The sequence below is a fragment of the Liolophura sinensis genome, chromosome 1 (assembly GCF_032854445.1).
Source record: "Liolophura sinensis isolate JHLJ2023 chromosome 1, CUHK_Ljap_v2, whole genome shotgun sequence".
Taxonomy (NCBI): domain Eukaryota; kingdom Metazoa; phylum Mollusca; class Polyplacophora; order Chitonida; family Chitonidae; genus Liolophura; species Liolophura sinensis.
In genome coordinates this window covers 60,893,070-61,010,917 of record NC_088295.1, presented here as the reverse complement: position 1 = coordinate 61,010,917, position 117,848 = coordinate 60,893,070, and the positions used below count along the sequence as shown (strand labels likewise).

Here is a 117,848-nt window from a genome sequence, read left to right as displayed (position 1 = left end):
TAGCCTCTCAAGGTGAACTTTCATTCACACTAGTGAGTCTAGTAACATTCAAAACTTGGCCTACTTGGCCTATAGCAAATAACTAGACCTAATATTACGTCAACGACACAGAAACCATTAGGATTCCAGATTTACGGAAATTTTAATTTTTACCACAAGTTGAGATTCACTAGACTCTATTTTTCATCTATGGTCCGTTTATATCCATATACATCAATATGTAGGCGTATATACAGTATACACATATCTATGATGATACATAATTTAATTCACTACATGACTGCTAACAATATCACAATGATAAACACTTTTACAGTTTTCCTCACAGCAAAATGCATATGAAGATGGATATCTCAGCCGGAATAATTATTCCTGACAAGCTGAATGTTGCAATAAAATGAAATGAAAATTTGAAAAAAGACTGTTACGGTCATGTGAATGTGTGTATAATAATTGTTCTTGATGTCAACAGTTAAGTTAGCATGGCACAAAAAATAAGGCATGAAAATATACACAACAGTGAGAATGATGGGAATTTAATATGAAGTCTAGAAGAATGGAGAACAGTTAAGTAACAGCAGACCTAGCTCAATGGCTACAAATCAGTCTCAACATTAATGTGTACCTGCGTTCTCTTGCAACAATTTGTTGGTATTGTGCAAAGAGTGGGAGCAATTTAACCTTGGTAAGATTTTCAGTTCACCATGCTTACCAACTCTGACCGGACTTTACAGTCCCAAAAATAGAAAATGTGAATCTCAACCTGGGACTGCAGAACCTTATAACAGTCGGCCCTGATTTACACACCACTGAACAGTTAATTCTTGTATGAACATGATAAATATAATCACATTTAAAAAAGAAAACCCACAGACATCTACTATTATATAATTTGGAGATAATCTTCATGAGTGAAAAAAGAATCATACACTATAGTAACAGAGTTTACTCTTCTCCACAATACTTACAACATCTCTTGCACAATTCCAACCACATCACCAATTAATTAAAACATGGTTGATATAAAATGGTGTGAAATAAATCAAAGGTGAATGTACAAATAAAGCCCATTACAAAATACACAACAGCTGATAATGCCTATCACATACAAATAGTCCTCTCTTACTTAAACATGACATCTTGATAGGCGTTCCTGTCACAATACCTAAAAGAACATCTCCCTCCAAGCATGTACATGTAAGTAACTTCAGGTCCATGTATTCAGGTCAAAAAAAAAATGTCACTTTTGACAAAGCATTTTTAAAGAACACTGTAATTTAACTGTTTTGGTTTAGATGTGTGTGTGTGTGTGGGGTGGGGGGGGGGGGAATCCTGATTTCCTGACCTTTTGTACCCACTGTTCCATGAATCAGGTCAATTTCATCCAAAACAGATGAACAGAATATTTTTTGAAAAAAGCTAACAAAATTATTTCATCTTGTTTTTGTTCATACCCTCAAATGTCTTGCAATATTTTCAGGACAGTGTGAAGAAAACAACGAAACATAACATAACATAAACAACCGTTTTCTGAAATGCACATCTTGTAATTCCTTGGTATATTTTAAAAGAGCTTCATACATTTTGACACTAGACCCGTCATTACATTCACATCTCCTAATGGCCAAAACAGTCACAATGCATTTCCTTCATTATTATGGGACAAGACTGGCTCATGCAATTGAAGTTCTGGCCGTTAATGTGTCCACAAAGCTGTGAGATTTTAAATGGAGTTGTTAAAGATTATGAGTTGGAAAGTGAGTCCTTAACATTTACATCTAACTTTGGTCTGGCTTTGGAATTAGCCTTGGAGTAGTAGCTGGAAACTTTCGCTACTGTATGTTGTATTTAGAGGTAATATAAAACTGAGTTTCCTGTTGCCTGGAAACAGTGGAAAACTACTCTGTGTCACACCCTGTTGCACAATACAGAACTTCATGACTTATCGTTAAGAATGTAAATAACCCTACATGGTGCTGCTTGACCACTGAGTAGCATGGGCGTTGGAGTAACCAATTCTAACTCTTTTCAATATGCTGAGAGTTTGTTAACATTCCAAGAAATGGCCTATTTGCTTGTTTAAGGTGACGCTGTAAACATTTGTGTTCAGTGTCCTGAAAACTGTCCACTTACAGTGTAGAAGATCCAAGAAAATCCTGTTGATCTACTGGTTTGTGTCAGCAAAGATAGAAGCAGGAACAGGATCAAACATTTTTTAAACAAAACTCACTGTTTACCCTGTTTCTTCTAATTTGTGGGACACCAGGTCTGCTCTTTTCAACCAATATACATGTAATTGTAGCAGGAATATTTAGTTTCTTTTTTCACACTGTTAGTCCATTTAATGACCAACATATTCCTATCTTTACTTTCCCCCAAAACTGAGAGAGAAATGTAATTCTTTGGTTTCAGCACTATTTATATCTGTCTTTAAAGTGAGAAGAAATTGGGTATTCACAAACTATGGTAAATGATTTTAATACTGGCAAAAATTCCCCCATGAGTAAGTTGTACATTTTACTTGATCCTGAAAACTCTATGTATGTTTTACAATGGTGTTTTTTGGTTTGTTTGGAAGAATGGACTACATTCTACTACCAAAATTCAGCATCTACAGTAATATCTTAAAGGTAAAAACCTCTAAAAATCAAATTTGACATCACTAAATACACCACTTAAAACTATGCATAAATATACTTTCATTTATTTTTTTAGGCTTTTGTGAAGAGAGTAAAAGGCGTTCAAACATTTGAATTCTAAGGAGGGCTCCATGGACCATATTATCAGAGTTTAGGAATAAAAACAGAAAGCTTTTCCAGCTCTAATTATGACACTGAATGTTGGAATAACTCTTTTCACCTAAGAGTAAAGGATTACTGAAATACTGCTCCCAAAAATTCCTTCCGTCTGGAAAAAAGGTGATGTGATGTCAGAGTTCCCAGATACAGTCAATATGGCTCATAAAGCCCACCATAGTATTCAAATACATGTATCTGAATGTCTTCCAACACTCTAAGAAAAACTAAATAAAAGTATTTTTACGTATAGTTTTCAGTTGTCTATATGATAAACCTTACTTCATATTTTAGCTTTCTTTTACTTTAAGTAATTTACCACATTTGGTTAGGTTCGTTCTTTAGAGGGTATATGAAGTGCTCATACATCTTTTCACATATATAAACAAAAAAAAACAAAAAACGGGATGTCCTCTTCAACTGTTTGTAGGTTAGGGGTTACAGCCACATTTTCAAGTATGTCTAATTGTTGGGCATTGTATGAGAGATAACCAGTGTCAACAAACTTAAACACTTACATTTTTGTAAGAGGAAATCCCTGATGTTGATGATGGTGTCATCACCTACACACCTTGCCTGAAGCACTTTAATAAATAAGAATATGGGTATGAAATAAAAACACTGGTTACTCTTGTAGAAGAAAGATGATATGATGTCCCCAAACTGCATCAATCAGTCCTCTTGCTTTCTCTTTGGACGCTTGGGATTTCTGGATCGACTCTTGGCTTTACACAATGGGCAAATTGGTGCATTGCGGTGGATTTGCTGATGACAGGACAGACAAGCCTGAAAACAGAAAAAAAATATGAACATGTAAACAGCTGAAAACAGGAGGCAAGAATAAAACTACAAAACAGCTGATGGCAGAAGAAAAGTACAGACATACAAACAGCTGATGACAGGAGGGACAAGTAAGGACATATGAACTGTTGATCACAGGAGAGACAAGAATGGACATATGATCTGTTGATCAAGGGAGAGACAAGTACAGACATACAAACTGTTGATCACAGGAGGGACAAGTACAGACATACAAACTGTTGATCACAGGAGGGACAAGTACAGACATACAAAATGTTGATCACAGGAGAGAAAAGTACAGACATACAAACAGTTGATGACAGGAGGGACAAGTACAGACATACTACCAGCTGATGATAGGAGAAATGCGTATGAACCTAGAAATAGCTGATGACAGGAGATGTATGACTGAAAAGTAACACAACTCCTGACAGAAAAGAAAAGCTTGAAACTACAAACATCTACTTATACATGTACAAGTGGGGAAAGGATTAAGTTGACAGCTTGGAGAAATTAAGTGTGTGTGAGGCGAGAAAAAGGTACCTTGATCTCTAATCATTTGCTCCCAGAAAAGACAGGTACTTTTTGAAGACTAATGAATGGGAGGTGTATTACTTTACACAGTGCATGTAAATGTTGCATGCCATCATTCTGTTGATTTGAGGGTATATTTTGGGTGTACATGTAAATGTAGTTTAGATTTCTGTCATTTCGGGGGTACATCTATGTTAAGTTAGTCTTTTCTTGTTATTTCCAAGCAGAAACTGTACACTTAACCTAAGAGGCATTTATAGAACACCAATGCCTCGCCTGACTGAGCAGTTCGTAAAACTGCATAATGTTCAAAAGTGAGCTGATACGTTCACTACTGACCTCTAAACCAAAATAAAGCAGAATCACAGTCATACACAGATATTATTCTCTTATAAGACAGTGCTAAGATCTTGCCACTAAATTAACAAGAAAGGTCACACTTATTACACCGTCACAAATGACTGTTTATCATATGCATAAAGATTGCAGAGCAGCGAAATAATAGGTTGTGAATTTGCTAAGCACGATATTATTCCCCAAGCAATCACTCACTCGTATGTTATGGATGATGTATATCATTGCAAATCGTCTCGGGTGTAAATCACAAACAGCATTTGGCAATTCATACACTATGGGTGGCAAACCCTGTGAATGACTGAGCAAATGATGAGATACGGTAGAAAAATAACTTCTTTGTACGGAGTTTGAGCACAAACTTGCTTGAGTTGTCTTTGATGTGCAAAACGCTATATGGCAATCCATGTACTGTGACTGCAAATTCCTATGTTTTTCTGAGCAAATACCCAGTGGACAACAGACACTGACTACATGTTTATGGACGGTTTAACCATTCCATTGCAGTCTAGGAGGGCAAATGCGGCAGTCAGTGTCATTATGGTCATACGCTCCTAGTACAAAAAGTGGAAAACTTCTGCAGATAATGTGTATACCAGAGAAAATGAAGCTCAAAAATAATATAAACTTTGACACTCCATAAATATGTTAAAGTACACATACAAGATGTATAAGTATAGAGACAATAAGCTTCTCTATATAGATGCTTGCACTAGAAACTGTAGCCCTACATGGAAGGCTTATATACAGAACTGCCATTCTATAAGTGAAATATTCTCCAGTACCATGCAGGTATGGCATAAAACAACACTCAGATAAATAAATAAATATAGACAGAAACCTGTGTTTACAGCAGAACAGAGCGAGTTCACAAAACAGAAAAATGTAAGCACCATCCACGATCCCTTAAGCATGAGAGCAAAAAAAGGGTGCCCATTTCACAAGAACTAAAAAAAAAAGCTTAACCTTCCATCCAAACCCACAACCCACAACCATCCGTAGCAAACTTTCCCACATACAGCCAGAGAGGAAACTAGCATGAGCTAGACTTTAACTGAGCGACTGCATTGGTGGGAGGCATTGGTGGGTGGCATCGGGGTCATTATTAACCCTTTGGACCATGGAAACCTAACCAACAAGAGTTAAAATAAAAACCTTAGCCGTCAATCCCTGTATGATAGCCTGTCAAAAAACTGAATATTTTCACTAAAAAAATCTGAAAGAAAGAAATAACTATACTCAATTTACTTGCCGATATAAACGGAATGTAAGAAAACTGAATTCATACAGCTAACCTTAATAAACAAATTGAAAACGTTTCTCAAGCACTTGGCTGTCACAAATGTTACTGAGGCTCTTAACAATAAACTCGGTCATTATGTATTAAACAGAGATGGTGTCTTGGTTTCTGTTCATTTTTGCATTGGCTTGCAGTGTTTTACCTATGCAAGTAAAACCAAAGCAGGGCTAAAACACAGTGAATCTAAGGTTGCCGCTGTGGCCTTCAGCCATAATCATTCATTAAGTGTGTGGAGGTGACATCATAGATGGCGGTGTTTGCAGTCGTCCCCACATTATGCATGCTTGGTGGGTCTGTCAGTAGTAAGATTTAGCTGTGTCAGACAGGCGTAATCTTGTCAACATGTCAGAATCATGAGAAATTCCATTCAGATCAGTTTATTCACTTGCGTAGAAAAAGCAAGGCAAGAAATCTGCTGAAGTAAAGATCTTGTACACATTTTTACTATTCTGTCTGTCGAATAAACAACCTCACTTTGAAGGAAGCCTAATGTGACTCCCTCTCAAATTAGGCAAAAAATAAATATAGAGGTGAGAAGGTTAAGCTGAACAAAATGTCATTTTCTCATGTAAAATAAAGCAGAAAAAGTATATTTAAAAGAAAAGTGCAGTATCAAATAAACAGTATTTAAAGCTGAAAGGAAAAAAAGTAAAATAAAAATATTATTTGTAGGCTATATGTTGACATGAATCACAGAAAATCTAACAAACGTGTTATTTTTTCAAAATAAGCTGCTTTATTAATTGTATTTACATATCCTACATTTCAAGATGTAAAATTGATGTTATCAGAAATATATAAATAATGGCATAATACAAAATAAAACTTGGCTCAGTTTGTGAAATATATTTGAGCTCAATATGGACTGGAAAACTGGTCAGAATATTTTGTTTTAGCTCAATTTGTAAAAAAAAATAATCAAGTTTTGAGTTCTACTTTGTAAAATCTGACCTTCCATGAATCCCTGAATACTTCTTTAATTGTGTCAACAGTGCACAAACATGTACAATGTACAATGCAGGTTTTTAATACTATCAATAGTGTTTTGTGTTGAGATATTTTATTTATGAGTGATATACAGTATTCTGTGATAAGCACATGGGGATGAGGTACACGCAGAATGGTGTAATGAAAGTCGGTCAGTGACTAGGATATTTTGTGATTACGTTCTTTACACATGGTCAAGGGGGGATAACTCTATTCTGAAATGGACATTTCTGTGGGATCTAAACACTCATACAAAGGAACCCTTTCTGGCTAAGTAAAATTTCAGAATTATTTCTTAAATCATTGAGCCAACAAGTGTTTCCTTGTAAATCAACTTCCATATGGACATACTGATTAAGTGCATGTACTACAGTATACAAATTAGACTGAGCATAAATTTGTTGGTTTAAGTCTGCCACCAACCTCCTGGTGGTTGTCAGGTGGTGTGGGTTTCCTCAAACCATAATGCTGGTTGCAGTTGTAAAGCAAATATTCTACATTACAGTGTAAAACACAAATCAAATAAATTTATTTATTTATTTATTTATTTGAATGGTGTTTTACGCCGTATTCAACAATATTTCACTTATATGACGACGGCAGGCCTAATTTAGGGAACTTAAATGGTGTATATTTTCAACATAACCAAACAACAGGAAGACATATTTGCACTACAGCCACTTACTTTCATTGGGGGAGGTTGTTGCCTGAAGGCTTGGCGCTCTGTTTTCGGTCGCGGCACCTGTATCTGCTGCGCAGCTGCAGCTGCTGCAACCAGCGTCTGGGGAATGGGAGGTTCCTGAGCTTCTACGGGCCACTGTTCATGAGAACTTGGCTTGTCAAAATATCTAAAACACAATAAGGGATTAAATTGATCATTCCCTCAATCCTGTACATCACGAATGCATACATATGTATCAGGTCCACAGGTACACTTACATATTCTGAAAAGTACAATACAAGTACCAACCGGGTTAAAACTGGTTTTCTACATAAACAAAGCACTCAACATGTAGGTATATTAAATTTGAAGAAATGCTTTTTTTTTTGGATGAAGTGCATCATCAACTATACCAGAAAAATAAGATTGGTACGTTAACACATGTACAATGTAATTTCTGTACGATCTTATGTAATAATTATGTATCTGTAATCAGTGTATTTTGTAATAACGAACAAAACTGCTACAAATCAGACCACACCTGTGAATTTCAGTTACATGTGCATGTACTTGCACCTATTAAGTATATTGAACATTTGAGTTGAGATTTAACCACAGTCAAGCACTATTTTATTATTTTTCAGATTTTTCTACTACAGTATATGTAGATATAATCTTGAACACTGACCCATCTGACAAATACATATTTTGAAACATGCTCCCATCACAACACTCAACCTTGGTCGACACCAATTCAAAGTATTACAAATATTACAAGTCACCTGTCAAAGTGTCAATCATATTGACTAATACAGCCAGATGACAACCAACTGCCTGCTTTAAAAGTGCTCCTTTCCCAGGGACCCATGCACAGCTGTTTTACAGCAGACAAGTGTCTATATGGGTGCAGAGGGAAACAAAGTTTTTGCATTTGCTCTGCCATTTTCACACCAATCTACAGAAGTCCAAAATAATGACTGACTTCTATTTGTTCCTTTTGATTCATTAATACATTGATGTATGAATATATTTTGATTGTACATTAATATTCCTGAAGCTGTACTGAAAACTGTCAACCAAGCATAAAATCTTTTAGAAAATAAAGCTTACATTGGGATTTCATGTAAACTGGCAGCTGACCTATATGTATACATAGCAGTCCAAATAATAAGCAAAGAATAGGCAAAAGAGAACTGTGTTCAACATTATATTTTTTTCTTTACATTTCTTTATTTACCAATAAAATCCAACTAAAGCAATGATTTTCTAAGGTTTTGAGGTGGGTTATGGAGACTATATTTTCCATTTCACATTATTACTTAGGTGTGCAATTACCTAAAAATTTATTAAAACTCATTATAATGATCCTTAGGTAGTTCATAAGATACCATATTACTGAGACCAACTACATTCCAAAGGCTTGGAATGGTAATGAACTCTTAACTAATTATCTTTTTTGTTTTATTTCTGTTTTTTTTTTTAAATTTTTTTCTCCTTCATTATCTAAATATTATTTTTATCAGTTTCAGGCATTCTTACTTTTTAGGAGTGCAGTTAAAACCCAACACAAACCTGTACAGTCAGCTTGAGGAGGGGAGACAACTCTAACAAAAAAATAAATTATATGCTATAAAGAAGGTTTCATTTAAGTGACCAAGGTTTATGGGCAGAGGAAATGTGATAGAGCCTGGAAAAAACCACAGCACCTCAACAGGTACCTGATAAACCTTAGTTAAGGGCTCAGCCAAACCAGAAAGTGCAACACGATAGGTTCAAGATCTGATAGGTTTGGGGAAGGGCCTTACTGTGAATGCAATGTAACATGTGCCTATCACTTTATTTGGAAATGTTTTAAGAACAAAATTCTCAACCCTTCAATCACTGGTATGACCAATGCATGTGAACATAAGCCAAAGTGCATCATGTCTAAAGTTATTGGTTTATTCACTTATTTGATAGTTGCTAAACACCTCGCTTAACACTTTTCCAGTTTTGCTATTGTGGTCACTGGTTAAACCATGGAATATCCAGCATAACCAGTGACCTTTGGCAAGTTAATGACCAACTGTCCTACTTGTGATGTACAGTTATGAACACTATACTGGTGGACGCCAATTAAGTGTTTTTCAATGAACTGCTCAAACAGCCACAGGAGCATCGTCGACTGTTTATTGTCGCATAGACTCCACAAGCAGCATTTTTAAAGGTACAGGTCCATGTAGACGAGTGTTTCTACATGAAACACCTAGCATGGCACGTAGAGATGTCTTACTCAGGTGTGAGTTTCTCCTCCTCATCTTGAAGGCCAGGTAACTTTTCCAGGCCCATCCCACATCTCAGGACATCCACCTGGTGTTTCACAGGCTTATACTCATCATACAGCCTTTTGGCACCCTCCAGAGCTCGGCACCTCTCTTCTTCAGCTTGCTTGATAGTGCTCTCCATCTGCAAAAATCAGCCAAAATTTCTGTTGAGTTACATGTTGGTTTTCACACCCAAAAACACTGATGTGTTCAGTTGACATGCTTTTTGTTGATTCCACATGTCAACAATGATATTGGGCTGATTTATTCATTTATTTCATTGGTGTTTTACAGCATAATAAATATTTCACTTATACCACGAGCCAGAACTATAATGGGAGTAAACCAGCCAGAGCCTGGAGAAAAATCTGGCAGGTTGCTGGCAGAAATTCCCATGTACAGACAGAGAGGGAGCCAGCAGGAGACTTGAAATCACAGCGAGTCTGTGATGTGTCTTTGGTGTGTCTGTAATTTGTTTTGATTTATATATTTAGTTATTTCATTTGTGTTTTACGCTGTACTCAAGAATATTTCACTTATACAACGGCGGCCAGCATTATAGTGGGTGCAAACCGGGCAGAGCCCGGGGGAAAACCATGACCATCCGCAGGTTGCTGACAGACCTTCCCACGTACGGCTGGGGAGGAAGCCAGCATGAGCTGGACTTGAACTCACAGCGACCGCAATGGTGAGAGACCGCTGGGTCATCACCCTGCGCTAGCGCGCTAACCAACTGAGCCACAGAGGCCCTGTAATTTGTTTTGATTCTGTGATATGTCTTTGGTGTGTCAGTGGTGTGTCTGTTGTTTGTTGTGAATGTGTGATGTGTCTTTGGTGTGTCAATGGTGTGTCTGTCGTTTGTTATGAGTCTGTGATGTGTCTTTGGTGAGTCAATGGTGTGTCTGTCGTTTGTTATGAGTCTGTGATGTGTCTTTGATGTGTCAATGGTGTGTCTGTCGTTTGTTATGTGATGTGTCTTTGGTGTGTATGTTGTCTGTTGAGAGTCTTGTGATGTGTCTTTTGGTGTGTCTGTTTTGAGTCTGTGATGTGTCTTTGGTGTGTCTGTCGTTTGTTATGAGTCTGTGATGTGTCTTTGGTGTGTCAGTCGTTTGTTATGAGTCTGTGATGTGTCTTTGGTGTGTCTTGTTTCCTTTGAGTCCATGATGTATCTGTGGTATGATATACCACTAGTGTGTCTTCTACATGTATATCTGTTGTGTGTATGTGATGTGTCTGTAGTGTGTCTGGGGTGTGCTTGTGTGGTGTCCCTGGTGCGTCTGTTGTGTGTACCTGTTGTACATCCTTGATGTGCCAGTGATATACCCCTGGTGTGTCTGTAAAATCTGTTGTGTGTCTGTTGTACATTTTTGGTGTGCCAGTGATATACCCCTGATGCGTCTCCTATGTCTGTTGTACGTCCTTGATGTGCCAGCGATATACCTTTGGTGTGTCGGTTGTACAGTTTTGGTGTACTAGTTATATACCTCTGGTGTATTTGCTATATCTGTTGTGTACCTGCTGTACATCCTTGGTGTACCAGTGATATACCCGTGGTGCGTCTGCTATATCTGTTGTGTACCTGCTGTACCTTCTTGGTGTGCCAGTGATGTACCTCTGGTGTGTCTGCTATATCTGTTGTGTGTGAATATTGTACATCCTTACTGTGTCAGCGATATACCGCTGGTGTGTCTTCCATACCAGCTGAGTGCCTGTGTAGTGTGTTTTGTTTTCTTTTTGGCAGGGAATTTCACTGAGGCAGCACTGTCAGTATATCAACACTGGGATCCACCAACTAGATACTTGGTGACACCATTGTGATATGACCAAAATCTAGTGGAAAGTGACATTAAACACCACTGTGATCAAGCACTAACAAGCATACACGTTGTGTGATAACAACTAAGTTATCCCATGCACTACACTACATATACCAGATTGATATCAGCATGAATCAGTCTTAGCTCCTCCACATGAGCCATCTTCTCCTGCAGGAGCAGTTCCATCTCCTGCTTGTAATCTTCCAAGCATTTCTCTTCAGTTTCGGCTGCTTCAAATTCTTGACGAAGCCTTGACTTGACTTTTTCGAGATGAATGGTTCTCGACCTGAAGAAGAAAGACCCATGTCTAAAAGTCAAACTGATAAGGACTGAATGCAAACCACTATCAAGACCTTCACTCAAAAAGGAAGAGCATAAACTTCCTGTGAAAAAAACCCAAACTTACATTTATTCACTTGACTGTAGTCCATGTAACAGCCTCAGTGTGCTATTTCAAAATTCTGATATTCACAGTAACATGAAGACAGGAGTCCATCCCTGGTTCTCTTTCAAACTCCAATGTTCTTCCAACTTCTGCCATATCTGCCATTCAAGCTCACCTGCTTTTGTTCTTTATGTCATTTTCTGGTTTAATCTTAAATACTACTGTACCTTCTTAATTTACTACCGTCACCAATGAAACTAACTAATTTCCTGTTTCGTGGCCACATTAAATGCTAAAACTGTGACGGTACACCTAACATCTCACTCTCAACACCCAATTTCAAAAGTCTCTTGCCCTACATGTACCTGTAGTTTCTAAAATGTAACCGAGTTCTGGCAATGAAATTCTTCAGAAAACTATTACATTTTCATTGCTGTTTGTAGCATGGACCTCACTGAAACTAGCTGGTGATTGGAAATTATTATCATATTTTTCTTTTTTTTTTTGAGATCCAGGGATTGAATCCGTGTTACAATAAATGTAAGAAAATCTGAAAGTTGATCTTCATACGGATGAATGAATCCGACTGTTGCATTCCTCAAAAATTTTGTACTTGAATTTGATGATCTGACTGGTTTATGGGTGCTGAAATACATGTTCAGCATAAAATGCTCTTCTTTGTATGATAAATGCCAAGCTTCTCACTTAATGACTCAACTGAACCAACACAAACTAGACTCGAGATTGTGAACCAATATCACCATGTTGTTGAATTGGGATCTAGAGTAGCACTACTCTTTCGAGGACTTTCCTTGCTACAGCATTTAATATTTGTTAGTTTCATAACGAAAATCGACTTGAACAAAAAAGTTAATGAGCAGCACAGCTCAAAGATCACTGAAGTTTCCACTATTGGTGTTGTTTATTGCTACAAGAGCATGACTACTATGGTTCCCAGCTTCCATTCTGTTTGCGAATCTCTCTGTCTGCATGCACATCATGTTTTGGTAACTTAAATAACAGATGTTTTAGTTCATGTATGATAGGTGCAGGACCCGACCATCAGGTCATTTACAACATACAGTAATATTCAGACATGCCGCGTTGTTCAACACCAACCTTGTTTGTTCTCTTGGAATAAAAAAAATTATTCACAAATGGTCTTGTTCCCAACATGGTTACAAATGCACACATGCCGCGTTGTTCAACACCAACCCTGTTTGTTCTTTTCGAATAAAAAAAAATTATTCACAAATGGTCTTGTTCCCAACATGGTTACAAATTCACACATGCCGCGTTGTTCAACACCAACTCTGTTTGTTCTCTTGGAATAAAAAAAATTATTCACAAATGGTCTTGTTCCCAACATGGTTACAAATTCACACATGATCATGATAATATGCAGATCCAGTTTTGACTGTTTCCGAAATTATTCGGCGATGGTTATTCCTGGACATAATTAAAAAACCATAACCTGCAATACACATTTTTCTTCAGTGCAAAATTTTCTGAGAAATTAGATTTAAGTGCTAAATATAGTTCGTAGTTATAACAGAATTGATGCATGATAATTTAGGCACCACAAATAGATCATTTATAATATTAGTACAGCTTTTGGCAAGAAATCCGGTTCTTCAGTAATGCGGTTACGATTTCACATTTCTGCTGACACTTATCAACTTTCTTGCGAAACGAGAAAGCAAAAATCAAAAGTCGTGCATTGGGTTAGATCAGCTTTTTACTTGGCTGAATGAGTCGGAGTTAGGCGAATGACATTTACCATAAGACCATTTACTCAGACTTTTCTCATCACCACACCTGCCTTGCCAGGTAAGCAAACTGAAGATACCATAATTCTTCTAAAATTTGAGACAGATATTAGTGGAAAGAAGAATATTACATTTCTTTACCAGTCTTTCAGAAAAGTGAAGACATGAGCATGTTGTTCATTAGATGGTCTAGTCATGCGAGCAAAACACGGATCCACCCCACATCAGATCAAGATGAGCGTAGAGTATATTGTTAGGATCGGTCAGTAGTGTAAGTTGTGCTGCTCGAGACCCTGGCCTAAGTGATAGCCAGCCTGTCAGCCCAGCCACAACTGCTCTAACAGTTAATGAACTAAAACACATACCACTTTCACATATTGTACCCTGTTCAAAGCTGGAAGTTCATCCCGCACTTTTCGATTAAAGTCAGGTGTTGATCCAACTGAAGCAGAAACACTGTAGAGGCCTGTTCTCTAATCATTTTCAGAAACTACAAATGAAATACCTCCCATTCGTTCACCTTAGAGAAGAACAACTTCTGTTCATGGTACAGGATGCACTTATGGCAAAAATGACTAAGTACATGTATGTATTCTATCACACAGAATATGGCGATTCCTGAATTGTGAAAATGACAATATGGCGTTCGGAGAACTGTTCAGTTCAGTTAGTGGGAGATATTCGTTCAAAGTGAGTTGCTGCAGTGATGTGGAGATAATATGATTTGGGGAGCGGCTTCCCCAGTATTCCAGTTTCACATGTTCATGACGATGTACTAACATACCAAGCAGTGCAGTGTCACACTCAAACCTGGCAGAAATCACACAGAACGAAGTAGGCCATTCTCACCGTCACATGACTTGGGAATTCCAATGAGGTATATCATCAGCTGGATTAATAAGCAGGTGGCTTAAGTAGTATCTCATACATATTCAGGTACATAGAACATAGAGAACATGATAACATGTAGATACTAGACAAAGCAACTTGGTTAGAACTTCCAACAGTACAACTTTTCAAACTCAGCCATTTGTGAACATCTTCATTCTTCTGTGAGTTCCTCGTGCAAAATTAGGCTTGAACTGCGTGGGAAGACCTGCGAGCTCATGTCACATGACATTATAGGAGATTCCACAGTTATGTCCAATAGGAACAAGGCTTTTCTTCCCGGAAATGGAGATAATGGCGATAAAAAATATGTATTTACTATATATATATTAACTAGAACCTACAGAATGAAGATGAAGAAATGCTCAAATTGGTTTGATCTCGTTGTTTAAATATAAATATACCAGACCATTCCTTATTATAATGCATTTCTAAAGCCTTATGTCATGATGCAAGTTTTTCTGCATCCAACACTGACGATTTCATCCGAGGAGTGGGTGAAGCTAACCTGCTTGGTATGTAGTACATTGTAAAATCAGGTGCACAGGCACTCGAATCCAGTCCGTAAACCTTATATACGCCATATACCAGCCTCTTACATATATATAAGATGTAAAGGTATGAAAAGACTTGTGACCGGCACAATACAAAGCCTCTGAACTTCAAGCCTCCTACATATATATAAGATGTAAAGGTATGAAAAGACTTGTGACCGGCACAATACAAAGCCTCTGAAATTCAAGCCTCCTACATATATATAAGATGTAAAGGTATGAAAAGACTTGTGACCAGCACAATACAAAGCCTCTGAACTTCAAGCCTCCTACATATATATAAGATGTAAAGGTATGAAAAGACTTGTGACCGGCACAATGCAAAGCCTCTGAACTTCAAGCCTCCAACATATATATAAGATGTAAAGGTATGAAAAGATTTGTGACCGGCACAATGCAAAGCCTCTGAACTTCAAGCCTCCTACATATATATAAGATGTAAAGGTATGAAAAGACTTGTGACCGGCACAATACAAAGCCTCTGAACTTCAAGCCTCCTACATATATATAAGATGTAAAGGTATGAAAAGACTTGTGACCAGCACAATACAAAGCCTCTGAACTTCAAGCCTCCTACATATATATAAGATGTAAAGGTATGAAAAGACTTGTGACCAGCACAATGCAAAGCCTCTGAAATTCAAGCCTCCTACATACATATAAGATGTAAAGGTATGAAAAGACTTGTGACCGGCACGATGCAAAGCCTCTGAACTTCAAGCCTCCTACATATATATAAGATGTAAAGGTATGAAAAGACTTGTGACCGGCACAATGCAAAGCCTCTGAACTTCAAGCCTCCAACATATATATAAGATGTAAAGGTATGAAAAGATTTGTGACCGGCACAATGCAAAGCCTCTGAAATTCAAGCCTCCTACATATATATAAGATGTAAAGGTATGAAAAGACTTGTGACCGGCACAATACAAAGCCTCTGAACTTCAAGCCTCCTACATATATATAAGATGTAAAGGTATGAAAAGACTTGTGACCGGCACAATGCAAAGCCTCTAAAATTCAAGCCTCCCACATATACATAAGATGTAAAGGTATGAAAAGACTTGTGACCGGCATAATGCAAAGCCTCTGAAATTCAAGCCTCCTACATACATATAAGATGTAAAGGTATGAAAAGACTTGTGACCGGCACGATGCAAAGCCTCTGAAATTCAAGCCTCCTACATATATATAAGATGTAAAGGTATGAAAAGACTTGTGACCAGCACAATACAAAGCCTCTGAAATTCAAGCCTCTTACATATATATAAGATATAAAGGTATGAAAAGACTTGTGACCGGCACAATACAAAGCCTCTGAAATTCAAGCCTCTTACATATATATAAGATGTAAAGGTATGAAAAGACTTGTGACCAGCACAATACAAAGCCTCTGAAATTCAAGCCTCTTACATATATATATAAGATGTAAAGGTATGAAAAGGCTTGTGACCGGCACAATGCAAAGCCTCCGAAATTCAAGGAATCAAACCCTTCACCTCCATTCCTCCAACTTTTCCACTCATATTTACACCTGGGGCTCCCTACCTGCTCAAATCTGCCATTAGTATTTCCACATTAATTGTATTTTGTCCCAGTGGCACTTATATGTGTTATCTGAGCCCACTAGACATCAGGCATGCCCATGCGCCATCTTACTTAGACTAGAAACTTGTCTCTATCTATTACCTCCCTTTACATATGTGATATACGTAGCAAAGTAAGATGGCACGTAGACACGACCAATGTCTAGTGGGCTCAAATAACATATAAAAGTGAAACTGGGACAACATACAACTGATTTGGAAATTCGAGCAGATAACAGCTCCAGGTAGAGGAACAAGTGGAAAAAGTTGGAGACTGAAGGCCTTATTTCAGAAACATTGCATGGTGCCGGTTGAAAGTCATTTCATACCTTTCCCTCTTACTATAATGTAAGAGGCTGTTATATGCATATATAGGGTTTACTGACTGGATTCGAGCCCTAGTCATGTGCCCTAGGGCCCCAAGCATTGTAAAGGAGTGAATGAGCGAGCGTGGTAGGTTAATAATCGACAGTTTTCCGAAATTTTACAATTCTTTCCACCGCGTCAAAGGGGACCCCGACATGACTACGCGTACGTCAGAATAAATAAAAAAAAAGCGTCGCGTAGTCATCCAGGGCTATCCGTCAGCCAAGTGATGCCAGTTCAAGTCTGCTGCTTGCAGCGACGGCGTAAGTATTAGGTCAGTTTTCACAGCAAACCTCTCAAAATATTACACAAATGATGCAGGAGTATCTGCGTTTTTGTCTTTTTCAAGCATACAGCAGAACGTCTTACCGCAATTCCTTCAGGTTTTCTAATTTTTGTAAGAGCTCAAAGTCTTTATCCTCGGCCATGTTTGCTGTTTACATTGTACTATTCTTTCCTCTATACGCGAAAGAGTTCCATCTGTACAGCGTGTATTATGTGATACTATGAACTCTTGTGATCTTGCTCTTTCAATCTTTCATGCGTGGAAGCCCCCTAAGGCCATCATCGTACCATCGTACCAGCGACGGAATGATGATACGAAGCGATGGCACGATGACACGAAGCGATGGCACGATGACACAAAACGATGGCGCGAAGCGAAGACACGTTGGGACGAAGCGATGGTAGGATTGGGGTCGGTTGTTGGCTGAACGCCCGAAGCTCTGACTGGTTTTGGTCGCGACCCCCGTGTCATCTGCGCCTCTCGAGCTTCCACTGGTCACTGTTCAGGAGAATTTGGCTTGTCAAATTGTCTATAACAAAAATAGCTCTGTTTTTATCTTGAGGAGTAAATAAAAATAAAACATCAATCAATCAATCCTGTACATTAACAACACAGATGTTTATGCTTACACGTATCTTGCCTACTTCCCCACAGGTTATTAGTATTTTTTAAAATTTATTTATTTTATTCACCACGAAGATACATATGGAAATATCAAAAGCCATCCATATAAAAATTAATTTGGCGGAAATAAAGGACTTGTTCTAGGGTGACCAACCCGGTTATCGGCCACCTAACTAGTCCAGCAGCTTTGCGGCGATCTATACGTGACGCACGTCGACAGACCTTATATGCACAAGGATTTATAGAAGAACAATTACCTGCTTTTTAGGTCTGACAACAATATTTTCGTCAAAATTCAACATAACAAACAAAAACATGAAATTTGCATGAAGCATGCACTTTTTTAAGTAATCGGCCAAGTAATTTGCAATTTCGGCCAGACCACGTCGGGCCATCGGCCCCCTGGCCGATTATACATATGCACCATCGTATGACTGGCCACGCCACATTTTCCTTTGTTTGGAGTAAGACATAGATTCCGAATTAATCTTATTGACAAGAAAACGAGTATTCTGATAGACGAGCAGTTTTTTTTTCTTAAAAACAAACAGGAGAACTTTCAACAAATAAACATCGATTTGGTATCGGCACGGTTTTGAAAGTAATAACGTGATCCTAGTGTGAGCATAATTCACAAACAAAAGATCCATCGAGAGATATGTCCGCACAACTTTCATGAGCCCACATTTTACAACCTGCGCACTGAACCCACTGTTCTCCAGGTTTTGAAAGGCTGAAGAGCTCACTGCAATACAGACAAGGTGCATCCAGCGAGTTACTTTCACCTTTTGCCCGCTTCGGTTTAATAGCTTCCTCTATTTGGACACCCCGGATTCTCTTTCGTATTCCAACTCCCTGATCACCAGGAGCTACAAGTGTTGCCGAACTAGTAGGATTTGTCACCTCTGTATCCAAAGAAGGCTCTAAACAGATGGTGACGGGTGGATCTGTTTTCCCCGAAGAGGACGCGCAGCCACCGTTAACAGGAGGTTCATTGGTAAATTCATTTCCCTGAGTGGATACAGCAATGGTATCCTCCGTTGTACCAGATGGATTCGTCCCCAATTCATTAGGTGCTGTGTGCGCATCAGACGACGTCGACGTGGAAGATTTCCTGCCGGTAGATTTCTTCGCTGAACTCTTTTTACTTTCTCCAGTCTTTTTCTGAGCTTTTTGGATCTCTTTCTGTGTCTTTTTACTTTGTCTCTCGTCTTTTCTTTTTTTCTTTTCCTCCTCAAGTCTTTTGGTTTCCGCTTCTGCTTCTTCGATCATTTTTCTCCACTCAGACGACGATACTGCGTACGGTAATTTCTTTTTTGTCTTCTTTTTGGTTTCATTTGGTTTGTTTTCAGCCTTCCTAGGTGGCCAGAATAGATGCTTTTCAAACGCAGGAGACACATTTTCTGATCGTGGCACAATCACATCAGATGATGAAGAACTGCTATTCTGTTCTATGGGATCGGCGTTTGTCATTGTCTGATCATCGGTTATCACTGACCGGCTTTCATCAGTTGACACTTGTAACAAGAGCTGTTCCACGTCGGTTTGTACCGGATCATCCACTGGCGTGCGTGTGTTTTCGGCGTCCTGTGAGTTCGAGACATCACTAATTTCAACAGAAGTGCCTGGAAGTAGGTGGTCTTGTAGTTCTCCCAGGTCATTAATACGCAGTCCGAGATCCGTAACAAGTGCTCTGAGAGAAATGTCCAGATCACTGTTGTCTGCCACCTGAACATCAAAAATGTTATCCATGGCTAATGGACCTGCACTACCCTGAACTGTCGGAGTGTCTTCGATAGCGTTGATTGACCGAATTTCACCATACTGAACGGCAGGTTCTCCATCTGTTTGAACTCGATCTTCACCACCCATGACTGCTGGATCTTCATGATCATTACCCTGAAGTAAACCGGTTGGACGTGAAATTTCTGAGAAACCGTCAGACTTCGATTTTAGCGTCACTAAAATGGCGTCCAAATCCCGTTCGTGACCTGCGTCTAGTAGCTGCTGAATCACAGAAGCGGCAATCTGGAAATCTGACTTTTGCAATGTGATATCAGACTGGAGACTGTCGTCAGATCTGGAAGTTGAAGGTAAGTTAGTGGGTTGATGAACTGATGTTGTCATGTGGTTCACGCACTTGCTGTAGTTGACAGCGTCAGGATTGAATGGAAAGAGTCCACACGCCTTAAAGCCGTTGGATATTGTGTCAGCCGTGATTTCGGACATTGCTCTGTCCAATAGTGGGGCAAATTCTTTCCTAGCTAAAGATTTCCCCGGATTTTCTGTCTGCCATGATTTAACACTTTTTCTCCATTCCAGCTTCAGGGGTCTGAAAACGGAAACATCTGCTGGCTGGAGAATGTGGGTGGCATTTGGGAAGAGACAATACAGAATTATTCCGTTATTGGAGCAGAAGTCACTCAGCTGGTGTGTCAGATGGGTTTTATGTCCATCGACTATAAACAGAACCGGTAAAGTCACCTCGTTTTCCTTAAGCCATGGATGAAGTACGTTTGCCACGTACTCGTAAAACGTCTCCGATTTCATCCATCCTGTGTCGGACCGTCCGATTGCCCAGTTATCCGGCACAGCACGTACCAAATCCTTAGGAGGTCGTGCGTAAGGGTAGACAATCATTCCCTTGATGACTTCTCCACTGGCGTTAAATGTTCCCAACACGGTTAGAGTTTCCTTTTCTTTCCCAGGGGCGATCTCGTAAACGTCCTTCCATCCTTTCGGTCCCAAAACCTTTCCGCTCTTAGGACACATTTGGAAATTTGTTTCATCCGCATTCAATATGCGCCTACCATCGCAAAGTACATCGGCACATCCTTTCTCTTGTAAGAAAGACTCCAGATCCTTAAACCATTTTCGAATGTTGGCTTCATTAACTAGGGATCTAGCTTTTGATATAGTTTCTGCTGTACGCTCTGAAATCGCTGGGTGTCTCTTAAGGAAATTTCTGTACCATGTGTCACTTGGCCTGTTATTAATGAATGGGTTTGGACGCCCGTCTTCTTCTACTATCTTCATTACAGTGTCGAGAAGATCATCTTTCTTTCTAGGAAAACCAGCCCTTGAAAGTTCAATTAACCAGTTCTCCAACTTGTTGTCCTCTTCCGGGGTTAATACTGGAGCAGGCCCCATCCGTCGCTCCTCTGGAGATCGTCCTAGTAGCTTGTCCTGCAAGGTAGCCCTGGGCACTCCGAACTGTCGAGAAGCTGAACGCTGGCTACATCCACTTCTAACAGCCTCCAAGGCTTTCTGCATATTTTGGGCGGCGTATTGCAGTTTCTGAGACATTTCCTGGAATAAAAATAAAACAATTTCGTGTTATAAATAAAATATAGGCCTATATATCGATGCTCAATTTAAGGCTTCGTTGGAAGGCATTTTGAAAAGTATAATTGCAGAAACAGACAATAGACATGTGTTCATGTGCATGGACATGTGTACACTATCCAATATTAGCAACAACTGTAATTATTACCGATTTACCTTAAACAAACTCGATCTTTACAGTGGTGGCCGATAACTCAACAACGTGAAGCATTCGTCACTTAAGTTATCGGCCACCCCGGCCGAACACTGAAAGTCATAATCTAAATCACGTTTACGCTCGTATAATGATAGAAACAATCGTGACATTAGATTTTCAAAGATGCTGGACTTAAACTTTTCTGGGCGGTATATATTGAGTTATCGGCCACCCCGGCCGATAACTTATTCTTGCCTTATCTGAAGGCTAGTGTCCTGGCCACCCATATTTAAGATTTTAACCTGTAATAGCAACTAAAATTACATCGAAGTTTGGAAGACAATGGTTAGAACTAACAGTAAACATACTTACATCAGGTGTATTTCCACAAAGATTAGAAATCAAAATGTCCCGCTGGCACACACGTTTTCGTCTCAACAAGGCGGCGTTTGACGGTTTTCACTAAAATCTGAGGTTGACCATTTTGGACGACTAGACATGTGCGATGCGTCGTCTGCTTGTCACGAAACGAAAACGAGGCTAAGGGAGAAATCGTTATTTTTAGCTTTCGCTTTCGGAGTATGAACTTCGTGCATTGTTTTCTTATTCTATGAGATTATAGTGGAGGTGGCCGATTACCGGGGGGTGGCCGACAACCGGATAGGTTACCCTATCCCATTTGAAAGTGTTTACACTACAATGGTGACACGTAGAGCGTAAATATATAGACATGCTAGGAAAGGGTCTATGGAGATTGAGAATTCGGGTTCGAGGGGATAGCTTTGTACATCGGACTGTTTTATGAAAAAGTTCCTAAAGTTAACAGGCAAAAGGTAGGCAGAGATTGGGCACATCGTTTACATGTACACATATGTTCACTAGGCCTGTAACAAAAAATCTTTCCCACCGACCAACGTTGATACCAATGTAGTTCATCTGCCATCACTGATTGTGAACGAAAACCTATTACAACTCTGCACTAAAACCCAGGAACTCGAAGTTATCTCTATCCCAACACACAGGATTAATGTATTATTACTATTGGACTGACGTACAAAGGGAGATAACTTGGAGTGCCTGAGACTGTAATGTACATGTATGCCTAAGCTACATGATGATTACGCCGTACACAGCTCTTCGGTGTACAGTCACTTGTGCATTCTTTTAACAACCATAAGCAGCCTAAATATCTGTATGAAAACCAATGATATGCATGTGCGTTGACATACTGTTCGTACCATACATTATTTGCCATCAAGAATAAGCCATGCGCACATCTAAGCTGCTTGCCTACCAATCGGTAGAACACACATGATGTAACATATGGTTCACGTCCGGTCTTGAACTTTTCTCCCACCATGGTATTCATATATGTGCGTCACACGTGGGAAAGTTTGTCAATGTCTTCCTAGCGGTCGGTGGTTTATCCCCCCGTTCTCCTGTTTCCTCCACGCATCATATTGACTGACATTGTAAATGTGAAAATGTTTGAGTATGAAGTGAAAAACCATAGCAATTAAAAAAAAAACTGAATAGAAAAATAAACCAATAAATAAGCGGATGTGTGGTGTACAAAGGGCGATGTATCGTAACGTACATGCGTGAAAACTGTTCTAACGGTACATGTAGCCTAAAATTTCATGAGATTCTCATGTTTGTTCCGGGCTCTGAAAATCACACCACTGTGATTCGCTCTGTAAAGCTGATGTAGGCCTATGCCCTTTTTTGGGACAATATTTGAAAATTAACCAGCTACAGAACAGCAGGCATGTGTGATTAACCGATAACTAGTATTATTGTCAACAGGATGTACTTCCACACATGTCGTATAGAACCTATACGTGCCTGTAGGATTTAGATAGATTGTTGCTTCAGTTTTACGCGGTATCAATTTGTTGTTGTACAGGGCCCTACAATTCGCTAAAGCGGGAATACACATGAATGTGTCCTATCTTTATAGTGTGATGCCAGATTCCACCCAGTACAATAATACCAGCCAGTATTCCACCCAGTACAGTGATGCCAGCCAGTATACCACCAGTACAATGATGCCAGCCAATATTCCACCAGTATAGTGATGCCAGCCAGTATTCCACCAGTATAGTGATGCCAGCCAGTATTCCACCAGCATAGTGATGCCAGCCAGTATTCCACCAGTATAGTGATGCCAGCCAGTATTCCACCAGTAGAGTGATGCCAGCCAATATTCCACCAGTATAGTGATGCCAGCCAGTATTCCACCAGCATAGTGATATCTGTGAGGAGTGGTTTAATGGCAGTGGATTGTGTTTTATATATATTTAGTATAAGATTCTGAGAAGAAAATGAAGGGTGCTGCCAACACGATCATATGTGTGTATTTACCCTACTGGATAATCATTTTCTATGTTTTAATACGAGGTAAGTACACAGTCACTTGGTGCCTTTTGTACATGTATGCCTTTTGTATTAAGCCCTATGCACAATGCTGTCGCTATAACTGTCATTTCCAGCGCAGTGTGACTCCTCTCTAACCAAGCCGTCCGTTGCGGTGTATTAGCGCTATTCTACATGGCTCAGTTGGATAGCGCGCTAACGCAGACTAATGACCCAGGAGCCTCTCACCTACGCGGTCGCCGTGATTTCAAGCTCAGCTTATGCTGACTTCCTCTCCGGCCGTAAGTGGGAAGATCTGGCAAAAACCTGCAGAAGATCATGGGTTTCCTTCCTCCATAATGTTGGCCGCCGTCGGATAAGTAAAATATTTTTGAGTACGGCGTAAAACACTAATGAAATAATTAAGAAACGCTATGTATACGTCACATGTGGTTACTTGCCAAACATCTGTGGATTACAGGCTCCTAAAAATATAAAAATTAGTGAAATTTCTATATCTCTGTAATTCTTACCTATATATGTTCATTTATGGGAATCTTGAAAACGTGGCAAAATGGTAAATGGCTCTTTTTGTTATACGGCGGATTCTGTTGGCTGGTGCCGCCTCGAGACAGCCAGTCGTCACTGAATTAGAAACCTGACATCACGGAATGGTTTATTATTTGCATTCAGTTTGTAGCCTATTATGAAAAATGAAGTAAATAACTAAATAAACTTTCCGTATTTTGTTGTTGTTTTTTTGTTTCCATACAGATTCCTCAGCTCAAGGCGCCTGTAGAACTAATATTTGTAATCAAGTATTCCCCAAATGTAAAAGTGCGCGGGATGTGTTATTTATTCATTCTGGGACAGGCACGGGTCATAATCAGAATCATGGTATCGATGAATTTATCCGTCTATGTGAAGGCCGTAGGAAATGTGAAGAAACAAACACGCTACTGACCAGCTGTACTAAATCTCGTAAATCAGGAAGGATACAGTACAGTTGTGTGTCTGGTAAGTGTACATTAAAAGGTACTGTACATCCGAGGTTGGAGTGCGCATGACAGCTCCGAGTCTTCCGTAAAGAAACAACTGCACATCTCCCAGGTTACAGCACGGTAAAAAAAAATCGGCAATCACTCACAATTCACAAAATTTCGTGCATTCTTTGTAACATCTGAAACTTTACAGAGACCAGAGAACAGCTTCCAGTCGAAAACTGAGAAACATACGCAAAAAATACACTGGCCACGTAATGCTAGTGTAAGGCCCGATCCGTGCAGGTGTGCTGAAGCAACAATTGGCATTACTATCTGTTTTACTTGTTGGTGGTCTAAATTACAAGATCTGGTTCGAATCAATGATATAGGCGTATAGGTCTATAGGTACACCAAGAACATGCCACAGACACAAACAGACGTCTGCATGACTTGACATGACTTAGCAGTTTGTCAAGGCGTTTGAGTACAAATAAATATCGAATCAATACGTGTTCACGGCAGTGATTGTGCAGTTATACTTGATTTTTACCGCGTAAATTTACCGCAAATACCACTTCGATCGGGTAGCACCAATGCCGCAACAGGAAATTATCTGCAGATGGCAATGGTATCATCACATAATAAGAAAATATTTGCGGTGGACCAAGGCGTCTTGCCTCTAAATCTGCAGGAGATGCGATGTGTGGGTTCCAACCTACCTCGGGCAGGTACTTTTATAGGTGGATCGATGACGGGGTCATTGGAAAGTGTCCGTCCTCACTCAAAGAAGTAACTGATACATGTAAATATACACGAGACAAAACTATAAAGGCTGAAATAGAACAAATTGTTAGGTGTGGAGAAAGGCCTAGTAACTGTGTATTCGTGGATAAGAAAGTACAGTACGAGGCGTGAAGCGCCGAGGAATTCAGAAATGTACCGTTACGAGGTCCTTTTCACACACAAAAGGTTGTGTTAGTGTGGCTAATATGTTTTAATTTTTTTTTTTTTGATTGGTGTTTTACGCCGTACTCAAGAATATTTCACTTATACGACGGCGGCCAGCATTATGGTGGGTGGAAAGCGGGCAGAGCCCGGGGGAAACCCACGACCATCCGCAGGTTGCTGTCAGACCTTCTCACGTACGGCCGCCAGCATGAGCTGGACTTGAACTCACAGCGACCGCATTGGTGAGAGACTCCTGGGTCATTACGCTGCGCTAGCGCTTTAACCGACTGAGCCACGGAGGCCCCTAGATGTTTTAATACGTACCCATGGAAATATGCATGTCAGATAAGGTATGGCCAAGTTTCTGCATTAGTTTCTCCTGCCCCGCTAATGATTGTTGTATAAAACTCTTGAACAAGGCCAGTCCCAAACAAAAAGATCTTTTTATTGATGAATGGACATTGCAGTATTGACCCCATGCATGTGTGGCACACAGGATGAGAGATCAATCTTTTTGATGGTGCCTGTGACATTTCTTGTATCCATGGTTCCCTGCGGTGTTAGGAGTATGCTTTCAAACGAGGCTAGAATTGGAATGTCTCTAATTTCTGCCAGCTTTATGTTCGTGTGGATTTACCAGTGATGCTACAAGGCGATATCTACATGTACCTCTGATTAGCATGCAGATGAATTGTCTTAAAGTACGGACAAACACTTTTTAATGACCTAGACATCGATCCATTACAAAAAGCATGCGCACGCCAGCCCAAAGAGTTGAGGCAATGGCTAGAGAGAAACCTTGAAAACACCTGAGCGAGATGACTTAGATAACCATTTTTTGTCTGCTCATTGTTAACAGGCTGCTATACGATAAAAGACAGAAAAAATCGGTAGGTATCCGAAAATGGAAGATCAATATATTTTTGCACAGTAACTTTGTTGAGTAGCAGTACATGAGGGAATCAGGAAAATACAAACTTGAGCAGCGTTTCTATTGATCAAAGCAATATAAGTTTGCTGTCAATTATTGTAAACTTGTCAAGCTTGTCAAATGATAGGTAAGTACATTTTGGTGTGATCATACATGTAGGCCAATAGTATCAGTTATGTGTGCTTGTCACGTTGTGATTTCAGTTTCGTCCTTCAAGAGTATCAGAGAACCCCTAAAAGGTGTGCTTTACCTGAATAAAACAGCGAACTTTCAAATTTTTCTGACTGACGAAGTCTGTAAGAACGTTGCCATCGCTAGTGTGAAACCCTCTAAGCCTTTCGTTATTGGCCTGAACTACTTTAAACTCAAACACTCAGCCCCTGATGATTGTAGTGCTGTAACTTTGGTCGACGGAGCAGGAGAACATAAATATTTACCAGATAGAAAGTCCAAAAATGCTTTTTCTCAAGTGAGTTCGACTCAGGAATTCAGCCTACTTGTAAACTGTACGTGTTTGGTGAAGTTCAGCTCATTGTGGATTACCATATTCGGTAAGTAGACTTGTTTATGACATCATTTAGATACCACAGACATGATATCATTTACCACCATAGATATGATATCATTTAGCCACCACACGCATGATATCATTAACCACCATAGATATGATATCATTAACCAGCATAGATATGATATTATTAACCACCATAGATATGATATCATTAACCACCACAGACTTGATATCATTAACCACCACAGATATGATATCATTAACCACCACAGATATGATATTATTAACCACCACAGACATGATATTATTAAGCACCACAGACATGATATCTTTAGGCACCACAGGCATGATATCGTTAACCACCACATACATGATATCATTAACCACCACAGATATGATATCATTAACCACCACAGATATGATATTATTAACCACCACAGATATGTTATCATTTAGCCACCACAGAATACATCATATATACATGTGTAAGAGACCATACCACTGTTCGTGTAAATGATATCCAGTTGATAGTTTTGTGTTCATAGACAGTTGGATAAAGAGAAAAGACACCATTTTTTTCCCTACAATCGGCTGGTATTAAATTCAAATGTAAAATATATACGGAATCACCAAAGGCAAATATTTCAGTTAAGGGTAGACAGGCATTGAAAAACAAAGACAACTCTGCCAAACAATACAAAAAATTCTATATCTCTTCCACAGTTCAGTACAAAAATGCAGCAATTTTTGCCATATAAATGCTTTTTTTTGATTGCCTCAGAATATCCGGAAACTTGCAATTTGAAAGATAATCTCTCCAATGAGTGGAATCCCAAAAATTTAAGAGAGGAAGACATACCTTTGGGAGATAGGTCGGAATGTACCACTGGACGTGTATCCTCAAATAAGGACACAAGCATACCAGTATATGAAAAGTCTTATCTAACGTCATCTACACGGCCACTGGGAACGTCACAGACACCGACATCGTTATCTACAAATTCGCTGACAGTGTCAACAAAGGGGTCAACAGTACACGGATACTCCACCGTAAATGAAACGGAGGTGCAATTGGACAAAACTGTAAGACGTCGACCACAATCAAACTCAACGCCTTCTGCTGGAAAGGGTACGGTAGTACGTTTGTCTTATATATATATTAATAGCTCAGATTTGTATGCAATCGCACAGATTTGTAAGTAGTAGCTTAGATTTTTCACAATCTCTCAAGTTTGAAAGTATAATCTTATAGATTTGTAAGTACATGTAAGCTCTTAGATTTGTCAGAATACTCTCATGCAGTTCCACTGGGAACGTCAGCGAAACTGACACCGTTATGGACAAATTCGCTGACAGGGTCAACTGTACACTGATACTCCACCGTAAATGAAACGGAGGGGCAATTGGACAAAAATGTAACACATAGACCAGGACCAAACTCGACACCTTCTGTTGGAAAGGGTACGGTGTTGCATTTGTCTGATATATATTAATCACTCTGATTTGTAAGTAATCACTCTGATTTGTAAGTAATCGCTCTGATTTGTAAGTAATCGCTCTGATTTGTAAGTAATCGCTCAGATTTGTAAGTAATCTCCAATTTTTCACAATCTCTCAGGTTTGAAAGTGTAATCTTATGGATTTGTAAGTACATGTAATCTCTTAGATTTGTCAGAATCCTCTCAGATATGTCAGAAATCTCTCAGATTTGTAAGTGATCTCTTAAATTCGTAAGAACTCGTAGACATTTAACAATCTCTCCGGTTGGAAACAAGAAATCTCACGGAATTGCAATTAATCTCTCAGTTTTATAGTAATTTCAGACGTTTTAAACAGTCTCTCAAATGTGTAAGTAAGCAATATAAGATGTTTGACAGGCCCTCGGATTTGTAAGTGATCTGTTAGATTTGTAAATAACGTCACAGACGTACAGGTAAAAGCTTTCTTGTACACAATTCTGGACCAGTAGCTGTTATACAAATATAAATCTAGAAACTGAACTTTAGAAATCACGCAAACGTCTTTTGATTTCACGGTTTAAAATCTTCGGGGCATTGTACAATTTAAAGAAAATCCCACGGCTAAGATCGGAGACCCCTGTTTCATGAATCAAGCACACTTTTTGTTACACGAAAGTTTTGACATGGTTGGCGAGAAATAGACAGTTAAAAAGTAATATCTTTATCTTGTGCATGGGTGGCTGTGCATTGTTCACCAATATGAGATATTAACCTTCACATATCATCTGGACAGCATTCACGTACAACAACGGTATTGTGCGGACTGATGTTAAGAATTTTAATTGTAGGTAACGATATCTTAAATTCAGTTGATAAAGATTATGCAATATACAGAAAACAAACACAGTTTAACAAGACTTACTCAAGGGAATGCAGGCCATTAGGTCGTCACAATAGCTTCTGGTCAAAATGACCACTTGCAGTGCAGTGTCAAACTTCTTTCTGTTGATGTACTTCTGATATTACTAGTATACATGTACAATAAATTTTGGCTTTTCAACAATCTTTCACTCAAAATGTCCGTAATTGCGTTAAAACCTGTTCACAGACACTGCCAATCAACTCATAGTTAATTTATTATCTATAGATTCACGCAATCACCTCTTTCTACACGTACATATACGTGTACAATACATACTGTTTGAAGCCGATTAAAGAAACACCTTAAACTCGCTCGGTGACTGTTGACTCTCCACCACAGCTGACAAAATCTTCCCTTATCTATGAATTTGGGCGAGTGAAGACTTCTTTTTTGGTCGGATTTTTCAGCTATTATTACAAAATATACAAAAATAGGTCTCTATATGTATAAAAATAGGTCTAATATATAAATCAGAAACCCATTATTTGGGTTGATAATTAGCCAATAATTCTCTGGATATGGAATTTAAACTGAGAAGCATATGCCACAGCATATGAAAATTCACGTCTGAAATTTGCTACATGTTTTTAGGTGATTTTTTAGGTGATGATGTATGAATGCCAATATAGCATAATGTTTTGCTCTGATTGTATTAACTTGAATATACAAATGGGGTTGAATGTGTTTTAGACAAGACGGTAATACTTGCTTCAGCTGTGGCTGCAGGGTTTTTGCTGATAATCCTAGTCGTTGGTCATCGTCATTGTCTCATGGCGGCGGTAAGTCCTATTTTTATACGTTAAAATTATTTGTTTATTTAAAAAGTTTAACGCCGTTTGCTGGATTATTTCGCTTATACGACGATAGTGACGTGTATGGGAGAAGGAAACCAAGCTTGAGTCCGGTGTAAATTGCCGCCTTTTCGCAAGGTAGGCCTACGTGACAGACCTTCACACTTGAAGAGATCAAGTACGTGACCTCACTGGTCAAGGACTGATTGTTTGTGCGAGTCCGATGCTCTATGCAAATGAATCAGAGAATCCATTAAATTTATTTATTTATTTATTTGATTGGTGTTTTACGCCGTACTCAAGAATATTTCACTTATAACGACGGCGGCCAGCATTATGGTGGGAGGAAACCGGGCAGAGCCCGGAGGAAACCCACCGACCATCCACAGGTTGCTGTGCAGACCTTCCCACGTACGGCCGGAGAGGAAGCCAGCATGAGCTGACTTGAACTCACAGCGACCGCATTGGTGAGAGACTCTGGGTCATTACGCTGTGCTAGCGCGCGAATCCATTTAAAAGGTTAAATTTGTTTTTTATAAGTGAATTATTAGTTCAGGACGACGTTCAAAGGCCATAAAAAGTTCCGCTCACCAGATATTTATATAGATATTATATTTATATTTATATAAATATCTGGTGAGCGCACTTCTTATGGCCTTTGAACGTCCTCCTGAACTAATAATTCACTTATAAAAACAAATTTAACCTTTAAATGGATTCTCTCTGATTCATTTGCAAAGAGCATCGGTCTCGCCACAAACAGACATATATATATATATATATATATATATTATATATATTATATATATATATATATATATAATATATATATATTATATATATATATACACACACACACTACATGCGACGCATCTAAACGATTGATGTATTGTGGCGTCAAAGTACTACTTGCGACGTGTCTAAATGTCTATGGAGGGCTTTACATCAGGGAAGATGTTGCTAAACCGTCAGTGCAAATATCCATATATGTACTTAGTGTAGGGAGAGAAACAACTTTGTTTTTTTTTCCTTTAATAAGTTAATATACACATCATGGATGTAGAAAATTATAAAGGTTTAACCGGATCAGTATTGAATACTTCTCTATATTTCAGCCGATCAGTCAGAAAATCTGCCGGTCAAGGGGAACAGAGGGAAGCTACCGGCGACGACAACCTGATGATGAGTTCCACCTCAGGCGTGCCGCTGGCTGCAACCGGCGGACTGGAGAACAATGCCACATACAGCTGTGTCAATGACTCGTCTGCAGTGGCCAGTCAAATGGCGCAGATCGAAAGTCGTAATACCTATGAGGTAATCGGAGTAGAGCCCGGATCACCTTATGTTGCCTTGCAGATAACAAGCGACACAGACAGGCATACCTACGACGAACTGCAAATACCGATAGTAAAGCGCCTGTCTCCCCAGTATTATGAAAATGTGAACAGCACTGATGCAAACCCGCCAGTTACTTACAATGACTGCACAAACGCGGTAACAGAGCCCGATATTAAACATATGGTCATACAGGGCTGTGAAAAGGCAGTTGTGCAAAAGTAACGTACATGCATATACAGTTACTGATGTGATTAAGCCTATAGTATATCTTTCAGTTTTTTATATCTTATAGTTACACTTCAGATCTTAACCTTTATAAATTCTTGTGTATGTCGAGCTTTATAAGTGCAAGAACAGAAAACCTGTTTGGTTCGATTGTTGTGATTCAGGCGTGTTATTAGTTTTGTGATAAATTAAGGTCATTACTGACATACATGCACATTATGCCTTTACCACACGTGAGCAGTATTTCAGCCAAATCAAGGCGAAGTCATCATAGAAATACATATTTTTTTTGACTAGTGAAGAATATATATGTGAAACGTACATAAATTATTTTCTAGGGCTACCAGCCATGGAGATTCATGACCTAACGTATTTACTATTCATTAGGATGGTCATGATTTCTTTATAGCTTCCTGCCTCGTGTCGTTCATGGATATGACGTAATGATCTAGGCATATGGACATGTGTGTTATTTCTTTTAAGACATTTGGAGGTTTATATGCTATTGTTTGTTCTATATTACATTCCTGTATATACACGTACGCATGTTTATGTCTTTGCTGAACTGTAGGCCTACATGTGCCTGTATACATTGTAAAATCACACACATATGTATATACTGTATGTATACACTTTCTGTACATGTTTCGGAAACAATCACTTGTATTATTTTGAAGAGTTTTATGGGAACCGAAAGTCTTTATTGATATTAATACTATTAGTTATTATGTTGTATCTGTCGAGATTTTCATTCGTCATATGTTTTTTACTAACTTAATTCTCCTAAGTTACGAAGTATTAGGTCACCGCGACACTGTGCGCATTTTAACTCACGTGAGCCGTATTTCGCCTAAAGAGGAGGATGCATACTAATAGGGAAATAACTTCCTGCACTATAAAACTGACAATGACTCAGTAGTGAGTATATACTCTCATTCTACCATAGTACATGTGTAAGAGTTAGGGTATACAGAGACTACACCGAGGACTAACTTGATTCTCCTAATTGGTATTTTTTTGACTTATTTATCTTTGACTTCATTGTTGTCAAGAAGTTTTCACTCATATGACTGTGGTAGGGTTTATGGCTGGATTGAATCAGTAATTGTCCTTCCCAAACCCCCAGAGCCCTTCTCCAGGTACCTGACTTGAAAGAAAAGACAGCAGTTGATAAAACCTTTATATCAGTTTCGAAAGACGAGTGAGAACATGCAGCACGAGTGGTATAAGTGAAATGGTTAGAAAAATTAAATGAAAACACACACACACAACTTTCAAAGTGTCAGATATGTTTTGTTTAATAAGCCGTGTGTGATATTGTCATAGTTTGCCACGTGCATTTGTTTACATCATAGAACATGTGTATGTTTACATCACATGATCAGCTCCCCTATATTAATATTCAGGACGTTCCAGCATAGAGATTGGCTAATATTACGTAAGTAACATAGTGCGGGATTGCTCAAGGTGATGAAGCGAGTGGAATAAAGTGACTGTCTGTATGGAGATGCTGTTTCGAGTCCTTTAATTATTTGCACTTTCTTACGTTAAAAGACGTTAACATAAAAGTATTACACCGTACTCACGAGATAATTGACCATGAAATGCAAAATTATGTCGAGATTACACGAGATGTTTGTTAATTCGTGGGCACGCCTTGATATACATCGTGTGCGCACAACTTAATAAGGATCTCGTGCGCACGACATAATATGCATTTCTGTTTGTTAATGATTTCGTGCTCTCGAGATCTTTATTAAGTCGTGCGACATATTTTTAAAAAAATAGGACATAACTGAAACTTCCAAACATGTATTATTTATTTTTTATTCTATTTACCGTTTTTGTTTATTTATTTATTTATTTTTGGTCACTTTTACCACTCCGTAGAACAGACTAATCGGATGTCGACCGGCTGTTGCGAAGACGCTGCTTTAGTCGTTCGAGCTAAAGCAAGAGACCCGATTAGGGTTTTACGCCGTAGTCATTAGAAAAATGGGAGGAAAGTACATAAAGCAATTTCTGATTCAAGTTCAGCTTTGTCATGCCATTTTATAGGACCTAACTCATCCATGTTATCTAAAGACAAATAATTCAGTAATTCAACTTTCAATAACAAAAACTGTAGACACTGGCACGATGTTCTAAATTTTGGCTGAAGTCAGAATTTGCTTTGCGGAATCAACTCCAGGAGAACTAAGCATGTCACTAATGGTTTCTAGCTTTGGTCTTTGTCATTTTGGAAACACCGTATGTACTGGTCAAAGGCCGGGGTGTGTATTTATGAATGTATTTATTTGACTGGAGTTTTACGGTATACTCAAGAATATTTCACTTAAGTGAAGACAACCAGCCTTATGATGGGAGGAAACCGGACAGAGTTTGAGGAAAATCCACGAACCACCAGCAGGTTGCTGAAAGACCTCCTCGTTTACGACCGGCAAAGAAGTCATCATGAGCCTAACTTGAGCTCACAGTCACCCCATTGGTGAGCGTCTCGTGAGTGCGTTGCGCTGGCACTCTAACTACTCGGCCACGGAATGTGTACGATTGGTAACGGGATTCACTGCCAATGTTTTCAGTATGGCATTACACTTATACAGCACTGTAAATATTACATCAGTGGAGTACACACGTGTATCAATATAACTGTATTCTATGATTAAACACGTGTATATCGCGTTAGACGTTTCACTTGATAGCTCATATTCTAGGTACGGATATTCCTTTTTACACTGATAAAATACCGGTCATGCATGTACATCCTCTCAAACTGGTTCAACACGGTTCAACAAGGAATCTGAAGTATATGTAAAAGGAAATTTTACATATATACAGAAACAAAACATTTTGCACAATATAAATAAGTTCAACTAAAAAAACCCGAAATATACATACATGTATCTTGTCTACTTACCCATAGGTTTTATTTTTTTTATTTTTATTTTGTTTTATTATTTTTTTTTATATACTTTATTCATCAGAAAGATACATATAGAAATATCATAAAGCCATCGATACAAAAATTAATCTGGGGGAAAAAAGGACTGTTCTATCCCAGTTGAAAGTTTTTACACTACAATGCCGACACGTGGAGTGTAAATATATAGGCAGAGACATGGTAGGCCTATTGTTAATAAATTGAAAGGCACTCATATTAATGATGTTAATGCAGAGAAAGTCTTTTAGGACTGATTTAAAATGAGAAATGGACACAGTGGATTTTTATTCATCTGGCAATCTGTTCCCATCCCGGTGTATAAAAACATTTCTAAAGTTAACAGGCCAAAGGTGGACGTGATATACGTACCTGTGAGCAACTACAGGGCAGGAATATTGACTGAACTTTACTATGGAAAAATGTTCAAAGTTTTCAACTGAGGTTCAGTGTGCGCCAGCTTATCACATATAAGAAGATGATCCAAGCAGTTTTTTTTGCAATGAGATGAGAGTTTTGTGTCATATTCTGAATCGTAGGCCTACTTATATAGACCTACATGTACATGTATCATTGTTTAATAATCCCTGGAAGTGTTGAAAGATAAAAAAAATCATCTATATTCTCAGAATTGGGATGGCTATATCTTCAAAGCATCTACATCTCCAAAGGTTTATTCACCAGTCAGGAGTGAGTGAGTGATTGGGGTTTAACGTCGTACTAAACAATTTTTCAGTCATATGACGACGAAGGAATCCTTAGGGTGCACGTAATGTGCCTCCTTGTTGCAGGGCGGATTTCTACTGCTCTTTATCTAGTGCTGCTTCACTGAGACGCCTGGCAAGTTAGGCGCCCCGCCTATCCCTTTCATGCTGAACACCAAGCGAGGAAATTACAACTTTCTCTTTTAAAGTCTTAGGTGTGATTCGGCCCAGGATTGACCTTGGATCTACAGCTCCCGAAGCGGATGCTCTACCAATTGTGCTATCGGGGGGCCGGTATCAAATGACACCAGCCTACAACACTGGGTGTTCCCAGGCCATCAGTCGGGAAGATGTACTTTAAAGCACATGAACTGTAAGAAAAAACTTACTCAGGGACTTCGTGTAAACTGAGTACCCGCTAGTTAATCTTAAAGTGCATGTATACTTAAATTCTAAGAAACACAAAAAATAGGCAAACGAAAACTGTGTAAAACAATATTTTAATTTTTTTAGTGTTAAATCAGTTTGAATTATTTAAATTCATTTAACACTTATTAAAATGACCCTAGAGTAGTTGATCAGATATTAGTTTACAGAAAACAACTATATCTTTCAGATTCTTCCATAAACAAAAAAGAAAAGTTTGTGTGAAGAAATTCATGTGACGTCACATCCATATTTTATCCTACCTCTATTTTGATGGTACATTAAGACAAAACTAAATGAAACTGGTTTTGGTTAGTTTCCCTGGCCCTTTGAATGGCAGAGATTTGGCACATTGTTTACATGTACACATATGTTCACTATAACAAGAAATCTTTCCCGCACACCTTTGATACCAATGTGGTTCATCTGCCATCACTGATTAGAAACGAAAACCTATTACAACTCTGCACTAAAACCCAGGAACTCGAAGTTATCTCTATCACAACACACAGGATTAATGTATTTTTAGTGTTGGACTGATTTACAAAGGGAGATAACTTGGAGTGCCTGAGACTGTAATGTACATGTATGCCTAAGCTACATGATATTTACGCTTTTCACAGCTCTTCGGTGTACGGTCACATGTGCATTCTTTTAACAACCATAAACAGCCTAAATATCTGTATGAAAACCAATGATATGCATGTGCGTTGACATGTCGTTCGTACCATACATTATTTGCCATCAAGAATAAGCCATGCGCACATCTAAGCTGCTTGCCTACCAATCGGTAGAACACACATGATGTAACATATGGTTCACGTCCAGCCTTGAACTTTTCTCCCACCATGGTATTCATATATGTGCGTCACACGTGGGAAAGTTTGTCAATGGCTTCCTAGCGGTCGGTGGTTTATCCCCCCGTTCTCCTGTTTCCTCCACCCATCATATTGACTGACATTGTAAATGTGAAAATGTTTGAGTATGAAGTGAAAAACCATAACCATCCCCCCCCAAAAAAACCAAAAACAACAACAACAACAACAACAACAAAACGGAATAGAAAAATAAACCAATAAATAAGCGGATGTGTGGTGTACAAAGGGCGATGTATAGTAAAGTACATGCGTGAAAACTGTTCTAACGGTATATGTAGCCTAAAATTTCATAAGATTCTCATGCTTGTTCCGGGTTCTGAAAATCACACCACTGTGATTCACACTGTAATGCTGATGTACGCCCTTTTTTGGGACAGTATTTGAAAATTAACCAGCTACAGAACAGCAGGCATGTGTGATTAACCGATAACTAGTATTATTGTCAACAGGATGTACTTCCACACATTTCCATGTACGTATAGAACCTATACGTGTATGTAGGATTTAGATAGATTGTTGCTTCAGTTTTACGCGGTATCAATTTTTTGTTGTACAGGGCCCTACAATTCGCTAAAGAGGGAATACACATGAATGTGTCCTATCTTTATAGTGTGATGCCAGATTCCACTCAGTACAATAATACCAGCCAGTATTCCACCCAGTACAGTGATGCCAGCCAGTATACCACCAGTACAATGATGCCAGCCAATATTCCACCAGTAGAGTGATGCCAGCCAATATTCCACCAGTATAGTGATGCCAGCCAGTATTCCACCACCATAGTGATATCTGTGAGGAGTGGTTTAATGGCAGTGGATTGTGTTTTATACATATATTTAGCATAAGATTTTGAGAAGAAAATGAGGGGTGCTGCCAACACGATCATATGTGTGTATTTACCCTACTGGATAAGCATTTTCTATGTTTTAATACGAGGTAAGTACACAGTCACGTGGTGCCTTTTGTACATGTATGCCTTTAGTATTAAGCCCTATGCACATTGCTGTCGCTATAACTGTCATTTCCAGCGCAGTGTGAGTCCTCTCTAACCAAGCCGTATAAACCCTATTCTACATGGCTCAGTTGGATAGCGCGCTAACACAGACTAATGACCCAGGAGCCTCTCACCTACGCGGTCGCTGTGATTTCAAGCTTAGCTTATGCTGACTTCCTCTCCGGCCGTAAGTGGGAAGATCTGGCAAAAACCTGCAGAAGATCATGGGTTTCCTTCCTCCATAATGCTGGCCGCCGTCGGATAAGTAAAATATTTTTGAGTACGGCGTAAAACACTAATGAAATAATTAAGAAACGCTATGTATACATCACATGTGGTTACTTGCCAAACATCTGTGGTTTAGAAGCTCCTAAAATTATAAAAATTAGTGAAATTTCTATATTTCTGTAATTCTTACCTATATATGTTCATTTATGGGAATCTTGAAAACGTGGCAAAATGGTAAATGGCTCTTTTTGTTATACGGCGGATTCTGTTGGCTGGTGCCGCCTTGAGACAGCCAGTCGTCACTGAATTAGAAACCTGACATCACGGAATGGTTTATTATTTGCATTCAGTTTGTAGCCTATTATGAAAAATGAAGTAAATACCTAAATAAACTTTCTGTATTTTGTTGTTGTTTTTTGTTTCCATACAGATTCCTCAGCTCAAGGCGCCTGTAGAACTAATATTTGTGATCAAATATTCCCCAAATGTAAAAGTGCGCGGGATGTGTTATTTATTCATTCTGGGACAGGCACGGGTCATAATCAGAATCATGGTATCAATGAATTTATCCGTCTATGTGAAGGCCGTACGGAATGTAAAGAAACAAACACGCTACTGACCAGCTGTACTAAATCTCGTGAAGCAGGAAGCATACAGTACAGTTGTGTGTCTGGTAAGTGTACATTAAAAGGTACTGTACATCCGATGTTGGAGTGCGCATGACAGCTCCGAGTCTTCCGTAAAGAAACAACTGCACATCTCCTAGGTTACAGCACGGTAAAAAAAAATCGGCAATCACTCACAATTCACAAAATTTCGTGCATTCTAAATGCTCCTTTGTAACATCTGAAACTTTACAGAGACCAGAGAACAGCTTCCAGTCGAAAACTGAGAAACATACGCAAAAAATAGGCCCTACACTGGCCACGCAATGCTAGTGTAAGGCCCGATCCGTGCAGGTGTGCTGAAGCAACAATTGGCATTACTATCTGTTTTACTTGTTGGTGGTCTAAATTACAAGATCTGGTTCGAATCAATGACATAGGCGTATAGGTCTTTAGGTACACCAAGAACATGCCACAGACACAAACAGACGTCTGCGCACATGACTTAGCAGTTTGTCAAGGCGTTTGAGTACAAATAAATATCGAATCAATACGTGTTCACGGCAGTGATTGTGCAGTTATACTTGATTTTTACCGCGTAAATTTACCGCAAATACCACTTCGATCGGGTAGCACCAATGCCGCAACAGGAAATTATCTGCAGATGGCAATGGTATCATCACATAATAAGAAAATATTTTGCGGTGGACCAAGGCTTTGTCTTGCCTCTAAATCTGCAGGAGATGCGATGTGTGGGTTCCAACCTACCTCGGGCAGGTACTTTATAGGTGGATCGATGACGGGGTCATTGGAAAGTGTCCGTCCTCACTCAAAGAAGTAACTGGTACATGTAAATATACACGAGACAAAACTATAAAGGCTGAAATAGAACAAATTGTTAGGTGTGGAGAAAGGCCTAGTAACTGTATATTTGTGGATAAGAAAGTACAGTGCGAGGCGTGAAGCGCCGAAGAATTCAGAAATGTACAGTTACGAGGTCCTTTTCACACATAAAAGGTTGTGTTAGTGTGGCTTAGATGTTTTAATACGTACCCATGGAAATATGCATGTCAGATAAGGTATGGCCAAGTTTCTGCATTAGTTTCTCCTGCCCCGCTAATGATTGTTGTATAAAACTCTTGAACAAGGCCAGTGCCAAACAAAAAGATCTTTTTATTGATGAATGGACATTGCAGTATTGATCCCATGCATGTGTGGCACACGGGATGAGAGATCAATCTTTTTGATGGTGCCTGTGACATTTCTTGTATCCATGGTTCCCTGCAGTGTTAGGAGTATGCTTTCAAACGAGGCTAGAATTGGAATGTCTCTAATTTCTACCAGCTTTATGTTCGTGTGGATTTACCAGTGATGCTAAAAGGAGATATCTACATGTACCTGTATTAACATGCAGATGAATTGTCTTAAAGTACGGACAAACACTTTTTAATGGCCTAGACATCGATCCATTACAAAAAGCATGTGCACGCCAGCCCAGAGTTGAGGCAATGGCTAGAGAGAAACCCTGAAAACACCTGAGCGAGATGACTTAGATAACCATTTTTTGTCTGCTCATTGTTAACAGGCTGCCATACGATAAAAGACAGAAAAAATCGGTAGGTATCCGAAAATGGAAGAGCAATATTTTTTTGCACAGTAACTTTGCTGAGTAGCAGTACATGAGGGAATCAGGAAAACACAAACTTGAGCAGCGTTTCTATTGATCAAAGCAATATAAGTTTGCTGTCAATTATTGTAAACTTGTCAAGCTTGTCAAATGATAGGTAAGTACATTTTGGTGTGATCATACATGTAGGCCAATAGTATCAGTTATGTGTGCTTGTCACGTTGTGATTTCAGCTTCGTCCTTCAAGAAGCTCAGAGAACCCCTGAAAGGTGTGTTTTACCTGAATAAAACAGCGAACCTTCGGATTTTTCTGACTGACGAAGTCTGTAAGAACGTTGCCATCGCTAGTGTGAAACCCTCTAAGCCTTTCGTTATTGGCCTGAAATACTTTAAACTCAAACACTCAGCCCCTGATGATTGTAGTGCTGTAACTTTGGTCGACGGAGCAGGAGAACATAAATATTTACCAGATAGAAAGTCCAAAAATGCTTTTTCTCAAGTGAGTTCGACGCAGGAATTCAGCCTACTTGTAAACTGTACGTGTTTGGAGAAGTTCAGCTCATTGTGGATTACCATATTCGGTAAGTAGACCTGTTTACGACATCATTTAGATACCACAGACATGATATCATTAACCACCATAGATATGATATCATTTAGCCACCACACACATGATATCATTAACCACCATAGATATGATATCATTAACCACCATAGATATGATATCATTTAGCCACCGCAGACCTGATATCATTAACCACCATAGATATGATATCATTTACCACCATAGATATGATATTATTAACCACCATAGATATGATATCATTAACCACCACAGACATGATATCATTAACCACCACAGATATGATATCATTAACCACCACCAATATGATATCATTAACCACCACAGACATGATATTATTAAGCACCACAGACATGATATCTTTAGGCACCACTCGCATAATATCATTAACCACCACATACATGATATCATTAACCACCACAGATATGATATCATTAACCACCACAGATATGATATTATTAACCACCACAGATATGATATCATTTAGCCATAACAGAATACATCATATATACATGTGTAAGAGACCATACCACCGTTCGTGTAAATGATATCCAGTTGATAGTTTTGTGTTCAGAGACAGTTGGATAAAGAGAAAAGACACCATTTTTTCCCCTACAATCGGCTGGTATTAAATTCAAATGTAAAATATATACGGGATCATTAAAGGCAAATATTTCAGTTATTTATGTTTGGAGGGTAGACAGGCATTGAAAAACAAAGACAACTCTGCCAAACAATACAAAAAATTCTATATCTCTTCCACAGTTCAGTACAAAAATGCAGCAATTTTTGCCATATAAATGCTTTTTTCTGATTGCCTCAGAATATCCGGAAACTTGCGATTTGAAAGATAATCTCTCCAATGAGTGGAATCCCAAAAATTTAAGAGAGGAAGACATACCTTTGGGAGATAGGTCGGAATGTACCACTGGACGTGTATCCTCAAATAAGGACACAAGCATACCAGTATGTGAAAAGTCTTATCTAACGTCATCTACACGGCCACTGGGAACGTCACAGACACCGACATCGTTATCTACAAATTCGCTGACAGTGTCAACAAAGGGGTCAACAGTACACGGATACTCCACCGTAAGTGAAACGGAGGTGCAATTGGACAAAACTGTAACACGTCGACCACAATCAAACTCAACGCCTTCTGCTGGAAAGGGTACGGTAGTACGTTTGTCTTATATATATTAATAGCTCAGATTTGTATGCAATCGCACAGATTTGTAAGTAGTAGCTCAGATTTTTATCTAATCTAAGATTTTTCACAATCTCTCAAGTTTGAAAGTATAATCTTATAGATTTGTAAGTACATGTAAGCTCTTAGATTTGTCAGAATACTCTCATGCGGTTCCACTGGGAACGTCAGCGAAACTGACACCGTTATGGACAAATTCGCTGACAGGGTCAACTGTACACTGATACTCCACCGTAAATGAAACGGAGGGGCAGTTGGACAAAACTGTAACACATCGACCAGGACCAAACTCAACACCTTCTGTTGGAAAGGGTACGGTGTTGCATTTGTCTGATATATATTAATCACTCTGATTTGTAAGTAATCGCTCTGATTTGTAAGTAATCGCTCAGATTTGTAAGTAATCTCCAATTTTCACAATCTCTCAGGTTTGAAAGTGTAATCTTATAGATTTGTAAGTACATGTAATCTCTTAGATTTGTCAGAATTCTCTCAGATTTGTCAGAAATCTCTCAGATATGTCAGAAATCTCTCAGAGATGTCAGAAATCTCTCAGATTTGTAAGAACTCGTAGACATTTAACAATCTCTCCGGTTGGAAACAAGAAATCGCACGGAATTGCAATTAATCTCTCAATTTTATAGTAATCTCAGACGTTTAACAGTCTCTCAGATGTGTAAGTAAGCAATATAAGATGTTTGACAGTCCTTCGGATTTGTAAGTGATTTGTAAATAATGTCACAGAGGTACAGGTAAAAAAGCTGTCTTGTACACAATGCTCACCAGTAGCTGTTATACAAATGTAAATCTAGAAACTGAACTTTAGAAATCACGCAAACGTCTTTTGATTTCACGGTTTAAAATCTTCGGTGCATTGTACAATTTAAAGAAAATCCCCACGGCTAAGATCGGAAACCCCTGTTTCATGAATCAAGCACACTTTTTGTTACAAAAAAGTTTGGCATTGTTGGCGAGAAATAGAGGGTTAAAAAGTAATATCTTTATCCCGTGCATGGGTGGCTGTGCATTGTTCACCAATATCAGATATTAACCTTTACATATCATCTGGACAGCATTCACGTACAACACATTCGGTATTGTGCGGACTGATGTTAAGAATTTTAATTGTAGGTAACGATATCTTAAAACAAGTTAATAAAGATTATGCAATATACAGAAAACAAACACAGTTTTACAAGACTTACATAAGGGAATGCAGACCGTTAGGTCTTTCGTTATTTCGAACAATAATGCCAGAAAAGGATAATTTACAACGGCAGCATATTGAGGCAATCCAAAACTAATACAATTTATTGATTTATTTGTTTGGAGTTTACATATAAATCCATATTCCAGGATTTTTCAGGCAAAACCATGCAAAGAACGTTGCTAGGTACATCTATATGTACGTTGGTCATCTCCTGACATTTGTATTCACAGATAAACACGTCACAATAGCTTCTGGTCAAAATGACCACTTGCAGTGCAGTGGCAAACTTCTTTCTGTTGATGTACTTCTGATTTTACTAGTATACATGTACAATAAATTTTGGCTTCCTCAAAAACCTTTCTGTCAAAATCTCCGTAATTGCGTTAAAACCTGTTTACAGACACTGCCAATCAACTCATAGTTAATTTATTATCTATAGATTCACGCAATCACCTTTTTCTACACGTACATATACGTGTACAATACATATTGTTTGAAGCCGATTAAAGAAACACCTTAAACTCGCTCGGTTGACTGTTGACTCTCCACCACAGCTGACAAACTCTTCCCTTATCTATGAATTTGGGCGAGTGAAGACTTTCTTTTGTGTCGGATTTTTCAGCTATTATTACAAAATATATAAAAATAGGTCTCTATATGTATAAAATAGGTCTAATATATAATCAGAAACCCATTATTTGGTTGATAATTAGCCAATAATTCTCTGGATATGGAATTTAAACTGAGAAGCATATGCCACAGCATATGAAAATTCACGTCTGAAATTTGCTACACATTTTTAGGTGATGATGTGTGAATGCCAATATAGCATAATGTTTTGCTCTGATTGTATTAACTGAATATACAAATGGGGTTGAATGTGTTTTAGACAAGACGGTAATACTTGCTTCCGCTGTGGCTGCAGGGGTTTTGCTGATAATCCTAGTCGTTGTCATCGTCATTGTCTCATGGCGGCGGTAAGTCCTATTTTTATACGTTAAAATTATTTGTTTATTTAAAATTTGTAATGCCGTTTGCTGGATTATTTCGCTTATACGACGATAGTGACTTCACACTTGAAGAGATCAAGTACGTGAGCTCCTCACTGGTCAAGGACTGACTGTTTGTGGCAAGACCGATGCTCTATGCAAATGAATCATATATATATATATATATATATATATATATATATATATATATATATATATATATATATATATATACACTACATGCGACGTATCTAAACGATTGATGTATTGTGACGTCAGGGTACTACATGCGACGTGTCTAAATGTCTATGGAGGGCTTTACATCAGGGAAAACATTGCATGTGACAGGCCTAAAACACAGCTTAACGGTCAATGCAAATATCCATATAGGTACTTAGTATAGGAACAGAAACAACTTTGTCTTCTTTTCCTTTCATAAGTTAGTATACACATCATTGATGTAGAAAAATTATAAAGGTTTAATCGGATCAGTATTGAATACTTCTCTATATTTCAGCCATAAGATTCGATCAATCAGAAAATCTGCCGGTCAAGGGGAACAGAGGGAAGCTACAGGCGACGACAACCTGCTAATGAGTTCCACCTCAGGTGGGCCGCTGACTGCAACCGGGGGACTGGAGAAAGATGCCACATATAGCTGTGTCGATGACTCCTCTGCGTTCGCCAGAGAAGTGGCGGAGGTGGAATGTCGTAATACCTATGATGTAATCGGAGTAGAGCCCGGATCATCTTCTGTTGCATTGCAGATAACATCCGACACAGACAGGCCTACCTACGACGAACTGCAAATACCGAAAGTAAAGCGCCTGTCTCCCCAGAATTATGAAAATGTGAACAGCACTGATGCAAACCTGGTCAGCTACTTACAATCTGGCGCGGTAACAGAGCTAGATCTTAAACATATGGTCATAGACGGCTGTGAATATGCAGTTGTGCAAAAGTAACGTACATGCATATATCTGGCGCGGTAACAGAGCTAGATCTTAAACATATGGTCATACAGGGCTGTGAATATGCAGTTGTGCAAAAGTAACGTACATGCATATACAGCAATTGATGTTATTAAGCCTATAGTATGTCTTTCTGCAGTTTATATCTTATAGTTAGACTTGAGATCTTAGCCTTTATAAGTGCAAGAACAGAAAACCTGTTTGTTTCCATTGTTGAAATTCTGGTGTGTTATTAGTTTCTTGTTCAATCAAGATCATTACTGACATACATATACATTATGTTTATTTCAGTATACAAAAAATAAATATGAATAAATTAATATTATTTCTATTATTATTTATTAATATTAGGCTAAAAGCTTGTATCTGTGTATAGTTTATACATCCTGTATATTCTTGAGTACTCCGTAAAATACCAATTAAATAAATAGGTAAATATATATTATGTGAAAACAGATCTGTGCCTAGATGTATATTTAATCAGAGAAATGTACATGTATACTGGATCATAGTCATTGAATGATTATGTCAATACGCTACGTGAGCAGTATTTCAGCCAAATCAAGGCGAATTCATCGTAGAAATACATATTTTTTTTCTTGACTAGTGAAGAATATATATGTAAAACGTACCTTTTCACAAATTATTTTCTAGGGCTACCAGCCATGGAGATTCATGACCTAACGTATTTACTAGTCATTAGGATGGTCATGATTTCTTTATAGCTTCCTGCCTCGTGTCGTTCATGGGTATGACGTAATGATCTAGGCACATGAACATGTGTGTTATTTCTTTTAAGACATTTGGAGGTTTATATGCTATTGTTTGTTCTATATTACATTCCTGTATATACACGTACGCATGTTTATGTCTTTGCTGAACTGTAGGCCTACATGTGCCTGTATACATTGTAAGATCACACACATATGTATATACTGTATGTATACACTTTTTGTACATGTTTCGGAAACAATCACTTGTATTATTTTGAAGAGTTTTATGGGAACTGAAAGTCTTTATTGATATTAATACCATTAGTTATTATGTTGTATCTGTCGAGATTTTCATTCGTCATATGTTTTTTACTAACTTAATTCTCCTAAGTTACGAAGTATTAGGTCACCGCGACACTGTGCGCATTTTAACTCACGTGAGCCGTATTTCGCCTAAAGAGGAGGATGCATACTAATAGGAAAATAACTTCCTGCACTATAAAACTGAAAGTGACTCATAGTGGTTAGCATATACTCTCATTCTACTATTGTACATGTGTAAAATTTAGGGTAGACCCTGACTACACCACAGAATAACTCGATTCTCGTAATTGGTATGTGATTGACTTATTTACCTTTGACTCCATTGTTGTGCATATTGTCAAGTATAAAAAAAACTTTATAACAGTTACGGGAGACGATTGGGAACATGCACTACAGAGCTGTATAAGTGACATGGTTAGAAAAAATTAAATAAAAAAACCCCACACACAAAGTGTCAGTTATGTTTTTTTAGTAAGCCGTGCTCACGAAATACTGACCAGTAGAAGTGCACAATTGTGTTTGTTAATTCGTGCGCACGACTTAATAAAGATCTTGTGAGCAGATATAATTATGCATTTCTGTTTGTCAATTATCTCGTGCTCTCGAGATCCTTATTAAGTCGTGCGACGACATATGTTTTAAAAAAGACATAACTGAAACTTCCGAACATGTATTGTTATTTTTTTTTCTTCTATGTACAGTTTTTTGGCCGACCGGCTGTTGCGAAGACAGGGCTTTAGTCGTTTGAGCGCTAAAACAAGAGGCCCGATTAGGGTTTTACGCCGTATTCATTAGATTACACTTATATGCTGGTGATTTGGCTTATAGGAGGTGACTACATATTGCAGACTTAGACAGGTAAAGCAATTTCTCATTCAAATTCAGCTTTGTTATACTATTTTATAGAACCTAACTCATCCATGTTATCTTACGACAAATAATTCAGTAATTCAGCTTTCAATACCGAGAACTTCAGACACTGGCCCGATGTTCTAAATTTTACCTGAAGTCAGACATTCCTTTGCAGAATCGACTTAAGCATTCAACTAATTAGCCTCTGGCTTTGATGTTTGGCCTTTTGGAAACACCGTATGGACTGGTCAAAGGCCGGGGTGTGTATTTATGAATTTATTTATTTATTTGACCAGAGTTTTACGATGTACTCAAGAATATTTCACTTAAGTGAAGACGGCCAGCTTTATGACGGGAGGAAACCGGACAGAGCTCGAGGGAAATCCACGAACCACCAGCAGGTTGCTGAGAGACCTCCTCGTTTACGACCGAAAGGAAATCAGCATGAGCCTAACTTGAACTCACAGTCACCCCATTGGTGAGCGTCTCGTGAGTGCGTTGCGCTGGCACTCTAACTACTCGCCCACGGAATGTGTACGATTGGTAATTGGATTCACTGCCAATGTTTTCAGTATGGCACTACACTTATGCAGCACTGTTAATATTACATCAGTGGAGTACACACATGTATATCGCGTTAGACGTTTCACTTGATAGCTCATATTCTTTTTACACTGATAAAATACCGGTCATGCATGTACATACTCTCGAACTGGTTGAACAGCACCCCCCCAACCCCCACCCCCCAATCACCCACACCATAATGCCGGCCGCCGTCGTATAAGTGAAATATTCTTGAGTAGGGCATAAAACATCAATAAAATAAATAAAATAGATATAACCCGATGAAGGTTCTAACCATAGCTTGCAATAACAATGAACAATGACGACTTGTGTCCAGGCTGAATGGACTATTTTTCTCGTGTAATGCTACAGTAATACCATATTTGTATAGTCGCATAAACCAGACATACAACAAACCGCAAAGCGTAGGTCAGAATTACATATATTTTAGACGGAAAGGGTTCCATCAGGGTTCCAGTTACTTATGGCAGTTCTGCTAAAATGAGGAGGAATGGCGACTGTTCGTGGTGAAGGCAATATAACAAGACTCATATCCATATCTATCAGAACTTCGTTAAACGTGCCTGAGAAATTTTTCTTTATCTGTTATCTAAGATGGCCCGATGGTGTCATTCGAAATTTTTAGCAGTTTCTGATGATTTACCATAATTCAGAGGACTTTCTAATGAAACTTATTATCAACAAGGAATCTGAAGTTTATGCAAAAGGAAATCAACGCAGAAACAAAAACATTTTACACAATATTAATAAGATCAACTTAAAACTTTGAAAAAGGGAGATCAACGTTTTGTCCACAGTGTAAACGTTTTCTCTGATCTGACGAACATACTCTTCCTGGGATGCTGAGTCCAATATCTCAGATCGAGGCTAACTGAGTGTCACGTGTGTTGTCACTGCGGAGAAAAGGTTTCCATTGTCGAGAAAATCTTTTAATAAGTTCAACTAAACGTCGAGATCAAGGTTTTCTTGAAAACCTTTTCACGGTGGAAAAAACTTTTATACTGCGGAGAAAACCTATTTCACTGTTTTTCGAAGATTATAGCTGAATTTATCGACAAAACATTTGTGTATTTTCGTTAATTCCTACTTCCATAAACTTTAAGCTCTTTATTTGTTCCTAATAAATAACCATTCCTCAAGAAAAACCTTGAAACATGATGAATCATTACAAAATGTTAAAAGTTTCGAATGGGGCTAACAGGCCACCGTGCTTATCGCAGATTGTCAGTAAATTCTTCTGGGAGAAGAACAGTGCGTGATGTAAGATCAAACAATGATGTAAGACCACAGCGCGATGTAAGATACTAGCGTGATGTGTGATCCCAATGTGATACACATGTGAAATCCAAGCATGATGTTAGACCACAGCGCGATGTAAGATTCTAGCAGGATGTTTGACCTCCACGTGATGAACATGTAAAATCCTAGTATCATGTAAGACCATAGCGCGATGTAACATTCTAGCATGATGTTTGATCTCCAAGTGATGCACATGTAAGATCCTAGCGTGATGCAAAACCACAGCGCGATGTAAGATTCAAGCGTACTGTTTGATCCCCATGTGATGCAAATTTAAGATCCTAGCATGACATAAGACCATAGTGCGATGTAAGATTCCACCGTGATATTTGATCCCATGTGATCCACATGTAAGATTCGAGCGTGATGTAAAACCATAGCCCGATGTAAGATCCTAGCATGACGTAAGATCATAGCGCGATATAAGATTCCACCGTCATGTTTGAACCCTTTTGATGCACATGTAAGATCCTAGCATGATGTAAGATTCTAGCGTGATGTTTGATCCCAATGTGATGCACATGTAAGATCTTAACGTCATGTTAGATCATAGCGCGATGTAAGATTTTAGCGTAATGTATCATCTCCAAGTGATGCACATGTAAGATCCTAGCCTGATATAAGATCACACCGCAATGTAAGATTCTAGCGTGAGGTAAGACCATAGCGCCATGTGATGCACATGTAAAATAATAGCGTGATGTAACACCATAGCGTGATGTAAGATTCTAGCGTGATGTTTCATCCCCATGTGCTGCACATGTAAGACCATAGCATGATGTAAAACCATGGCGCGATGTAAGATTCTAGAGTAATCTTTGATCCCCATGTGATACACATGTAAGATCATAGCGTGATGTAACACTATAGCGTGATGTAAGATTCTAGTGTGATGTTTCATCCCCATGTGCTGCACATGTAAGACCCTAGCATGATGTAAAACCATGGCGCGATGTAAGATTCTAGCGTGATGTTTAATACCCATGTGATGCCCATGAAAGATCATAACGTGATGTAACACCATAGCATGCTATAAGATTATAGCGTGATGTTTGATACCCATGTGCTGCACATGTAAGACCCTAGCGTGATGTAAGACCATAGCTCGATGTTAGATTCTACCGTTTTGATTGATGCCCATGTGATGCACATGTAGGCCTAAGGTCCTAGCATGATGTAAAACCATGGCGCGATTTAAGATTCTAGCGTGATGTTTGATACCCATGTGATGCACATGTAAGATCATAGCGTGACGTAAGACCATAGAGCGATGTTAGTAAGATTCTAGCCTGATGAAAGATCCTAGCGTGATGTAAGACCAAAGCCCGATGTAAGATTCTAGCATGATGTAAAACCACAGCACCATATAAGATTCTAGCATGATGTGAGATCATAGCGCGATATAAGATTCTAGCGTGTTGTAAGATTCTACCATGATGTAAGATTTTAGGGTGATGTAAGACCAAAGCCCGATGTAAGATTCTGGCATTATGTAAGACCATAGCGCGATGTAAGATTCTACCGTGATGTAAGACTATAGCGCGATGTAAGATTCTAGGGTACTGTTTGATCTCCATGTGATGCACATGTTATATTTTAGCCTGATGTAAGACCATAGGGCGATGTCAGATTCTAACAGGTTGTTTGATCTCCATGTGATGCACATGTTATATTTTAGCGTGATGTAAGACCATAGGGCGATGTAAGATTCTAGGGTACTGTTTGATCCCCACATGATGCCCATGTACGGTCCTATCATGATGTAAGACCATAGCGCGATGTAAGATTCTAACAGGATGTTTGATCTCCATGTGATGCACATGTTATATTTTGGCCTGATGTAAGACCATAGCGCGATGTAAGATTCTAGCTTGATGTTTAATCCTCATGCGATGCACATGTGAAATCCAAGCATGATGTAAGACCATGGCGCGATGTAAGATTCTAGCGTGATGTTGGATCCCCATGTGATGCACATGTAAAATCCAAGCATGATATAAGATTCTAGCGTGATGTGAGATCATAGCGCGATATAAGATTCTAGCATGATGTAAGATTCTACAATGATGTAAGATTTTGGAGACCAAAGCGCTATGTAAGATTCTGGCATTATGTAAGACCATAGCACGATGTAAGATTCTACCGTGATGTAAGACTATAGCACGGTGTTCGATTTTAGCGTGATGCTTGATCCCCATGTGATGCACATGTAAGATCCTAATGTGTTGTAATACCACAGCGCGATGTAAGATTCTAGGGTACTGTTTGATCCAAATGTGATGCACATGTAAGATTCTAGCGTGACGTAAGACCATAGCGCGATGTAAGATTCTAGCATGATGCTTCTTCCCCATGTGAAGCACATGTACGGTCCTATCATGAGGTAAGACCATAGCGCGATGTAAGATTCTAGCATGATGCTTCTTCCTCATGTAAAGCACATGTACGGTCCTATCATGATGTAAGACCATAGCGCGATGTAAGATTCTAGCGTACTGTTTTATTCCCATGTGATGCCCATGTACGGTCCTAGCGTGATTTAGGATGCCGCAAGCTCAATTTTACACATCATACTTTTTTAATGTGCAGGAGCTGATTAGTGCCATGAATCATTACATTTTTTCCACGATGAAAAAAGTCGCATTATTACCGGTTATTTCCACTCACTGTTATGGTAGGCCAGTATGTTCAAACGCGAAAAGAAAGGATAGTGAAAGAGTGGGTTTGATTTACACTTGAATTCACCATTGTCAAAAACTTAACTTGATTTTGAAAACCCTTTACAAAGGACACTAACGTGAAGTATATGTCAGATGATAGATCATTAAAGAGTGTCGTTACTATATTTTGATTCATTTTTTAGAATTTTTTTACCTAGTAAAAAGCATTTGAAACTCAGTTTAGATTTGGCGATGACCTATTCTGGCCATTATGGTGCGCATGGTGTCAACTAAGGCTTCTATCCCTTAACACACATGGATTGTTAGATTTCATCAAAATTCATGTGCACAGAAATTTATGAATGCAGAATGAGCATTTCAGTGAAAATTATGGATGTGACGTCGTTGACGCTCTTTGATTCACTACCAACCCTGGCAACATCAATAAAACGTTTTTACTCGGTTGGGAAAAACTCTACAAGAAATAAATCTATCTGTTTTCCTAGAAATTGTTTCATGATCTTTCCTCCGATGTGTACTTTATGTTAATGTTTTCTTTGCCTGCAATATACCCACAATTCTTAGCTTTTATTAATGAGATGTTGGATGGCCTTGATACTTGGCCTACAGTTTGCATATCACATTCAGAATGGACTCTCTATAAGTGGGTCAGGTTTAAGCGGTATTTTTCAAGCTCATTTGTCCATTTTCAAATGGTAAAGTCATGACATGCCAAAAGTCCAAGTCGTGGGATTATTAATGATTTTAATACGTTTTCAGAGTGAAAGACAACATGTAACTATAATTTGCACTCAAGCCAAGTTGGTCTTATACGTTTGATACTGTGCACAGTTAGTGTTTCAAACAAGTAGTTTCATTTGAAACATATGCACGCGTTTACCACAAAGTCAGTTCGAAGTCGGCCTAGCCATAGAGCAAGGGGGTGGGGGGTGGGGGGGGGGAGATTGCTACTATTTATGCATTTACATGAACAGTTAGAATAAAACCCTGATTCAAGTAAATTGACAAGAGGCTGCATTTCACCGATTACGTGTGACCATTTGCCAGCTATCACACTGTCGTCCCTGCTCTGGTCTTACTCTATATGCTGTGCGTCTTTAATTATACTGTATTCTTGCATATTCCAGATTCCCCGATTTCCAGATTTGTTTCCTTGTGACTGTATGTTAAATGTGATGAAAACACAGCATTTTGAGTAAATCTAAAGCAGAGATGTATAACAAATTGCAATCAGCATCACTGCATTGTTTTAACCTATTCCCCTTAAGCTATGGTACTAGAGGGCGTGTAAATTGCTGCTATTTATGCCTTTACATTGACAAGGGGCCGTTCTTCACGGATTACCGGTGACCATTTTTCAGCTATTACGCTGTCGTCCCTGCTCAGGTCTTACTCTCTATGTTATGGGTCTTTAATTACGATTGATACTTCGCTCTAAAGTTCAAAGTCCTTTTGGAGTAGCAAACATAAATTTTACACCGAAGCCAAGTCTTAATTGGTTAGACTTGATACTTTGCACTTGTTGAGTTGAGCATCCGTCGCTAATAATTGGCATATGTTTGATGCTCTTCACAAACAGTGCAATGAGATGTACGTAAACTTAGATTGCTTCAAAGTCACGGCCAAGTTGGCCACATAGACAGGATGCTTTGCACTAAATGTGCTCGCCCCAGTACGCCTGGCAACATGATCCGCAGCACGCTCGGGACTCTCCAGACTTCCGCTTGTCAATGGCCACGTTTTAAAATCAAACCTTTGTGCCAACATTTCTGTCTTTTTGAACTGTGACAGCCGCCCTTATATACATTGTGGACATTTTTATGTATAGAATGGGACGAAGATACCACTGCTCGATAAGTTTGCTTCTTTATTTCATTCAATATCAGCACGTTTTCCATGTCACGAAAGGTAAGAATGAAATTTTGATTTGCCCGCTATAGTTTCATAGAAATAGTTTTCAAGCTGATTTAAATATTACTAGCTAAACTCTGACTTGTTTAGTGAATGAAACCGTTGCAGTTACAGTGTTTTGTGGAAAGACGACGTGCAGATGTTTTTATTGTAAGTCAACAGTACTATTACTTATAATACATCTTAGACAACAAACAGGTTGCACGCCTCAAATCTGAAAACATTGAAGAAAAGAAACAAGGATATTGTAAGAAACCAAATGATTTTTTAGATAACTTAATTAATCAATTGGTGTTTTACGTTGTATTCAAGAATATCTCACTTGTACGACGGTGACCAGCATTATCGTGTGAGGAAACCGGAAAGAGCCTGGGGGAAACCCTCGACCAACCCTCGTATAACTTCAGATAAATGATATGGCTTCTCACGTGATATGGGTATCACACTATCAAGCTGTCGTCAATGTGGTGCTTTTACTGCTCCAAGCAGTGGTCTTCTGGTATTGTATTCTTGAGTAGGATATTGAGTAATTCTAGACCAGCGATGTCCAACAAACGGCAACTAACACCGTTGCTCGTTTTAACCAAATTCTGCTTAAGTCACGGTGCTAACGAGCGCGTACGTTGCAACTTTTTAAGCATATACTTTTGAACAACCGGAATAAAAACTGACTGAGGTACATGCAAAACACTGTGGTCGCTGATTTGGTTTTACTCTATATGCTGTGGTCGTTTCGTACATGATTGGTTATGTCGTAATACGTATTGTTTATATGATTTACAAAAGCAACAATTTAATTTGCTTCAGACAGTTTAAAATAGTGATATATGATTCTCGAAAGACTTTCGTCACTGTTCTGGTTTTACCGTCTATGCTGTAATATTTTTATATTATAACAGATTGCATGCATCCTAGTCCGGTGATTTCGAATAATTTGGCATGAGGTGAATATAGATAGTTTCACATTTTTCTCCTTATTTGTTACCCCAGGTGACCTTTGTTCCGTTGACATATGTAAATCCCAGGGTAATACCCCACAGTGCCCGGAAGGACATGGGGTCATTCTTCTGCGAGATGTCCTCATTTCTTCTGGAAGTTCTCCAGCATTGGGGTCCTGCACCAAAGCTGGGGTTTTCAATCTGCTGGCCAAAGTGTGTAACGCAAGAACTTCGTGTCAAGAACATTTACTAAGACAAATACAGAGACAGTGCTGCCAAATGACGCCAGAGTTTAAAGCCTCGGAGAAAATGGAGGTGATTTACAACTGTATACAAGGTAAACTACACCAAGCCAACAATCAAAAATTTAAATGTATCACTGAGAAGGACGGGGGTAATTTACCTTGACATAGGCATGAATTTCGGCGTCATTGTAGACGGCAAAGTGTCGAATTTACCCTCCTATAGATATAAAGACCACAATAGACACGGCAAATAACCATTGGTATTGATATAAAGGGAGATTTTAATTGCATTACACCAGTTGGACAATATTCGTATCATGATCAATGTTCAGCTATTGTACACCGGTAATATCACCCTACCACGCCCACTCCCCCCACTCTTTCCTAGAACAGATGGCCACAATATAGCAAGTTGGCTTGCCGGCTTGCGACTTAACGTTGCTTTCAACTTTATTTCGATTTTCAAGTATCAGATCGATGTTAATGCCGACACATTTGTAGTGCTGCCTCAGCGGAAGGTCACGACGAAGACACCAGACAGGACACCCGCATCAGTTGCATCAGCACAAAGTTGTCCGGGACTTGACTTTTACATATGTTTGCTCCACTCAGAAAATATCAAGGTCGTTTATCAATACTTGGGCCCGTCCCTTCATACTTATATCGACCAGTATTGTCAATTTTTTATGTGTGAAGTGACTCGGGAATAAGTGGTTAGAGTGAGAGCAGCCCAATGACCTAGCAGCCTCTCACCAATGCGCTCGCAGTGAATACAAGTCCAGCTTATGCTGGCTTCCTCTCCTGTCGTACGTGGGGTGGTCTGTCAGCAAACCTGTGGATGGCCCTGGGTATGTCCCCTGGCTCTGTTAAATTTTCTCCCACCATAATTTTGGCCAACGTCTTATAAGTGAAATATTCTTGTGTATTCGGTGTAAAACACCAATAAAATGAATAAATAAATCAAACGCGGACGGGTCACCTTAGCTATACTCTTATAGTAATGAGGTTAGTGCCGTGTAGGACCTCATAACTAACAAAAATATTGATAGGACTGGAGATTTCTTTTCGCACCAGTCCTTCCATGTTGATAAATATTGTTCAGTCACTTATAAATGTCGAGGAAATTCTTAAAACGTAAGTCGGTTTCTAGTGGAGACGGGTGCAAAGAATATGTAACTAAATTCAGTTAAATTCAATTTTTTGTCTGCTTTTGTTTTCTTTTCATGTGTAAATTTTCATACATATATGGCAAACACTATATTACTGTTCTTATCAAAGTTACACAACAACCTTATGACTAATAAATTTTCCCTTGTAACTAAAGAAGGAAATTAAAACTTGAAGCAAGATTGCACATTTTACATTATCTCAGTTTATTTCCCTTCCCGGAACAGAAATCTGATATCACTGATTTACAGGCGTTTATTTGGGGATTCGTGTTCATGGCGTAGCATATGCACTGGAATAAAGTGATTTGCTTTCTAGGAATGTAGGAAATCCTGTAAAGCTAATACCAAATTTGTACAGGTTAGCCTACTAAGTTAGCTCACATTTTCTATAGTCACGCAGGCCTTGACGTCATCACATATTGCCTTTCCCCCTCTTCTCTCCCCTACCCTCTCCAGCAAGTGTTTACTTCCTCGTGCACGTTGAGTAGACCTATAATACAACATATCAAATTACTTAACTTTGCAACATTTGTTTTTACTTTCAAACATACTTTTAATATAATAATAATACCGACTTGCGTCATCAAGTTATAATGTGGTATAAGGGCGAAACTCTTACTCAAAAACGCTTGAACATGCAGTTTCACGCTGATTGCTACTGATAATTTACTCCTCAGAAAACAAAAAAACCCCCCACAAAATCATACAGTTTTGAATCAAATGCTAACTAAATCCTCTACATAAAACCGGAACTGGAATAAAAATGTTTTCCAGCAGCCCTGGCCAGCTGTTTTAAGCAAGACGTGGAGCTTACAATGACCGGCTCTAATGTTTTCACTACGAACATATTGTGGAATACAGCCCATTTTATTTAATATTTATCTTATTTTTATCGGTTTTTAACCAATGAAATTCTATAAATACACCACCCTTTTCATCAGGTACCTGACATTTTAGGTAAGTGAGATCGACTTAAATATTTATTTGAAGTATATTTTCACTAAGACGACGACAGTGCAAAAAACCGGAGTGTCCAGACTAAATCACCAGGCTTTACTGGAGCTGGATTTGAGCATGAGACCTAGCTCCTTAGGTAGGCAAAGGCTTTATGATAAATCAAGCTCTTGATCTGTTTTACCACTAACGGTCCAATGATCAACAGTCTGTTTGGTTCATTAGTCAGTCCAAAAACAAGCACATGTAACATCAATACAATCTTCTGTTTTAGAGAACAGAATATACGACGTTTGTTCTGGTCATCGACTTCCCGTACCTGATTTTCACCGACATGTTCTCAGCCCAAATTTCACAGACGAGCCTGCAAGACGAGACATCGTCAAGTTACCTTTCTGCCAATGGAGTATCCCGATTCCAAGTGGCAACAGACTAACACTGAGCGTCAACGATCTCTACGTTGGACCAGGCGCATCGTGTGAAGGGGAGACGTCATTTAGGCTTCAGTTCATGGACACTTCTGGGTCTTATCAGCACCTGCCTGCCTCCGTGCTCTGTGGGACATCAGGTGTTCCCTCGGGTGTCGAGGAATCTTATTCCCATGAACCCATCTTATTGCCCGAAGGGTCCAGGAGAGCCGTAGTCTGGTTCACACCTGTCAATCCTAAAGAACGACTGTGGTTTTCTTATCAATGTAAGACAAACTCATCATCCGTTAACTGCAATCTCAGATCTCGGATAATAATTACAAATTATCGATAATAGTGCAAATAAGTAATTTAAGACCAGCTAATATCGGTCTTGGTAATCGCCATGGTAACGGAACTAGTAACTTTACTATCCAATTATTAAGTCAGTTTACTTAGCTCGTTTGTGGAACATGGCTCAAGGTTGTTCACGGGTTTAGGACATGGTAAGTGTGAAGCGTACATTAAGTTTAAACGAAAGGATCGTGTAAAAATGAAAAGAGCGTCAAGGGAGAAACCCATTGAAAACTGTCTCTAAAAACAAGTTTACTTATTTTAGTAGAGTTTTGTTCCACTGAATTAAATGCAATCAACTGTTGAATATAAGGTGGACTTTGTACTCCATACTGTCAGTGATAAGGTACCCTGTTTTCATCACTTTTTTCTCCCTATATTCATCTACAGACAATTTTTAGAAAATCGTTTAAGTAATCTTTTAGTCGTGGGTGATAAGAGATTTTCAACCAATTCACAGTGTGTCGAGAACTGGACGGCTGAGAACATAAACACCGGCTATATGGTTCATGAGGGCCACCATAGATTTGAAACATCTGAATGCCTTTAACAATATTTTAAATATCTAAAAATTTGAATGAAAGCAGTTTTACCCATATTTTTCTGCTGCCTTTCTGACGAACCTCATATCATTTTTTTTTTTAGCTTTTCTAATATTTTATTTGCTTATACTATCCACTAAAATCATTTTCACAAAACATCGTGAAAAAGGTTTTCGTAACTGTCCACGTAAACCACGTCGCCTTATTCCACTAAAACTTATTGACAACGATAGAAATATATACCAGAAATGACTTGCGAAGTTTTAGGAAAGTAGACCCTGAACTCTTTCAACTATAGCCCGGTTCATTTTGAACATGTTGGTCAGCGTGTTTTGTATAAGTTCATACATGGACGATATTTACAATGTCAATACAGAGATTCGTTTGTATCAGTCAGATCTTGTCTGCATGGTTTTATTACTCTGCTTATTCATTGATTATTTCCATTTTTATATTTTGCTTTTTCTGTAGTCACCGATGCCAAGAAAGCAGATATAGAATACAATATTCCAAGCCAACTTGGATGTGGGTCTCATCGATATGTAAAACCTACCACAAAGGCAACGACAATGACAACGACAACAACAACTTCAGAGATTCCTTACCAGTCTACTTCACGGGCTTATCAGACCAGTAGGCCTACACTCACTACAAATACAGCTCAATACAGCACTAAAGGTTATTTACTGTTTCATGTCGAAAACGTAGAGCATTTGGCATTGTGATTAGATTGTCGACTTGTTTCAATAGTGTTTATGATAGTCATTGTTTGTGACAGATCACTATAGATGTAGTACACACTTTAAAAAAATAACAGTACAAAAGGCCACAGTATATAGAGTAAAACCAGAACAGTGACAACAGTTTGATAGTTTGTAAATGTTCATACCTATTATCGTTTAAGTCTGGCCACTTGTCAGGGTTTATTCTAACTGTTCACGTATATTCCATAGTTAATATTCACAAAAAAGCACTATACCTGTAGAACATTATTAATAACAATACAAAAGGCCATAATATAGAGAGTAAAACCAGAACAGAACAGTGATAACAGTGTGGTAGTTGGTAAATGGTCACACATATTATCTTTGAAATCTGGCCTCTAGTCAGAGTTTTTATTCTAACTGTTCACCTTTATGCTTAGGAAGTACATGTACATGCAGTAACGTAGATATCACATGGTTTACACGGAATAGGGTTAATAATGCAATGATGTTAGTTGCAGTTTATTAGACTTCAGCAGCATAGAGTTACCGGTACTCAAAATGCTGTGTTCTCATCACAGATAATACACAATCACATGAAATTACTGATTTACCTACAGAGGATTAACGGATTTTAAAAGACAATAGACGTGTACGATTGCAGCTATGCAGATTGTATTGATATTTCTGCAAGGAAGTCAAATTTGATGGATCACAAGGTTTCTGCAAAGAAAATTTTTTAATGTGTTTTTATGGACAATTTTCTTTTGACAGTTAAAGATAAAGACTACCCCAAAAATCTGGGTGTAAATTTTAGTATGCCCATGCGTGAGTCACAATTTGATTTTCTCTGAACAAAGTTATAAATGCCATTACCCTAGTATGAGTATATGTGTCTAGCTTAACTGCTATGTCCGGTACCGTAGTAAAGCATATTAGTCATTTTCCATGTACAGTTAAAGTTCATGTTAATTTGTCCTGCAGTGTTAACGGGCGGAGTGGTCGGCCTGCCAGCGGAAGTCACGACTTCAGTGGTTCCGGTCTACAAGAGTGGGACCCAGTCACAGGCCGTGTCTCCAAAACTGTGTGCGGGTAAGATAACAGTTTATCTGTGCACCACATGACTGGTATACCGGGAAGGCTACTGCGCAAACAGAAACCCTCATTCTTCTTTGAAAACTATCGTCTACTGACGTTTCTCCTACTAGAATTTATTAAATATTATTTTGTAGATTTTGCTTCCATGCCTTGGCCCATAAAAATTGCTTACTCTTTCTGGAGCTGTTTTGGTTAATATACGTTCCTTATTGCCTCGAAATGCCAAAATTCAAGCAACAAAACGATTTTAATAATTATGTGACTCAAGAGGCTATACATTATATATTCATTACCCCAATATAATCTGATCTTTTTTGCAGAAGAAGTGTCTGACGAAACCCATCATCTACAGAGGTTTATTTTGATAGGTGAGCTTACACGTATATTTGTATCGGCGTAGTGTATTGTTTTGAGTGTCTTAAACGGAATTTGCGAGCTCAATTCCACGCCTCCTTGCACGCAGCCCTTCATAAGAGCATAAAGCTCACAATCTCGATGATTCGTCGTTTGGAGTCATAGAGAAATGTTTAAAAGCCTGGTACGAGCAAGCAGTACTCAGCATGGTGGATGTCAATGTTTTGTGACTTAGCGTGCCCGTTTTCCTCGTGGTAACATTATTCACTTTAGACCCCAAGCAGACTACAACCAAGTACACTACAACCAAGCCGACTACAACCATGCAGACTACAACCAAGCAATCTAACTCCAAGCAAACAAACCACAAGCAAATGAACTCCCAGTAAACGAACCTCAAACGAATAAATACCAAACAAATAAACCGCGAGCGAACAGACCTTAAGTCAACGAACCTCAAGTAAACAAGCCGAAAGCAAGCAAACATCGAGCAAACCTTAATGAAACAAACCCTGAGAAAAAAAAGCCATCAAGCAAACAAACATGTGTCTTAAACCACACAAACCTATGACAGAGTGAATGAGTGAGCGCTTGGGGTTTAACGTCGTGCTCAACAATTTTTCAGTCATATGACAACGAAGTAATCCCTAGGCTCTTTCATCCAGTGCTGCTTCACTGAAACCACTTACCGAGGGGAAGTAAGCAGCCCCGTCCGAGCCATTATACTGATACATGTCAACCAGTCGTTGCACTATCCCCTTCATGCTGAACGCCAAGCGAGGAAGTTACAACTTTTTAAAGTCTAAGGTGTGACTCGACCCAGGAATGATCCTGGATCTACCATTCCAGAAGCGGACGCTCTACCAACTGTGCCCTATTATAGAGGAAAGGCACGTCAATACAGTAGGCCTACATTGGTTCAGCACGGTATTCATTGTACGTTCATTGTACATGCTGAGTTATGCTGAGTTCTTAATGTGGAAAGAAAGCATGTTTACATATTCACAATGCTGTATCTACAAAATACAGCAGGAGTATGTTAATTAAGTAATTAATATTCTATACCGCCATAGCAATTCACGCTTTCAGGACCGTACGAGTTGTCTCCCCTATTCAGCATTTTTTCGTTTTATCTCGTAAAGAATTTTAAGTTTTAATTTGAATTTACTGAGCAAGTCATTTTGTTAATCAGCCTTCATCCATCTCATTCTCACCTTTATTTGACATTTTCTGATGCGCCGAAGACCTACATGTATTTTACATAAATATTTTATGGAAGCAATTGCACTAGTATATTTTATAATCCAAAATATGGCGTATACACTTAAGTCGCAGAGAGACGAGAAACTGGTATGTACAAGTATAACTTGTCGGGGTACATGTATCATACGTTTACCTGGGAAAGCTCTCCTCTGGGTACCACTTCTCACCAGCCATGAATCACGGCCTTCATATATGACATATTCTTGAGGTCGAGTTCGATCACCAATCAATCAGTTAATCTATCAAACGATCAGGAACAAGTGTATTTATTTGTGCTCTTGGAATAATACAATTACGGGATAAAGTTGTTTCATTTGCATGGTTTGTTTTCTATTTTCCATTTGTTCACCACTTAACAAAAAAATAACATCTGCCATATAAAAATCTGACTCATATTTTATTCAGGAACACTAGCAGGAGTCGGGGTGGTGGCCATTGTGTTCGTCATTACTTCGCTTGTTTTGTTCACCAAGCTCTTGAGGTAAATATCAATCTCTTTCATACTTGTTTTTCTCTTTTCAGGAGTGTGTCATATGGCAACAAATTCTATCTAAGTTTTTCCCATAGAAATAGGGAAATATTTCTATTGGGTTAAACTTAAATGTTGTGAAATTCTAACCCAAATTATAGTTAGAATCCTCATTTGCTACTCATACAGAATTTGTTTAACAAGGTCTTAAGTGTCCCTTGAGCACTGATAGTAAAAAATCTCTCATTCTGTGGAACAGGCTACTGCTATTACATTACAGCGTCTGTGAATTACACGTACCTTTTTGCTTTAAGAGCAGAACTGTCTTTGTTTGGGAGCTGAACTGCTTTAGCTTTGCAAGCAAAACTATCTTTGCTTTGCAAGCAGAACTGTCTTTGTTTTTATGAGCAGAAGTATCTTTAATTTCGTGATTTACTTGTGACTTGTGATTTAAGTGAACAATGCCCATGCAGCATCGAAACTGAACACGAAAAAAAACTGTTATCATGATTATAAAGACAGGAATGGGGGTCATGATTGTCACGTTCAAATAAATGGTCACAGGCTCTGTTCTCGTGGTTTGTCAGCTGTTTCTCAAAGCCAGAAATGGAGGTCATGATTGTCACGTTCAAATAAGTGGTCACAGGCTCTGTTCTCGTGTTTTGTCAGCTGTTTCTCAAAGCCAGAAATGGAGGTCATGATTGTCACGTTCAAATAAATGGTCACAGGCTCTGTTCTCGTGTTTTGTCAGCTGTTTCTCAAAGCGAGAAATGGGGGTCATGATTGTCACGTTCAAATAAATGGTCACAGGCTCTGTTCTCGTGTTTTGTCAGCTGTTTCTCAAAGCCAGAAATGGAGGTCATGGTTGTCACGTTCAAATAAGTGGTCACAGGCTCTGTTCTCGTGTTTTGTCAGCTGTTTCTCAAAGCGAGAAATGGTGGTCATGATTGTCACGTTCAAATAAGTGGTCACAGGCTCTGTTCCCGTGTTTTGTCAGCTGTTTCTCAAAGCCAGAAATGGAGGTCATGATTGTCACGTTCAAATAAGTGGTCACAGGCTCTGTTCTCGTGTTTTGTCAGCTGTTTCTCAAAGCGAGAAATGGAGGTCATGATTGTCACGTTCAAATAAGTGGTCACAGGCTCTGTTCTCGTGTTTTGTCAGCTGTTTCTCAAAGCGAGAAATGGTGGTCATAATTGTCACGTTCAAATAAGTGGTCACAGGCTCTGTTCTCGTGTTTTGTCAGCTGTTTCTCCACCCACAGAGCTGGCTTCTTTATTTTGACGCATAGAAGTGGTTGCCTTTTCTCCACCCACAGAATTAGTTGTATTTTTATCCATTCTCTGTCCATAGAGCTGGTCACATTTTCCCCACCATTACGGTACCAGTGGAAAATTATTTTGTATGGTGTTAGATACCAAAGAAATAACCGCATAAATTAAGGGACATAGACAATAGGACTAGAATGCCAATGTCAGGTGCTGCTCAACAACTTGACATGTTATGATGTGATTCAACGGATATATTTACATATATGTATGTGCGTATATATGTAGATGCTAATTCCGTGTAGAAACATACTTACGTGACAGAAGCATTAAAATATAATCCAAGACTGTATCTATCTCACTAAGAGAAATGGTCGATATTTACAATATATCTTGTGAATTGATTGAAATTTGGTGGATAAAATATTGTTAGCTTGTTAATGATAGAGGCTACTATTCAGTTTGAACATGTAGCAACACTATCGTTACGTTATGTATATGTTGTATATTTTCTCCACTTTCAGTCGATCCCGTCCGCGTGGGAACGGTCTGGTTCGTTTCATCAAGGCGGATCGTCTGGACAGCAAACCTGTGGTGATGGAGGTGGAGTGCGTGGAACGATCTTCACCCCGTTTCCAGCGACCTTCCCGAGCCAACCGCAGGACCAACATCGTGTTGACCGAACCCCGAGACAGAGCCCTATCCGTGCATAGCTCCGAGAGTCCAATTTACGCGATGCCTTACAAACAACCAGCCATTCGATATGGTAGTGCGAAACGCATCAAGAACGGTCAACACCGAGTGATGATTGTCGAAGATCCGCCATGCGTAAAAACGGCTGAAGTGACAGATCCCGTCTCGAGTAAACGTGGATCGTTCACTGTCGAGGAAGACATGCTCAGCTTGATTTCTGGTTGCACGGTGACAAGTAGCGGAGTGTCCGTCAGTGACGGCGACACGGCAGATCTGAAGGAGTTGATGAACAGTCTAAGGAGAAACAGTTCTACTTCTCATCCAGCTGTGATTACTCCAAAGGTACCAAGTGTCAGGGTGCGAGCTGAAATGCGGCGCCCGCGATTCCCGCCGGATGTCGCCACAGACCCCATTGTGCGGCTTCCTTCACACACCCCTGACGTCAGTAGTCACATTGCCGCCAACCTGTATGTAAACAGTAACAACAACAGCAGGGCAGCCCAAGATGGCGGCTATGAACTCTGTAGGCCATTTCCTGTGTCTAATGATGACTATTCGAATAACGCGCTTTATGACACATCTGCAGCAAAATAAATAATCAACTGCCAACTCATATCAATAACAGACAAATAGGCATAAAATTCTCCAAATATTGTCATCAGCTTTTAGCCAGAATACGACGACAGTGGCCCATATTATCCTCGAAGGCGTGGATCCGATCCTTAAATGTGCCTACTCTTAGCCCCTTTTGGCCTTAAAAAAGTGGTCATCCTTTAGCCGAGCAATCACGCAAGAGGTCTTTGTTCCAATTAGTTTTGCAAGCCTGGTTTTGTGCTTCAGGGCCAAGAGGTCATTTGAGCATTTGACAAAGGCCAATATAGTTCCTATCAGGTACATTGTAGGAACAGCCTGACTTTCTCCACACTATTGGGTAATACTCATTACCATCGCATAAGTAAAGTCTGTGTATGAAAAGCTTAAAAAGTAAAAATATAAATAAATATCATAAAGTGACATTTCACCAGTTACCGGATTCTTGTTTTGCTTATTATCACAATAGCACCGCATTTACAAGCATGATATTTACATTTTTTTTGAAACTATAAAAACAATACAGAAAATGGGATAATGTATGGGTTTGTAGTTTTTGTCCTATATAAACTTTTAATGGTACAGGAGAAGCTGGACAAAAGTGATAAATATATAAACTTCGAAATGCAGTGACAAACATATTCTCTGCATGAAGTGAAAACCTTTTCTTCGCGGTGTAAACGTTTCCTCAGCGGCGGAAAGGTTTTCTCCGCTGTAGATACCCACATGTCAGCCGCTATCTGAGATACTGGCCACATTTGATCTGACGAACATAACGCTTCCTGGGATGCTAGTATCTCAGATCGAGGCTACTCTACCGCGGAGTATAGGTTTACACCGCGGAGAAAACGTTTCCACAGCGGAGAAAACGCTTCCTCTGCGGAGAAAAGCTTTACACCGCGGAAAAAAGTTTCCACCTCAGAGAAGGTTTACACCGGGTGAAAAACTTATTTCTAGTCCTCAGTGTTCTTATCACAGAAACCTATTCAATGAACAGAATTAGTAGCTGTACTTATTTCCACGAGAACTTAAACGTACTAAAGTGTATACCTCTTTTACACTATTTAACGCCAATTCCCTACTGTGTGGTGGTCAATGAAGATGAAATTTTTGGTCAACGTGATCATATGAAAGGGAAAAATCAGAACGGCTCCACAACAATTTGGGCTACATGTATAACAAAGAGACTGGATTGCAGATCATGACTACTATAGACAAGTTAAGCTAATACAGAACGACTAACAACAAAATTGCAAACAAAAGACAAAATCTGAGTTCTCATAATCTGTACTATGATTGCACTCGTAAGTAGGCCTATCTAGTGCTGCCGAATATGTTCATGTGAAATTTGGTGTGATTATTACTAAATCTTCATTGGTTTGGTGTTATTTAATCACATGTTGTGTCGTTTATTTTTCCATAGTTTGTTTAGAGGGTTTAAAAGCGAAGAAAATACTAAATGAAGTACATATCAGATGAAAGGCCATTACAAACTGTCTAGGAAAATAGTGTGATGCACCTGTATTTTTAAATAAGATTTTCCAACCAAGTGAAATGATTTGAAAACTTTAGATTCTAAGGTGGCCTGTACAATGATCAAAGAGATGCCAGTTACGTCTCATCCATATGTTGTCAAGCTCCATTCTACGAATACATTTATAGATCTATTTGTACATGCATTTAGAACGATGAAATCTAGTAGTCTATGCGTGTAATTTAGTGACAAAAAACTCATATGACGTCAGTGATCCCAATATGGTCAGAAAATGCCACCGTAAAAATTGCAGTTTCAAATGCAGTTTACGGGGTTGAAAAAAATTCTAAAAAAGTAATGCCAGAGTGGCACAATGATTCAGGAGTCTCTCAATAAAGCAGTCGCTGCGAGTTAAAGTCCAGTTGGGTCCCTCTCCGGCGGCACGCGGAAAGGTCTGGCAGCAACCTGCTGATGAACGTGGCTTCCACAGGGCTCCTTTCACCATAATGCTGACCGCCGTCGTACAAATGAAATTTTCTTGAGTACGGTGTAAAATACCAATCAGATCATATGAATCAAAAGAGAGAATAAGTAGAAAGATTAGGAGGCTCTATCAGCGCAAAGCTCAGATAAAGTTGAATCTACAAATTCCCACGCTACAGACAAAGGGACAATACTTTTGGAGCATTTCAGTCCTCGGTCCTATCTGTCAACATTGAAGAATCGTTTAAAAAATCTTCGATCCTAATTTTCGACCCTATTTCAAGGTTAACCCATGTATAAAACTGCTTCCTATTAGAAGGATAACATTTAACTTTTCTTTACGACTGCTTAGGTGGCCTAATGCATAGAGCTTCCGATTGTCAAGTTTTGCATAAAGCGCCAAGCATACATACATATCCTAGATTTGCTGACAGACAAATAAATAAATGCCGACGAACCTCCACTACACCTAAATGTAACCCACTTTCCCATAAAGCGCTTGAAGAGTTCGAACAAGGGGACAATACTCCGTTAGACACTGTTACATAACCTCCTTGTTTCACGGGGATGTGATGGTTTCACATGGATGTGAATTTTACCAACATTTTTGAAGTAACATTAAAAACCATTTCCTCTCGAATCAATCGGTCAGCACTCAATACAGGGAACTAGGACTTCAGCAGAGACAAGGTGTAACAACTTTAATTGAAAAACCAGGGAAAGATCCAAAACTGATTAAAATTGAATTCGAATTATAATTTTCAAAAATTATAATAAATGTTTCAAAATTATTACCTAATCGAATAAAAGTGGACGTTAGTAATATAAATGATGAATTGCAAACCGGATTTGGTCGATACAAGTATCGATACTTGGTCGATACATTTGGAAAAATATACGTCTTTTATGGATTTGCTGGATAAGTATGAGGGTGACTTTGCTTTTCCTTGACTCTGAGAAGAAGTCTTTTAATTCTATTGAATATTCTTTCCTAACTAAATTCTTCAATGTTTCAAATTTAGAAGAAAAACATCAAAGGGGGTAAATCTATTTTATACGGATACGTTCAGCTGTGCCTTAGATAAAGGTAGGTCTACAAGTTGGTTATCAATGTCCCGGGGGCAAAAACATTGTTGCCCTTTGTCACCATATTTATTTATGTTGTCCACTGAATTAATAAACAGAAGACATCTCAAGAAGGGATTATTTGGCCAGTGTTCTTCCATTAAAAACAGCACCGCAAAATAGTTAATTCATAATTTATAAATTTAGATTGAATTGTAAAAACGATAGTTAACAGAAGTAGGATGGATACGGATACATTCGAGGGAGATCAGAATTCTCCAGATTTTATATTAATGAATAAAGTCCTAAAGCTTGTCTAGCTAAGAAGGTATTTTAATGACGCGGACATTTTATGGAAATTGATTCCATCTCACCTATTCATTGAGCTAGGTGGTTTAAGTCTTCTCCTACGTTGTAACTATAACACCAAAAAACTGATCAAAACCCTTCCGGTTTTTTTTTCTGTAGTGTCAATCTACTGGTAACAAAAACAGCCGGAAATGGTTCCATTTTATGGTCAAATTGTTTGGAATAATAAATCTTTTTGTAAGGAGGAGAATCTTTTTATGGCACACTGTGAAGGAAAGCTGGGTTTGTGTATACATGAGATTTCTTTCATGAAACTGGCACCTTTAAAACGCTGTATTTATATGGGCAGCAATATGGTACCCCAGTATTAAACATATGACAACTATAAAATTCGGAAAACTCTGGAAATTGCTATTTTGAAAAACGTCTCAGATCTCCCTTTTGTTGCTGGAAAGACCCCAAACTTAAATGACATAGATCCGATATGTTAGAATGGATAGTGATAAAATAACAACGAAATCCATGTATAGCACAAGGTCACTAAATGTACCCCAGTCAATTTTCATTCTCCAGATAATAAAATATGGCTTTTGGCCATGTGGTAATTGTAAGGGTTGTAAATTTAAGATTGTGGTTAAGCCTTTTAAATGCCCAGTGGCATGTCCAGGGCTAAAGATCCGAGAGACCAAAATACACCCAATGGTCGATAATAGTTAAGGAGCACAGAAAACTATACTGACCTCGATGGGACTGTTCTTGCAAGTACTTTTCGTTTGGTCAAAAAAAAAATAAAATAAAAAAGAAGATAAAATACCAGATACTTTTTGCTGGTTGTGAGAGCGAATCAATGGAGCCCCGATCACGGTTTTCCGCTATCTTGCTGTCCTTTGTGACACGTGTGCCTACACATGTAGGTCAAGTACAGAAAGTTGGGCTATTGTTGAAACTGATTATGGGTTATTAATGACCCGCTATATATGGTAACTTGCACAGCATTATAGATTTTCAACGTCCGTACAAACCAGGGATATTGTGTTAGAAAGGCCTTGAAACATGGCCATGATTTTGCATCTGTGGTTTAAGTAGGTTGCGTGTAGCTGACGCATAAAATATGCTGGAGTTATGTGGTAGTGTTTCGGTTTTCATTATCTATTCTTTTATTTCTATCTTGCTGTTGCGTTTTGGAACGTGAGATAAACGCATTTGTGCTTAAGATAGATACACGTAACTAAACACATATATTATTCAAAAGCGTATAACGTGTACACGTTTCTTCATCAACAATTATAAGAAGAAAATGCATGACAGATTAGGTCTATAATGATTTGCTATTTTTCTGTTTTATGGTTTTCAAGATCAGATTTCGTATGATCATTCCCTGCTACATTCTGTTAGAAAACTGTTTCTATCTACAATTTTTAAAACTCTATTGACCAATCAGGCTGAAAGATGTTCGTTCATGAAGGTACTGATTCGTTCGTTCGCAGTTATCAGCCGAGTGTGTTTGCGTAGCCGCTTATGAGTGTACCAATAACTAACATCGGATGATAACTTGCATACAAACTCACAGCACCGTGACGAGACGTATCCGATGATAACTCGCTTACAAACACATAGCACCGTGATGAGACGTATCAGATGATAACTCGCTTACAAACACATAGCACCGTGACGAGACGTATCAGATGATAACTCGCTTACAAACACATAGCACCGTGGCGAGACGTATCAGATGATAACTCGCTTACAAACACATAGCACCGTGACGAGACGTATCAGATGATAACTCGCTTACAAATACATAGCACCGTGACGTGACGTATCCGATCATAACTTGCTTACAAACACATAGCACCGTGATGAGACGTATCCGATCATAACTTGCTTACAAACACATAGCACCGTGACGAGACGTATCAGATGATAACTCGCTTACAAACACATAGCACCGTGACGAGACGTATCCGATCATAACTCGCTTACAAACACATAGCACCGTGATGAGACGTATCAGATCATGACTTGCTTACAAACACATAGCACCGTGGCGAGACGTATCAGATGATAACTCGCTTACAAACACATAGCACCGTGACGAGACGTATCAGATGATAACTCGCTTACAAACACATAGCACCGTGACGAGACGTATCCGATCATAACTTGCTTACAAACACATAGCACCGTGACGAGAAGTATCCGATCATAACTCGCTTACAAACACATAGCACTGTGATGAGACGTATCAGATCATGACTTGCTTACAAACGCAAAGCACCGTGACGAGACGTATCCGATCATAACTCGCTTACTAACACATAGCACCGTGACGAGACGTATCCGATCATAACTTGCTTACAAACACATAGCACCGTGACAAGATGTATCAGATCATATCTTCCTTACTAACACATAGCACCGTGACGAGACGTATCAGATCATAACTTGCTTACAAACACATTGCACCGTGAAAAGATGTATCAGATGATAACTTGCTTACAAACACATAGCACCGTGACGAGACGTATCAGATGGAAAATGACACAGGTAAGTACAAAAGTTCGCTTAACTAAACAAGTAAATACTATAACGTTTTGATCACAGTTAGTCGTTAGCTAGGTATTATTAGCACAAATAAAAACCAACAGTTATATACTGAAAAGAATAAAAAAAAAACAAAAAAAAGACAAGGTGACTGTGATACCTCCTGAAGTTTGCTATTACGATCTTATTTTTGATTGATAGAAATTTTTACTACTACACTCCAGCAGATCAACTAGGTTTCTGGAAAAAAGGCCGGGCAGCGCCGGAAGAAAGCCAGTATACCTGACAGAAATACTTGTACTTAAGGCTAGTTCTCTGCATTTATCTCCTCTCCGTCAGTGAAGTCAAATTAGTTTCATACAGGTCAGAATAACGGTTACCGTCTCAATATAAACCTGAGCGCACATTTTCATCCAAATCCCTGCGTAAATTTTTATAGACCAATATCCAGGCAGACAAGTAGGAAAGAAACTAGGGCCATTCCCAGGATAAATCTAGGGCCATTCCCAGGGGGTCAAAAACACAAGTAAATGTACACTGACAATAAGAAAACACTGTTTTTATTTTGTATAGCGCAATTATAAAGAATGGTTTGAACTAGCGACCTCAGAGTCAGACCTGTTGGTCGAGTGATCTAGACGGTTGACATGTATTGCTGGCGATTAGGTGCCTGAATGTGAGGTGGCTGGTTCGAAACCCTCAGTGGTCTCAGCCAATTTTCAGCACTAGAATCTGTGCTGTATTCAGAAAGTGCAATACCTAATGGCGATAATACCGTTACTTAATCCACTTTCTAAATGACATATATACCTGTCTGATACCGGAATGTTTGAACGGGTGCCTTGAAAATGAGGCAGTGGAATGTCTACAATACGTTCTCCAAAATGAAGCATCAAAATATTGCAAAAATACACCAAAGAAGGTTACGATGGTGCTGGTAAACAAAAGCGTGACATACAATCCACTTTGTATATTGTTTTATATATGCACCGATTGACATTCCCAGTGGATCACCTATTCTCAGCTTTAAAATATGTGACTCACGTTGGGCCTGTTTACGCCCTACTGAAGACTATTTCACTAGAACTGTATGTAAAAGTGTTTCAGAATCGGCCTTTATTGCTTAATGCCCAGTTATGTAAATACGTCGTCGAACCAAATTATGTGTTATTGGGGTACATATAACCGACAGTTATTGGCTGAAAAAGCCCCCGTTGGTTTGTCATTTAATCCACGGCATTATCTTGATAATGTTATGCGAGTAGTATGTCATACATGTATGTTTCAGCTCATGTTTTATGCGTGGTTTTGTCACATTCCATTTTAGAATTTAAAGTTACATGCTTCAGTCCTAGCTTTCTTTGATTAAGTTTTGGTGGTTTTTTGAAGGTTTCAGTTTCAGGAACATACATTAATCAGTTAAAATGGATGCAAAGGAGTTTAGTCCGAACTTTTTTGTTTTCTCTGATATGACTTTACTGTGCGTCTATGCATGGCTGAACATATCATAATACTTTGTAAATCGTGACAAAGAGTATGAAAACTACAGCAGAGGGATAGATGTTGTATGCGTACCTGTGTGGTGCTTTGTAACTGAAAATGTTTCGCTCAGAAATAATATTGACCTTATTTAGCGTTCACGGACTCGATAATTTTACTTGATTGAAAGAGAAGGATCGGTGGGAGACAAGCTTCGGTGTGTTTACCTTATTAAACGTAAGCAAATAACGTGACAATGTTTTTATACGGTGACTAACAATTATTTCTATTTTCCTCTTTTAACAAATCATCAACACATAACAGTCAATCGTGACCTCCATCTTGTACATATCCTCAAGTGATGTCCTAGGCCTCATTACTGTGTGTTTTCATTCAAACCTCAAGAACAAAACAAATAGTCCGCATTAATGTCAGTGTTTGATAACAGCGTTTCGGTCGCCGACAAAATTAGGACGAAAATTACAATATCACTGGCAATTAAGAAGATCGGTAACATAAGTCATGTCAAACGTTCGGATGGTACAGCTGCAACATTATTCCACTGGAACTGGAGGCAAACCCACCCACAGCGAGAAAGAGTAACGACGTTACTTTTAACTGGGAAGTAATTAGTCGTTTTTTGTCCATTTAGAAAGTTGTGACGTAGGAAAAAATGATGAAATACTGTTTGCCTTTTCCAGATTACTTTTCTTTCTTTCTTTTTTTTTCTTTGACGCACTCTGGCAGGAAGCTCGGGATTGAGTACATCACAGATTTCTTTGATGAAACTGACACCTTTAGAGGGACATTGTCGACCAAAATTTGGACTTTTAAGCAAATTCTGATTGTGACGTCATAATGAAGTTTTAAAGTTCGTTTATAAACTAAATCACTTACGTTGAAATAAAAAATATTCATTTAGTATGTAGCTTCTACGACCCCATAGAAGTACTGCCGTTATTCGAATTTAACACAGAGGGCGGACCATTTTGCTTCATTAATATTCAACCGTAAGGGCACGAAGCACATGCGCAGCGTTCGGAAAGTTCCCTATGATACCGACTTTCGATCAGTCGACATACACATAGATACACGCAGAGTACAGCAGCTTACACAGCACTGAGAAAAGGTTACGAATATTCTTGTCATTAAGCCAAGAGTCAGAAACCTGTGCCTGTTCGAAGTTTAACACCCCCTGCCTATAACAACAACATTTGCACCCACCTATCAAGTAGTAGTTTTGCAACATTTTGCGACATTTTGCGACAAATTTCTATGTAGGCTTGCAAACGTCCTTCACAGTGTGGAAGATGTGTAATTAAACTCAGATTTTGTCATTTTAGATACGGGTACCGGATGGGTATTAAGGCAACAAATTTTAAGAACTGAACAAAAATTGACTTTCAGTCAAACGATGGGTCAAATATGTTGAGATCGCGGAACTGAAAATACGACGTCTATCGTTGAAAATGAAACCAATGCTTTCAATGCTTCTACCACACTGACATTCGTGAAGACTAACAGAATGTTCAAGTCTGATCTCAGTCAAATCATGTTTGCAGGAATTAAACAAATCTATTAAAGCACTGGACTTGCGACGTCCGAACGGTTGATACCCAGTTACATGCCGGTGCTTTTTCCGATTGCCTTTTTCGCAAACATGGCAACACACCTTGTTCTTGGACTCATGCAACCCTGGAAGGCGTGAAAATTGTGCATAGAGGTACTCTTTTTTTTTCTTTCAAAATTTTAGTGCCATTATTATCAAAATTATAAATGTCCGTACACTATTTTATCTAAAACGCGTGCCTTGTATTTGTATCTTTATTTTATACCGTAACATAATATCCATAATTCTCAGCACAACCTCGAAAGCAGAAGTTGTCTTGCTGTTGTACATTTCAGACAATTGATTTGTAAATAAAACCCGGCCATTTAGGCTTTTGGAAATCGGACAAGGGTTTTCACACCACCGCTTGAGAAGGAATTTCACATTCAGTACTTTTATATATAGAAATTTGTTAGACTGAGTAATATAAACAAAATATGGATGTTACAAATATTGGTATTTCAATTTTGGCATGGAAGGAAAGCAACCAGTTTAGAGTTTTGGGTTACCATCGCGATATGTCATCTGTGTTTGCACTCTGTCAAAAGTTGCTCTTTAAACCTACCAGAATCTTCAAGTTTGCTGATTGGCCAATTTTATAGCGTTTGGAGATGGCCTGTTAGCCTGCTTGGAATCCACACAAAGCTTTTTTTAGTAAGCGTCATCATAAATAGACATTTTGGTAAAAGTGGTAAAAGTCTTACACGGTGAAATGGCAAACAGCACCTATGTCAGTAACAATAATGTGTTTCAGTTTAAGAAATTTGAAACAGTTTGATACTTTGTGAGAACCAGGAAACCGGAGAACCAGAAATCTGGTAATCTTGCCTACTCCCAAAATTCTGTGATTCTCAACTCTCACGATGAAGTTAAAGTAGAAACTACATTGAATTCAACAGTGGATTTTCTTCCTTGTCATAATAAATTACTCTTACCTGAATCTGTTGTTGGAGAACTTTTATATTGTATTTGAAAAATGCGACACGGATGAACCTTGGTCTACACAACTTTAGATCAAATTTCTTTGGGCTGTAAATATTCCAAGCGTGTCCATGTAGTTATTAATCAGACTGAACATTACATTTGGGTTCTTTTTCTGCCCTTCTGTCATGAGATTAAAGTCAAGCAGTAGATTACACTCGAAATATCAATATTTTCGCCAGTGTGCCTCGGTTGGTCTAAAAACTATTCAACAAAACATTTTATTTTTTAAAACATTTCAGCTTTTTAACATTTCGGGCTTAGTTGTATAATTATTATTTTCTTTTGATATGCTTTTTTTCACGTTATATATAAAAATGTTCAGAAATAATTACAGTTTTCACCTGTTCTACATTTAAACCTGCATCAAATTTGTCGCTACAGTTTCGCATGGGAACAGGAATGAAGCTTTTAACAGTGTATTGTCCCAGCCTTTTGCAATAGGCCGTGAGAAGAAGATCAAAGCCGCATATTCTCTATGCTTGTCTTTATCACTAGATGGTACATAAAAATAAAAATAATCCCGAGAAAAAGCGTTAGAAAAATGAAAATGAACAGGCATCAAAGTACCTGGTATAATATACATTATTTTCATTTTTATATATATATATATATATATATATATATATATATATATATATATATATATATATATATATATATATATATATTATACCTCTTTTGTGTACAATATATTCATTACTTGATGACTTTCCTTCACGTGCATAGTTGCATATTATGCACATTAAGGCGTATGTGCTTTCCCAACAATAGCCTGTTTGAATTTCAAAATAAATGTGTGTATTTATTTATTTATTTGATTGGTGTTTTACGCTGTACTCAAGAATATTTCACTTATACGACGGCGGCCAGCATTATGGTGGGTGGAAACCTGGCACAGCCCGGGGGAAACCCACGGCCATCCGCAGGTTGCTGACAGACCTTCCCACTTACGGCCGGAGAGGAAGCCAGCATGAGCTGGACTTGAACTCACAGCGACCGCATTGGTGAGAAGCTCCTAGGTCATTACGCTGTGCTAGCGCGCTAACCAACTGAGCCACGGAGGCCCCTAAATAAATGTGTGAGGAAAATAAACTACTGTAATGGCAGGTTTATGTGTGAGAAAAACAAGGTACTGTAATGACAGGTTTATGTGTCAGGAAACCAAAGTACTGTAATGGCGGGTTATGTGTTAGAAAAACAAGGTACTGTAATGGCGAATTATTTGTCAGGAAGACAATATACTGCAATGGCGGGTTATATGTCTGGAAAACATGGCACTGGAATGGCGAAATGTGTGTTGGAAAAACAAGGATCTGTAATGGCAGGTTATGTGTCAGGCCTCATTCACATTGTATAATACACAATATACAATAATAAAAAGAAAACTACCCATTTTGGTCACAGTATACAAACGCCGGTACTGTAGTAAAATGATCTAATGTAAGTCATTAGAATATAGGCAACCATTGTGTAACGGTTACCGAGTGGTACTCATGGTGTAAGAATTATTACATTATGGGTATCTTTCATTAACTGCTTTCTGTTCTTTATGTAATATGAAATACTCTTCATTTACTTCCATTTAATGGGATGATTATGCTTGAATTGATTACTGCTGTGAAAACACTTTTTTAAAATAAAAGCACATGGCTCTTTTTCATAAAGTTATATTTTCATTATGTATATCTTATAATTTAAATGAATGTTTTAGATTTTGGAAACATTAAAAGTCCCCTATATCAACAAGTCTGGACTGAACAGCTTGATAAATACCTCATTTCATGACATTGAGTATTAACGTTTTTTTAATAATAAAAGCTCTTCACTAAAGAAAAAGACTGAAGCGTTATTCGCAGAACATCGACGCATACGTATGGGAGCACTTAACTCACAACGTATTCCTTAAGGAGTTCAAGAGCAGCATGGCGGGCGTATAAGAGCCCATGAACGCCACTTTGAAGGCAAAGAAACACTAAAATGAAGTATGTAACAGATGAAAGACCATTAAAACCTGTCCAGAAAAATAGGTTGATTTATTATTTTTTAGTCTGTTTAACCTATTAAATGCAAAATTTTTTCTATCCTTGCCTTTTCTGACCACAGTGGGACTAGTGACATCACACAAGGTTATTCCTACTAAACACACATTAGCCTGCTACATTTCATCATTCAGAATGCATGTACATATAGATTCACAAATTCATTCGCTGATTTAACATTCAAACGAATTATTTCAGGCAAATAGTACGGATGTGTCGTAATAGGTACCTTCTGGATCACAACAGATGGCAACTGATCTTGTGACACAATTATACTAGTTAGAAAATGGTTTCAAAAAAAACGACTATGTTTATGGACAGTTTTTAATCGTCTTTCATGTGAAATCTACCCCAGTTTAGCGTGGTCTTTGCCACAAGGTGTTGTTTGAACGAACAGAATAAAGGTCACGTGACAATGTGCACAGTTATCTGTATCCTAAAGAGCTGGTGCCATAGGACACGGGTTGATAAATTGCTAAATTTTCATCATATACTTCTACTTTTTTGTTAGGGAAGAATGATTTAAATACTTAAAATCATGTGCTATAAAGAATATGGCTTTCAGCAATGGCCTTCACATCTTCCTGTCCAGTAGAGTATATAGGTTGCGGCAAATCATGCTTCGGGTGATACTCTACGCATGATCCAGCCTTTTAAACACGACAAAACAAATCCTCTATAAGAGATGGATAAGTATGTATATTTGCACGCTATATTAATTGAGAATCCTTCATTCAGAGGTTGTATTGTTCGTGTGCATTAGTAAACGCATACAGGCGATGCCATCACTTCGTGTTTACTCTGACACTACTTTTATGTTCGACCAAAAGAGTCTGATCAGGAGGAGATAGGAATCATTGTCACGCGCGACCAGGCAGGACGATTGTTTAAGAGATGAAAAGATATTCATTGAGATATTACCACTTGTTTAAAAATCGTAGCCTTTCACTCGTACAAAAGCGATCGCTGACAAAGGTCACATAAACGACCAGATGGTGCGACTGCCTTCTTGTCTCACCGTTATGTCCTAATGTGAGAAAATAAAAAGATTGAGACATTGGACTCTGGACACTTCGCTGATAGGTGAGTAATTCGCAGAGATACATGTAGTATGCAACGGGATATATATCCGGTCCGCCATATATGGAATAATTCCATGTTTCCTTGTCGTTACGGCTATTTCGGCGTGATTATAGGATGGATGCTGTCCAATCGTCGCCACAGGAAACTGACTGGAGCCAACGACACTACCGGGCCATCTGCGAAGGACGTTGCAAAACACGTCCAGATAAACCACGATGATTCTTTCTGTATCCGCTTGTTTTGCCCTCGTCGTTGTTCCACACACCATCTATATGATTGTAGCGGAGACCACAGTGAGCGCCGAAAAAGCTGGCCAAGCATTTCTGAAGAAACTTATAATCATAATGTTTACTGACCTCAATTATTGTTGTAACTTTTCCTTATACTCAGTTTCGTGAAGTAATTTTCGCCATACTCACACACTCACGACAGTCGTCAGTGGTTTTATCATTAATTTCCACCGGTGCATTTCCAGTGGTGTCACCAGACCTACAGTCCCCACACGATCAGTGGTTGCACGACCGCACGAGGTTGATATTTTCATCAAATGCAGACGTTACATGATTGTTGTTGGGCCAAACCTCCAATTCAGTCATCAGTGTGTAGTCGCTCCTTTCAAACAAGATGTGATTTTAAACGTTGAAACTTTGCTAGCATAACTCACGTCTCGTAGGGATTTGACAGCGTTTCCTGAAATGGCGTCCTTGTAAGAGTCTAAGCTCGCGAATGTTCAGTATGTTGATTTATATTACAAATTCGGCAATTAAAACTAATGAAATGAAAATTCAAAGGAAATAATCTTATTCGAACTGAAGAAATTGAGCTCATTTATAGATGAACTGCATTTTAGTTCTAGACAGATGTTTATCCAGATGATTGATGAAAAAGCACGGTGTGCGTTGTAACCATTCAGTACATAAAAATAAAGGTATGTGATAAATACATCATCATAAAAATGAATGTACCACGATAATGTATCTGTTCTCATGATTTGAAGTCTGCCTGTTATCATCATGTAGTCATTCCTTTCAAACACGATGTCGTGCCGACCTCAGAACAACGAGAGCTGATCCATCATCGCGGATTACACACTGTTATGATACTTTCCATATAAAGTGAACTTTGATACCATGAATCGAAACAGTGCCCCTTGAGACTTTCTGAGAACTCAAATGTTAAAACCATATGTTGCCATATTAGTTACATTCAGTCAAGATTACGACCGCTTTGTGCAAGAGATGGAATTCCCAATTCAATGGAATTCTGTTGCCGGAGAACTTTCATTTCATGTGAGAAATTCAAGGGAAAACAATCCTGTTTGGTTTAGTCATTTAGGAATCTTCGCTCGGCACTTTTAACATCAATCGGGATTGAGTGAGTGAGTGAGTGTTTGGGGTTTAACGTTGTGCTCAAAAATTTTTCAGCCATATGACGACGAAGGAATCCTTAGGGTGTATGTAATGTACCTCCTTGTTGCAGGACGGATTTCCACCACTCTTTTATCTAGTGCTGCTTCACTGAGACGACATACCGAAGGTAAGTAATCCGCACCACCTGAGCCATTATACTGATACGGGTGAACCAGTCGTTGCACTCTCCCCTTCATGCTGAACGTCAAGCGAGGAAGTTACAACTGCCTCTTTTAAAGTCTTAGGTGTGACTCGATACAGGATTAATCCTGGATCTACCGCTCCCGAAGCGGATCATTTGCGATTGATATCGCCGTTATGAATACATGTATCTTCACGCACGTATTTGAAGAATAAACAGTGTATAAAAATTTTTTCGCCATAGATCGTCATATGAAAGGAAGGGATAAACTGTGGTATATATAACGTTTGCCCCGAATTTCTTTCGGCAGGAAAAATTTCGGGAATTGTCAGGCTAAACAACACATTGCTCTATTGTTTATTTATTTCATTTGATTAGTGTTTTACGTCGTACTCAAGAACATTTGACTTATACGACGGCGGCCAGGGTTATGGGGGAGGAAACCGGGCAGAGCCCGGGGGAAACCCATGACCCATTGCTCTATTGTGATACAGTTTCTGTCTCTTGTCATGGATTAAAGACAAGTAGTAGATTGCACTCGACATATCTATATTCTTACCAGTTGCTTTACTACGATTTAATTTTGGGCAATGATCCTGTTAGACATATATAAGGTATGTTACATGTAGTAATATCGAAGACGCAGGCTTTTTGATTTGAATAAAATTGGACGTTTATCCTACCTCAGCCGAATTGCTCCTGACCAGTGTCAGGTTTTAAATTTCCGGTTCAAATTAAATTTAAATGTTAATAAATGTTACACAAGAAAAGACAGTAAATACACAACATGAGAAGGTGGATATAGAAGAATCATGTTCAAGGTCCATTAATCTAAATGAAACATTCTTCTCATTTACATTTTTTACATTTTCTCTAGTCTAAATGACGAATAGCAAGTTGAATAACACGTGTAGCTTTACCAATGTACTAGACTAATTTGCGGATCGGTTAGAACAAAGCCATCGCTGAGGTAAATTAACCAGAGGCTGTATTTCATCGGTTACGTGTGATCATTTGCCAACTATCACACTGTCGTCGCTGCACTGGTTTTACTCTTTATACTGTACGTCTTCAGTTATATTTTGTCTTTTTGTCAGGAGTATTTACCACAAGTTTTTGACGAAGTCCCAGATACAACCACGAGACCAAAACTCGATTTTTATTGGCTGTTTTAACTATGGTTTGAAATATTGCACATCAAAAACGCGGTAACTTATGCCACGTGACATAGACGGGATATCGGATTTATATAAAAAAAACCCCGTCAAAAATCTTTTCTCCAGCCGCACTAATCGTTGCGTGGGCTCTACTTCACTTACCCCGGGGCCGTACAGTCATCACGTTGAATTAGATCCCCACGTGGCATATACGAATAATTGCCATCAAAGCGAAAATGAGATACATATCTTGTTATCGACAACTTACATTCTGTCATGGTACATGGTTTGAATACTGATTTTACTCAATCGCCTACATCACTGAAAACTGTTCACTGCTTCTCTGTTTATGATTCTGTCCTATTTTCTTACTTTATTCGCTTTCTTAGCTCTTTGGTGGTTTGTGCTATAGGTCCTTTTGCGAAGTGGCCTTGCCATTACTTACCTGGAAAGCCGATCTTGGTTGACGGCAGGTATGCAAATGTCTGACTCATTTTTTACTGTGTTTCCATTTTATCGCTACTTTGACCACATAATGATGCAATTTTTTGCACTGAATCCAAATGCCGCAAGACTCTTACTGAAGATTTGAGGGAAGAAAATAAAACATTGAAAATCAGGGAGTGTTGTTTTTGTATAATCTCCCAGGCAGAGAACCCGGGAGATTAAAATATAGTTTGCTATGCACGTTGAAATAAGGAATTTCCGGATATCCGCTATTTTGAAGAAATCGCATATTGCCCTGTGGAACGAGAACTATAAACGCCAGAATGATTGGACCTGCATCAAATTATAGACCTTGTTGTGACTTTTTATATCTGTGTTGCTACAAAACAAACTTTTTACATTTCTACTGTGCGTACATGTAAGTGGCGTGTAGCTCACGCATAAAATTGTTGTTTTGTAATGTTTTGGTTTTCATTATTTTTTTATTTCTATTTTTCTGTTGCATTTTGGAACGTGAGATAATGCATTTGTGTTTATGATCAATACAGATTATTTCCAGATTATTTCCCAGTATCGCATATATTATTCAAAAGGGTTTAATGTGTACATGTTTCTACATCAATAATTATACGAAGCATCAAAGAAAATGTACCTTCGGTGTCAACTTTTTCACGACAGGCTCGGACTTTCTATTCTGTTTGATTTATAGTTTTCATGATCACGTTTTGATTTGCTACTATACGTTCTAACAGAAAAACGGTTTTTATTTGCAATTTTTCAAACTCTATTGACCAATCGGGCTGAAAGGTATTTGCTCAGTAAAGCACTGAATGGTTCGTCAGCAGTTTTCAGCGGAGAATGTACAGCCGTTTTTGAGTGTACCAGCAACTAACATCAGACGATATGTTGCTGACAAACCATAGCACCGTGACGAGACGTGTCGGATGAAAAGTGACACAGGTAAGTGTAAATGTTCGCTTCACTAAACAAGCAAATACTATAACGTTTTGATTGTGGTTTGTCATGAGTTAGGCTTTATTAGTACATTGGCTATATATTAAGAAAAACAACTACCTCCTATTGTGGCTAATTTTCACTTCTTCTAAAAACTAATCTATGCTTATATCTTTTGTTATTTATTTGTTATCAGAAAGAGTTTTGATATGGCAGATTTCCCCCTGTTTGTTGTTTAGGTCTATATTTGATTGATAGAAATGTTACTACAACATCCAAGCATGTTAATCAGTTTTCTGGATGGAAAAAAATGGGCAGAACTGGAAGAAGTCCAGGATACCTGATAAATGTACCTACTAACGGCCACAGTCACACCAGCATAAGCTGTTACACGCACAGTTAGTTACACGCTCTAACTGGTTTAATAACACGTTACTCGGTCTTTTACAAACGATGGTCATTTCTTATCACGACTTTTTCATACATCAGTCATTTCCTACAAAATACATGTTTATGTATATTAACCGACAACTTGCCACCAAATTTAAGTGTACACCTGACCCCCCCCCCCCCACCACCAACACACACACACACACACACACACACACACACACACCAACAGGCCAAAGGGCATTTTTTGGCATGTATGACCTTTGTGTCATTGATGTGAAATTGGTTTGATAAAATTCTGGATAGGTATCACCGCCACAATATAATTAACTGGGCCGTAGTCCAAGAATAACCTGAGCGCAAAATTTCATCCATATTCCTGCTTAACATTCCGTAGGTCGCTTTCCAGACAAAGAAGTAGGAAAAGCATTATCGTCTTTTCTTGTATTAACTAGAAGGCACTCCCACAGGAAAAAGCCTTCGTCAAAGATAAATGTACATAGACAACATGGTAGGAACTGTGCTTATCTCGCCATTGTGGAGTGTCGTTTTCAAAATTACTGGATCCAGATCGTTTAAAGATTTGATAAATCCTGACGGATAAACCAAAATTGTTGAACATATGGTTTGGAAACGAGGCTGCGGAATGCCGTACTATACGTTCCCCAAAAATGAAGCATCAAAATATTGGAAAAATATGCACTTAAATACAGTTTAGTTTTAAATCGGCCTTTATTTCTTATTGTCCTTTTAGTCCTTTTATATTTCAGACGGTACATATAATGTACAGTTAGTGTCCGAAAAAGGCCACGTTGGGGTGTCAGTGTGAATCCACTGCGTTATCTGGATGAGAACAAGTTTGTGTATATCTACAAGTACGTATGTTTGAATGTATATATATATATATATATATATATATATATATATATATATATATATATATATATATATATATATATACATGACTGAAACTCAGTGCCTTCTAAAACACGACAAGGGACAAGGGTACCTGCATAATATCTACGCTTGAGACGACTTGGATAAATGTTATATGCGTACCTGTGCGGTGCTTTATAACGGAAAATGTTTCCCTCAGAAGTAACACTGACCTTAAATTAGCGTTCACTGACTCGATAATTATGGTTCCTTAACGTGGACTGATTGGCAAGAGGCAGATTTCGGCGTGAAGACCTTGTTAGATGCCACGATGTTTTACAGTGGCGTTTTACAGTGATGAATAGATATTTATTAACATACGTCCGCTTTTGACAAACCATCATCATAAAAGCGTTATTCGCAAACTACAGCTTGGACATATTCCAAAGTGAGAACATATGTACAAACCTCAAGAACAAAACAAACAGTTCGCACTAATGTCAGGGTTTATCGGAAGCTGACAAAATTAGAAGAAAACTAAAACGTCTCTGGTAATTTAATTAAGAAATGTGATATAAAATGGTCAGACTGTGCCACCGCAGCATTACTCTGCTGGAAATTGGGTCTAACGCAGTCACAGGGAGAGAAAGTAACGGTGATGCGCGGCATACTCTGAGCACGATATAGGCTGGCAAGTAATTCATTCCTTTTGAATTTTTGAATTTGGTGGCCTGGAAATAAGATAAAGTACCGTTTGACCTTCGAGATTAAGTTTCTTTTATTTCATTTCCATGTAGAGTTGCAAATATGTTTTGCAATGTTGGAGAATGTGTACTTAATTTTATTCTCAGATATTTGTTCATTCCAGGTACGGCTACCAGATATATGTTTTAGAACAACTCGCTTAAAGAACTGAAGAGAAATTGACCTTGGATCAAACGATGGGCCAAATATGTTCAGATCGCGGACATGAAAATACGACATCTATCATTAGAAACGAAACCAATATTTTTAATGCTTCTGGTTCATTGACGTGTGGAAAAACCAACGGGACGTTCGAGTTTGATCTTGGCAAAATCCTGTATGAAGGATTTAAAAAAATCTTTGAAAGTCCTGGACTTGCGATGGCTGAACGGATATCACTCAACTACATGCGGGTTGTATTTCCGATTGGCTTTTTCGCAAACATGGCAACACTCTTTGTTCTTGGAAACATGCGGCCCTGGAAGGCGTGGAAAGTGTACTCGGCGGTTCTGGCTGTTAGCGATACTTTGGTGCTGCTTTTGAAGTTTCTCACTTTTGAGTCAGGTGTTGTTACAAATGGCGGGAAGTCCCAACAGCCGAATTGTTACGTGTATCTTTACTTGGGAGTAACTCTGACGGAATTTTCTCACTGGGTTCTTGCTTTCATGACTTTACAAAGATTTGCCGTTATATGGTTCCCATTACGAATGAACGGAGAGAATGTAAATCGAGTCTACTGCATGCTCTTTGGGCTAGTTTTACTCCTGGCTACAATAAACATTGTCTATTTCTGGATCAAAGGCGACGCTTGGAATTCTGTGACATTCGGTTCTTGTACTCCTTTACCGGAATTCGAGGAAGTTGTAGAACGGTACTGGAGATGGATCCGGTCCGCCATATATGGGATAATTCCATGTTTCCTTGTCGTTACGGCTAATTTCGGCGTGATTATAGGATGGATGCTGTCCAATCGTCGCCACAGGAAACTGACTGGAGCCAACGACACTACCGGGCCATCTGCAAAGGACGTTGCAAAACACGTCCAGATAACCACGATGATTCTTTCTGTATCCGCTTGTTTTGCCCTCGTCGTTGTTCCACACACCATCTACATGATTGTTACGGAGACAACATCGAGCGCGGAAAACATTGGCCAAGAGCTATTGAAGAAAATCATAATCGTGATGTTCACTGATCTAAATTATTGCTGTAACTTCTTCTTGTACTCCCTCTCATCAAGTGTCTTTCGACATAAGTTCACGCATCTCATCTGTCACTGGCGATACCACAGGAAGGTTCCAAAACCGACAAACAATACATAGTCAGAGGGCTGTCCTGAAGGATCAACATGGCACTGTTGAACAAGCAGTCCTTTGTGAATTATTTTCTGAGACGATCGGCGGGGGAAAGTTCCCCAGTTCATCGTATTATTTCTGCTGGGCACTGCCTTGGTCTACATGTACTTGAGCGCTGTTTCCATCTTTGTGCCACGTAATGAGGGCCAAGCCGTAGATTACACTCGAAACATCGGTATTTTAGTCAGTTTCTATAGTATGATTTAATTTGATGTTATAAATCCAGTTTTAAAATTAATTATAATCATAAATTTTAATAAATTGACTCAGAAACCCGCCCCTGCCCCCATCCCCGTCTGGGGTAATACTGTTACAAGATTAGTTTACATAGACAGCCATGGGGAGTTAAAATGTGAGGTTTCCAATAATGACCTGAAACGTCTATCTTGGTTTACGGCTGGTAAACGAATGTCTGTTTCGACGGGTAGATCCCATGTTCTCAGACATTATCATGAATTATAAAATGTATGATAGTTTAGCACTTTCACTTGAAAAAAGTTTAATCTTTGTACCTGATCGACATTCATGGCATGGTTTGCATTTCAGAAACAACTGCTGTGTAATAAAATGGAAGCACGCATGTCTGAGAATGAAAGAATATGGTGCTCAGTACGTCACTTCCTGTCTGTCGCCTTGAAAACTAAGGCGCCGCGATTGGATAATATATGTCAGTTTTACAGTCACCTTTAATGTCACACTCAAGAATAGTTCCCTTATACGACGGTGATCAGCAACAAAAGAGGATTTCCATGCTTCGTTCATTTCTTTACCATCATTTACATTTTCGTTGGATGGAATTTTGCTTGAAAAAAAGCTATCTGTTTGGATAGTGAATTTTAGTAGTTGAATTACAGTTTGTAGCAATGAGCGAACCTGACTCATTTGCATACCACACCTTTTTTCAGGTGGTACATACACATGTGTATTAGTACACATAATAATTATATAATTTTATCTAAACGGCTAAGGTCTTCAGTCCGAACTGATGAAGATGACAAATGTCAATTTTATGCGGATTTAATTCTGCGTGTTCTTTAAAAAAAGTGTTCACCATCTCACTTTGTACTGTGTACATGTGATTGTTTCTCAAATATGCTGACAAAACAGTAGCTGGCGTAATTTTAAAACAGTGGCCATGGTGGTCGGGATAAAGTTGCTACTATTTAAGCATTTATGTGACCAATAAGAGAAGTTACGTTTGTCAACTATCACACTGTTGTCTCTGTTCTGGATGTATCTCCCATGTTGTTCTCTTTTATATTGATGAAATTAAATAAATATCAATACCTTGAAACATTTCGTCATCGTGATTTTGTCGTACTTAGGTCTCTTAAGCAAACCGCTTCGGCGGGTTAGTGGTAAGAGCGTCCACCTTGAAGCCAAGAGATGTGGTATGTTTGGATATGACAAAGACTTTAAGAGTGGTACTTGTTGCTGTCCATGGTGCTGAGCACTGAGCCATACAGCAAGGAAGCAAGGGTCGGGTGTCAGGTGTCTGTATAATGTGAATAGGTGGGGTGTTAGGTCCTGTGTCTTCGTCTCCTGTCGTCGTGGGCTCGACCTCACAAAACGACACAGTATGTAGACTCACACCGTCATGTGGCTGATGAATTATTGCCATGTTCGTCCAAATATAAGGTATTTTGCGTTATTACATAATGACATTAGTATTAAGTAATTTTGTCAAGAAGTAAAAGTTACAAGATTTTCGTTAATCCAACCCCAGAATTGTACGTTAAGTAAATATTTAATAATAACAAAAAAACTTGAAAAGTGAAAAGTCTGCCCGAATATTTAAATGAGGGGCTGTCAGTTCAGTGGAAATGGAGCATGTGCAGAGCGCTCGATAAAAATAAAGGACTTATGGCTCGCTTGTGACAGGATTAGTCAAAAAGAGGCGTAAATGAAAGCTTGATAGGTTGACAAGGAAGACTAGAGTAGTAATTGTTGGTTAGTTTGAGTTATGGAGTACAGTGCAGAAAGAAAAGAGTCTCACGAAGTACGAAGATATCGCAAAACTCCTGCTTGATAGGTAGGTGCAAATGTTGTTGTTATGGGCAGGGGGTGTTAAACTTCGAACAGACACACATTTCTGACTCTTGGCTTAATGACAAGAATATTCGTAACCTTTTCTTAGTGCTGTGTAAGCTGCTGTACTCTGCGTGTATCTATGTGATTGTCGGCTGATCGAAAGTCGGTATCATAGGGAACTTTCCGAACGCTGCGCATGTGCTTTGGCCCTTTCGATTGAATATTAATGAAGCAAAATGGCCCGCCCTCTTCGTGTTGAAGTCGAATAACGACAGTACTTCTCCGGGCTCGTACGAGCTAAATGAATATTTTTTATTTGAACGTGAGTGATTTAGTTTATGAACGAACTTTAAAACTTCTTTAAGACGTCACAATTAGAATTTGTTTAAAAGCCCAAATTTTGAGCCACCATGCCACTTTATAAAGTGCAACATGAAACTTTAATCTTACATTGCACCTACATTCTTTTTACTATATATTGCTCGTCGAAAACAGACACTTGCTGGTTTCCTCTCCAATCGTAAGTTCGATTGTCTGGTCGTGGGTATAACCTAGGTTCTGCTCGGGTTCCTCACACAGTCATCCTGGCAATCGTCGTTTAAGTGAAATATTCTTGAGTACGGCGTAAAATGTTACGTACGCGGTAACAAACAACTACTATTGCATTAAAGAACTATCAAACACACGAAATCAAAGCACCTATTATACGAGAAGCTCGGCCACTCTACCCTCTTGAGATGGCTCCCAGTGGTCGTAGATACCAGTCTCTAACTCACGGACGATTGCAGGTGTGGAGTCTACAAGCTTATTCAGCTGAACTCACGGAGAATATATCCCTGAATCACGTGACATGTCAGCTACTACAACAAAAACTCCAATCAAAGAAATAAATAGACACTAGGTGAGTCGTATGACACTCGGCATTTTTCCAGTTCTACATGTAACTGAAAATGTGACAATAGATCAAAACTCTAGACGCTTATGTGGAGAACAGAATCAGGTTAAAGGCTTTATTTGTTGTCAAAATTGTATGGATCTTCGAGAATGGACACCTCGCAGCGCTTCTCGTTCTTTTTAAGCAGAGATGAAGATATTAATTGATATATAAACACTTTAACCAAAACGTCGTACTAATGCAATCGCTCACGCGTGTCATATAAAACGATCGCAGAGCGCAACTGCATTATTACCTCACCGGTAATCTGGACTAATGCATTCGCTGCGCGAAAATAAGGGGATTGAGTTGTCGCTCTGAACTCTTAACTACTAGGTAAAAAATATGTATATATGGTTTAAATTTATTATTGTGCAACGTGAACTACCGACAAACTCGTCTTCTGCACCTACGGAATATTTTTTCATCCTAATTTTAATGTAGACAGAAAGTTTAGTGTGTATAGTATACACTACATTCTAATTATTACCCAGATGTTTGCCCATTTTAGGTCCCGCTGCTTTATTGAGACAATTTTAAATGTATTCGAAAATAACGCTTTAAAAACATGTCACTTTTTAATACTCATCTACGTAGTACGTCAAGTAATTGGACGTTGTGGTTCTAACTGTTAGCGATACCCTGATGCTGCGATCCACTGATCTAACGTTTAAGTTAGGAGTTCTTAATTCTAAGCATCTGCATTGTCAGGTGTTTATTTACTTTGCAGTGACCTTGATGGAATTTTCTCTTTCCATGACTTAACAGCGATTTTCCATTATCTAGTTGCCATTACAGATGAACGGAGAGAAACTAAATCGAGTCTACGGCATGCTTTTTGGCCTGGGGCTGACTCTTCTTATAACAAATATTATCTCTTTCTGGATTAAATTCGACACTTGAAAGTTTATTACATTAAATTCTTTGTCTCACTATCGGAATTCGAGGACGTTGTACCACGCTACTGGAAATGGATCTGGTCAGCCATACGTGGAATAGTTCCATGTTCTCTTGTCGTTACAGCTAATTTCGGCGTGATTCTGTCCACTCGAAACCGCCGTAAACTGACCCTGGCCATCTGCGAAGGACGTTGCCACAATTAACCACGGTGATTCTTTCGTTTTCCACTTGTCTTGCCCTCGTCGTTCCACACACGATATACACGATTGTAACGGAGACTTCAGTGAAGGCGAAAAACTTTGGCCGAGTAACATTGAAGAAAATAACAACCGTGATGTTCACTTTTCTCAATTGTTGTTGTAACTTTTGCTTGTACACAGTCTCGTCAAGAGATTTTGGCCATAAGTTCACCCAACTTATCTTTCACCAAATCAAAACAAACAAAACATAGACCAATGGTATCCAGGAGGTTGTACATGACAGTTGCAAACCTATTCCTTGATGATGTGGTAAAAATATCCAGTAAATTCATAATCACTCAACCCAAGTTTGTGTTCCCGTTATTTTGTTGCACATTTCCAGTAAATGAAGTGTCTATACAACCCTGACTTTCAGAATTTCACTGTGTGAAAAGGAATGTTTCACTTAATATCTTTATAGTGAAATTTGTATGTTTTCTTTTTAGTCTTGGGTTCAGAGGAATACCACTGACATGATGTTCTTGGACATGATCGCGACGATCTTTTCATCTGAAATCTGTGTTTATCAACAATCAAAACAGCCCTTCTGACTAACCAGAACCTTCCATTATGGTGACTGGCTTCGACCACAACATGCATAATCCTACGAATGGCTGTGTTTTAGCGTGTGTAGGTGGCACTGGAATTTAGCACACCATGCCTTTTTTCGTAAAGGTTAGTAGATATTTTGATGAGAGTGGTAAAATTCTTGTACAGTTAACAGGGAAACAATCCAATTATATCTAACAGCGACGTGTGTTCGAATTAAAAACATTGAAGCTGTATGACAATGAGTCCCAGGAAACTGGGAATCCAATACATTTTGCTCTATTTTGACTCTGATTCCGTCTTTCTGTCACGTTATTAAAGGCAAGCAATTAATTGCACTCGAAATATCTTCAGTCTCACCATTTGCTGCTATTTATATATGTTATTTTATAATAATATATACACATGTTAACTCTTATGTTACTATAAAAGATCCAAGCCTGTTACTTCCTAGGTTATTTTTTATTCTTACCATACTATACTGACCGCTGGCCAATGCCATACACACTGTTTTTGTGTTTAACTGAAGGTTTCAGATTTCAAGTTTAAAATTCAATTTGCATGGCTATAAATGTGATTAATAAAGAAAAGATAGCAAATGCACTACTTGAGAGCGTAAATCTAGCAGAATTATTATATCTCCGTTAAAGCAAAGAAACGCTAAAATGTAGTATGTATCGGATGAAACACCATTAAAAACTGCCCAGGAAAAAAGTTGGATTTATTTTTTTAGTTTGTTTCACCTAGTAAATGCAATTGAATAATTCAGTTTATGTGCCATTTTCTGACCACCAGTGACGTCACATAAGGTTTATGCTACTTCACACTCATTAGACTGCTACATTTCGTGATGCAAAATGCATACACATATAGATCTATTAATGCATTTGACTTTGAAACGAATAGAAGTGACTTGATTAATACCTTCTGGGTCACAACTGATTACCGTAGAATCTGACCATTTAACACAATTTTACTTGGTTGGAAAAAATTTTAAAAATAAATAAATAAAAAGTATCCAACTACTTTCGTTGACAGTTTTTCATGGTCTTTCAAGTGATATGTTTTTCATTTTAGAGTGGTCTTAAATGCCTATAATATATATGAAACATTCATTTTCTTTCGCCTGACGAATAATAAATTAAATAATAATACCAAATAACTTATTAACCGCCTTGAGCTTGTCGTGGCGTTCCTGACGTGCACAGCCAATAGACTCATCAGGGGAGCCGCCTACTGGGCAGTATTCCATTGTTTTTTTCTTGTCAATTAATTCTTGATTATTAATCATAATTTTGTGAAGCAACTTCAGAGAAAACCCTGAGGCCAAATTTCCGAATTTTCGGACACTATAACTAGAACTCTTTAAAAACGGTAAAAGCTATGATAATGGTGCCTTTCCGTTGGTGGCTTGTAGCTGACCCATAGAATATCCTGGAGTGTTTTGATTTTCATCATAGATTTATATAATCGTATTTTGGTGTTGCGTTTTGGGACGCGAGATAACACATTTATGCGTATCATCGATACACCTAACGAAACAGGTCCAGTTTATTTTTATGTGTCACACATATATTATTTAAAAGGGTTTAATCTAAACATGTTCCCGCATCAATCATTGTGCGGAGTATAAAAAGTTACGTTTTGTGTCAACTTTGACAACAGGATTTATGATCACTGAAGCTGCATAAACATCCTATATTGATTTATTGTCTTCACGGTCACATTTTCCATCACCATATATTTGCTAGAGTATTATAACATGACTGTTTCTATCGGCAACGTTTCAGGCACTACTGACCAACGGAGTTGAAAGGTGTTTGTTCAGTTATGCACTGAATGACTCGTTCGAAAATTTCTCTGCGCAGTTTTCAGTGGAGTATGTTTGCGTTGCCGCTTTTAAATGTATCAATAGCTAAGTTCAGAGGGTATTATAATTGCAAACTCCTAACACCGTGACGAGACACATACATTAGTAGCGTAAATGAAAACAGACAGTTCTATTGGAATACCTCAAAATGTGTGAAATTTCCATTTCTACTGAACTTCAATAAATGGTACTGTAATGGTGGGTTATGTGTAAAAAAGATAATGTACTGTGATGGCGTTTTTTATCAAGAAAACAAGCTACTGTAATGGCGGGTTTTGTGTCAGGAAAACAATTGACTGCGTATAATTACTGATGATATATCCGGTAAAAAAACAAGGTGCTGGAATGGCGGATTACATGTCAGAAAAACAAGGTACTGCAATGGCGGGTTATGTATCAGGAAAACAAAGCACCGTTATGGCCGATTATGTATTAGTAAAACAAAGTACTGTAATGGCGGGTTATGTGTGAGAAAAACAAAGCACCGTTAATGTGGATTATGTATTAGGAAGACAAGGTACTGTAATGGCGGATTATGTGTCAGGAAAACAAAACACTGTTAAGCCGGATTATGTATTAGGAAGACAAGGTACTGTAATGGCGGGTTATAGGTCAGGAAAACAAGGTACTGTAATGGCACGTTATGTGTCAGGAAGATAGGGTACTGTAATGGCGGATTATGTGTCAGGAAAACAAAGCACCGTTAATGTGGATTATGTATTTGGAAGACAAGGTACTGTAATGGCGGGTTATGTGTCAGGAAAACAAAGCACTGTTAAGGCGGATTATGTATTAGGAAAACAAGGTACTGTAATGTCAGGTTACAGGTTATGTGTCAGGAAAACAAACCACCGTTAAGGCGAATTATGAGTTAGGAAGACAAGGCACTGTAATGGCAGGTTATGTGTCAGGAAAACAAGGTACTGTAATGGCACGTTATGTGTCAGGAAAACAAGGTACTGTAATGGCAGATTATGTGTCAGGGAAACAAACCACCGTTAATGTGGATTATGTATTAGGAAGATAAGGTACTGTAATGGCGGATTATGTGTCAGGAAAACAAAACACCGTTAAGCCGGATTCTGCATTAGGAAGACAAGGTACTGTAATGGCGGGTTATAGGTCAGGAAAACAAAACACTGTTAAGCCGGATTATGTATTAGGAAGACAAGGTACTGTAATGGCGGGTTATAGGTCAGGAAAACAAAGCACCGTTAAGCCGGATTATGTATTAGGAAGAAAAGGTACTGTAATGGCGGGTTATATATCAGGAAAATAAAACACGGTTAAGCCGGATTATGTATTAGGAAGACAAGGTACTATAATGGGCAGGAAACGGCTAAGGAGGATGATGACGATGACAGTGTAAAGTAAAACTCAGCAATGCGTACAATAACAAAAGAAAACAGCACGCATATAGCCATTCTTGTCACATCCATAGTCATTTATATACCCATATGGTGGTGATAACATGTGGTGTAATATTTATTACATTAAAATATGTACAAATCAGATCAGATCATGGATAAATGCTATGGGCGTCCGTGTGTTTTCCAGATGTAATCATTTAAAATCTTTCCTTGTCATGCGTTGTTGTCCCTTCTGATATTATTTATTTATTTATTTGATTGGTGTTTTACGTCGTACTCAAGATTATTTCACTTATACGACAGCGGCCAGTATTATGCTGGGTGAAAACCGGGCACAGCCCGGGGGAAACCCACGACCATCTGCAGGTTGCTGCCAGACCTTCCCACGTACGGCTGGAGAGGAAGGTCCCTTCTGATAAATGAATAAAAGTGATACTATTATTTTGTACTGACTCTGACTCGACTTTTACCTTAAAGGAGAAGAAAATGTAAATATCAAACAAATACCATTGAAAAGATTATTTCCTCGCAGGTGCATACGATAAAAATGTGTCTCAAGTTGATAAATTATAAATACACTCAGCGCCAAAGGCCATTGTGGACGACTCCATTTTGCCTAAGAACTAGTCCTGAAGTCTTCGGTGTTAGGAGAGAATTGCCGTCGGAAACTGCCGAAGTGCAGTTCGTACATTTCCGGTAGAACTCTTCTTCCCAGTAGTTCGTTTTCCGCTTGACGATCGGGAAACCGGAATGTTGGACGTAGGTTCCGAGTTTACACGAACAAGCCGGTAGTTTTAACGACTCTCATTGGCTGAGAGGCAACAGAGTCTAAGTATAAATTACAGGGCGTTAAAGATGGAGGACGCGTTGGGCTCAGCGATTTACGCCAGCTTTGCCGTTCTCAGGCTTTACATGTATGGTGAGGAAAATCGCAAAATTATGCAACAGGCACAACCAGATAGAAACAAATGTGCTCCTTTCAGCCTATTGTGTCATTTTTTTTAAAGTTTTCTCCTTTAATATGCTAGCATAAAAGATATTGATGATGAGGAGATAAAAAGGCCGGTCATGGGTGACCAGATAGGGTGAGGGTGTTTTGTGAAGAGATGAAAAGACGTTTATTGTTGTATCACCTGTTTCAGCAAAACGTAGACTTTATATTGCAGAAAAACAATCGCTGGCAATGAAAAAACAAAACAATCAGATGGTGTCACTGCAGTGTTATACCACTTGTCCTGTGGCCCAGCTCGTCGGCTCCGAGGAAATAACGAGACTTACCAGTGCAAACTGAACACTTCATAAAAGATTAAGCGCATGTAATTCGTATAAATGATTTGAATTTATGCTTTTGTAACGTGAACAATTGATAAAATGGTTTTTGCGTTTGCGGAATCTTTGTTTTTCAATTCTCATGCAGTCTAAAAATGTATTGATTTCTAAATATCTTTAACTTTTAGGTACGGTACCAGATTTTATAAGTGAAACATAAATTAACCTCTAACCAATCTTCACTGAAGTATTCACAAAAGAATCAGTGAAGGTGAGGGGCTAGTGGTAGCTCTTCTTCATGCAGGTCGTATTCTTGATTGGCCGTCTCGCAAACATAGCAAAACTTTATTCTTGGACACATGCGGCCCTTCAAGGCGTGGGAATTGTACGTGGCGGTGCTGCTTTTAAGATTTTGATGATCACTGACCAAAGGTTAAGCTCTGTACTCAAAGAAAGATTTGCTCAAGGTTAGTTCCTCATGACTTATTTATTTGATTGCTTCACTTATACGACGGCAGGCCAGCATTATGGAGAGGAGAAACCGGACAGAGCCCTGAGGAAACCCAAGACCTTCCTCAGGTTGGCCTAGAGTTTCTCATCAAACAGTAGACTGATTTTGATAAACTTTAAAAGCGGGCATTACGCCAGACTTTGCAGCCGATGGGAATGCGTTTGTCTCACTCGTTTTCTTCGCTTCCATCTTCAATTTTGTTTGCTAGGATTTCAGTCGATATAAACTATGTATTGGTCTTTATGTTCTAGGTGCATTTTTCACATTTTTATATTTCATCAAGATGAGCCTGTCCGCTGATTCCTAGTCCCTAAAATGGCGGCTCCTTTTTAGGAACTAAGAAATATTTCACTTATACGACGATGGCCAACACTACGGTTGAAAAAAAAACTCTGCCCAGGAGGAAACTCACGACTAAACTCACGTTTGTACATTACTTTTCTGTAGTGTGTGATACAAGTATATCTCCGGTAGATGGCGCTGTACCTACAGCTGCAAGCGTAAAAGTCTTTCACCTACAAAAATTTTACCTAGGAAATATTTTACGAATACAGCAGGTACATGTTTTGTATATTTAATACACTGCAATCAGTTAATCAAGATCTATACTGAAGACAGATGTTTTGTTCTTTTTTTTCGACTGTTCTTGCCTTGTTTTTCATGTCACACGCAAAGTCATCATTTAAAAAGCGTCGTAAGATTTATTTATTTATTTTATTTATTTATTATTTATTTATTTATTCATGTTAATGATGTTTTACGCCGTACTCAAGAATATTTCACTTACACGACAGTGGCCAGCATTATGGTGGCAGAAAACCAGGCTGAGTGCACGGCCATCCTTAGGTTGTTGACAGACCTTTCACGTACGGCCGGAGAGGAAAACCACCATGAGCTAGGCTTGAACTCACACTAACCGCATTGGTAAGAGGGTTCTGGGTCATTACGCCGCGCTGGCATGTAACCACCTCGGCAAGGGAGGCCCCCTGTTAGTATCCGACCGACAAAGACTGTTTTGCGATACCGGCAGTCACTGCTTGAGATGTTTCTCAATCTGTTAGATGTTTTTGGTTAATGCGTAACCATAAAAGATCACCCTTGATAAATCGGTCAGCCAACCCGTCTGTTTGTCCTTGTCACGTTTTTACAGCACAGCGAGATCAAGGGAGCAAACTCCAGAGGCTCGAAATCGGCTATGCTGCTGGCAGAGTCGAAAGATGCTTATCTTGATAACGATGCACTCCATCCAGTGTTTAAATCATGATAAAAATAACACATCGGCAGCAGTCCGTTCACATTTGTTTGTATGGTAAATCAAACGGTGTATTGGATTAGGCGGTAAGTAACTGCTTCTTGTGATTACTAAGGGAACCAGTTGACATTGATGGATTGGCGTGTAAATCAGGTCACGGGAGGGTACACAAGCAATCATTACTACGTCCAGATATGGAATTTGACTAATCACTTTCTCCCGGAGCATACGCACCATCCTTTCGATTACATGACCTTCGTGACATGCAGCAAAAATGTTTTATTTCTTTTACTTATTTTTTCTTTCTGTGTTTTTTTTAATGCTTTATACTTTCCATGAACAACGGGCATATATATACATGGTCATAGAATGAAACTTGTTTGTAATTTGACTGCTGTGTTCTGGCGGAGGTTGCTTAACTTCACGGCAACGGAACATTGAGACTGAATTGTAACCATATGCTGTCTACCAAAGTTTCAATAAACAAAAGTGCTACATGAAACGTACTGAAGACCGTTACGTGTTGATTCACTGGGATAAAATAATCTTGTTTTAATATGTTAATGCTTTAAACTGAAGTTCCTTTAACGCGAGTGCATATCAAAAAATATTTTAATGTGATTGTATATGAATATGATGACAGCACAGCAATTTATGTAATAGATAACGTCTAATGAATTGTAACTAACATCATTGTTTTCACCTAATCCTCCTCAAGCTATGATGCTAGGGTGCGTGTTATTTGCTACTTTCCGGTCATTTACATGAACAGTTAGAACAAAACCCTGACTGAGGTAAATTGGCAAGCGGCCATATTTCACCCGTAATATCGACATAACAGCCATCAATCACAGTTCACGGTCCTGCTCAAAACCGCCAATTCCAAAACAAAGTTTAACACAAACCACCATAGAATTAAGAAAGTACGAAGTAAAGAGGAACCTGTGTCAACATGAACAGTCAGTAGCTTTCACCGGTGACGAGGTAAGGCGTTTACAATGTCTTAGGTCAATAAACAGATTCAGTATCCATGCTCGTTTATAAATATTTGTGAATCAAAACATATATCTCAATGGCGTTTTGATTGCATCTATTCATATATATTGTGTAGCAACGTGAGTTTGTAAGATGCCTTGATTTCACAGAGCGGCGCATGCCCTTTATTTTTGGATGAAGAATGAGGGATGAGGGGTTTTACTAGCACCAGTTGTACGTCTCTCGCAGCCATGGTTACTAAATCCTTACTGGATCATCCTTTAAATGGTATTGCTTTTTGACGGCCTTTGTCGATGCGTGGTAATTGGGGTTAGTGGATGGTCATTTGTCACCCGGAATTATTGTTGGGGCCTTCGTAGACTCTCTTTCACAAAACGTGATTAATGGTCGTACAAAACCACAATTTGGCTGGTCTCCCTATGCCAAGTGTTGTTAATGAGCCTTGGATCACAATCGCTATTTTTGTTCGTTTCTCGTGTCGATTTGCTTGATAACGGAGTCAGAAAGTACACCAAAATATCCCCTTGTATTAACGTTCCAGACGCTTTTTATCCCCATGTCCCGTATTTCTTGTTACTTTTAACGTCATCATTTGAAGGAAATTGTAAACCGTCGTAAGGTGTCTTTATTTATTTGTTTGCTGCATGCTTTGTGCTGTACACGAGGATATTTCACGTATATGAGGGCGCCCAGCAGGGAAAACCCACGACCCACCCGCAGGTTGATGGCAGATCTTTCCGCGTACGACCGTATAGGAAGCCAGCCTGAACAGGACTTGGGCTCAGCTCTGTCGCATTGGTGAGAAGCTTTTTGAGTAACTATGCCGGGTTGACCGTGAAAGTCTTGCGAATGTCATTGTTTGAGACCTGTTTAAAGTTGTTCATTAGTCTGTTAGATATTTTTCTTCAGGGGGGGTGGGGGGGGGGGGGGGGTGGGGTCAATACATGTAGTAGCAGCTTTGCGACGGATGCTATGATGTTGATTTAATGGATCTGACTCCATGCAAAAGTTCCGCCGATCATACCACAATGTTCAGCTTTGATCCCAACTTTAGAAAAGCAATGTGTGTGTTTGTTCCACATTTCTGACCTACATGTACAAGAGCCGGGTTTTAGCTATGTGAAAACACACCGTTTTTGCATTTTACCGCCCTTATCATCTATATGTAGGTCTTTGCTTTGCGAGCCGGAAACAATGACCTACATATTTTGTGGAAGAAAAAAAAGAGCGAAAGAGCACAACACATGAACTAAGTTGTTTTGAAGTGGCAACGCTCCCCATTTCTAGATTCCTTTCTCTTAGGGGCTGTTAAGACAATAACCGGCGGACGACGTTAGTAGGACCGTTTGCGTAGGTTTATATTCCTTCAGAATCGCTTGTTTGTTAGTCAAACGTGGAAAAGTTTGCCTTAAGCTTGCCAAAGGTGGTGGTTTATTACGGGTATTCCCTCGTATACCTGACATAGGAAAGTGTCAATGAGTCAAAGTCCCGATGCCACAGATGTATGCTATAACGCGGTATAAGTTATTTTTAACTTATCTTTAATACGGGACACAGAAACAATACGTAAACACATGTGCACTTAAGCAGATAATTTAATTCAGAAACGCGTTTACAACCGCAACGCCTAACTCAAACAAATGTTGAGCATAAGTGAATTTCCTATATATATACAGGGTAAGAAACCTCGTTCTGGCACAAGGATTCAAAAATACCCCCAAAGCTTTATGTTTAGAATTCTCTTTTGTAACATTTGCAAATTGTTATGACCTTCAACGTTTGGTTTAGAACGTTTGAAAAGAGAATGGAAAAGAAAATATGCTGGTAACACCTTGTTCCCATGAAGATAGTCTCACTGAAAGATATAGGGCGCTTTTGAATACCAGGCCAAAAGTGTGCATATCATAGGATAATTAATAAATTTATTTCGCTCATATTTTAGCCTTATTGATTATTTATTACGACGAAAGATCGTACAGAGGAAAGAAATTGATAACGGTATTGTATAGAAGTTAAAACAGGATTCAGGCTTCTAAGCCAAATTGAAATAAACGAACCATTATGACCTTTTCTACAACACTGTATGGGGTGGCTCGGTGGCCGAAGCGGTTAGTACACCAGTGCGGCGCAATTGCCCAGGAGCTTCCCACCAATGCGTTGATGTCCAGCTCATGTTGGCTTCCTCTCCGGCCGTACATGACAAGGTTTGCGGATGGTCCTGGCTCTTTCCCGGGCTATGCCTGTTTCCTTCCATCACACTGCTGGTCACAATCGTATAACTGAAATATTCTTGAGTACTATATGCGGCCATTTGGTGTTACGATCGCGTTATAACCAGAAAAAAATGTTGTATTCTAGATGAAACTAAAGTAAAAGACAACATTAAAAAACAAACCAGAAATAGGGGTGGGTCATTTTGAAACGAGTCAAAATGTAAAGCTGGAAATGTAGTGAAAACTGACTAATTCTGTTTTTAGTAATATAAACTCATTCACTGCGTTTCGTTTTACGGTCCAATCAAGCATAGTACTCAGACTATACCTCTGTATGAACTAGTCATGAATCCGGGGATTTTACCCCGACTTTGGATTATTACCGGGTCAATAATGTAGCTCTAATCTTGCAGGAAAAGTGCATTAGGAGAGGTCCGTGTAATTGACAGCGTAGGATATTAGGGGCAGTTAACCTGCTCACGAAGATGTCATTATTTGTGCAGGTCTTCCCGCTGTGGCTTGACCATTGTGCACGTCGGTTGCTCCAGTCACAATGATTGGAAAGCTTTCACTTGAAATGTTCTAGGCTTAGAACCTAAATCCTACCATATAGGAGGCCCTGCGGCATTTCTGAGTTGAACGTACATTAAGGAGATGACTGTTTTTAGATGGAAATAACGGTATACATGTATTCATGGCTGTCATTCAGTGGGTTGTTGAAAATTAGAATAGGATCTGCCGGTGTCTGATAACCACCTACTAACAATAACACGCCGATGATCTACGCTTCGCTTACCGCTCAACTCAATCAGAACTAATGCCTTTGGCCTAGTTGTCCACTCCGACAAGACCACTGGTGTGAAACTGTAGCAGTTGTACAAATTTGATGATATCATCAGTGAATTCGGATGATGAAAGCAAATAAATAGAACATTCTTTTACTCAGTAGGGTAAGACTTTCTTCCATTTCCTCTACTTGCAGGTATTATTTATTTATTAATTTGACTGGAATTTTACGCCGTACTCAATAATATGTTCACCTATACGACGGTGGTCAGCATTATGACAGGAGAAACAAGACTGAACTCGGTAGAAACCCACGACCATTTGTAGGTTTGTGGTATATACTTTACAGGGGATACCATTCTTGATACCTCCTTGCTCTCTGAGTTGCATGAATTTGTCATCATTGACTTCTTTGTACATATGTGTGAATATACGGGAAAAACATTTACCAACAGTAATCGTTTTTGGTATTTTCGCGGGTACAAATTATGCCGCCCTTTTGGCAGATCTGTGAAACTGTGAATTCGGCAATTCGCAGAAATTCTGAAAGACTAATCTGCATAAAGCTGGATCTTTCTCCAGTCAGGAAACCGCATAATGATAATCTGCTGGATTTAAACAATCTCTATGTAGCATGCACCTCACTGGATTTATCCAGATGGCACATCTTAAGTAGATATGTACTGGTACAACAAATCACAAATGATTCCTCGGCTCTGAGAGCCTATCACAGAGAGGTAGTTTCAAAGTTAACATTGTTCTAATCCTTTCACTTGAATAGTAAGATACCGAGGGGCCCTGCATATGGTTTGTATATATATATATTTAGCATTTCAATTTTGTTAGATTGCGCGTATTCTGTACAAATTTCAATCAACGTCAAAAATTATTATAACAAATACTTGGGTCAAGGATATTCCATTAAACACCTTCACGTTAAGGTTTTTAAAATGTTATAATCCAGATTTCGTACATTTTCCTGGAAGTATATATGAAACTGTGATGATCTGCTTTATAGCTGTGTCTAATTCCGCCAGCCAGAGGACAAACATCTCGTTTTGAAGAACAGTGATATAAAAGTAAAGATTGAAATAATTTATGCCAACTGTACTGAATAACGGTATAAAATCTTTTTGAAATGCAGGAGTCATTTGCGTTGTAGGCTTAAGTGCTTGTTAGTTTGCATAACAAAAGAGTTACATGATGAATACAGAAATGCTCATCATAATATTTCATAATATTTGAATATAGCTCATAAAGTCAACTATAATATGTTCGCCATATCAGTTCTTTTAAGATTAGTTCTTCTGATCTTAATAAAGCTATGAGTTAAAGATGGATGCAAATGTCCTTAAAATCAACTGGACTCATCGATATGAAAGACTACAGGTTAGTGAGTAAAACCGGATCAGTTACACGAGTGTGATAGTTGGAATGTGAGTAACAGATGACTTCCGGCCTAGTGTTAGTGTCTCTCCTAGTTTTATTCTAACTGTTCATGTTAAGGCTTATATAATAGCAACTTATACTAACACTACCACATGTCTTAAATGTAATTAGCATTAGAAAGAAAACAATGATATTAAGTGATATTTATTAATTGTCACGGGCCTAGAATTATTCAAATTATGACAATTATGCACAGAGACCAAACATAGGAGATGTTACCTCACTATACATAACCTGAGTGTATAAAAAACATAAAGGCAATGACAAGGTGAACTTAAGGACTTTTGTTATAGCGCTGGCTTTCTCCAGGCATAAAGATAACCGCCTTTTTCTTTCGTGAGTAAGGCGTTAAAACCCAATCAGTGAAACAATAAACATGCCACATCCAAGTCTCAGGTATCAATTCACCTATCGAAATAGCACTAATTAATAATTTCAGGAGTCATAAATAATTTACAAAGTTTTTGAGATTTTAGCACACATCGACCGATAGAACTTTTTATGATAAAGTACATTGCTATTAATCCAATAAGATGAACAGGATAGGTTATGAACTTTCAAATGTAATTTAAAACAAAAGTAGTCCGTACTAATAAAGCATGCTTAAATTGCGCCTGAGGCCTCTCAGTTGCGCATCTATTCGCTATTGTATGACTATTCATACAAATAGCAATTTATGGCAATCTTTTTCAGTTCTAGTCCAATTATTGTAATCATATCAACAAATGCAGTTAACTGTTTCCCTTTTATCCCGTTTCCGTTTACTTCAGTAGAAGGTGTGTAATACGGGTAAAGTATAACAGTTTTCAGAAAGTGACATCCGGTTTGAAGGCATGTATTGTCTAATAGTGAAATTGTGTTTCAAACATCATTACGCAGGTTGTCCTGACTTTAAGAGAAAACATTTTAACATATCATGTTTAACGTTTGCCAAGAAATATTGACATTTGCACATCATCAGAGGCTCAGCGCAAAGCGCGCTGCCTTCATGCTTGAGCCCATAGCTACTGCTCTTATAAGCTTTATCAAACACCCTATACTTGACGATGCAGTCAATTCTTGGTTTCCATCAAAACATCTCTGCAGAATGTCACAACACGGTTGTTTGCATTAAATTGATGTGCGCATTTCTTTCCATTTCAGCGTAAAAACCAGCCCAACATTCTATTGTTGTTAAAATATTGATTTGTTTTTACGCAGACACATCTTGTGTTTCGCTGGCCAACCTATTTCTTAAACACCTCAGTTCTAGGTGATTTTGCCTCTCCTAGGAGAAAGTGAAATGTAGAAAATGTCATGGTCCTCAAGCAAAGACTGGCTTTTTTCGTGTATCTAATCACGGTAATGGCAAACCCTTACGGGGTTTTCCGAGAGACCGGTATTGAACGTAGGGCATTTCTTCGCCGGAATAAAATGGCTTAATGGGTTTTGGTTGTTGAGTTTGCCAGAATATATGACCATGAGCAATGCTGTGTTTTCCTCTAACGACTTCAGTGGAGAATATATAATGATACGTTCTCTTGGTCATTCCATGAAGTATCGCTTGCCCCTGACACAGCTTTTACTCATTTAATGAACGCGTTTCGAAGAAACTTCACATAAACAACAAAGAGCGCTACTTTAATTGGCAACATAGCTATTCAGTTCTGTGAATTCTAAAATCTCATAAAATGACTCCCTGGGTCGGAAACAGCTCAGAAAATTTAAACAAGTATGGCTTGGACGAATACGTCGATCAATCAGTGGTACTGTCCGATTCTCCAGCCATAACACCAACTGGTTAAACAGTCCCTTGTATTTTGACTTTCCAGTTTGCAATATTATACACAATACATCCTACTTAGTCCAGTGAGTGTAGTATAGATATTTAGTATGGTTAGTTTGACAAGCAAGCCTTGGGGAGGGGAATATGCCCTTGTCAAACTAACCATACTAAATATCTATACTACATTCACTGGACTAAGTGGGATATGTTGTGTATAATATTGCAAACCGGGCTGGAGGGGAATATGCCCAGTTAGGGTGTAGGACTACAAACCAGGCATATACGAAGAGTGGGTTCAATCCCAGCAATGGACATAAGGTTTCTATAGATTCATCCGGTGTCAGACTTTGTAAATCCTTGGTGAGGATAAACGATCGATGACGACTGTAACACTGTTACAGCATCAGTGAACATCACTACATTTTCATTTACCTAATTCTGCTAAGGTCATTGTCATTGGGAGGGTATAAGTTTGTACTATTTAAGCTTTTACATGAAACGTTAAACACTATCGCTTTTCTTGTTTTACTCATTACGCTGTAAGTCTTTTACTATATCGTTTGCACCGTCTTCTTCTTGCATGTGTTCCACTGATACTGCATGCAATTCGTACAACACACGTATTCGTGAGTGACAGTAGTTTACTCGGGGCATTACATATTGATCCACTCCAAAAAACAAACAATGACTAGTTAAAAAGTGTTGCGTATGGCCTTAAGTAAAATTCAAATGGATAAAGACAAGCCATGGTAAAATGACATATTATTACAGAATTTTCTTGTTCCATGGCATTGTCATTATAAACCAGGTGACAAAAATACACGTTTTAATGCAGGTCGTAAACCTGTGATTTCAGGCGAGAAGTACTTTTCCCAAACCTGAAAACATCTCACAGACTCTTCTTTGCACACCTTACATCCCGGAGCAGTTTACCTCGTGAATGAATAAACTCCCGATAAAGGCTTTATGGTTCAATCCCTGCTCTGATTAAGCCGGCCAGTCTTCAGGTCGGATGGCTCGTTTATCAAATTCCCAGCACAATGGTGTTGAATTATTGTTTAAAAGACGTGTTGAGAAAATCCATTCCCGACCGGTAATTCGCTAACGGCGTTTGTTAAAAGCGATGAATACAACCAGAAGAACCGCACACAACTCACTGCTTTCTGAGTTTGACTTTGTGAGACATTTTAACAGGAATGATTAAATGAACGCATGGATTATTCACTGCGGTATGTTGCTCCACTGGAACCATTTTTGCTGTGGAAGTAATGGGGCACATTATGACCACCATCTGGTATATGGACAATTTTTCCTATTTGAAAAATATAACACAACTCCCATTTAAAAATTGTTGGACAATACACGGAAACAATTCTTCATACATGTGGGTTAAACTAACTCACACACTGAATTATATATTTGATTCTACCGAAAAGTTTGGAAGAGCTATTATAAAGGCATTTTAAACCCATGAGGAGTAAAACTCTCTCCACCCTGTATCAAAACGGTTCAAAGCTGTGAACTCACATTTATCGGTGCATGTGTGATTATATTGAAGCACACGCACTTTACAGAAGAACACAACGTTACAGAAGAAAACGATGCGTTGTACTGTCATTTGGACCTTCTGTGTAGCTCGTTCTCGAGTCTCCCATTGTTTGCTTATATGTTGGTGCAGCCTCCGAATCATCTGACTACTATTTTAAACTACATTCAACAAAACTCCTAAGTGTACCATAGATTTATATTTATGTTTTTATTTGTTTGATTGGTGTTTTACGCCGTACTCAAGTAGAGTATTATTGTGGGAAGAAACGGGGCAGAACACAGATTCATATTGTTTTCAGTATTGTACAATGTCTTGCATTCTTCCAATCATATTGTTGTCCACGTACAGACAGAGGACAGCATTCCTTTCTGAACGAGGCACAGATGTTTGTTCCTGTTATTTATTATAGCCTGATTGTAGCTTTACTGTGCTCTCATACCAACTTCTAAATCATATCAACTTCTAAATGTCACACAAGCGAGTTGCGGGATGTTATTTTTCTTTGTTGAAACATGCGTATTTTACTTTTACGTAGATGAAAAATCTGTCTTTCAAACCGTCAGTTTGAACTTTATTGCTTATATGTTAGTGGATATTGCGCTAGAACGTTTATGTGCGCTACCTACATCTACATTCATTCGCCGATCCTCTAACTCAATTGGTACTTTGGATAAAACCCCCAAACTTATGCAGATCCGATCATCCATAAATGAGGCTATGTGCCGGAACAGACATTTGTAGGCAAACTGTCAACCTAAATGGACGTTCCGGGTCGATAAATGCAAGGTCACTTACCTAATCGACGTTTAACACAAACCACTACAGAGTTAAGAGAATATATTAAAAATAAAATCATGTAATCAGGCCAAGAGAAGCAGTCAACAGTTTTCAATAATGATGGAAAGACACAAGTCTTCTTGGTCAATAATATGAAACTATCAGGTGAACACGAGTACAAACGTACCCTAATAAATATTATGACCTTTAAATCGGTCACACCATACGTATAAACAGCATTGATCGCGACGATTTGACCACGGTAAGGGACTTTTCTTCGACATAACCTCGGCAATAATTAATGAGCAGTCTGAACCTGCAACCCCTCGTGGGTCGGATTGAGCCAGACGTTAACACCAAATTACGGTGGTTACGTCCCCCTGTGGGCATTTTCCAGTCTGGCACTCATTTTCTCCGACGTGTTATAAAGGATGGTGAAGAATATTTATGTCCTTGACCAAGTCTGTTCTGGGATATACGAATGACACATCCCAGCAAATACAGGTGAATTCCAGAAAGCGAACCTGAAGAGAGAATGTTTGCACCGCTCTGATATGTATTTTTGCGACTGCAGTCTTTGGTTTAATGGAAAGAGTACGATGAAAAGTTTGCGATGTGTAGGTAGTCTGTCACACTGGCTGAAATGCTTTTGCCTTTGATTTTTAAAGAAGGGCTTAATGCACAGCAGAATATATCAGCTCAAATGATTGAGTGAGTGCTTGGGGTGTAACGTCGTACTCAACAATTTTTCAGTGAATGACGACACAGGAATCCTTAGGGTGTATGTAATGTGCCTCCCTGTCACAGGACTGATTTCCACCACTCTTTTATCTAGTACTGCTTCACTGAGACGACTTACCGAAGGCAAGAAAGCCGCCTCGCCCAAGCCATTATACTGATACGGGTCAACCAGTCGTTGCTGAACGCCAAGCGAGGGCAGCTCAAATGAAGGTTATGTACATGATGTATGGCTTGTCCTGTTGTCAAAGGTGTGGCCATTTAACAAGGCCTCCGTGGCCGAGGGGGTTAGCATTGTGTAAGGGTAGCACTATGGTAGAGTATATGTGAGAAACAACTGGCTTGTTTTACTCTCAGATCAGCGATAGGCCTTACACAAGAAATCAGATGAAATATTCCGGATTCCGAAAGAGAGTCAGTCCATGTAAATATAGAATCCAGGCACAACACGCTGACGATAATTTATTCCCCAAGTGCCTGTGAATGTGTAACTTCTCAGAGCGGACGGGTCGACAATAGCGTCCGTGACGCCGAGCTGGCGATGTATGTTTCACTCCTTGGAAATATACACAAAGTCACTTACAGGGTAAACTGGGATGAAATATACGTAATCGCACAAAGAGACAATGAGCGATACAGTCTCCAAAATAGCATCTCAAAAAATAGCAAGCGGCGAAACACAACCTCACAAACTGCGTGAAAGCCGGTATCTAAAAACTAGGTGAAATCCTTCAAACTGGATGGCAGTAAATACAATTGTTCTCAAGTGAACTTGAGTAAATAACTCCTTGTGGATTGTTTGATTTTAAACATGTTTACAATACCGATGCATACTTCCAGAATGTACAGTCTATTTACAATGGTACAAACTCATAAACACCGAAGCCTCAAGCGCTCGACCTAATTACGGAAAATGTAGGTCAGACACTGACAAACGAAAAATTTTAAAAAGTAAAATACAATGATTAAAGACGGGATTTCCCAACAATGGCCCAGAAGCCTCGCACCAATGCGGTACCTGTGAGGTCAAGTCTAGCTAATGCTATATTCTTCTTCGGCCGTATGCCGGAAGGTCTGTCAGCAACATGCGTATGGTCGTAGATTTCCGCCGGGATCTGCCCTGTTTCCTCCCACCGTAATAATGGCCACAGTCGTATATGTAAAATATTGATCGGCTGGTACATGTAGTCTGGTTTAGAGCGTTTTAAGACACTTTAGCCTTTGTCTACACGCTAGGTGTAAACATGGCACGATGTATCTTCAGTTTGCGTATCTGCTAATGCAGATCTGGTGACGATATACCAGGCGTGTGGTATACACGGAATATATTAGTGAATAGATCATTGACGTAACTGTAACTCATTCAAACCAGTAAAAATGTGAGCTAGTCCAATGCATGACTTCCGAGTTTTGCTTTGCCCGTTTCCCGACGAAGTCTGTTTGTGTCAGTGAAAATGTAAGATCGTAACCGCTTTTCCGGATAATCAGAGATAACATATAAGTATATTCTTTCCTTACGTAGCCTTTCCTTACGTACCTTTCCATTTTCCCAAACGATCCGTAGCGTAATCACTGTGATGGTAACAACAAGATCATAAACAATTATTTAGCATATTCTGGAAACTGAATAAAAATACGATTCAAGGCTAGTCCACCAAATGCAAATATGTGTACCCAGGACTCGCTGTGAGTTCGAAACCAGCTCATGCTGGTTTCATCTCCGGCCGTACATGGGAAGGTCTGTCAGCAACCTGCGGATAGTCCACCGGGATGGTCCATGCTGGTCGCCGTCGTATAAGTGAAATATTCTTGAGTACGGCGTAAAACAGCAATCAAATACATAAATAAATTTTAGCTATGTTTAGCTGGGTATAGGCAACATTGTATATCCAACTAATGCACTCTTTACTTCACCAAAATTGAATTTTTTTGGTGTTTTGGTCCTTGTTTAACGTCATACTCAATAAAGATTTAAACATACGCTTGATTGTTACCGCTAATTGATATTCCGGTATCGCTGTGAGGAACATATTTGATTCAGTATTATTTTTGATGTTTTTATATTTCAGAATCCCAACTAATATTCCATTACAGTTTTTTCTGATAAGGCTTTCACCCATTCCAGGTCAGATTAAACAAATTTAAATTAAGGTTCGATGGGTTGTTTATCAAATTCCCTGTACAATCTGGCAACATTATTATTCAAATGCTGCATTGGGTGAATCCAATTCCCAACCGGTAATGTGCTGACAGCGTTAGCCACCAGCGGCCAAGATACCCATAAGCAAGACACCATTGTCGGTTTTTTCTCTCGGGATTGGACCGTTTTTACTGAGAACAGTTAAGTAGGGTGGAGATGAAGAAATCTAATTTGTTTTCGTCCTTGGTCGGCAGGTGAGTTATCTGCAAATGATGGGAAAATAAACGTGAACAGTTCTTTCGATAATGTCGACTTCCATACCCTTGTGTATCCCCAATTTCAATCTCTGTATGCAATGGTGCCTGCATAGAAACGAAAGTGATGAATAATTAAACAAACAGTCAGAGCCATTAAATCAGTAATGCTAAGACGAAGCGAACAGTTCTGGTTTATTGCAATTCGGCTAGTTTTTTAAACCCACAGTATGATGATAATCATTTTATTTATCACAAGAGTCAGTAAAGCGAAAATGTGTACATTGTAGCCGCCGCAACACGTAATGAATTAGTGACTAGTCAAAGCCAAAAAATTAAATGAGTGACAATTCACAAATTTCTAAAAGAAATACAGTGTAGTTGAGGCGTCTATGTAATAAATCGCAGTTATTTCATATTTGGTATCATCTTCACAAAGAAGTCATTAAACAGTAGAATCGTTTTTTTTTTTGTGATTGAACACCACCTTGTGATTAACGCGCTAGATCAGCACAATGACTAAAAAGCATCTCATCAATGCGGTTACCGTGACTTAAAAGTCCAGCTGACTTCATCCTCGGTCGTATGTGGGATGGTCGTCGTATAGGTGAAATATTCTTGAGTATAGCGTTAAACACCAATCAAATAAATAAATAAAGATATCTAATAGTACATACTGTTCAATTATTCAGAAACACAATTTATAGCTGCATTTAGAATTTAGATGCATATAGAATATTGACCGAGGAAGAAAAAAAATATTTCTACATATATAGTTAGAAATAGACATATGTGTGTGTGTGTTCTATATAAAAAATATATATAAAGCTGATTTGCCAGCTTTTTTAAGCGATTTATTAGGATTTTTAAATTTTAGGCCTCAACTATTAACAACATCAATAATGTGAGAGTCTGTTTTGTGGCTTTAGTGTCTTCAGCACTAATTTTCTTCCTTCCACAAAATTCTCCTTGATCACCTATATTGTGGAAAGTCCCATACAAATTTGCGGCTCGACGCTCGATGCTTCAGACAAGTCTGATAATTTTAAATATCTACGAGGTGGAGGGGAGACTGTGATGTGAAATCGAACGCTTAATTCTCAATAACGGCTGGTTGGTTGGTTGAAGTCGAGGGCCATACAGCCATATAGCGATAAATTTATCGTCGCGCAGCTGTAAATAGCCTGACCTGCTATCGACTAAACGGAAGTGACGTTGTTCAATAAATCGGAAAGAGAAGGCTATAGATCCCAGTTTGTCTGGCTACGCTTCCTCACCATACTGTCGTTGGTTAGTGATCAAGCGTTTTTGGATTTGTAATAAGATTTTATTGTCTTTAAAGGATTCAATAGGTCTATTTGTCTGCTTTTCTATACATTTTCCACGACGCTAAACTTTTAGTAACTTCTCACGCGGAGACTCCGTTCGTCATTCCGTCCTGAAAATAGTTACCCGGGGATTTTTTTTTATAACGGTTAAATTGGAACTTGAAACAAGGCTTCACTATGACATATTACAAACTCTGGTTTATCCACTTTCTTTCAAATGTTCAGCACGGTTCAATATTTTGAATTAAATACATGTAAGTACATGGCGACACCAAATAAGTTTCGGGCTGTTTAGTAAGTTGTCGACATAATTATAATCATTTCTGTTCTGCTAAAGACTTTGGCCCTGCTATTATCCTGATGGCTAAAACCGTTAGTCAAGAGTGCTTGCTGGACTCGAACGCGAGACCAACGTGATTGGCCAAGCTCTAGCTGTAATCCGTGAAAATTCATTGGACACCTGTATCATTGAAGGTTTTGCTGGTAGTGTAATCATGGCACACAGAATGAATGATTACAACTTAGCGCTATTTAGTAGTTAAACGGCTGGTTGGTTGGTTGAAGTCGAGCCTATATACAAAAGCATTTAGCGATGGATGACGAGGACAGAAGTAGAAAGCTTAAGTTTAGTCCGCATAGACCGGAGATTTCTACACTGAGCTTTATCCTAAATTGCACATGTGTCCTGATTGAGTATATTCTTATCTTCCAAAGGATTGCCAGAAAAACTTAATTCACTTTTATCACCAAATTTATATGAGAATATCTTGAAGTTGATTCCTCAAACCAGTAGGCCGTTATGTCGAAAAATATCTAGAAATAATTTAAAGGCAAAATCTGTGAAAGAAAGATGGAATCGAAAATCGACTCTGACATAACCTTGCAGCAAACGTGAAATATTGCACTGGAACTAAAGAAAAAGTACGGCGACTTAATACAGCGAAAAGATGCGACTTGACAGCTCGTACATAACCAGTGTTGTTGAAGATAGGGACTTTTGTAGATCTGTTCCGTTTTTCGACAGATTGAAATTCGAAAATATTCTCTGTCTTGGAGAAATGCATGTTTCCTTTCTTCAAATTCTATTTGTTCATGATAGCAAATCAAAAGAATAATAATCTAAAAATCATTGTGACAAAGAGGTTAATGCCAATTTCCATAAGGCTTTTTATTTTGCTAGTAGCTGACATCATGTCAACTTTGCAAGAGCATTTCTTGATGCCACGACAAAATAACATTTAAACCGGAGAAAATAAAAGCAGATGTATTGGACTATGCTTTCTATTAGACAATTCAGTAATTGATTTCTGAGCCTAATAGGTTGTTTTGGACACGTAAGACATTGATGTGCTTCCACTGAGGCACTTTAATCATAGCTCAGGGAGCTAGAAAAACAGATTCGTTCAGTTTTTATCACCACGGTTACGTTCCATTTGATTGTCTCGTGTCGGTTTCCTGTGCGGATCACAGTATAATTGGATAAGTAAATTATTCCCGCGTGCAGCGTTGGGCCGATTCGAATAAATACGAAAACCAATAAATAAATAAATAGCCGAATTTGTTTGCTGCTATAACGATAAAACCCCCCAAAAAGAACAACCTCTCAAAAATTCTACCAAACACAAAAAGTTGAAATAAAATTGAAACTTTTATATGGCGGTTCTAACGAATCCATCTCTTTTATATCGCACTGAAAGTGTTGTTTTACAGAAACCAAATATATTGGGTTACATACATGTATAAGTGGCTTCATATGTTGCAAAAGATTGCAAAATGTAGCTAATGATGTCTAATTATGCTTTGAAAACTTTTGGTAGCTTCAGGAATCACAGTTAACTATGTTTAAGGTTTCATGGCATCAACTGTAATGAGCGCTTGTTTTGTGCTGAAGGACCATGCGCATATATACTGGTTTACGTAAGTTGTAAAATTTAACCCCGTGGTGACCATAACGTATTGTAGCGGTTGAATGCTTCAGAAGAATAGTGCTTTACGGATTGATTTTATCTATCTTATGTTATAAAAAACCCCCTCAATACTGATTATCTTGTCATCACTGCCATGTCCCCAGCATACAGAATAATAAAAAAATCCCTGAAACTACAGAAAGATGAAAAACAAAAATTGAGATAATTCTGAAACGAACTGCTGTCAAATAAGACTGAAAGTGTTATCGATTTGCAGCGGCAACCTTGAAGAGTACTTGAAACAATGCCATAGAGTGGAATGAAAAACGTAACGCCTTAACAGTGCGGAATTCAACGATTTGACAACTCGTAAATCACCAGCTTAATTAAAGAAACCAGAGTAAAGTGTGAAGCTCTTCTAAATGTTCGGCACCTTTTTGGTGTCAGTCTTTGAGAGTGGAGACGAACTATTCAATGTATCGGATCAATTGAGGTCGAGTACATGTTTCTTTCCTCTCGGGAACATCTCCCCCAAACGCTGAATTCTCCGCATTCCAAACAATCCCATCGAGTCGCTGACATGTGTGCCCCTTTAATCTTAATGCATTACTGAAATTAATAAAATAAGCTGTGAGCTACCAGCAGCATCCCCATAGAAGACACTTCGGACAAAATGACACGAAAATTGATGGCTGCAGGCGAGAAAAGGCGACAAGCCACAAGGGGAGTGAGCTGTTTCGCCGATCGATCAAAGACCGGAAAATTTAGAGAACAAATGGGTGGAAATCGCATTGATTTTTGTCTTCGGGAAAAAGACAAAATCCAATATGGAGCAATATCGGTATCTATGGCCCAGGGAGCCGTGATGGATTGACCTGTAACTAATTTCTGTGAATAAAAGGCCGCTAGAGTTGGATGTGTTAAGTACGGGCTGGCAGTTCTGATGGGCTCTCCCAAACAAAACCGTAATATTTCTATTTTGACACCCACTTGAGGTTCACCAGTATTTTCTCGTCAATCATATCTACTGCGACCACGGAGCACACAAACATTGCGCCTCTCAATATCATCGACGTTTTACGATACACTCTAAAAAGTAATCTGTTAAATTTAACCTAATATTGTGTTTCTAAGTGATGATAGAAGAGAATATGTTACTGATAACATATACGTTATTATCAAACACAAAACCTAGTCACACCAACGGGAAGTACGCTGTTGAAATAACAGAACAAGCCTGGCATATATAACATAACAATGAATAACGTAATATTCTGTCCATGTCCAAACAAAAGCATTCTGTAGGAATTGCAGGACAAGTCTGCTATATGCATGTATATGCATGTATAACTTACATGCATAGGCTGCCACAATAACACAATCTATTCTGCCATCACTCAGAAAACACAGTATTGTGTCAATTTAACAGAAGAGTTTTTAGAGTGTAGCCCCCGCATGTTATGAGTATCTGTACGATCTCCCAAAGTTGAAAATCTCATCGGCACATCAGTTTACACAGTAATGCTCTGTACACTATAGAAACTGCTTATTTGCTGCCTCCAAATGAATTACAAACATTGTAGTGAATAGCAATGACCGGTGAGCTGAAAAAGAGTCATGCTTTGCAAACCCTTTCAACTCATAGAAAGATCGACATAGAGGGATGATTCCAGAATGCCTGTAAATGCACAATCCTATTTCTTCTCTGGGCTTGCAAACTGCAATCTTCTTAATTGTAGTTGTCTTTTTTTACGCCAAGGCAGAACGCCTGGTGGCAAGAACGTTAATAGGGTTGGGAACATGTATTCAGGACGTCACGTTGCGAACTTCCAAATGAAGATAAATTCTTTGAATCAGTCGGCTGTGAGTAAGGAATGATCTACCAAATCGATATTCCTCCATAATACAGAGATGTGCAAGGAATGAGGACAAGTTCCAGAACAGTCCCGCCATCATATATACTCATCCAAATCCCCCAGCTAACAAACAGTAAAATAAGAAACATGGCCAATTTACATGTTCAGTTTTAACGTTTGGAAAAATTACAACTGTGGTTCAGGCTTGCAATGAAATGAACTGTTGATTGTGGTGTTCGTTGGATACTTCATTCGGTAATAAATATCTTAATGCATAACTGTTAACGTGGCGTTAATCCGTCACAATTCATTCATTCGTTACAGATCATTATTACAGAAAGTTTGATTAGACAAAAATGAATTACACCAAACATGATTATGATGTGAAAGTTGTTATCCGGTTACACCTAGGCAATATGACAAGGAAGCTAGTCTAGCTCATCTCACAGCATTTTTTTGTTTACACCTCATGGAAAAACCTAACTCGCTGGCAGATATCGGTTAACGGCTTCTCCTGGATATCCACCAGCCATCGAAAACGACGTGACATAGTTCAAATCCAGCTTCCCATAGTTTGGCTTGTCAAGCATTTGTCGAAATGCCTGTGGTTTTCTTCAGACCTGACATCTGTCATTGTATAAGAAAAGGGTGTCTCGTTGGGCTACTGGTTAGCTTGCTACAGCAGCACGAAGGCAGTGGGTGTGATTTCAAGTCAAGCTAATGCTGGTTTCCCTTCCGGTCGTTCTTGTACTTGTATTTAATCTTCCAGCAATCTACGGATGGTCGTGGGTTTCACCCGGTTTCCTTCCATCATAGTATCGGTCACCATCGTATAAATGAAATATTCTTGAGTACTGTGAAAATCACCAATCAAATAAAAATATATAAGTAAAACGCCGGTGCATGTGTTCTTGTGTATGTTGCAAAAAACATCAATACACAAATTCATCGATTTAAAAACTGAAACATCAGTACGACTCGGACAATAAAGTTTGATTAAGAATGTCAAGAAGTTGTGAAACCAGTCAAAATCTCCATGCAATACATTGCAGGCATCCGGCCTAAGAGAAGATGTTCATTTTTCGTGGAAATAGAATTGCAAGGTATGAAGTGCATGTGAATAGTCGAATAATCAGCGAAATGAGATTCTGCTGTCATGTGAAATTCTTTCAAACTGACCTGGATGGAGTCCATTGATTTTCGTGATTTATAATGACTTCAGCCGAGCAGGAAAGAGCTGATCGCGGGAGATTTTAAAACCACTACGAACACTCAGGAGCTTCATACGTGGGAAGATCTGCCATCAACCTGCTTATAGGCGTGGTTTCCCTCGAATTCTACCAGGTTTCCTCCCACCATAATGCTGGCCGCCGTGGCACAAGTGAAACAGTTGCATAAGTCAAAAACACCAATCAAATAAATAAGTAAGTAAATTAATACCATATGGTAGCGTTATAAGTCCTGTCATAGACGTTAATGTGGCCAGCAGGTATGCAAACTTATTCTCTAGTCATAAATGAATCTCTTTTGGCTCGCAAGAAACAGTTTGCCTCTTTGTATTTTATGGAAAATATCCAAATATGAGTCGGGCTCAAAAAGTCAGTTGAATTATTTGGCCCAATAGCCTGTGTTATAAATGCGCATGTGGTTAGAGTGTCTTGTCTACATCAGTTGAGAGCATCCCGCGGAATCAAGTCTCGGCTTCTATTTAATACACAGCGAGACTAGCCAAATGTTGTCCCGATGTGAAAGCGAGAACGTAATCAGTTCCGAAGGGAATAAGAGAGTAGGAAGGCAAAAACCGATAATCAGAGGGAGCGAGCTCCTAGTCTACGGTATTATTTATAGATTGGTAAAACAGTCAAGCAAAAGACGAGATTCAACAGGCCACACAATGGAAAAGAGGGTTGAGCAGCTTTTGACCAGAGCTTTGGTGACGTCTGGGAGTCCGGTGCACTCTGACAACAATACCACTGGGACCGTTTATTCTGATCTATCGCAGCAAGTACGGGCCGCAGCAAACCGCTGGCGAGACAGACAGCGTACGACTGTAACAATCTTTCGCTTTTCACGTACATCGGACGACTCACAACTCGCGCTTTCGTTCCGCACACTACTCGGTGAATCCGCAAATTTCCCTCACCCACGTGGATCATTTACTGTGACAAGATGACGGCCACCCTCAGAACCTGTGCGATTCTGGCCTTGTTCGGTAAGCTCAACCCCTCGATTTCTTTTTATATGTGGTTACGCGTTGTTACATTGCACACATGGCTTTGCAACATTGATCAATAGATTCCGGTCATTGCCTAGGACAGTCATTCACGCTGGCGATGAATAGCCAGCTAAATGTATAAATGTCTGCAGTAATGATCACTTATGGCCTCTATTACTCACGGGGTCACAGTAATGACTTATGGTTTCCATTACCAAGAGTTCACAATAATGACGTATGGTCTCCATTACCCACGACAGGCATTCCCAACCTCTGTTAAAGATTTACTTTTCCTTGGGCCGTAGTGCATGATTGCACATGATTGCCTTCAGCCTGTACGGGACGCTCTATTCGCCTTCATCATCCTGGAACCTACATGGTGAAGCAGAAGTTGTTCGTGGAATTCATTCATTCGTGATATTGCGAAGCGTAACAATCACATAGTATACAAAGTGTCGTGTACACGCATTTCATATATAGCGTATATATATATATATATATATATATATATATATATATATATATATATATATATATATATATATATATATATATATATATATACGGCTGTGATATATACAGGCTCTTCATTCATGTAACAGCTGATGCACATTGATCAATATAGAGTGCATGTGCCGTGTATATCCAGATGTGAACGCGTACACACTTTGTGTATGTAAATATATACAGTGTGAGTGTACGCTGATCTATGCAGATACAGTATAGAAATGTGTGGGCGTCATGTCATATGCAGTCGGGGGATAATGTTGAATTACATGTCTATTTATAGTTTATAGGCGACTCTGACGATGTACTAAATATGTTAGCCTCATACCACGCCAATTGGCTGAAAAAATAGAAATCGATAACTGCATTTTATCAGTACTAGAAAGCGTATTTTATCACCTTCGCAATATTTTTTATCACACTGGTGAATACAATGAACAGTGAATTTTCCAGGCGCCTATGTTCGGCTTTCGTCATCAGCGTGTGGATATGAAATTGTGACAGAAGCTCTCTCGGCAGAAAACACGACAATCCCGTTACATGGAATGTGAACGCATTTTGACACATATATAGAAGGCGCCATATGGCGCATAAAACTAACGGCATTTTAACAGTGGCGCTATAATTAGAAGGTAACGGATTTAGCTGTCGTTTCGACGGAGATGGCATTCTATGTAAGAACGAAGCTTTTTTCTGTCAGCGCGTCCATTATCACGGACAAGGCCAACGGGAGTTTTAACGTTGAAAAGTAATTATTACATTCAACATTAACTTGAAGACAAACAATACCGTGAAGACAAATAATAAAGTGAAGACAAATAATACCGTGAAGTAAACGTAAGCAGGTGAAATATTTATCCACATCATGATATCCAACATTTTACGGTAGATAATTCACAATTGATATCACTGTGAAATGGAGGTAGAATCCTTTAAAAGAAATAGTGTATGACAAGTTTTGAGCTGTAATAGTGTTTATAGCTGCTCTAATATTTTTTACAGTTATTTAATATTTATAAATTTCTCAGCAATCTTAATCACGGCCTGGGCCGAGATTTACAGCTTATTCTAAAATGATTAACTCAAGAAACAACAATTTTTAAGTAGAAGAGACTGGTAAACTTTCACTCGTATTATGCTATATTGTCAAATACGAGCGTCTGTAAGATGACCG

At 38.8% G+C, this 117,848-nt stretch overlaps 4 protein-coding genes across 5 annotated transcripts; 3 read left to right on the top strand and 1 right to left on the bottom strand.

Moving 5' to 3' along the window:
- Positions 1-2,808: 2,808 nt before the first annotated feature.
- Positions 2,809-17,531, bottom strand: LOC135461286 (zinc finger C4H2 domain-containing protein-like). The gene is made up of 5 exons (XM_064738299.1): positions 17,470-17,531; positions 11,667-11,838; positions 9,705-9,877; positions 7,457-7,619; positions 2,809-3,581 (listed from the first exon to the last, which is right to left on the bottom strand). Exons 1-5 carry the CDS (start codon positions 17,526-17,528, stop codon positions 3,468-3,470), a joined length of 681 nt encoding a protein of 226 aa, XP_064594369.1. The 5' UTR covers positions 17,529-17,531; the 3' UTR covers positions 2,809-3,467.
- Positions 17,532-23,062: 5,531 nt separating this feature from the next.
- Positions 23,063-33,459, top strand: LOC135479279 (uncharacterized). 2 transcript variants are annotated; one of them, XM_064759101.1, is made up of 6 exons: positions 23,063-23,891; positions 24,621-24,863; positions 26,912-27,259; positions 28,001-28,348; positions 30,292-30,380; positions 31,508-33,459. In XM_064759101.1, exons 1-6 carry the CDS (start codon positions 23,816-23,818, stop codon positions 31,649-31,651), a joined length of 1,248 nt encoding a protein of 415 aa, XP_064615171.1. In that variant the 5' UTR covers positions 23,063-23,815; the 3' UTR covers positions 31,652-33,459. The 2 variants fall into 2 exon arrangements, with proteins under 2 accessions (XP_064615171.1, XP_064615179.1); XM_064759109.1 differs by lacking the exon at positions 24,621-24,863.
- A 5,907-nt stretch (positions 33,460-39,366) lies between these two features.
- LOC135462960 (uncharacterized) lies at positions 39,367-45,817 on the top strand. The gene is made up of 5 exons (XM_064740286.1): positions 39,367-39,505; positions 40,589-40,936; positions 41,762-42,109; positions 44,245-44,332; positions 44,862-45,817. Exons 1-5 carry the CDS (start codon positions 39,367-39,369, stop codon positions 45,307-45,309), a joined length of 1,371 nt encoding a protein of 456 aa, XP_064596356.1. The 3' UTR covers positions 45,310-45,817.
- Positions 45,818-51,014: 5,197 nt separating this feature from the next.
- Positions 51,015-65,144, top strand: LOC135462949 (uncharacterized). Its single transcript, XM_064740274.1, has 9 exons — positions 51,015-51,024; positions 53,561-53,677; positions 54,671-54,955; positions 57,261-57,680; positions 58,761-58,967; positions 59,978-60,085; positions 60,412-60,459; positions 62,114-62,189; positions 63,967-65,144. Exons 1-9 carry the CDS (start codon positions 51,015-51,017, stop codon positions 64,727-64,729), a joined length of 2,034 nt encoding a protein of 677 aa, XP_064596344.1. The 3' UTR covers positions 64,730-65,144.
- Positions 65,145-117,848: the final 52,704 nt, after the last annotated feature.

Bases quoted from the DNA above. Each gene is read 5' to 3' on its own strand.
- LOC135461286 (XM_064738299.1), bottom strand. From the start codon at position 17,528: ATGGCCGAGGATAAAGACTTTGAGCTCTTACAAAAATTAGAAAACCTG. The intron at 9,878-11,666 runs GTATATGTAGTG...TGATTTTTGCAG, and splicing joins TTCATGCTGATATCAATCTG to ATGGAGAGCACTATCAAGCA. The intron at 7,620-9,704 runs GTAAGACATCTC...ATTGTGTTTTAG, and splicing joins GAGGAGAAACTCACACCTGA to ATATTTTGACAAGCCAAGTT.
- LOC135479279 (XM_064759101.1), top strand. From the start codon at position 23,816: ATGAAGGGTGCTGCCAACACGATCATATGTGTGTATTTACCCTACTGG. The intron at 23,892-24,620 runs GTAAGTACACAG...GTTTCCATACAG, and splicing joins TTTCTATGTTTTAATACGAG to ATTCCTCAGCTCAAGGCGCC. The intron at 30,381-31,507 runs GTAAGTCCTATT...TCTATATTTCAG, and splicing joins GTCATTGTCTCATGGCGGCG to CCGATCAGTCAGAAAATCTG.
- LOC135462960 (XM_064740286.1), top strand. From the start codon at position 39,367: ATGCCGCAACAGGAAATTATCTGCAGATGGCAATGGTATCATCACATA. The intron at 42,110-44,244 runs GTACGGTAGTAC...AATGTGTTTTAG, and splicing joins AACGCCTTCTGCTGGAAAGG to ACAAGACGGTAATACTTGCT. The intron at 44,333-44,861 runs GTAAGTCCTATT...TCTATATTTCAG, and splicing joins GTCATTGTCTCATGGCGGCG to CCATAAGATTCGATCAATCA.
- LOC135462949 (XM_064740274.1), top strand. The intron at 53,678-54,670 runs GTAAGAATGAAA...TTGTTACCCCAG, and splicing joins CGTTTTCCATGTCACGAAAG to GTGACCTTTGTTCCGTTGAC. The intron at 58,968-59,977 runs GTTATTTACTGT...TTTGTCCTGCAG, and splicing joins AGCTCAATACAGCACTAAAG to TGTTAACGGGCGGAGTGGTC.